This window comes from Oncorhynchus clarkii, chromosome 27 (assembly GCF_045791955.1).
Source record: "Oncorhynchus clarkii lewisi isolate Uvic-CL-2024 chromosome 27, UVic_Ocla_1.0, whole genome shotgun sequence".
Classification (NCBI taxonomy): Eukaryota; Metazoa; Chordata; class Actinopteri; order Salmoniformes; family Salmonidae; genus Oncorhynchus; species Oncorhynchus clarkii.
This window is the reverse complement of record NC_092173.1, coordinates 36,464,971-36,592,744: the sequence shown is the minus strand read 5'-3', so window position 1 is coordinate 36,592,744 and position 127,774 is coordinate 36,464,971. Positions and strand designations below refer to the sequence as shown.

General features: G+C 45.8%; 2 protein-coding genes across 2 annotated transcripts in view; both read left to right on the top strand.

The window, feature by feature from the left end:
• Window positions 1-6,516: 6,516 nt before the first annotated feature.
• LOC139385902 (rho guanine nucleotide exchange factor 17-like) lies at window positions 6,517-113,836 on the top strand. Its single transcript, XM_071131195.1, has 20 exons — window positions 6,517-11,814; window positions 81,804-81,881; window positions 87,649-87,831; window positions 92,893-93,009; window positions 99,815-99,907; window positions 101,070-101,255; window positions 101,366-101,416; window positions 101,827-101,936; window positions 102,787-102,872; window positions 103,487-103,605; window positions 104,176-104,383; window positions 104,499-104,572; window positions 104,726-104,913; window positions 106,121-106,362; window positions 106,453-106,720; window positions 108,189-108,275; window positions 108,388-108,604; window positions 109,456-109,630; window positions 110,190-110,465; window positions 110,572-113,836. Exons 1-20 carry the CDS (start codon window positions 6,994-6,996, stop codon window positions 110,775-110,777), a joined length of 7,785 nt encoding a protein of 2,594 aa, XP_070987296.1. The 5' UTR covers window positions 6,517-6,993; the 3' UTR covers window positions 110,778-113,836.
• A 4,973-nt stretch (window positions 113,837-118,809) lies between these two features.
• The window catches only part of LOC139386326 (tumor necrosis factor receptor superfamily member 19L-like), a 51,881-nt gene continuing 42,916 nt past the window's right edge, over window positions 118,810-127,774 (top strand). The window contains exon 1 of the mRNA XM_071131849.1: window positions 118,810-118,967. The gene's annotated coding sequence lies outside the window, so the exon portion shown is untranslated. The remainder of the gene's footprint in view (window positions 118,968-127,774) is intronic.

Below are 127,774 nucleotides of genomic sequence, written 5' to 3'. Positions count from 1 at the left end.
GAGGCCACAGAAGGAGGCATTGAAGCTCGTCTGGAGGGTTGTTAACACAGTGTCCAAAGAAGGGCCAGAAGTATACAGAATGGTGTCGTCTGCGTAGAAGGGGATCAGAGACTCACCAGCAGCAAGAGCAACATCATTGATGTATACAGAGAAGAGAGTCAGTCCAAGAATTGAACCCTGTGGCACCCCCATAGAGACTGCCAGGGGCCCGGACAACAGACCCTCCGATTTGACACACTGAACTCTATCAGAGAAGTAGTTGGTGAACCAGGCGAGGCAATCATTTGAGAAACCAAGGCTATCGAGTCTGCCGATGAGGATGTGGTGATTGACAGAGTCGAAAGCCTTGGCCAGGTCAATGAATACGGCTGCACAGTATTGTTTCTTATTGATGGCGGTTAAGATATCGTTTAGGACCTTGAGCATGGCTGAGGTGCACCCATGACCAGCTCTGAAACCAGATTGCATAGTGGAGAAGATATGGTGGGATTCGAAATGTTTGTTAATCTGTTTGTTGACTTGGCTTTCGAAGACCTTAGAAAGGCAGGGTAGGATAGATGTTTGTTAATCTGTAGCAGTTTGGGTCAAGAGAGTCCCCCCCCTTTAAAGAGGGGGATGACCGCAGCTGCTTTCCAATCTTTGGGAATCTCAGACGACACGAAAGAGAGGTTGAACAGGCTAGTAATAGGTGTTGCAACAATTTCGGCAGAAGAAGGAGAAATGGGGAAGGCTTGGGCAAGTTGCTGTGGGGGGTGCAGTGCTGTTGACCGGGGTAGGAGTAGCCAGGTGGAAAGCATGGCCAGCCGTAGAAAAATGCTTATTGAAATGTTCAATTCGATTTATCGGTGGTGACAGTGTTTCCTAGCCTCAGTGCAGTGGGCAGCTGGGAGGAGGTGTTCTTATTCTCCATGGACTTTACAGTGTCCCAGAACTTTTTTGAGTGTGTGTTGCAGGAAGCAAATTTCTGCTTGAAAAAGCCAGCCTTGGCTTTTCTAACTGCCTGTGTATATTGGTTTCTTGCTTCCCTGAACATCTGCATATCGCAGGGGGCTGTTCGATGCGAATGCAGAACGCCATAGGATGTTTTTGCGATGGTTAAGGGCAGTCAGGTCTGGGGAGAACCAAGGGCTATATCTGTTCCTGGTTCTACATTTCTTGAATGGGGCATGCTTATTTAATATGGTGAGGAAGGCGTTTAAAAAAAAAAAAAACCAGGCATCCTCTACTGACGGGATGAGATCAATATCCTTCCAGGATACCCGGGCCAGGTCGATTAGAAAGGCCTGCTCACTGAAATGTTTCAGGGAGCATTTGACAGTGATGAGTGGAGATCGTTTGACCGCTGACCCATTACGGATGCAGGCAATGAGGCGGTGACCGCTGAGATCTTGGTTGAAAACAGCAGAGGTGTATTTAAATAACACAAATATGTTAAAACAATATTTGTGAACACATTTCATTTTGTCATTATAACAAGGTTGGTAGCAACGTTTGAAAATCGTTGTGGAAATCTGTTGCAGATCAAGTCAACTTACGCTACAAAACCCACAATGCGATGCTCTCTTTCTGGGCTGGCTATCAGGAAAACATAACTACACACAATAGCCAAATCAATATCAGCATGCAAAATAGCTAGCTAGCTTTAAAAATCACCTAAACAAACTACATGATCAATTTAGGAGGCTCTCTCACCAAGCGAGAGCAGAGGACGATGCCTTTTTCCCACGTTTCCCACAGACACACATTGCATTATGGTACTTGAAGGAGAAAACACACTATATGCAGTGGTGAGAACCATGTAGCTATGACGCGTTCCTACATGATTTCCTGCTTTCGCAGACGCACCACTTAAAATTTAAATCATGAGGGAAACATTTTTTGATCCACTGATGGAACATAGGCTTTCACGAAATTGACCTGTTTCATTTCTCGGGTGGATTATACCTTTTACAGTTTCTCAATTGCTTAGACACAATTCCTGGAACAACTCACCATTTTCTCAAATCTTCATACACAATTGTAAAAACTCACACCCAACGGTACAAACATCTAACTTCTGGGTCCCAATTCAAACTTTGCCCTCAGACAACACACACAAACTGTCAAAAACAGACTACATGACGGTTTGTATTTAAAATACTGCTACCAAAATGTTTAGAATAGGTTTTCAGATCAATTATTTTGAACTTTGTAAAATCACAGCACTGACTATCCAGATAATCCTTTCAGGAACACCCTGGCGAGAGAACTTCAAAACACTACTGTAATAAATACCTCGTACATTAGTGGATAAGGGAATACTACTGTAATAAATACCTCGTACATTAGTGGATAAGGGAATACTACTGTAATAAATACCTCGTACATTAGTGGATAAGGGAATACTACTGTAATAAATACCCCGTACATTAGTGGATAAGGGAATACTACTGTAATAAATACCTCGTACATTAGTGGATAAGGGAATACTACTGTAATAAATACCTCGTACATTAGTGGATAAGGGAATACTACTGTAATAAATACCTCGTACATTAGTGGAGATTTGTATTACCTTTATTTAACTAGGCAACTAGTTAAGAACAAATTCTTATTTTCAATGACGGGTTAACTGCCTGTTCAGGGGCAGAACGAGGGTTTGAACTTGCAACCTTCCGGTTACTAGTCCAACGCTCTAACCACTAGGCTACCCTGCCGCCCCAAGGGAATACTACTGTAATAAAGTACTTGTAAGTACACAAGTCTCCAAGAGAATATCACAGGACTAGTTTCTCAAACCAAACCTATCGGCCTGGATTTACAGATCTGGTGCTCTCCCTTTGTGTATCAGCTGCAGACGATTGGATTGCTCAATAACACTGGCTTGTTTTGGTCAAATGTGTGTGACATCTGATGTTTTTGTTCCCAAATCTGCCGGGAATGTGGTGTGTGTGTGTGTGTGTGTGTGTGTGTGTGTGTGTGTGTGTGTGTGCCTGAGTGTGTATGCGTTTGTGTATGTTTAACCTCTGCCTTAGCTTAAGGTCCTTAATGAAGTGATACAATGAAGGTTAATATGTGTGCACATGTCTGATAGGAGCCAACATGCAGTGAGCTCCAGAAGTATTGGGACACTGGCAATGTTGCAGTTGTTGTATTGCTCTGTTCTCCAGCACTTTGAATTTTAAATGATACAATGACTGGGAGTGAAGACTGACAGCTTTTAATTTGAGGTTATTTTAATCCATGTCAGGGAGAACCGTTTAGACACTACAGCACTTTTTGTACATAGTCCCCCATTTTAGAGAACCCAAATTATTGGGACAAATTCACTTAAATGTGTATTAAATTAGTCCTAACGTTTAGTATTTGGTCCCATATACCTAGTACGTAATGATTACATCACGCTTGTGACTCTACAAACTTGTTGGATGCATTTTCTGTTTGTTTTTGTTGTGTTTCAGATCATTTTGTGCCCAATATGAATTAATGGTAAATAATGTATTCGTTTAGAACCAAAAAAAGTGATTAGAAAGATATTATATTCTTATTTACAATAAAAGTGACTCTAAAATGACACTACATTATTTACCATTCATTTCTAAATGCTCCAATGTCCCAATAATTATGGAGGGCACTGTAGACACAGGCCGCTCTTGTTGCAACGGATACATTTCTGTGTCACTATATCATTTTTTACAGTTAAACTTATTTTTATAACATGGAGAGAACTTCATTATATTTTGGTTATAAATTCGTTTTAATTCATTACTTGTGTATAAATGCATTTATTATTTGTACTGTTTTATACATACACGTGCTTGTCCATAGTTACCTCTGCCTACCTTCTCTCCAATTAAGGAGCCTGTTGACACTGTAATAAACTTGCTATTCAAATCAAATGTTATTAGTCACATGCGCCGAATACAACAGGTACCTGTAGACCTTACAGTGAAATGCTTACTTACGAGTCCTTAACCAACAATGCAGTTAAAAAATATATAAGAATAAGAAATAAAAGTAACAAGTAATTAAAGAGCTGCAGTAAAATAACAATAGCAAGACTATGCAGGGGATACCGGTACAGAGTCAATGTATGGGGGCACCGTTTAGTCGAGGCAATTGAGGTGATATGTACATGTAGGTAGAGTTATTAAAGTGGCTATGCATAGATGATAACAACAGAGAGTGAGGTAATTGAGGTGATATGTACATGTAGGTAGAGTTATTAAAGTGGCTATGCATAGATGATAACAACAGAGAGTGAGGTAATTGAGGTGATATGTACATGTAGGTAGAGTTATTAAAGTGGCTATGCATAGATGATAACAACAGAGAGTGAGGTAATTGAGGTAATATGTACATGTAGGTAGAGTTATTAAAGTGGCTATGCATAGATGATAACAACAGAGAGTGAGGTAATTGAGGTAATATGTACATGTAGGTAGAGTTATTAAAGTGGCTATGCATAGATGATAACAACAGAGAGTGAGGTAATTGAGGTGATATGTACATGTAGGTAGAGTTATTAAAGTGGCTATGCATAGATGATAACAACAGAGAGTGAGGTAATTGAGGTGATATGTACATGTAGGTAGAGTTATTAAAGTGGCTATGCATAGATGATAACAACAGAGAGTAGCAGCGGAGTATAAGAGGGGGCAATGTAAATAGTCTGGGTAGCTAGATGTATGGGACTATAGCATGTATATATGTATATGTATAGCACAACCCTCTGTAGTGCCTTGCGGTCGGTCGGTGGCCGAGCAGTTGACATCCTTTCTCCTCACCACCTCCTCAAAACCCATTGGATGAGAAGGGCAGAGGTCCTTCCCCTCTGAACTTGCCGGCCCGACTAGAACAGTCCCAGTAAGCAAAGTTACTTTGGAAAAAATATGTATTTCCCACACGTTGAAGTTAGGCTCAATTTAGGTTCTGAATGAAAGTTGAATATACATATTTTTCTGACGTTGAAATCAGGTACATTTTGGGGTTCTGAAAGAAAGTTGAAAAGACATCATTTATAGATGTCTATGTTTGGGACAAATCAAGGCCGGTCCAGACTGGACAACATCTGAACCATGCATAGACGTCTATGACTGGTTCAGATTTGGTCTTTACCGGACCAAAAATCAACGTCAGTGGACGTGGAAATCAAAGCAGGCATGCACCAAGAAAAGACATCCAGTCCAGCCAAGGCCAAAAAAAAGACATCAGCGTCAGTCTGTGCATATTGAGGTAGTGTTTCCTGAAATTGAATTTTATGAATGCCCATTAATTTTTTAGGCCCGCCGTTTGTAAAACAGGCCGTTGCGTTGGCTATATTAGTCATGATTCCTCGGACTAATCAATTGTTGCTATTTCAGCTCTGAATATCAGCCACCCAACTTCATCAGGAGGAGTTATCCTGAGCCTATTTGCAATGTGTTTACACAGTGGGAAATGCAGAAGTATTTTATTTCCGCATTTTAACTGGTGAAGTCAGTTAAGAACAAATTCTTATTTACAATGACAGCTTACCCCGGCCAAACCCTAACAATGGGCCAATTGTGCGCCAATCACAGCTGGTTGTGATACAGCAGGGAATCGAACAAGGGTCTGTAGTGGCGACTCTAGCACTGAGGTGCAGTGCCTTAGACCGCTGCGCCACTCGGGAGCCACGATTTATGTTAGATCATTTTTTTTGATGGAATGTTGAAGAGCGCCGCAGCGATGCGTATCTCCAACAGCACCCTGGAGAGGCGCACTCGGAATGGAAAATATCAATATTTTGTGTCCCTGCCTTAAACAAAGTGGGCACTGCTTATCACAGGGCGGCATCGGGGCTCACCTAAAAAGCCCATATCCCACCGGTTGAGAGAAAGTGTCATTGTTTTTTAGCAGAATTATGTTAGGTTTCATGTGTTGTTGGAGGTGCGTCTTAGTCAGTTTACCTCAGAAAATGCCGCCCTCGTCAATCTGCCACCATATGCGGCTGCCTAATCCTGCCTAATGAGCGGGCCCTGACAAGGAGTACGCAATTGAGATTCTCCAATAGCCTCGACCCTTTGAGCAAAAATAATAAAGCCCTTATATTTATTGCCCGTAAGATGGCGCTGCCGTCAGCATTCCACCGCCCAGAAGTCAGTGTAATAATATACGTGCTTGAACAAAGAGCTACATAACCAGACAGTCATGGGAAAAACCACAAGAGTCATTTTGCATGAGAGAAAATGCTTTAATTAACGTTGACACATAATTCACAAACCCGTGTGAGACAGCATTATTAGTAGCTTCATTAATACAGTGTTACATGTTCTTGTTTAACTTTGTGAAAAGTAACGTTAACATTTCTCAGCGTGCCAACGGTTTACACGGCCCTGAGCTATAATGATATATTTCTGTCCTCGATATCTGTGTTCTCCCATCGAAAAGGAAATGCGTTTTATGCCCATTCCCGAGGGGCTATGACAGCCCTTATACCCCGATTAGTCCCGCCCACGCCTGGTCTATCTCGTTCTCAGGCATTTGCATGTAAAAACATAAATCACAGAAAACTACATTCTGTCAAAATAAGGAATACAGCAACGGTTCGGGATTATAGTGAATTAGAAGTGTAGGGCAAACCGCGTGAATAAAACGATGGGAAAGAGTCTGGAATATGGGGGAATCTATGGAAAAGCTGCAGAGTTGACCAAGTTGAAGGAGAAAAGTTTGGGGAAACTTTAGCACTTCTTCGTGCATGGATGCGATTCGAGAAGACATGTAAGGTCAGCATGCAGGAGAGTTCTCTCTCACGTTGTTTAATTCACTGTCGTTGTAGTGTAATTCATTGTCGTTTTAGTGTAAACGCTGGTTTCTTGTTTTGAGACTCTTAATTAGAGTAGAGTAGAGAGAAAAAGACTGCAGCAGATTGTGGTTAAAAGTGTAGCCTATTGTACTAGCTCAATTGAAAAGGGGTGAAAGCCTAGCCACTGTGGAAGAAAAAGTGCTTTACCACAATGAATTAACAGAAGGAGAGAACATAACAAAAATACAATGGCAGAAACGGAGACAGAGAAGGTGTATAGCAGGGTCTCTTTCAAAAAGTTTGAAAGTTGGAGCTCAAACAAAAGTCGCTGTGAAAATCAACTAAACAAATCAAAGGATTTGGAGAGCAGTAGCAGCGCCCTTCCCCCTCCATCTACGGCTGCGGCAGAGAAAGCGCAGCCCTCGGCTATGCGTAATGTTAGTGTGTCAAGGAAAGTTTCCAAAATCTCCGCTGCCAGCCTCGACACCGCAGAGCTAAAGAAAGCCTCTTCCACTCCGCTCTCCTCCATTTCTCCCTCTATTCGCCAACTCACTGAAAAGTTCAGTAGCACTAATTCGTCTCGGAATCACGGAGCCCTGAGCCCTGGCAGTAACGTGGCCGGGAAGAGCACAACTTTACCCCGATTTAAAAGCAGAAGGGGAGAGAGATCCCCGTCTCTGAATTTATTCCACGAGGACAGTGGATATTTACAAGTTACTGACACGGTGTTAACAGAGTCTCCGACTGACACTAAAGTTCAGCAACAAACGTTTTATTCAGGCACAGACTCTGTCTCTGGGTCGGATTCGGATAGAAATCAACAATTGATTTATACTTGCAAATCTGCTCAAGGCAGCAGCGTTGGGACTGGTAAAAGAGAGTATTCCCAAATTGATCCGTCTATCTCTGATAACAATAACTGCAGTGAAACGTTGAACGCTGAGGATTATGTTTTTGTCAGTGGGGCGCCTGCCTGCAAGTCACACAGGAGCTATTTCCCAAGTCACCATGGAGATCCTCCTGTTCACATTGATTTAACCAACTGGCCCAGTGTCACCAAGATCCGAGAGCTTTTTGGGGACAGGCACAGAAAGAAGCACCGGTCCACCTCTGATGCAGAGGATTTAAAGTCTGCTGACCACCTCGAGCTCTTCACCATCTCCAAAGAGAACTCTGTATCAGACAGAAGCGACAGGCAGTCTCCCAACAGCCCAACCCCTGAAGCCACTAGCCTCTCACTGTCAGACAGACACCGCAGCAGGGCTGCCTCCCTGGGCAGAGAGAGGAGACACCAGGGCATGGACTCAGCCTTTCACCCTGACCAGCACTACTCAGACAAGGCAGAGATTGAGCCAGCCAGCGCTAGTATTAGTAGAAGTGGTATGTTTCTTAGGGTGGCGCAGCCATCAAACACGCACAGACCCCACAGCCCCAGCAGTGGAGGAGAGGGGCCTGAGACCCGTCCATCTAGTCTGAACTCTGACCCTCCACCCTCTGTCCTAGCCGCTGGCCCCACCTCCCCACCTCGGAGCAGCTCCAGGGGCCTCTCCTCATCCTGTGTCTGCCCCTCTGTAGAGCAGCAGCAGAGCCAGGGGGCCGGGCAGCCCAGGGATAGTTTACATTCCTCACATAGCTTCTCCAGACCGGTGGCCCCCTCCTCTGATAGAGCCTCAGCCAGGGCAGCCATCACAGCCCACTGGAGGTTCAGCTCAGGAGACGAAGAAGAGGAGTACCATCGAGCAGGAGGAAGGAGCGCTCCCTCGTTAGGTGTCAGTGGAAGTTCCCTCTCCCGCGGTAAGAATGGTTGGTGGGGTGGAAAGGTCCCCGGAAGGTCTTCAGGCAGTGAAGAGGACAGCCCTGCGTCACTAGGACCTAGCCGAGACACCATGCGACGCCGTTCACTGAGGAAGAAGAAGAAGAACAGCGAAGTTGCCATAGCAACGGGGCGAGACAATGGTGAATCGGACGACAGCGACGACGAGCAGACAGGTATGATGGAACACCTGGAGAGACACCAACAGAACACCGCCGCCACTACAGAACAGGCTGGTAGTTCTCGGAACCGGCTCAGAGAACCCGAAGGCTCTAGAAACAATGCAGCGCAGAGGGGACGCAATTACACTCCTAACCAGGTGGTGGCGCAGGAGAGCTACAGACGCCAATACACCTCAGGTGGGCCGGGGACATCATCTCCCTTGACCACGCCCCTCACAGGGGTATCACGGGTGTCAAAGGTCAACATCTCATCGTTTATTTCGAGTCCCGGCGGATCGCAGACCAGCAGTAGATACTGTAGCACAGAGACACTGAAAGAAGACCAAGCTAGCTATGCTAATAGAATGGCTAACACTACTACTACCACCACCCCAGGCAGTGTGGTCGGTGCATCCTCCTCCATGCTCAGTAAGACCTATCACGGTAACTTCACCATGTACCGCTCCCCCAGCTTCGGACATGGGGATAACTTATCCCGCGCCCCTGTTAGAGTCTGCCCCCACCTTCTTCCCCCTGTCAATCCACCATCTCCAGCCACAGGGGACACTCGAGGGGTTACTAGGGAGGAGACTACAGTGTTCCAGCGGTTGATAAGTGGTGGTGTAGTCGGGGATAAGGACAGGAACAGGATGTCAATGTCAAACCCGGATATTGCTTCGGAAACAATGTCCCTCCTCAGCTTCCTGAAAAGTGACCTATCAGAGCTCAGAGTTCGGAAGACGGACAGGTCAGGAGTTACTGAGGGGTCATCTGCGGTGTACAGGATGGGGTCAAGAGGTCTCCACCCAGGACTCCGCCCTTCATTAAAGGACCTCACTGCAACTCTTCGACGCGCCAAATCCTTCACTTACTCTGATAAACCAGAAGGGAGGCAACATTCAGATGGGTCCTCGGCCAAAAGAAGCTCTTCTGAGCAACGTCTGGATTTAGACGGAGAGCGTGATGGAGGGAGGAGGGTGGTGCCTGCCAGAGAGGTGGAGAGTGACAGAGGGGACTGCAGAGCAGGGGGTTATGGGGATGAGGAAGTGATGCCTACTCCGCTGCACGACAGGTATGTACAGGAGGCCAGACAGGTGATCAGAGATATCTGCCAGATGAGCGCTCGCAAGGATGATGATAACGAGGATGATATGCTAGCTACAGATTCCACTGAGGATGAGGGTTTCAAAAGGAAACAAGTGGAGGAGCAGGAGACAAAAGAGAGGGAGGGGAGAGCTAGGGAGGCTGAGGTTGACATTGGGGCAGCCTCCATTTCAGGGGAACAAGAGAAGAGGGAGGGGGAATGTGAAAACAGAGAACGAGAGAAGTGCCTACAGAAGGGAGATTCTGAGGAGAACGTGTTTTATGACCGATTTGTTGATGAGCTATCGGGTCACGAGTCAAGCCTCACAGATGAGGGCATAGTCACAGAACCAGAGACTGGACCTGGTGACCCTGAGAGGTTATTTGTGGGGTCAAGTTTAGGATCATCTTTGGCCAGAGATGTGCTAGGTCAACCCCTGACTGTCTGGAAGCAGTCTGCTCTGCATGAGGAGAAATGGCCAGAGTTAAACGAGGGAATGCGAGAGGGATCGGGGTTATCCGCAGGAGCGAGAGAGAAACGAGAGAACCTGGTCTCTGTTCCTGCTCTTGGGACTGAGACTGAGAGCATTGATGTAGTAACAGAGATGAGTAGCGTCAACAACAGCAGTACTAGTGGGAGGACTAATGTATCCCAGAGTGCCTCAGCCCCAGAACTTGAGGCTCCTCCCACTCCGAGTGCTATCCGCCGCCGCCGTAAGTTCTCCTCAGCAGGGAACACAGGCTCTGACTCCAGCAACGGCAGCAACGGGGAGTCCAACGGGGATCCTACTGTTTACCGTTCGCTAAGCGACCCCATGCCTCACCGGCGCCACTCTGTGTCAGAAGAAGGGAATAACAGTTTCTCTGTGGATAGTAACCTGCTGGGGTCGCTCTCTCTCTCCTCCAAGGGGGCGGGAGGAGTCGGAGGAGGAAGTGTCCCAGAGTCGTCCTCTGCAGCTGATCTATCAGAGTGCACGGGCAGCGTGACCAGCGAGCTATCGGTGTGCAGTGACGGTGGTCTCCGTGACGATAGTCTCCGTGACGACTACAGCAATGTGATCCGGAGCATTGTTGCAGAGCCAGGAGCAATGGACAGATTGATGACAGATGACAAAAACAACGGGAAAGCCACGAAGAAGAAGTCCTTCTCGGACCCCAGTCGCCGTGGTGATGGCCACCTGCTTGACGAATCAGGGTTCAAAAGTCACCATCACCCCAACGAACCAATCAGTGAGCTGGATCAGCTTGGTCAAATCCCACCCTCCAGCAGTGAGCCAATCCTGAGTGAGCAGAGAGACGAGCTGTGGGAGCTCGGAGACGAACGTGGACGTCCATTACGTAGTCGCCTTGTCAACAATGAAGGTGGCAAACTCCGCTCCCAATCAGAACGGGAGCTGCACTCCTGTCTCTATGGTGATGACACAGATGGAGGGGGAGGGGGGCAGATATTGAACTTTGACCCCGAACTTGCGGAGGTTCTATCTCCCAAAATGGGCCGGCGGGCCTCCAGAAAACGCCCCAACCGAGTCGCACAAACAGCATCGGAGGAGCTGGACCACTCGGAACCAGGTCCAGAAGACCACGGGCCAGAGGAGAGCCAGGATCAAGACCAGACTGAGCTCAACCCCCCACTGCCCCCGCCCCCCCCCAAATCCAAAGCCAGGTCCAAGCACGTCCGCCACGCCAGCGAACCTGCCACCTTCGTCCCTATCTCCCCACCTCCACAGCCCCCGCCTGCCTTGCTACCCGCCTCTGAACCCTCCATCCTGGGTCAGCCCACTGGTGTGGAGGCCCCCTCCCTGGAGGATGTGACCAAGCGGTATATTCTGGCTCTGAATGCTCCTGGGTGCGAGGGGGAGCCGTCTGGGCCTGGGTCTGGAGGAACGGTGCCTGTACCAGACGGGTCCAACTCCAGCCCTGCTACTCCCACTGGTGCCAGAGAACCCAGACTGCAGAGGAAGAGCAGTGAGGAGCTGACCACACCAGCCCCACAGAGAGCCAAACCCAGAGTGGTGAGTAACATTGCCAACGTGTGTGTGTCTAAGTGGTCAAAAGTTGTGTTTTCATGTTGCAGGAGAGGAGGCTAAATGTTTGCTGTTGTCATGGATAAAATCCTCTGGGAAATCAACACAGCTAGATGGAGTTATGCATTCTGACGTGTATTTAGTATTCATACGCGGCTGCTAATGATGTGTTGAAGGAGAATCACCTTACAAAGCATGAATCACCTTACAAAGCATGATTCTGTTGAGTGTTTGTGTGTGCGCGAGTGTGTGTGTGTGTGTGTACTCAGTAGAATGTTATAGCGATGGAGTTTTTGGAGCAAATATGGCGCTCCATATCATTCTTTATAGCTCTTGGGGAGAGAAACTGCCCGGAATATGGCTCTGGGATAAAGATTCTAGCTGCGTCTTGATTCACTGCGTCTTGAGTGCTATTACACACACACACACACACACACACACACACAAAACAAGCCTCTAATGCCATAACCATACTCTCTGATGGTTATTTTTAGATTGTATTTGTTAGCAGGAGCATCAAACCAACTTACACAAACATTGTTAGGACAGTTGTTAAACAAGCATTGGACTGGGCACATTAGCTTCTGGACTAGTGCCTGCTGCTAATAGGACTGGGCACATTAGCTTCTGGACTAGTGCCTGCTGCTAATAGGACTGGGCACATTAGCTTCTGGACTAGTGCCTGCTGCTAATAGGACTGGGCACATTAGCTTCTGGACTAGTGCCTGCTGCTAATAGGACTGGGCACATTAGCTTCTGGACTAGTGCCTGCTGCTAATAGGACTGGGCACATTAGCTTCTGGACTAGTGCCTGCTGCTAATAGGACTGGGCACATTAGCTTCTGGACTAGTGCCTGCTGCTAATAGGACTGGGCACATTAGCTTCTGGACTAGCGCCTGCTGCTAATAGAACTGGGCACATTAGCTTCTGGACTAGCGCCTGCTGCTAATATTCTTGGCACATTAGCTTCTGGACTAGTGCCTGCTGCTAATAGGACTGGGCACATTAGCTTCTGGACTAGTGCCTGCTGCTAATAGGACTGGGCACATTAGCTTCAGGACTAGCGCCTGCTGCTAATAGGACTGGGCACATTAGCTTCTGGACTAGCGCCTGCTGCTAATATTCTTGGCACGATAGCTTCTGGACTAGTGCCTGCTGCTAATACTCTGGGCATATTAGCTTCAGGACTAGCGCCTGCTGCTAATATTCTGGGCAATGCTCTGCTGTGCTTCAATTACCTTTTGCTTATGATTGTATGTGACTGTGGGCACTGATAACCTAATGCCTGTAGTACAGTCATACAGTCAACCCCTGCTGCCTTTAGTTAGTCCTTATCCCCTGCTGCCTTTAGTTAGTCCTTAACCCCCGCTGCCTTTAGTTAGTCCTTATCCCCTGCTGCCTTTAGTTAGTCCTTAACCCCTGCTGCCTTTAGTTAGTCCTTAACCCCTGCTGCCTTTAGTTAGTCCTTAACCCCTGCTGTCTTTAGTTAGTCCTTATCCCATGCTGCCTTTAGTTAGTCCTTAACCCCTGCTGCCTTTAGTTAGTCCTTAACCCCTGCTGCCTTTAGTTAGTCCTTAACCCCTGCTGCCTTTAGTTAGTCCTTATCCCCTGCTGCCTTTAGTTAGTCCTTAACCCCTGCTGCCTTTAGTTAGTCCTTAACCCCTGCTGTCTTTAGTTAGTCCTTAACCCCTGCTGTCTTTAGTTAGTCCTTATCCCATGCTGCCTTTAGTTAGTCCTTATCCCCTGCTGCCTTTAGTTAGTCCTTAACCCCTGCTGCCTTTAGTTAGTCCTTAACCCCTGCTGCCTTTAGTTAGTCCTTTTCCCCTGCTGCCTTTAGTTAGTCCTTAACCCCTGCTGCCTTTAGTTAGTCCTTAACCCCTGCTGCCTTTAGTTAGTCCTTAACCCCTGCTGCCTTTAGTTAGTCCTTTTCCCCTGCTGCCTTTAGTTAGTCCTTAACCCCTGCTGCCTTTAGTTAGTCCTTATCCCCCGCTGCCTTTAGTTAGTCCTTAACCCCTGCTGCCTTTAGTTAGTCCTTAACCCCTGCTGCCTTTAGTTAGTCCTTAACCCCTGCTGCCTTTAGTTAGTCCTTAACCCCTGCTGCCTTTAGTTAGTCCTTAACCCCTGCTGCCTTTAGTTAGTCCTTAACCCCTGCTGCCTTTAGTTAGTCCTTATCCCCTGCTGCCTTTAGTTAGTCCCTATCCCCTGCTGCCTTTAGTTGGTCCTTATCCCCTGGTGCCTTTAGTTGGTCCTTAACCCCGGCTGCCTCAAGTGTGTGTGTGTGTGTTATTGTCGTTCGGTATCACTCAAGGAAAGATTGTTTTCTCTACAGGCACACACATTGTGGTTTAGATCTTCTCTGGAACGTCTCTCACGCACACACTTTTCCGGTGACTATAAAAACTGTTTTATCTATCTTACATAACTCTGTTATATTACATTACTTTTTGTTACAAGCACCGTTGGCTTGTCTTTAAGAAGTTTTGAGGGGGATGTTGTCCGTCAACCCACCCCCTCCTCCCTTTTGGAGAAACGTTACTGATGTGTTTGATAATAGCCAGGGCCACCGGCCGGTGTGTTGGCCTGGGAGATGTCTGAGCAGTGTCTCTGTCTGTTACTTCCATGTAAGCTCATGCTCTGATTTAGTAGGAGAGGAGAGACATAAAGAGGATTGAAGCTTTCAATTGATCCCAAATTGAAATGGGCTGTAGACAAGTGTAGTCCTATGCAAGGAGATGTGTGTGTCTAAGAGCAAGGGAGCCTTTTTCCTTTTCTGGAAACTGAAGAACAACTCCCTGCCCTATAGTGCACGAGTGCTGGGAATTGCCAAGGACCTCACAAAACGATATTATCAACATACTTAGGTGCTGATAGGATGTGTATTGTGATTCTCACGATTCTATATGTATTGCAATACTTTGATATTTTTTTAGTTTATTTTTGGGGGATTTGATGTTCCAAACATGCTCATATACACATAATATTGTGATATGTAACCGTAGTGATCCCCCCCCCATCACTAGCAGTCGGCACTACACCTGCCCCCCTCTCTTTCCCCTCCTTCTCGACTCTTTCTCCCCTGCCCCTCCCTTCTCTCTCTTTCTCCCTTCTTTCTCCCGTGCCCCTCTCTCTCTCTCGCTCTTTCTCCCCTTCCCTTCTCTGACTGCCTCCTCATAGCTATAGACCCCTCATAGCTATAGACCCCTCATAGCTATAGACCCCTCATAGCTATAGACCCCTCATAGCTATAGACCCCTCATAGCTATAGACCCCTCATAGCTATAGACTTGTCAGAGCCACTCTGCTTTCTGTGCCTCTTTTTTCTCCTTTCTTCCCCCTCTCTTCTATCGTCTCTCTCTCGCCCTCTCGCTCTCTTTCTCTCTGAGCATTGCTGTGAAATGAGGTCATCTCCTTCAGGCTTCATGAGACGAGATTTAGCCAGATATCAGGTACAGGAACACAGAAAACGAGGGAGAGGAGGTCGGGAGATGGGGAGACAGGTGAAAGGATTTGGGGAGGGGGAGGCAAAGCGAGAGAGGGAACCATTTAAGAACAAACACCATTGTAAATACAACCCATATTAGTTTATTTTCCCTTTTGTACCTTAACTATTTGCACATCGTTACAACACTGTATATAGACATTATGACATTTAAAACGTATTTTATTCTTTTGAAACTTCTGTGAGTGTAATGTTTACTGTTAATTTGTATTGTTTATTTCACTTTAATTTCATTATCTACTTCACTTCCTGTGGCAATGTTAACATATCTTTCCCATGCCAATAAAGCCCTTGAATTGAATTGAGAGCGCAGGTGACAGCATTCCCTCCCCCATATGCCCCCTTAGACACAGTTACGACAACAAAAACGGGTCACAACTCCTGCAGCTCTGTCGCTGGGTATGTACATAGTCAATGGTAGGCTTGGAGGGGACTCCTTTGGTAGGTATACCAATACGTCATCTCTTGGCAATAGTTCTGTAGACTACTTTATCACTGACATCAACCCAGTGTCTCCTACAGCGTTCAGTCAGTCCACTGACACCGCTATCAGATCTCATCAAAACCACACTCTATTTGAACAGAGCAATACTCAGTCATGAGGCATCAAAGCCAAGGGAGCTGAATAATATTAAGAAATGCTATAGATGGAAGGAAAATAGTGTGGAAATCTACCAAAAAACTATTAAGCAACAACAAATTAAATCCTTCTGGACAATTTCCTGGACAAAATGTTCCACTGTAATAGTGAAGGTGTAAACTTGGCAGTAGAAAACCTGAACAGTGTATTTGACCTCTCAGCTTCACTATCAAATTTGAAAAAATTCAAGCAGATGACCTAAGAAAATGAACAGCATTGACAAATGGTTTGATGAAGAATGCAAAAACCAAAGAAATAAATCAAGAAACCTAATCAACCAAAAGCATAGAGACCCAGAAAACCTGAGTCTACGCCTTTACTGTGGTGAATCACTAAAACAATACAGAAATACACTACGTATAAAGATGGAACAACAGCACGTCAGAAATCAGCTCAATGTAATTGAAGAATCCATAGACTCTAACCACTTCTGGGAAAATTGGAAAATTCTTTGTTTTGTTGTTTGTTTAGTGTTATCTATCCAAAATGGCGACGTATGGATAAACCCCTTCAATCTTTTTGACCCTATAACAAAGAACAAATAGCAAAAAAATATTAATGATCAAATACAAATCTTAGAATCAACTATTAAAGACTACCAGAACCTACTGGATTCTCCAATTACATTGAATGAACTACAGGACAAAATACAAATCCTCCAACCCAAAAAGGCCTGTGGTGTTGATGGTATCCTACATGAAATGATAAAATATACAGACCACAAATTACAAATGGCTATACTTTAACTTTTTAACATCATCCTCAGCTCTGGCATCTTCCCCAGTATTTGGAACCAAGGCCTGATCACCTCAATCCACAAAAAGTGGAGACAAATTTGACCCCAATAACTACCGGGGGATATGCGTCAACAGCAACCTTGGGGAAATCCTCTGCATTAACAGCAGACTCATACATTTCCCCAGTGAAAACAATGTACTGCGCAAATGTCAAATGGGCTTTTTACCAAATTACCGTACGACAGACCACGTATTCACCCTGCATACCCTAATTGACAAACAAACAAACCAAAACAAAGGCAAAGTCTTGTTATGCTTAAGTTGATTTCAAAAAAGCTTTCGACTCAATTTGGCCTGAGGGTCTGCTATACAATTAGATGGAAAGTGGTGTTGGGGGAAAAACATACGACATTATGATATTCATGTAAACAAACAAGTGTGCAGATAGAATTGTCAAAAAACACACATTTTTTCCCACAGGGTCGTGGGGTGAGACAGGGATGCAGCTTAAGCCCCACCCCCATCATATATATCAACAAATTGGCGAGGGCACTAGAACAGTCTGCAGCACCCGACCTTTCTCTACTAGAATCTGAAGTCAAATGTCTGTTTGCTGCTGATCTGGTGCTTCTGTCACCAACCAAGGAGGACCTACAGCAGCACCTAGATATTCTGCAAAGATTCTGTCAGACCTGGGCCCTGACAGTAAATCTCAGTAAGACCAAAATAATGGTGTTCCAAAAAGGTCCAGTTGCCAGTACCACAAATACAAATTCCATCTAGACATTGTTAGAGCACACAAACTATACATACCTCGGCCTAAACATCGGCGCCACAGCTAACTTCCACAAAGCTGTGAACGATCTGAGAGACAAGGCAAAAGGAACATAAAATTCAACATACCAATTAGGATCTAGCTAAAAATACTTGAATCAGTTATAGAACCCATTGCCATTTATGGTTGTGATGTCTGGGGTCCGCTCACCAACCAAGAATTCACAAAATGGGACAAACACCAAATTGAAACTGCATGCAGAATTCTGCAAAAACATCCTTCATGTACAACATAAAACACCAAATAATGCATGCAGAGTGGTGAGGCAGGTAGCCTAGTGGTTAGAGCGTTGGGCCAGTAACCCAAAGGTTGCTAGATCGAATCCCCGAGCTGACAAGGTAAAAATCTGTTGTTCTGCCCCTGAACAAGGTAGTTAACCCACTGTTCCCAGGCTGTCATTGTAAATAAGAATTTGTTCTTAACTGATTTTCCTATTTTAATAAAACATTTAAAAAATCTGAATTAGGCCGATACCTGCTAATTATCAAAAACCAGAAAAGAGTTGTTAAATTCTACAACCACCTAAAAGGAAGTGATTCCAAAACCTTCCATAACAAAGCCATTACCTACAGAGACATGAACCTGGAGAAGAGTCCCCTAAGCAAGCTGGTCCTGGGGCTCTGTTCACAAACACAAACACACCCTACAGAACCCCAGGACAGCAACACAATTAGACCCAATCAAATCAAGAGAAAACAAAAAGGTAATTCCTTGACACTTTGGAAAGAATTTACAAAAACAGAGAGCAAACTAAAATTATATTTGGCCCTTAACAGAGACTGACCCAAACTTAAGGAAAGCTTTGACTATGTACAGACTTAGTGAGCATAGCCTTGCTATTGAGAAAGGCCGCCGTAGGCAGACCTGGCTCTCAAGAGAAGACAGGCTATGGTGCTCACTGCCCACAAAATGAGATGGAATCTGAGCTGCACTTCCTAACCTCCTGCCCAATGTATGACCATATTAGAGACACATATTTTCCTCAGATTACACAGATCCACAATGAATTTGAAAACCAATCCAATATTGCTAAACTCCCATATCTACTGGGGGAAATAGCACAGTGTGCCATCACAGCAGCATCATTTGTGACCTGTTGTTGCCACAAGAAAAGGGCAACCAGTGAAGAACATTCACCATTGTAAATACAACCTATGTTTATTTATGTACTTTAACTACTTGCACATAATTCCAACACTGTATATAGACATAATATGACATTTGAAATGTATTTTATTCTTTTGGAACTTTTGTGAGTAATGTTTACGGTTCATTTTTGTTTATTTCACGTTTGTTTATGTTTTTCCACTTGCTTTGGCAATGTAAACATGTTTCCCATGTTTTTCACTTAGACCTCATTCCTGCTGCCCGTCTCTCTATCTGCCCTGAGCCTTACAGGAGTAAATGCAGGTGTAAGTCGATGTCAGTGCAGTGTGTGTGTGTGTGACTTCCTCTCGTAGTGTACTTTAGACGAGGGTCATATTTACACAGGCGGGCGTGGGAGTGATCACTCATGTTCTTTTTCAGAAAGACCTGTTACTAACAAAAGATGTGAAGTCTTCTGGTCAATGTCAAACCCGCTCTCCTTCCTCCCCTCTCTCTCTCTCCCTCCATCTATCTCTCGCTCCTAACTTCTTTAGGCTTTCACTGCAGCTGATGCTTATTTTCAGAAGTACACAGTGCACACTGGAGATGTTTCAGGAAGAGCATTACAACGCACACACTAGATTGATGGGCCAGCCTGCCAGCCCCTCCTTTAGGAAGAGAGGAGCGCTGAGACTGTTAGAGGGACAGAAAGATGAGGATGGCTTTTTACACAGGGAAAGGGGTGATGTGAAGGAGATGGAGAGAGAGAAACCCAGATAGAGAGAGAGAAAGCTTGATCTAGAGGAAGCAGGTAGTCAGAGGGGGATAAAGTGAGAGAGAGGGATTGTTGTTTTGGGACAGATGGAGAGAGGGAGTCATTGTGGATTAAAGCTAAGGGAACATCAGATTTATTACTTATGTTATCAGACCACCCACCTAGAATCAAACACTGCCCTCTCTCCGTGTCCCTCCTCTCTCCTTCTCTCTCCCCTCTTCTCTCTCTCTCTCTCTCTCTCTCTCTCTACCCTCCTCTCTCCTCCCCTCCTTCTCTCTCTCCTCTCTCCTTCTCTCTCTCTCTCTCTCTCCTCTCTCTCCCCTCCTCTCTCTCTCTCTACCCTCCTCTCTCCTCTCCTCCTCTCTCCTCCTCTCTCCTTCTCTATCTCTCTCTCTCCTTCTCTCTCCTTCTCTCTCCTTCTCTCTCCTTCTCTCTCACCTCTCTCTCCCCTCCTCTCTCTCTCCCCTCCTCTCTCTCTCTCCCCTCCTCTCTCTCTCTCCCCTCCTCTCTCTCTCTCCCCTCTTCTCTCTCTCTCTCTCTCTCTCTGTCTGTGTCTATCTCTGTGTCTCTGTCTGCCTCTCTCTGCGTCTCTGCCTGTATCTGGGTCTCTCCTTTTCTCTCCACCTCTCTCTCTTTCTGTTTCTTTCTGTCTCTCTCTCTCTCGTAGAACCCCCTGTGTAGTCCCCTTCTGAGAACCCCCAGGCCTTGACTCACACACTCAGAAGGAGAGGAGATGCTCTGGTGGGGACCTTTAGTGTGGAGGGACACACGCACACTTCCTCTGTTCTGTCCAGCAGGGAGGGGGAGAGAGGGGGATGAGGAGAGAAGGCACTAGACGGATGAGGAAAAGGGGTGAGACAGAAAGGAAAGGAAAGGAAGGGGATAGAGAGATGGTTTAACAGATGAGTGCAACCACCCAGTTCACCATTTCCCGTCATGCCCTTGACCAGAGGGGATGTTGGGTAAAAGTTTTTTTCTATTTTTTATACCCGCCATTTTACATAACAGTAAGACTGCGCATGAGAAAGCTATTGTCATGGAAACTTTGGTACCAAAGTATTTGTTTGTTTACTGTGAATTGCTGGGTCTAAAGGTTTGGGAAAGCTGACCCCCCCCCCACTTCCACCCTTCTGTAATGTTACCATGGTCTACGCCGGGCCTCAGTAGTGCAGTTCTCAGGAGACTAGAGCATATGGGTCCAGAACATCCTCTGTGTCTGTGCTTCCTGTCCTCTGGAAACACACACAAATACACTCCTCTTTCCAAGTCACCCTCTAATAAACAGACAGGCTGGCAAAAAAATGTGGGGACAAGGGCAACATAAATGTTTTCTGTTCCGCTATAAGAGTGGGGCTGGGGGCCTATTTTAAGGACGCACTCATGGGGTGAGAGGGCCTATTTTAAGGACGGACTCATGGAGTGAGAGGGGGGCTATTTTAAGGTGAGACTGGATCTGGTATAGGGAACCTTACATAGAGGATAGAACTGTCCAATGACAACAAAGCAGAGAGGGAGAGAGTGAGATCAGAACATATAGTGGATCTCTCTCATTATGTAGGATGCACCCTGGGTAATTACGGAGCACTTTTTTCTTGTGTAATGAAAGTATCTCTCTCTGAAACATCACTTTCTAGCAGAGCTGCCGTCTCACTTTCTAGCAGAGCTGCCGTCTCACTTTCTAGCAGAGCTGCCGTCTCACTTTCTAGCAGAGCTGCCGTCTCACTTTCTAGCAGAGCTGCCGTCTCACTTTCTAGCAGAGCTGCCGTCTCACCTTCTAGCAGAGCTGCCGTCTCACCTTCTAGCAGAGCTGCCGTCTCACTTTCTAGCAGAGCTGCCGTCTCAGCCTTCTAGCAGAGCTGCCGTCTCACTTTCTAGCAGAGCTGCCGTCTCACTTTCTAGCAGAGCTGCCGTCTCACTTTCTAGCAGAGCTGCCGTCTCAGCTGAGTGTGTGTGTGTGTAAGAAGGGTTTATGAAGGTGTGTTTTATTCATGACTAAGAAACACCCCTCTTCCCGTGTGTGTGTGCGCGTGCGTGGTTGTCTTTGTCATGGTAAAGTGTCAAGCTTTAGTTCAGCTGTGGCTCAGTGTCTTAACAAAGCTCAGACTCAGAGGAGTGTCTGGAGCCTAAAAACAGTTGTCTAACAAACACAGGACCAACCACAAGTCTGTAAAGCTCTGTGACAGCAGGTGGAATATACCTGTGTTTAGTAACTAACACACAGTCTCCAGACAGTCTCCAGTCCTCTCCTCATACACAGTGAATAGACAGTCTCCAGTCCTCTCCTCATACACAGTGAATAGACAGTCTCCAGACCTCTCCTCACACACAGTCTCCAGACAGTCTCCAGTCCTCTCCTCATACACAGTGAATAGACAGTCTCCAGACCTCTCCTCACACACAGTCTCCTGTCCTCTCCTCATACACAGTGAATAGACAGTCTCCAGTCCTCTCCTCATACACAGTGAATAGACAGTCTCCTGTCCTCTCCTAACACACAGTGAATAGACAGTCTCCAGACCTCTCCTCACACACAGTCTCCAGACAGTCTCCAGTCCTCTCCTCATACACAGTGAATAGACAGTCTCCAGACCTCTCCTCACACACAGTCTCCAGTCCTCTCCTCATACACAGTGAATAGACAGTCTCCAGTCCTCTCCTCATACACAGTGAATAGACAGTCTCCAGACCTCTCCTCACACACAGTCTCCAGACAGTCTCCAGTCCTCTCCTCATACACAGTGAATAGACAGTCTCCAGACCTCTCCTCACACACAGTCTCCAGTCCTCTCCTCATACACAGTGAATAGACAGTCTCCAGTCCTCTCCTCATACACAGTGAATAGACAGTCTCCTGTCCTCTCCTCACACACAGTGAATAGACATCTCCAGACCTCTCCTCACACACAGTGAATAGACATCTCCAGACCTCTCCTCATACACAGTGAATAGACAGTCTCCTGTCCTCTCCTCACACACAGTGAATAGACAGTCTCCTGTCCTCTCCTCACACACAGTGAATAGACAGTCTTCTGTCCTCTCCTCACACACAGTGAATAGACAGTCTCCAGTCCTCTCCTCACACACAGTGAATAGACAGTCTCCAGTCCTCTCCTCACACACAGTGAATAGACAGTCTCCAGACAGTCTCCTGTCCTCTCCTCACACACAGTGAATAGACAGTCTCCAGTCCTCTCCTCACACACAGTGAATAGACAGTCTCCAGTCCTCTCCCCACACACAGTGAATAGACAGTCTCCTGTCCTATCCTCACACAGAGTGAATAGACAGTCTCCAGACAGTCTCCAGTCCTCTCCTCACACACAGTGAATAGACATCTCCAGACCTCTCCTCACACACAGTGAATAGACATCTCCAGACCTCTCCTCACACACAGTGAATAGACAGTCTCCTGTCCTCTCCTCATACACAGTGAATAGACAGTCTCCTGTCCTCTCCTCATACACAGTAAATAGACAGTCTCCTGTCCTCTCCTCACACACAGTGAATAGACAGTCTCCTGTCCTCTCCTCACACACAGTGAATAGACAGTCTCCTGTCCTCTTCTCACACACAAAGACATGAGTGTGTGTCCCACCACTACACAGAGCATAGCACAGAGCATGCTCACATTGACAGACACACACAGACACACACACAGATACACACATGCACAAACAAGTTCTGGGCTCAACTGGTTCTGTGGGTGGACTTGAGCAGCTCTGCCCCATTCTCTACCTCCCCTCTCCACCTCCCCTCTCCCATCTCGCCTTCCCTCCATTGGCTTCTGTCCCGCGGTTAGCTTCTTTCGGCTCTTGTTCCCGCTATGATTCCTGTGTCCAGGAGAAAAGCAGGAAGACCATGTCAGAATGGCTGCTGGGCTCTAGGAGCAGGATTTAGGGTGAGGAGGAGAGGAGACTGGAGGAAGTGCCTCGGCCCAGAGCAATTGTTCAGGTTTTATACGTGTGGGGGGGGGGGGGGGGGGGGGGTGTTTTTCTCTCACACCCTCTCAACCTGCCATTACATAACTCACAACATGTGGATTACATCATCTGAAAGCGCTTTGCCTGTTTTGGTGCCATGTAGTGTTTTTGTGATTGGGGGTCAGGGTGTGTGATTGGGGGTCAGGGTGTGTGATTGGGGGTCAGGGTGTGTGATTGGGGGTCACGGTGTGTGATTGGGGGTCAGGGTGTGTGATTGGGGGTCAGGGTGTGTGATTGGGGGTCACGGTGTGTGATTGAGGGTCACGGTGTGTGATTGGGGGTCACGGTGTGTGATTGGGGGTCACGGTGTGTGATTGGGGGTCAGGGTGTGTGATTGGTGGTCAGGGTGTGTGATTGGTGGTCAGGGTGTGTGTCTGGCTGTGTAGCAGACTGATTATGTAGCCTGTGTTAGTCAGTGTGTTTGTCAGATGCCAACCTCAGTGTTTGGATTAAAAAGGAAAGCAGGACATTCTTGTCAAGCTATGATAGTCCTGGAATAGACTGACCTAACTAACCTCAACACCCTGTGTGTGTGTGTGTGTGTGTGTGTTTCAGCCTGTGTGTGTGTGTGTTTCAGCCTGTGTGTGTGTGTTTCAGCCTGTGTGTGTGTGTTTCAGCCTCTGTGTGTGTGAGTGTGTGTTTCAGCCTCTGTGTGTGTGTGTGTGTTTCAGCCTCTGTGTGTGTGTGTGTGTGTGTGTTTCAGCGTGTGTGTGTGTGTGTGTGTGTGTGTGTGTGTGTTTCAGCCTGTGTGTGTGTGTTTAGGCCAGAAACACTGGGGGTGCTGAAGTAAATCATGTTTGGAAACAGAGGGGGCACCCTCGTACAACCCCTCCGCCTCTATCCTTAGAGGGGTACACACACACACACACAGAGAGAGAGAGACCCATCCCTAGTCAGACTAGCTGTCTTTGGGTGAGACTAAGTTCAGTGTATCAGATGAGGTCTGGAGAATGATCATAATGATGTGTTTTCTCTCTGCTGTCCCAGACCTTTCACACTTTCTCTCTAGGCTCTCTTCTCCCTCCTCCACTTTCTCTCTAGGCTCTCTTCTCCCTCCTCCACTTTCTCTCTAGGCTCTCTTCTCCCTCCTCCACTTTCTCTCTAGGCTCTCTTCTCCCTCCTCCACTTTCTCTCTAGGCTCTCTTCTCCCTCCTCCACTTTCTCTCTAGGCTCTCTTCTCCCTCCTCCACTTTCTCTCTAGGCTCTCTTCTCCCTCCTCCACTTTCTCTCTAGGCTCTCTTCTCCCTCCTCCACTTTCTCTCTAGGCTCTCTTCTCCCTCCTCCACTTTCTCTCTAGGCTCTCTTCTCCTTCCTCCACTTTCTCTCTAGGCTCTCTTCTCCTTCTCCTCCGCTTTCTCTCTAGGCTCTCTTCTCCTTCTCCTCCGCTTTCTCTCTAGGCTCTCTTCTCCTTCTCCTCCGCTTTCTCTCTAGGCTCTCTTCTCCCTCTCCTCCGCTTTCTCTCTAGGCTCTCTTCTCCCTCTCCTCCGCTTTCTCTCTAGGCTCTCTTCTCCCTCTCCTCCGCTTTCTCTCTAGGCTCTCTTCTCCCTCTCCTCCGCTTTCTCTCTAGGCTCTCTTCTCCCTCTCCTCCGCTTTCTCTCTAGGCTCTCTTCTCCCTTCTCCTCCGCTTTCTCTCTAGGCTCTCTTCTCCCTTCTCCTCCGCTTTCTCTCTAGGCTCTCTTCTCCCTTCTCCTCCGCTTTCTCTCTAGGCTCTCTTCTCCTTCTCCTCCGCTTTCTCTCTAGGCTCTCTTCTCCCTTCTCCTCCGCTTTCTCTCTAGGCTCTCTTCTCCCTTCTCCTCCGCTTTCTCTCTAGGCTCTCTTCTCCCTTCTCCTCCGCTTTCTCTCTAGGCTCTCTTCTCCCTTCTCCTCCGCTTTCTCTCTAGGCTCTCTTCTCCCTTCTTCTCCGCTTTCTCCTTAGGCTCTCTTCTCCCTTCTCCTCCGCTTTCTCTCTAGGCTCTCTTCTCCCTTCTCCTCCGCTTTCTCTCTAGGCTCTCTTCTCCCTTCTCCTCCGCTTTCTCTCTAGGCTCTCTTCTCCCTTCTCCTCCGCTTTCTCTCTAGGCTCTCTTCTCCCTTCTCCTCCGCTTTCTCTCTAGGCTCTCTTCTCCCTTCTCCTCCGCTTTCTCTCTAGGCTCTCTTCTCCCTTCTCCTCCGCTTTCTCTCTAGGCTCTCTTCTCCCTTCTCCTCCGCTTTCTCTCTAGGCTCTCTTCTCCCTTCTCCTCCGCTTTCTCTCTAGGCTCTCTTCTCCCTTCTCCTCCGCTTTCTCTCTAGGCTCTCTTCTCCCTTCTCCTCCGCTTTCTCTCTAGGCTCTCTTCTCCCTTCTCCTCCGCTTTCTCTCTAGGCTCTCTTCTCCCTTCTCCTCCGCTTTCTCTCTAGGCTCTCTTCTCCCTTCTCCTCCGCTTTCTCTCTAGGCTCTCTTCTCCCTTCTCCTCCGCTTTCTCTCTAGGCTCTCTTCTCCCTTCTCCTCCGCTTTCTCCCTCTTCTTCATGTGTTTCTGGTTTTTCCGCTTTGGTTAATGACTTGGTCTTAATTCTCTGAACACACACACACACACACACACACACACACACACACACACAGGTTATTGACCTGTTATCTCCGATGTCTTTACCACCTCTTCTTCTTCTCCTTTTATTAGTCTGTCTTGTCAGGTTGGAATCAGTGATAAGAGGGAAGGGACCAGGTAACACTAACCTGAGGTCACCTGAGCTCTACACGTACTGAACACCAAGAGTTCCCTTTCCTCAAACCACACACACACACACACACACACACACACACACACACCCGGATGGTGCGTTGTTTCTCTGTCCTCTGGTTGTATGTTCAGCCATTCTTCCATCAGGCTCTGTGGAACACACCGGCCGATCATAATAGCCATAAGTATCGCCACGGTAATGATGGTGGTTGATGATTACTACTGTTTATGTGAGGATCTGAGGGCTGTCTGTCCTGCAGTGTGTGTGTGTGTGTGTTGGAAGAACCTCTGAATTCTTCAAGCCTATTACACAGCCCTCATCGTGCATTGACAGCTGGTGGATTGTGGGTTTGTGATGTTGAAATGGACTGGCATTACATTACATGAGGAGTCAAGAGTTTGTTGTAAGTGGAGCTTCTCTCCGGTTCAGATTATTGGGTTCATTCATGCACTGGTTTCTCCAAAGGTCACTTCTTGTACTCAGGACAAAAGTATGTGCTTTGTTCTTAGCTACGATTATGACTGCTATTTTCAACACGTGATAATTCAGCTATTAATATCCATCTACATCTGTGAGAGCCAATTTAGTCCAGTTGTGTTTCTCATAGAAAAGTGACCAATTCCTGAATGAGGCCTGAGTAGACAAAAACATTATGATAAATATATGTCAACCCCCCCCTAAAAATGGACTAAAATAGATTCATCTGTGTTCTTACCCATACAGTAACCTTGGAGGGAGAAACCATTTCTCCAGCTCTGGGGGAGGTTTGCTAGAATCAAGGCAGATATAATTTAGTTTTCTCTTGTTTCATTTTTTTATTTTTTTTAATCTACAGCTTCTCTCTCCATCTCTTTCTCTCAATCTTTGTCCCCCCATCCCTCCCTCCCTCCCTCCTCCCCACCATCCCTCCCTCCTCCCCACCATCCCTCCCTCCTCCCCACGATCCCTCACTCCTCCCCACCATCCCTCACTCCCTCCTCCCCACCATCCCATTGGTCTTTCCCCCCCCTGTTCCTTATCTTTAGCTTCCTGTCATCCCTAATAGCAGAGTGGTGTCAGCTGTAATAACACAACATGTAAACATTTTATTTTTGATTAGATATGTTTCTCTCCCACAGCTATATGTGTGTGATGTGTATTGCTGTTTAAAGGGTAGCTGTGTATCTGGTGTGGCGTAGGACGAAGTTGCCCAAGGACACTGATCTGAGGTCAGTTTTGACTTACCTCGCCTAGGTGTATATAGGATTTGGGAAGGGGAAGCTGATCTTAGATCTGTGTCTAATAGTAACTTCATCCGGCTCTGTCTGGTGTCCCTCCCCGATGCTTACAGTAGGAACCATAATTAGTTCTTCGAGTACACTAGTGAAAAGGTAGGGCAGGAAGTGGGTGGGAGGAATCATTAGACCGTCGCGCAGTACCTTTTTAAGTTCCTCTAATGTCCCGTCTCAGTTGTCGTTGGCGGGTAGTCAACCACCCGTGTGTGAGATGTCTTTTATAAATGGGAATCTTGCCGGTGCTCTCCGGTTGGAATGTGTTGACATCAGAGGAGGGAATGTAAGGCTTTGGAATATCAGGACAATTAAACAAAACCAGACACTTTTCTCCTCTCCTTTCTGTGTTGTTCTCTCCTTTTCTCCTCCTCTGCTTAGTGCTCTTTCATCATTCTAGTCTCTCCTCTTAACTCCACTTTCTACCTCATCCCTCTTTCTTCTCCTCACCCCTCCTTACCCGTTTTCCCTCCTGTTCTCTGTGTCTGTCTCTCTACCCCCTAACTATGTTCTCTCTCTACCTGTTCTCTCCTCCCGTTCTCCTCTCCTGTTCTCTGTGTCTGTCTCTCTACCCCCTAACTATGTTCTCTCTCTCCCTGTTCTCTCCTCCCTTTCTCCTCTCCTGTTCTCTGTCTGTCTCTCTACCCCCCCTAACTATGTTCTCTCTCTCCATGTTCTCTCCTCCCGTTTTCCCTCCTGTTCTCTGTGTCTCTCTCTACCCCCTAACTATGTTCTCTCTCTCCCTGTTCTCTCCTCCCTTTCTCCTCTCCTGTTCTTTGTCTGTCTCTCTACCCCCCCTAACTATGTTCTCTCTCTCCATGTTCTCTCCTCCCGTTCTCCTCTCCTGTTCTCTGTGTCTGTCTCTCTAACCCCCTAACTATGTTCTCTCTCTCCCTGTTCTCTCCTCCCTTTCTCCTCTCCTGTTCTTTGTCTGTCTCTCTACCCCCCCTAACTATGTTCTCTCTCTCCATGTTCTCTCCTCCCGTTCTCCTCTCCTGTTCTCTGTGTCTGTCTCTCTACCCCCCCTAACTATGTTCTCTCTCCCTGTTCTCTCCTCCCGTTCTCCTCTCCTGTTCTCTGTGTCTGTCTCTCTACCCCCCCTAACTATGTTCTCTCTCTCCCTGTTCTCTCCTCCCGTTCTCCTCTCCTGTTCTCTGTGTCTGTCTCTCTACCCCCCCCCCTAACTATGTTCTCTCTCTCCCTGTTCTCTCCTCCCTTTCTCCTCTCCAGTTCTTTGTCTGTCTCTCTACCCCCCCCTAACTATGTTCTCTCTCTCCCTGTTCTCTCCTCCCGTTCTCCTCTCCTGTTCTCTGTGTCTGTCTCTCTACCCCCCCCCTAACTATGTTCTCTCTCTCCCTGTTCTCTCCTCCCTTTCTCCTCTCCAGTTCTTTGTCTGTCTCTCTACCCCCTAACTATGTTCTCTCTCTCCCTGTTCTCTCCTCCCTTTCTCCTCTCCTGTTCTCTGTGTCTGTCTCACTACCCCCTAACTATGTTCTCTCTCTCCCTGTTCTCTCCTCCCTTTCTCCTCTCCTGTTCTCTGTGTCTGTCTCTCTACCCCCCCCTAACTATGTTCTCTCTCTCCATGTTCTCTCCTCCCGTTCTCCTCTCCTGTTCTCTGTGTCTGTCTCTCTACCCCCCCCCTAACTATGTTCTCTCTCTCCCTGTTCTCTCTCTCCCTGTTCTCTCCTCCCTTTCTCCTCTCCTGTTCTCTGTGTCTGTCTCACTACCCCCTAACTATGTTCTCTCTCTCCCTGTTCTCTCCTCCCTTTCTCCTCTCCTGTTCTCTGTGTCTGTCTCTCTACCCCCTAACTATGTTCTCTCTCTCCCTGTTCTCTCCTCCCTTTCTCCTCTCCTGTTCTCTGTGTCTGTCTCACTACCCCCCCCCCCTAACTATGTTCTCTCTCTCCCTGTTCTCTCTTCCCTTTCTCCCCTCCTGTTCTTTGTCTGTCTCTCTACCCCCCCCCCCTAACTATGTTCTCTCTCTCCCTGTTCTCTCCTCCCTTTCTCCTCTCCTGTTCTCTGTGTTTGTATCCTCTTTCCATTCCTCCCACTCAGCTCACATCTGGTCCTCATTGACAGACTGAGCAGCCTGCACCCATAACAGACTAGGAGACTGAGCCCTACACTACACTCTCTCTGTGTTTGTGTATAGAGGGTAGACCCAAATATCCTCTCCCCCCCCTCAGAGGAATAATAAGACTCACCTACCCTTCTTAAATCACACACTCAGTCACACACACAACCCCAGTCTAGAGCATGGTATAAATATAGCCAGCAGCTCTGACATTACTCAGAAAAAGAAGACAAGGAAAGTTATTGTGAACGTTGATAGGGGTGTGTGTTTGTGTGTGAGATGTATACATACACACATACATACATACATACATACATACATACATACATACATACACACATACAGAGATGTTGTAGGTATTATTTTTCCTGTCTTTGAAAGACCAAGGTAGAACAGTGTCTCTCTAGACAGAACAAGAACAGACTGATATGAGTGAAAAATAGACTGAGATGTCATGATGTTCCCTTGACTTCTCAGAAGTTATTGCTGAAACATGGTGTGAGGAGAGGGAGAACAGCTACAATGTATTGGTCTGGGATGGCTCTGCTCTAGTATGTATGCGCTGGAGGCACCTGATCAGTCTTATCTACACACACTCTCGGCTTCAATTTCACATGTCTGTATAAGAGAAACAGTCCATTGTTCATTAGGGCTGGGAATTACCAGGGACCTCATGATACCATATCAGCATGCTTAGGTGCCGATATGTATTGAATTACCAGGGACCTCATGATACCATATCAGCATACTTAGGTGCCGATATGTATTGAATTACCAGGGACCTCATGATACCATATCAGCATACTTAGGTGCCGATATGTATTGAATTACCAGGGACCTCATGATACCATATCAGCATACTTAGGTGCCGATATGTATTGAATTACCAGGGACCTCATGATACCATATCAGCATACTTAGGTGCCGATATGTATTGAATTACCATGGACCTCATGATACCATATCAGCATGCTTAGGTGCCGATATGTATTGAATTACCAGGGACCTCATGATACCATATCAGCATACTTAGGTGCCGATATGTATTGAATTACCAGGGACCTCATGATACCATATCAGCATGCTTAGGTGCCGATATGTATTGAATTACCAGGGACCTCATGATACCATATCAGCATACTTAGGTGCCGATATGTATTGAATTACCAGGGACCTCATGATACCATATCAGCATACTTAGGTGCCGATATGTATTGAATTACCAGGGACCTCATGATACCATATCAGCATACTTATACAGAATGTATTGAATTACCAGGGACCTCATGATACCATATCAGCATACTTAGGTGCCGATATGTATTGAATTACCAGGGACCTCATGATACCATATCAGCATGCTTAGGTGCCGATATGTATTGAATTACCAGGGACCTCATGATACCATATCAGCATACTTAGGTGCCGATATGTATTGAATTACCAGGGACCTCATGATACCATATCAGCATACTTATACAGAATGTATTGAATTACCAGGGACCTCATGATACCATATCAGCATACTTAGGTGCCGATATGTATTGAATTACCAGGGACCTCATGATACCATATCAGCATACTTAGGTGCCGATATGTATTGAATTACCAGGGACCTCATGATACCATATCAGCATACTTAGGTGCCGATATGTATTGAATTACCAGGGACCTCATGATACCATATCAGCATACTTATACAGAATGTATTGAATTACCAGGGACCTCATGATACCATATCAGCATACTTAGGTGCCGATATGTATTGAATTACCAGGGACCTCATGATACCATATCAGCATACTTAGGTGCCGATATGTATTGAATTACCAGGGACCTCATGATACCATATCAGCATGCTTAGGTGCCGATATGTATTGAATTACCAGGGACCTCATGATACCATATCAGCATACTTAGGTGCCGATATGTATTGAATTACCAGGGACCTCATGATACCATATCAGCATACTTAGGTGCCGATATGTATTGAATTACCAGGGACCTCATGATACCATATCAGCATACTTATACAGAATGTATTGAATTACCAGGGACCTCATGATACCATATCAGCATACTTAGGTGCCGATATGTATTGAATTACCAGGGACCTCATGATACCATATCAGCATACTTAGGTGCCGATATGTATTGAATTACCAGGGACCTCATGATACCATATCAGCATACTTAGGTGCCGATATGTATTGAATTACCAGGGACCTCATGATACCATATCAGCATACTTATACAGAATGTATTGAATTACCAGGGACCTCATGATACCATATCAGCATACTTAGGTGCCGATATGTATTGAATTACCAGGGACCTCATGATACCATATCAGCATACTTAGGTGCCGATATGTATTGAATTACCATGGACCTCATGATACCATATCAGCATACTTATACAGAATGTATTGAATTACCAGGGACCTCATGATACCATATCAGCATACTTAGGTGCCGATATGTATTGAATTACCAGGGACCTCATGATACCATATCAGCATACTTAGGTGCCGATATGTATTGAATTACCATGGACCTCATGATACCATATCAGCATACTTAGGTGCCGATATGTATTGAATTACCAGGGACCTCATGATACCATATCAGCATACTTAGGTGCCGATATGTATTGAATTACCAGGGACCTCATGATACCATATCAGCATACTTAGGTGCCGATATGTATTGAATTACCAGGGACCTCATGATACCATATCAGCATACTTAGGTGCCGATATGTATTGAATTACCATGGACCTCATGATACCATATCAGCATACTTAGGTGCCGATATGTATTGAATTACCAGGGACCTCATGATACCATATCAGCATACTTAGGTGCCGATATGTATTGAATTACCAGGGACCTCATGATACCATATCAGCATACTTAGGTGCCGATATGTATTGAATTACCAGGGACCTCATGATACCATATCAGCATACTTATACAGAATGTATTGCGATTCAATACTGTGTTTTTTTTTTGTTCCAAACATATTACTCATATTACTGCTGCAGAGCGATGAGAGAGCACGAGAAAGAGTTCTGATCAGTCATGGAAATAAGCTCTGAAAACATGTTGACTATCTAAAAAGAAGATTGAGAACAAGCTATAGGATGAAAAAGACTGCAGTTTTGGTGCAGGTACAGCCGACTAGCGCTAGCTAACACTACCTAGCAAAAACAATTACAAATATAGATTTTACAAAACAATATTTGGAGTCAAATTGTTCAAAATAATATTGCGGTATTCAACTATATAGATCCCCCCCCCCCCCCCCCCCCCTTACTATTGTTCATACCTTCTATGATCTGCTAATCCTGACGAATCACAGGTGAGTATTTTCCACCTACAGGTCAGGGCTCTGTCTCACCTTTTGACCTCTGTTTGACCTCAGCCATGGCCCTGTTGGAATACCATTGGTCCATCCTGACCTCTTCCCTCCTTTTCCTGTAGTAATCACTCATCTAACATGGAGGGATAGTAGGGTTTAGAAGAGTGCTGGACTGTGCTCTCCGGCCAGTTAAACAGTAAGCCATCATGGGGGGTGCGTGTGTGTTTTGCTTTTAAGCAGTTTTACATTTAGCAAACGCTCTGATCCAGAGTGACTTAGTTAGCTATCTTAAGATGAATGCACTAGTTGGGAAAACCACATCACAGGCATAGAAAGTATATTTTTCCTCTAAAGTAGCTATCAGAGTCAGAGCTGGGGGGGTTGAGGTTTTCAGAAAATGGTCAGGGACTCTGCTGTGCTAGCTTCAGGGGGAAGCTGGTTCCACCACTGGGGTGCCAGGACAGAGGAGGGTTTGGACTGGCCTGAGCGGGAGCCTGAGGTGGCAGAACGGAGTACTTGGGTTGGGGTGTAGGGTTTGAGCAGAGCCTGAAGGTAGTGAGGGGCAGTTCCTCTTGCTGTTCCGTAGGTAAGCATCATGGTCTTGTGGTGGAAGCCAGTGGAGTGTGGTGACATGAGAACATGGGAAGGTTGAAAACCAGGCGGGTTGTAACGTTCTGAATAAGTTACAGGGGTTTACTGGCACGTAGTCAAGACGGGAGAAGATAATTGCCTGGATTAGGACCTAGGTCAAGAAGATTGTTCTGAGAAAGATAACGAGAAAGTTTATCAGAGATCGCACGCTCAAGTGCAACTGAAGTCAGAGGGAACGCAGCCAGTGGCCAGGGATGAGTTGATGATGGAAGTGAGGAATGAAGGTCTCCAGAGGTGGTCTGGAGGAGGGGATGGAGTCAAGTGGGCAGGTTGTTGGGTGGCTTGACCTTACTAGTCGCAGGAGTTCATTTGGAGAGCGATGGGAGAAAGAGGTCAAGGTGTAGGATACGTTCTGTGTGAGTGAGACCATACTGTATGAGTGAGACCATGTGAGTGAGACCAGTGGACTCAATAGGCTGAGTGAATGAGTAGCGGATGTTGTCAGCGTTCTTTTCAAAGCAATTGACAAAGTTGTCCGCAGAGAAGGAGGAGGATTGAGATGGTTGAAAAGCGTTTCCTAGGGTTAGGGGCAGAAGCTTGAAATTTTGTGGGGGGCGGGGCAGTGTGAGTCATAGGATGCAGAAAGTGAGCAGTAGGATCGAAGAGGCAGAATCAGGAGACAGAAGGGAGAAGGAAGCGATGACAGGATAGAAGAGAGTCGTGGGAGAGAGAAAACAAAGATTATGACGGCGCATTACCATTTGGGTAGAGGCAGAGTGGTTAGGGCTGGAGAAAAGGGAGGCAGAAAAGGAAACAAAGTAGTGATCAGAGACCTTGAGGGGGTTTGCATTGAGACTAGTAGGAGAACAGAGACCTGGAGGGGGTTTGCATTGAGATTAGTAGGTGAGCAGCCTCTAGTAAAGATGAGGTCAAGCGTATTGCCTGCCTTGTGAGGTGGAGGGGATTGGGAAAGGGTGAGGTCAAGAGGAAAAAGGAGGGGAAGAAATGAATCAGGAGGTTGTAGTCGCCAAGTACGAAGAGCAGTGAGCCATAGTCAGGAAATGAGCTGATCAAGATGTCAAGTTCATTGGGGAACTCTTAGAGCACCTGGTGGGCGATAGATGACAACCACGTTAAGCTTGATTTGGACAAGTGACAGTGACAGAATTGAAATGATGAAATGGACATGGAGAGGGAGAAAAGAGAGAATCTCCACATAAGAGAAATGAGTAGCCAAGGGGTGGGGAGCATCTGTAAAGCCTACAGGGAGAGGTGCCAACAGGTATAGAAAACAGAGTTGCCAAAGCTATACAAAGAACAAAAATGAGATCTGAAAATAACTAGGGTAGATACTGTGAGAGAGTGGTATGAAGCCTTCCTCAAACAACTCGGCAGGACCGTTTTTGTTTAGGCAACCAGACCGCCGCTTACCGTTGCCGCTGCGAATCCAGGGGTGACATATTGCTAATTGCCTAGCAGAGGTGGAGAGAGCACCTCCCTGTACTAATTACAGCCACTGATTACCAAAACAAGCCACAAATTCCCCTGCCTCTTAATCCTGGTTGATGTGTCAACAACTATCTGCAAATGATGAGCAGTCAGCAGTTCACACACCAAGTAGGATTCTGGGAAGACAGGCAGCACTTACAGTAAATGGCCCTAGCTAGCAAAAATACAGTACTAAACCACAACAAACAAAGACAAAATATTATACTTGTCACAGGAGTCTTCTAGCCATAGAATGAAGCACACTGAGATGGAGCCTGAGAAGCTGGTTATAGACACTCCCCCTCCAATACAGCCACTGATTACCAAAACAAGTCACAAATTGCCCTGCCTCTTGACCCTGGTTGATGGGTCAACAACTATCTGAGAATCAGTGCTGTCTGTCAATTTATTATATATTTTTATAGTTATTTCAATCAAATGAAAACATACGTTAGTTTTATTAACAGGGAAAAATGAGTAGAAGGGTGAGGTCATGGGGTCAGTCTTAGCTCTAAGCTGCAGGCCAAATATCAATACTCTCTCCAAAGATGGTGGATATTTCAAGATGTCTCACTCAGGCCATGTACCATTGGAAAAGTTCATAGTTACTTTGTATTTATTTATTTAACATTTCATTAACTCAGTCTGGTTAAGGGGTGCTGCTAGTGCGTTAGCAGCTGGGTCTGGTCTGCTTAGGTCATTGACTGTGTGAACCAGATAAAATGAGTGAGTGTCTCTCTTCCATCTCTGCTTTCTCTCTCTCTATCTGATCTTTGCTCTCTTTTCCTCTCTCTCTCTTCTCCCATTCTTTCTCTCAGCTCTAACACGTATGGAAAAATCCAGCACACTGTTTCTCTTTCTACAGAGGTATTTTTCATTTCAGTTGACTTCTGGGGGCTTAAGGATATTGTGCCTCTGTCTGGATGGCTTTTTCATGGGGGTAGTTGTAGGGGCTGAGGGTATCGATGGGGGCAGATCTGGAGATATGGGTTTGGTCTTTCCCCCTCTTCATTCCCTTGTTACCATAGCTTCTGTGTGTGTGTGTGTGCTATAAATAGAGAGAGGAATGGTACAGGCCTGGGAATTCTGTCCTCTCTGGAAAAACAAACTACTCCCTATTCCCTCTCTTTTACCATCCCTGCAGAAGACTGAGAGAAGGATAGAGAGGGCAGGCAGGCAATCTCAGTAAGACAAAAATAATGGTGTTCCAAAAACAGTCCAGTTGCCAGGGAAACAAATTCTATCTAGACACAATTGCCCTAGAGCACACAAAGACCTGTACCTGACTCAGCCTAAACATCAACACCACAGGTAACTTACACAAGACTGTGAAGGATCTGAGAGACAAGAAGGGCCTTCTACGCCATCAAAAGGAACAAAACTCAACATCCCAATTAGGATCTGGCTAAAAATACTTAAATCAGTTATAGAACCCATTGGGGGTGGCAGGTAGCCTAGTGGTTCGAGCGTTGGGCCAGTAACGGAAAGGTTGCTAGATCAAATCCCCGAGCTGACAAGGTAAAAATCGTCGTTCCGCCCCTGAACAAGGCATTTAACCCACTGTTCCTAGGCTGTCATTTAAAATAAGAATTCGTTTTTAACTGACTTACCAAGTTAAATAAAGGTTAAATAAAATAAAAACTATGAGGTCTGGGGTTCCACTCACCAACCCAAAATTTACAAAATGGGACAAACAACCAATTGAGACTCAGAATTCTCCATAAATATACTTTGTGTACAATGCAAAACCCCAAACAATGCGGGCAGAGCAGAACAGCCCTCAGAACAGCCCCCCGCAGAACAGCCCCCCGCAGAACAGCCCCCCGCAGAACAGCTCCCAGAACAGCCCTCAGAACAGCCCTGTTGACTCTACAAGGTGTCTAACGCGTTCCACAGGGATGCTGGTCCATGTTGACTCTACAAGGTGTTGAAAGTGTTCCACAGGGATGCTGGTCCATGTTGACTCTACAAGGTGTTGAAAGTGTTCCACAGGGATGCTGGTCCATGTTGACTCTACAAGGTGTTGAAAGTGTTCCACAGGGATGCTGATCCATGTTGACTCTACAAGGTGTTGAAAGCATTCCACAGGGATGCTGGTCCATGTTGACTGCATTGCTTTCCACAGTCGTGTCAAGTTGGCTGGATGTCCTTTGGGTGGTGGACCCTTCTTGATACAGACAGGAAACTGTTGAGCGTGAAACTCAGCAGCGTTGCACACTCAAACCGGTGTGCCTGGCACCTACTACCATACCCCGTTCAAAGGCACTTAAACCCCTTTATCTAAACGGATTGAAGTGGATTTAACAAGTTACATCAATAAGGGATCATAGCTTTCACCTGGGTTCACCTGGTCAGTCTGTCATAGAAAGAGCAGGTGTTCTTAATGTTTTGAACAGTCAGTGTAGGTATAGCATATCACTCATACGCTACCAGGCCAGGGAACAAAAGTGGAGAGAGGAAAAGCCAGGCAATACCACACTCTTGCCTGCTGCAGGGATAATGATGTACCGTAAAACTTCAATTAAACACAGTTTCAAATAGCCACCGTTTCCATAACGACCCCTATTCATTGTGGCCTGAGGGGCATTCACCACCCTGGTCGCTGTCAATCACACACACACAGTGTGCACATAGCCTGTCTTCTCTTGAGAGCCAGGTCTGCCTATGGTGGCCTTTCTCAATAGCAAGGCTATGCTCACTGAGCCTGTACGTAGTCAAAGCATTCCTTTAGATTGGGTCAGTCACAGAGGTCAGGTATTCTGTCACTGTGTACTCTCTGTTTAGGGCCAAATAGCATTCTAGTTTGCTCTGTTTTTTTGTTAATTCTTTCCAATATGTCAAGCAATTATCTTTTTGTTTTCTCATGATTTGTTTGGGTCTGATTGTGTTGCTGTCTGGGCTCTGTGGGGTGTGTTTGTGAACAGAGCCTCAGGACCAGCTTGCTTAGGGGACTCTTCTCCAGGTTCATCTCTCTTAAGTGATGGCTTTGTTATGGAAGGTTTGGGAATCTCTTCCTTTTAGGTGGTTGTAGAATTTGTCTCTTTTCTGGATTTTGATAATTAGTGGGTATCGGCCTAATTCTGCTCTGCATGCATTATTTGATGTTTTACGTTGTACGCGGAGGATATTTTTGCAGAATTTTGCATGCAGTCTCAATTTGGTGTTAATTTAGTTAATTCCTGGCTGGTGAGCGGACCCCAGACCTCACAACCATAAAGGGCAATGGGTTCTATAACTGATTCAAGTATTTTTTGCCAGATCCTAATTGGTATGTTGAATGTTATGTTCCTTTTGATGGCATAGAAGGCCCTTCTTGCCTTGTCTCAGATCGTTCACAGCTCTCTCTCTCTGTTTCTCTGTCTCTCTCTCTCTCTCACACACACACACACACACACACACACACACACACACACACACACACACACAGTGAGAGTTGTAGGAAAAAAGTAATCAAACTTAAAGTCTGCATGTTATTTAATCTCTGGTCTCAACGTGGTCCAACCTTTCAGATGGTTGACAGTGTGTTTCTCTGGTCTCAACGTGGTCCAACCTTTCAGATGGTTGACAGTGTTTCTCTGGTCTCAACGTGGTCCCCCTTTCAGATGGTTGACAGTGTTTCTCTGGTCTCAACGTGGTCCAACCTTTCAGATGGTTGACAGTGTGTTTCTCTGGTCTCAACGTGGTCCAACCTTTCAGATGGTTGACAGTGTGTTTCTCTGGTCTCAACGTGGTCCAACCTTTCAGATGGTTGACAGTGTGTTTCTCTGGTCTCAACGTGGTCCCCCTTTCAGATGGTTGACAGTGTGTTTCTCTGGTCTCAACGTGGTCCAACCTTTCAGATGGTTGACAGTGTTTCTCTGGTCTCAATGTGTTCACCTTTCAGATGGTTGACAGTGTGTTTCTCTGGTCTCAATGTGTTCACCTTTCAGATGGTTGACAGTGTGTTTCTCTGGTCTCAACGTGGTCCAACCTTTCAGATGGTTGACAGTGTGTTTCTCTGGTCTCAACGTGGTCCAACCTTTCAGATGGTTGACAGTGTTTCTCTGGTCTCAACGTGGTCCAACCTTTCAGATGGTTGACAGTGTTTCTCTGGTCTCAACGTGGTCCAACCTTTCAGATGGTTGACAGTGTTTCTCTGGTCTCAACGTGGTCCCCCTTTCAGATGGTTGACAGTGTTTCTCTGGTCTCAACGTGGTCCAACCTTTCAGATGGTTGACAGTGTTTCTCTGGTCTCAACGTGGTCCCCCTTTCAGATGGTTGACAGTGTGTTTCTCTGGTCTCAACGTGGTCCAACCTTTCAGATGGTTGACAGTGTGTTTCTCTGGTCTCAACGTGGTCCCCCTTTCAGATGGTTGACAGTGTGTTTCTCTGGTCTCAACGTGGTCCCCCTTTCAGATGGTTGACGGTGTTTCTCTGGTCTCAACGTGGTCCAACCTTTCAGATGGTTGACAGTGTGTTTCTCTGGTCTCAACGTGGTCCAACCTTTCAGATGGTTGACAGTGTTTCTCTGGTCTCAACGTGGTCCAACCTTTCAGATGGTTGACAGTGTGTTTCTCTGGTCTCAACGTGGTCCAACCTTTCAGATGGTTGACAGTGTTTCTCTGGTCTCAACGTGGTCCAACCTTTCAGATGGTTGACAGTGTTTCTCTGGTCTCAATGTGTTCACCTTTCAGATGGTTGACAGTGTGTTTCTCTGGTCTCAACGTGGTCCCCCTTTCAGATGGTTGACAGTGTGTTCCTCTGGTCTCAACGTGGTCCAACCTTTCAGATGGTTGACAGTGTTTCTCTGGTCTCAACGTGGTCCAACCTTTCAGATGGTTGACAGTGTTTCTCTGGTCTCAACGTGGTCCCCCTTTCAGATGGTTGACAGTGTTTCTCTGGTCTCAACGTGGTCCAACCTTTCAGATGGTTGACAGTGTTTCTCTGGTCTCAATGTGTTCACCTTTCAGATGGTTGACAGTGTTTCTCTGGTCTCAACGTGGTCCAACCTTTCAGATGGTTGACAGTGTGTTTCTCTGGTCTCAACGTGGTCCAACCTTTCAGATGGTTGACAGTGTGTTTCTCTGGTCTCAGCGTGGTCCAACCTTTCAGATGGTTGACAGTGTGTTTCTCTGGTCTCAACGTGGTCCAACCTTTCAGATGGTTGACAGTGTTTCTCTGGTCTCAATGTGTTCACCTTTCAGATGGTTGACGGTGTTTCTTAGTGGTATTGAAGACTAGGAATATAGACTGGTTGGTCCTTAGTGGTGATGTAGACCTGAGAGGTGGAGTGGTATACAGACTAAGCCTTAACCTTATGAATCACTCACTCAATGTGTGTGTGCCACAGTGCCTGTATGCACATTTCTTAATGTCATGCTAGCAGATACCCATAGACTTCCAGTCATTGTGCTAACGCTAGTTAGCATTGGCTCATGAAACTACCTCTAACTTCCTTCATACTGGACACAGACACAAACACAAATGATATCCATGAGTTTAAAAACTATATTTTAGATGTTCTTTTTTTAATACAGTCACGTTTTTAAGATGTCGGACTTTCAAGAAGCAAAGTGTCACTTGCCTCATCATGATGATTATGTAAAATGAGTGGCTTTTTCCTTTCGCCTTCAAACTTCAATTAAATGGGTCATTTTGACCCCAGAGGCACATTTTCTATCATAGCCCAAGGTGGTTTATTCAATACTATAAATAATTCTAATAACTTTGTCAATCAACTTGTTCTTGATAAATCTAAATGATTGTTTATAATAACAAGTTATCCATTCCATCTGAGGGTGGAGGGGGACCTGTATCAGTGATTTTTGACTATAGATATGTATAGTGTGTACTTGTACTTTTCTACACCACGTGTCGTATGCCTGTGTTCAGAATTACCTTCTTTTTGTGCATATTAATGAATGTACACAGTGTTGTATTGGGGAAAAGTCGTTATTCCACGGAAGATTTTGTATGAATACCAAAATTCCTATAATATCTAATGTTTTTTTTTAAAAACAATACAGAACATACACATACAAACGACAACATCACACCTGTCCAGACCAACATGCTCATACCCTCATCTCAAGATCCCGCTTCACTCTCTGCCACATGGCCTCAAACGCCGCCATTTTGTTTCTGCACCTATAATATCCTGTGCAACTTCTGGCATTTTGGTTGCTAGTACATTTGGTTTGAAGTGACAGGGTTGGGCATGCATTTTGAAGCATCCTGCCATTGGCCCTACCACTCCCATTCTGTCACTAGCAGCGGTGCTAATGGTGGCTGTGGGGTAAGTAGATAAAGAAAACGGAACTGTATTTTTGGTGATTGTTTCTCAGGATCGAGGGATGAATCCCTTTTTGCCAATAAACGTACGTATATTATACATTTTAGTGCACTGCCCCTTTAAATGGCAATCGTTTCCCCCCACGTAAATATGACAAAATCGGTATTTTCTTCAATATTCAAAAAACTAAATGATACTACAATCAAATTAATTTACATTTTTATTTTTATTTTACCTTTATTTAACTAGGCAAGTCAGTTAAGAACAAATTCTTATTTTCAATGACGGCCTGGGAACAGTGGGTTCAGGGGCAGAACGACAGATTTGTACCTTGTCAGCTAGGGGGTTTGAACTTGCAACCTTCCGGTTACTAGTCCAATGCTCTAACCACTAGGCAAGTCAGTGCCGCCCCAGACACACATTATTGAAAATGTACTCTGAGTGTACAAAATATTAAGAACACCTGCTCTTTCTATGACAGACTGACCAGGTGAACCCAGGTGAAAGATATGATCCCTTATTGATGTAACTTGTTAAATCCACTACAATCAGTGAAGATGAAGGGGAGGAGACAGGTTAAAGAAGGATTTTTAAGCCTTGAGACAATTGAGCCATGGATTGTGTGTGTGTACCATTCAGAGGGTGAATGGGCAAGACAGAATATTTAAGTGCCTTTTGAACGGGGTATGGTAGTAGGTGCCAGGCGCACCGGTTTGAGTGTGTCAAGAACTGCAACGCTGCTGGGTTTTTCACACTCAACAGTTTCCTGTATGTATCAAGAATGGTCCACCACCCAAAGGACCTCCAGCCAACTTGACACGACTGTGGGAAGCTTTGGAGTCATTAAGTTGATAATAGTTTCTTCTTGGGGTCAAAATTACCCCAGTTGGTAATCCATCTATGTAAAATATGTTGGTGGTATGAGGTATTAATCATTGTTGGTTAAATTGCATCTCTCTTCCTCTCTCTCTCTGTCTGTCACACACACAGTCTCTCTCTCACTGCAGTGACATTTTTGGCCCTGTTCAGTCATAGTTTGACTGAATTCCATTAAGTTGTTTCTGTGGCAACCGGTGTCACATAGCAACCGACTGCCCAATGACATGACTGTAACAAGTGGCTGTGGAATTCTGGGAGGAGTGAGAACTTTCTCTCGCTCTCTCTCTGTGGGTTTTTAATAACAGTGAACCAGTGGTTGTTTGGGAGGGAGCCGAACTAATACAGTAACTCCTCTGTTCTCCCTGTGTACCTCTATCCCTCTTTCCTCTTCTTGTGCTCTTTTTATATTTGCTCGACCACTCCTCCCCTCCCATCTATCACTCTCTCTTAGCTTCGACCACTCCTCCCCTCCCAGCTATCACTCTCTCTTAGCTTCGACCACTCCTCCCCTCCCAGCTATCACTCTCTCTTTGCTTCGACCACTCCTCCCCTCCCATCTATCACTCTCTCTTAGCTTCGACCACTCCTCCCCTCCCAGCTATCACTCTCTCTTTGCTTCGACCACTCTTCCCCTCCCATCTATCACTCTCTCTTAGCTTCGACCACTCCTCGTCTCCCATCTATCACTCTCTCTTAGCTTCGACCACTCCTCCCCTCCCAGCTATCACTCTCTCTTTGCTTCGACCACTCCTCCCCTCCCATCTATCACTCTCTCTTTGCTTCGACCACTCCTCCCCTCCCATCTATCACTTTCTCATCTGCTATTTTTCTCTCTCCCCATCTAAATCACTAAACATATTTTGTGTGTGGAGGGGAGGGGGGGGGGGGGGGCATTGTCTCACACTTATTGAATGCATGTTCACGTGAGTGCTGCAGACAGACAGTCCAGGTGTGTGTTTACTCATGGATGCTCTATGGACCAGAAAGATTTGAGGGAGATAATCCAGGTGTCTCCTCACCCCTGTGTTTTCTATTCCCCTCCCTGATTCTGTCTCCCCACATCACCTGGCGCCTCTCTTCAAAACCACTTTCATCCCTTCTTTCTTTTCTTTCCAGTTGATCTGGAATTCAGTCTTTATATGGTCTGCCTTTTGTTCTTTGGTACCGTTATGTCACTGCATGATTGTGGGTGGGGTGGGTGTGGTGGGGTGGGTGGGTGTGTGTGGAGTGGGTGGGTGTGTGTGGAGTTGGTGGGTGGGTGGGTGTATCACTGATGTTATTCTCTAACTCTGGTTATTCTCTGCTCAGCATTCTCTAAGTAAACTACAACCTTGAGATTCACTGGTGACTACCAGTTCCTGAAGTATTCTCACACCAGTACCACATCTCCCTCCCATGTATCCCAGTCATCATGGTGCTCCAGCCCCTGGGAATCATGGTGCTCCAGCCCCTGGGAATCATGGTGCTCCAGCCCCTGGGAATCATGGTGCTCCAGCCCCTGGGAATCATGGTGCTCCAGCCCCTGGGAATCATGGTGCTGCAGCCCCTGGGAATCATGGTGCTCCAGCCCCTGGGAATCATGGTGCTCCAGCCCCTGGGAATCATGGTGCTCCAGCCCCTGGGAATCATGGTGCTGCTCCAGCCCCTGGGAATCATGGTGCTGCTCCAGCCCCTGGGAATCATGGTGCTCCAGCCCCTGGGAATCATGGTGCTCCAGCCCCTGGGAATCATGGTGCTCCTCCAGCCCCTGGGAATCATGGTGCTCCTCCAGCCCCTGGGAATCATGGTGCTCCTCCAGCCCCTGGGAGTCATGGTGCTCCTCCAGCCCCTGGGAATCATGGTGCTCCTCCAGCCCCTGGGAATCATGGTGCTCCTCCAGCCCCTGGGAATCATGGTGCTCCTCCAGCCCCTGGGAATCATGGTGCTCCTCCAGCCCCTTGGAATCATGGTGCTGCTCCAGCCCCTGGGAATCATGGTGCTCCTCCAGCCCCTGGGAATCATGGTGCTCCTCCAGCCCCTGGGAGTCATGGTGCTCCTCCAGCCCCTGGGAGTCATGGTGCTCCTCCAGCCCCTGGGAATCATGGTGCTCCTCCAGCCCCTGGGAATCATGGTGCTCCTCCAGCCCCTGGGAATCATGGTGCTCCTCCAGCCCCTGGGAATCATGGTGCTCCTCCAGCCCCTGGGAATCATGGTGCTCCTCCAGCCCCTGGGAATCATGGTGCTCCTCCAGCCCCTGGGAATCATGGTGCTCCTCCAGCCCCTGGGAATCATGGTGCCCCTCCAGCCCCTGGGAATCATGGTGCTCCTCCAGCCCCTGGGAATCATGGTGCTCCTCTGGGAATCATGGTGCTCCTCCAGCCCCTGGGAATCATGGTGCTCCTCCAGCCCCTGGGAATCATGGTGCTCCTCCAGCCCCTGGGAATGTTGTCTCTTTGGTTCCTATTTATTTCCAAATCCCAGCTCTGAGGGAAATTACATTCCTTGGTGACATTCTATATGGAATTTGTGCTTTGTGTGTGTGTTGTGTTGTGGCATCACAAAGTGCCTTCAGTCGGTAATATGAATGAGCTAAGACCCTGGCTCAACTTCCTGTTAAAAGCTTTCCTCTTCCTCTATTTCTCCCCCCAGCACTCTCTCTCTTCTTAGTCAGTCCCTCTTGATCTCTTTTCTCGTTCTGTCTTTTTCTCTCTATCTCTCATATCCCTGTTTGATTTGGTAGGCTTTACAGTAGTCTCAAGTTGAGAAAGTTTGTTTTTAGTTTAATTTTCATTTATTCATTATATGGCCATTCCATCATAGGCAGCTGTCATACATGATCATATTAGCTGACAGATTCTGACCAAGCAAAACTGTGCAGAAGTTTCCTGGTTGTCATTGGAACAGAGCCCAGCAGGCGTTCTGGAATGTTGATTGGAATGTGGGCGTGTCCTCAGGACCCATAGCTGGCACACAGGAGCTGTCAATCACTCGCCACACTGGACAGATTTCTGGGCAGCACCTCAGTAGTCTACAGAGAAGCACTCCTCAGCATCACCAGCAGCATTAAACACGTATCTATCAGGGTTCTACTCAGATTTTAAGGTTCTACTGTTCTAGACATATATCTATCAGGGTTCTACTGTTCTAGACATAGATCTATCAGGGTTCTACTGTTCTAGACTCAGATCTGTTACAACTCTGGTCAGAGGGTTTAGGCATGGGGGATGAGGAATGCAGGGAGAGCAGGAGGAAGAAGCGAGGGAGAGAGAGCTGGAGAAAGGGTGGAATGCTACAGTAGGCTTTGTTGTGGCTTAAATAAAGCTGTGCAGTCAATGCAAGCAATTAGTCAGCCTTCCAGATTGGCATGCTTATAATACAGTAGCTAAGTTCTTTAACTCCCACTGCAGATCTAGTGGATAACAAAACATTAGGAACACCTTCCTTGTATTGAGTTGCACCCAGAACAGCCTCTATTTGTCGGACATGGACTCTACAAGGTGTTGAAAGCGTTCCACAGGGATGCTGGCCCATGTTGACTCTACAAGGTGTTGAAAGCGTTCCACAGGGATGCTGGCCCATGTTGACTCTACAAGGTGTTGAAAGCGTTCCACATGGATGCGGGTCCATGTTGACTCTACAAGGTGTTGAAAGCGTTCCACAGGGATGCTGGCCCATGTTGACTCTACAAGGTGTTGAAAGCGTTCCACATGGATGCTGGCCCATGTTGACTCTACAAGGTGTTGAAAGCATTCCACAGGGATGCTGGTCCATGTTGACTCCAATGATTCCCACAGTTGTGTCAAGTTGCCTTAACTTGACAGGAAACTGTTGAAAGTGGAAAAACCCAACAGCGTTGCAGTTCTTGACACACTCAAACCGGTGCGCCTGGCCCCTACTACCGTACCCCGTTCAAAGGCCCCTACTACCGTACCCTGTTCAAAGGCCCCTACTACCGTACCCCGTTCAAAGGCCCCTACTACCGTACCCCGTTCAAAGGCCCCTACTACCGTACCCCGTTCAAAGGCCCCTACTACCGTACCCCGTTCAAAGGCCCCTACTACCATACCCCGTTCAAAGGCCCCTACTACCGTACCCCGTTCAAAGGCCCCTACTACCGTACCCCGTTCAAAGGCCCCTACTACCGTACCCCGTTCAAAGGCCCCTACTACCGTACCCCGTTCAAAGGCCCCCACTACCATACCCCGTTCAAAGGCCCCTACTACCGTACCCCGTTCAAAGGAACTTAAATATTCTGTCTTTCCCATTCACCCTCTGAATGGTACAATCAATGTCTCAATTGTCTCAAAGCTTAACAATTACTCTTTAACAATGATTCTTTAACCTCCCTTTCATCTGCACTGATTTGAAGTGGATTTAACAAATGACATCAATAAGGGATCATATCTTTCACCTGGATTCACCTGGTCAGTCTGTCATAGAAAGAGCATTCAGTGTGTAAAGCATAGAAGGATGGATAGCAGGAAATAAAAGCTGTCATTTCTCTGACAGATTGGGACTGTCTTAGGCCTTCAGAGAGAGAAGGAGAAGATGGCGTCAGAGGAAGAGAAACACCCGCTTCATTCCCTCCAAATTGCCTGTTATTGGTACATTTCCTAAAACTAGGGAGGGAATAAGTCCAGAACTGTAGGAAAGAGGAGGAGGAGGGGGGAGGAGGAGGGGGGACCGGGAGAAGAGAGAAAGAGATGGGAGGAATTTCCTTAGTGGCGTAGGGGTTAAGTTAACAGAGAGATTGGGCTTTATAGCTGATGGGTATCTTTGCAGCCCACTGCACTGTGGGATAGGCCTCTGGGGGAGGGGAAGTTGCTCCTAGACACTGATATTGCGGCAGTGTTCCTGCTAATAGGTAGAGGTAGACTGGAGGGTAAACTGATCTTACATCTGCCTCAGGGTGACTTCTACCTGGGGAGGGTGTAATACAGTCTACAATCTGATCCATCTGTAGTAAGTACATCCTCATTGATTAGGCTGTTATCTTATCATTGTGTTCTGAAGTGATTGCATGTGTACAGGGTTCCCCTATGTTTAGACTAAGACTCAATTGTTGGTTTTTGTATCTCTGTTCTCAGAATAAGAACTAAATTAGATTGTGTAGCTTCTTCCCTCTCATATCACACCTCAAAGGTACTTCCCAACATATCATGTCTCCTGCCTAGGTTTCCTCCAGTGCTTCTGTCTCTTCCTCTTCATGCATGCTGGCGTGTGTCTGTGTGATGTCGTGTTCCTTGTCATTTATTCATATTTTTTAGGGTCTAGATCAGCTTTAATGTGGCAGATTGTAGTTTCCATCAATGTAATTATCTGCATCATTTCCAATCCCCCATATATATATATATATATATATATTGTGTTCCTAGCGAGGCCTCCTCCACACAGTCCTGCTCAAGCAGCACTTTTCTCCCACCCACCTCGCCTGTCAGCGACAAAGAGTCCTTTCACTGCAGTCTACAGGCACACACATGCACACGCACACGCACGCACACGCACACACCACACGCACACACGCACACACGCACACGCAGACACACCACACACACACACACACGCACACACACTGCACACACGCACACACACTACACACACTGCACACACACACACACACACACACACTACACGCACATACACGCACACACACACACACTACACACACACACAGACACACACAGACACACACACACACACATGCTTCCCCAGAAGGGTGTATCTAGAGAGTGGAGGGTTCTAGTTACCTGTTATTTCTACGTGAGCCCTTAAGAGCGCATTCTCCATAATCAGTGACTCGTTAAGAGTCTATCTTGTCATTTCAGACCCCTTCCAAATGTGAATGACTCCTTTCATGTGGTTTCAGACATCTCCTGATAGTGATGTCAGCCCTCCCCATTATGATCAGAGCCTCCTCCTTATAGTGATGTCAGCCCTCCCCAGTATGATCAGAGCCTCCTCCTTATAGTGATGTCAGCCCTCCCCATTATGATCAGAGCCTCCTCCTTATAGTGATGTCAGCCCTCCCCAGTATGATCAGAGCCTCCTCCTTATAGTGATGTCAGCCCTCCCCATTATGATCAGAGCCTCCTCCTTATAGTGATGTCAGTCCTCCCCATTATGATCAGAGCCTCCTCCTTATAGTGATGTCAGCCCTCCCCATTATGATCAGAGCCTCCTTATAGTGATGTCAGCCCTCCCCATTATGATCAGAGCCTCCTCCTTATAGTGATGTCAGCCCTCCCCATTATGATCAGAGCCTCCTCCTTATAGTGATGTCAGCCCTCCCCATTATGATCAGAGCCTCCTCCTTATAGTGATGTCAGCCCTCCCCATTATGATCAGAGCCTCCTCCTTATAGTGATGTCAGCCCTCCCCATTATGATCAGAGCCTCCTCCTTATAGTGATGTCAGCCCTCCCCATTATGATCAGAGCCTCCTCCTTATAGTGATGTCAGCCCTCCCCAGTATGATCAGAGCCTCCTCCTTATAGTGATGTCAGCCCTCCCCAGTATGATCAGAGCCTCCTCCTTATAGTGATGTCAGCCCTCCCCATTATGATCAGAGCCTCCTCCTTATAGTGATGTCAGCCCTCCCCATTATGATCAGAGCCTCCTCCTTATAGTGATGTCAGCCCTCCCCAGTATGATCAGAGCCTCCTCCTTATAGTGATGTCAGCCCTCCCCATTATGTTCAGAGCCTCCTCCTTATAGTGATGTCAGCCCTCCCCATTATGATCAGAGCCTCCTCCTTATAGTGATGTCAGCCCTCCCCATTATGATCAGAGCCTCCTCCTTATAGTGATGTCAGCCCTCCCCATTATGATCAGAGCCTCCTCCTTATAGTGATGTCAGCCCTCCCCATTATGATCAGAGCCTCCTCCTTATAGTGATGTCAGCCCTCCCCATTATGATCAGAGCCTCCTCCTTATAGTGATGTCAGCCCTCCCCAGTATGATCAGAGCCTCCTCCTTATAGTGATGTCAGCCCTCCCCATTATGACCAGAGCCTCCTCCTTATAGTGATGTCATCCCTCCCCAGTATGATCAGAGCCTCCTCCTTATAGTGATGTCAGCCCTCCCCATTATGATCAGAGCCTCCTCCTTATAGTGATGTCAGCCCTCCCCATTATGATCAGAGCCTCCTCCTTATAGTGATGTCAGACCAAATGGCATTGTCATGTCAGACATTATGTCATTGGAATGATCAGATCTTCCATTGTGATGTCACACTTACCATACAGAGGGCAGCGCACAATTGGCCCAGCGTGGTCCGAGTCTGGCCGGTGTAGGCCGTCATTTTAAATAAGAATTTGTTCTTACTGATTTTTGGAACCATGATAACCAGCATTTGCAGAAAATTTGTGGCAAGTCATTCTGGGACCATAACCACAGGAAGAGTGTAACGATTGTCTTCCTCTTCTGATGAGGAATAGGATGGATCGGACCAAAGTGCAGCGTGGTACGTATTCATAGTCATTTTAATAAAGATGAATACTGAACAACAAACCGACAAACAAACAAGTTCTGTAAGGTGCAACAAAAACACCAAACAGAAAATAACTACCCACAACCCATAGTGGGAAAACAGGCTGCCTAAGTATGGTTCTCAATCAGAGACAACGATCGACATCTGCCTCTGATTGGGAACCACACCAGGCCAAACACATAGAAATAGAAAACATAGAATGCCCACCCCAACTCACGCCCTGACCAAACTAAAATAGAGACATAAAGGTGAATAAGGTCAGGTTTTGGCCCGTAGGAACCCTACTCCCGTTGGGATAAGCTGGTAGCATAGCTAGCCGTATACAGTGCCTTCGGAAAGTATTCAGACTTTTTGACATTCTAAAAATGATTAAATCATTTATTTTCAACCTACACACTAACTTATAATGACAAAATAAAAACAGGTTTTTAGACACATTTGCTAATTTATTTAAAAAAAATAACAATAAAAAAAATGAATTCACATTTAAAAACCTGTTTTCGCTGAGTCATTATGGGGTATTGTGTGTAGATGGCTGAGGATTTTTTATTGAATCAACTTTAGAATAAGAATGTAACCTAACAAAATGTGGGAAAAAGTCAAGGGGTCTGAATACTTTCCGAAGGTACTGTAGAAGTCGTTTTTAAGTGTAATGCAGTTGATTGGTGACGATGACATGAACATGTGTTGACATTAGCATCTGAACATAGTGTGAAATACACATAGATACAATAGCTTAAATGTAGACTTATAATAATGGGCGGAAATGAGGAGTCTCTGGATCCACCCCCCACGGGGGGACGTGGGAGTGGCTTTTCCATTGTTTTGGTCAAACTCTTACCTGGGCTATTGTGATGAAACTGATTGTGAAGTCAGACCCCTAGCCAGGGAGCTGGGTCTGGGTTCCAGTCTCTCTCACTCTAACATATGTTAACGTTGCCAAAGCAAGTGAACTAGATGATTAACAAAAGTGAAATAAACAATAAAAATGTACAGTAAACATTACTCACCAAAGTTACTCTCTCTCTGTCTCTCTCTCGCCCCCTGGTGTGGAGTCTGTGTTCTGCATGTAGAGTATTATTTGTTTCTGTCTGAGGTTGGAAACCATCAGTCTTATCGTTAGCGAGCCCACTAGACCACCTCTCATCCATGGTGTGTCTCTGTGTGTCTGACTCACCCTTGTGGGACCATTTGTCCAGGCCATAAAAACACCAACCCTTCCCCTCAATTCACATAACTGCTGTGTCATTTGGGATATCTCTCTTTCTCTCTCTCTCTGCCTCTCTCTCTCTCTCTCCTTCATAGGCTAACCTGGCTTGCCTGTCTTGTCCTTTTACAACTATAAAAATGTCTGATGTTATTGTGTGGTGTGAGACCAGGACGGAAATACTTCTGCAAAGCCAGAAGTATTGCTTGAGAGAACATTTCTGTCAGAGAGAGAACGAGAGAGCGAGACAGAGCGCGAAACAAAGAAAGTAAGAGAGAGACAGGGAGAGAATGAGTGAATAAGCAGTAGTGACTGTGTAGTAGAGATTGTTACTGATTTATAAGTGTTTTATAATGAGTTAATGAGTATGAATGGCATATGCCGCCCCTTCTTGAACTGTGTGTGTGTGCGGTCTCCCTCTCTCTTGTTTGCCTCATTGCGACCCCCCACGGTGCTTTACAGCTGGGAACCTTCTTTTTCCCACAACATCTCTCATGAGCCTGTCAGTTATTATCGACATGGGGAAGATATTGAGCGTGGCACCATAGCACTCCCATTCCCACACACACCTCTCACATATGCCCACACCTGGCACACACACACACATGCCCACACACACAAACCCACACGCCCACACCTGGCACACACGCCCACACGAACCCACACACACGCCCACACACAAACCCACACACACAAACCCACACGCCCACTCCTGGCACACACGAACCCGCACACACACACACACGCCCACACACCTGGCACGAACACACACACACCTGGCACACATGAACACACACGCACACACCTGGCACCAGCTGACAATTTGCTCTCTCTGTCATCGTGCTGTCTCTGTCCTCGTGCTGTCTCTGTCCCCATCTCTCTGTTATCGTGCTGTCTCTGTCCCCATCTCTCTGTCATCGTGCTGTCTCTGTCCCCATCTCTCTGTCATCGTGCTGTCTCTGTCCCCATCTCTCTGTCATCGTGCTGTCTCTGTCCCCATCTCTCTGTCATCGTGCTGTCTCTGTCCCCATCGCTCTGTTATCGTGCTGTCTCTGTCCCCATCTCTCTGTCATCGTGCTGTCTCTGTCCCCATCTCTCTGTCATCGTGCTGTCTCTGTCCCCATCTCTCTGTTATCGTGCTGTCTCTGTCCCCATCTGTCTGTCATCGTGCTGTCTCTGTCCCCATCTCTCTGTCATCGTGCTGTCTCTGTCCCCATCTCTCTGTCATCGCGCTGTCTCTGTCCCCATCTCTCTGTCATCGCGCTGTCTCTGTCCCCATCTCTCTGTCATCGCGCTGTCTAGGTCCCCATCTCTCTGTCATCGCGCTGCCTCTGTCCCCATCTCTCTGTCATCGCGCTGCCTCTGTCCCCATCTCTCTGTCATCGCGCTGTCTCTGTCCCCATCTCTCTGTCATCGCGCTGTCTCTGAACTCGCCCCTCTTTGTGTGTATAGACCCTGACTACTGAGACCTAGCCTCAGAACAACAATTAAAGCTTTCAAAACACACACACGCATATGTTCATACGTGTTATACACACACCTGTAGATGTGTCTACCAGTCCTCCGCACGGATAGAATACGTTTCGGATGCAACAGTGTGAGATCACACACAGCAGCCACACGTGTTCAGGTGCTGCTAGGCAGATGTGTAACATGTAGCCTACATTCTAAAGGTTAGACTAGTTACAGCACCTTTAGGTTGGTCACCAAAATTCCCCACATGGGAACTAGACCCAATAGGAAGCAGTGGTCTGGCTCTAATCTCGGTTAACCCAGAAATATTTGGACCTAGTCTGTTTTATGACAGAAAAGTGATCCAATTCTTCTGTCTCTAACTACTAGCAGAGCGTAGGCAGAGTAAGAGGGAAGGCCTTCAACTAAGCATGAAACATCAGGCATATTTCAACGTGCGCACGCATACATGCATATCTTAACAGGGTGGGGACGAAACCCGAGGTCTGACCACTGCACACCAGTAACCACTTTAAGCCTTCTTATAATTTGCCCAGTTTGAGAGAGAGAGTGTGTGTGTGTTTAAATGTTTAAACCATTAGATCCCAAGGTGAGTTATTTCATTTGGTTGTATTAAGACCAACAGCTTTTGTGTGCTTGAAGGTTTATTGCCGTTTTACTGCTATGTTCTCTCAACCTCACGGGGATTTTTCATGGGCAATCTACAGGTGCTTCCAGTGGTTTCTGAGTTTAGGAATTAGCATCTCATCATGCTTAAAGTCATGTATTAGCCATTAACTAGGGGGTTTCAAAGGAGCATAAGGGGTTTAATGTGTGTGTGTGTGTGTGTGTCAGTCACCAGATCTCAACCCAATTGAACACTTATGGGAGATTCTACAGTACATTGGCGTCCGAGACAGTGTTTTCCACCACCATCAACACCAAATTATGGAATCTCTCGTGGAAGAATGGTGTCGAATCTCTCCAATAGACTTCCAGACACCTGTAGAATTTATAAGTTGAATTTGGACATTTCATCCGGACATGAAAATACTGCCCCCTGCCACCAAGAATTTCATCAATTATTTGGTGATGTGAATATATTTAATATTGTTTCACTTTTTAAACCCGACGAGATTCCAGACTTTTTTAATCTTTAAATCTTTATGAAATTCACTGAGGAGGATGGTCCTCCTCTTCCTCCCCTGAGGAGCCTCCACTGGTGTATGTGGAAGTCTAGAATCTGGGTCGGGTATTGTATGCAGGTAGCTCATTTCAGCCAGTTCGCATCTCTAAGTGTTTTACCCTCTCCCAGTGATATAGGCAGTGGTACACACACACACACACACACACACACCCTCACTGCCTGGCAACCATTCGGGGTCGCTACTGAGCTAGGTCGGTATATACAGGTTAAGACAACATTGTTGCATAGCTGGTCCCATTGCTGCAATGAGTTATGGGATTTTAGAATCCCGTTGAATCCCGTAGCTTCAAATTACACTTTTGCGTGCAGATGAAACATTATGGAGTTTTAAAGGAGGCCAAAATGTAAGACATATGCAAACTTCCATTAAATTATTTGTCAATTATGCTTTTAGATTCAAATATATGTCAACAATCCTTTCTCCCAAAGGACCCTTCTATGATTAAACTTCATCACACACCCCTCAATGCCTTGTTTGAGGGAGGAGAGCTTCGTCATGTGTGTGTTGCGTGCGTTCGTGTGTGTGTGTGTGTGTTGTGCGTGCGTTCGTGTGTGTGTGTTGTGTGTGTGTGTTGCGTGTGTTCGTGTGTGTGTTGCGTGCGTTCGTGTGTGTGTTGTGTGTGTGTTGCGTGTGTTCGTGTGTGTGTTGTGTGTGTTCGTGTGCACGTCCGTCCTTTTTCTGTCCAGCAGTAGTCACTTGTCTGGCTGTACCTCAGAACCTTCTAGAATTATGGCACCAGTGATGAAAGGTCCCCTATTTCCTGCCCCGAGTGAACTTTCACTAACCTTGACTGACCGTTCCTATTTGTCCCTCTGATCTCTCTCAATTCAAAGGATTTGTTAGCATGGGGGAACACATGTTTACATTGCCAGAGCAAGTGAAGTAGATATAAACAAAAGTGAAATAAACAATATAAATGAACAGTAAACATTACACTCATAGAAGTTCCAGAAGAATAAAGACATTTCACATGTCCTATTGTGTCTATATACAGTGTCGTAACGATGTGCAAATAGTTACAAAAGGGAAAATTAAATAAATATGGGTTGTATTTACAATGGTGTTTGTTCTTCACTGGTTGCCCTTTTCTTATGGCAACAGGTCACAAATATCGCTGCTATGATGGCACACTGTGGTATTTCCCCCAGTAGATATGGGAGTTTATCAAAATTGGGTTTGTTTTTTAAATTCGTTGTGGATCTGTGTAATCTGAGGGAAATATGTCTCTCTAATATGGTCATACATTTGGCAGGAGGTTAGGAAGTGCAGCTCAGTTTCCACCTCATTTTGTGGGCAGTGAGCACATAGGCAGACCTGGCTCTCAATAGAAGAGGCTATGGTGGCCTTTCTCAATAGCAAGGTTATGCTCACTGAGTCTGTACATAATCAAAGTTTACCTTAAGTTTGGGTCAGTCACAGTGGTCAGGTATTCTGTCACTGTGAACTCTCTGTTTTGCCAAGGCAGGATACTCTGAGCGCAGCCCAATCCAGAAATCTGGCAGTGGCTTCTGATTTTAAATTGGATTTTCACAGAACCGCTTGTTGCAATTTCAATGGGGCTCTCTTGTTCAGATATCAGTAAGTGGACTGGAGGCAGGGCATTAAAGGGATAACGAATCCAGTTGTTTGTGTCGTCCGTTTCGGGAAAGTACCTGCGAAATTGCGCACCAAAGTCACTTCGGTGCTTCGCTCAATCACATTTGACATTGTCCGTAAGCTTGAGTTCATTTGCACACAAACAATCATACAATGATGGAAAGACCTGTGTGTTGTCCTTGTTAATGCAGACAGAGAAGAGCTCCAACTTCTTAATCAGAGCCTCAGTTTTGTCCCACACATTGAATATAGTTGCGGAGAGTCCCTGTAATCCTAGATTCAGATCATTCAGAGGAGAAAAAACATCACCCAGATAGGCTAGTCGTGTGAGAAACTCATCATCATGCAAGAGGTCAGACAAGTGAAAATGATGATCAGTAAAGAGAACTTTAAACTCGTCTCTCAATTTAAAAACGTGTCAATACTTTGCCCCTTGATAACCAGCGCACTTCTGTATGTTGTAAAAGCGTTACATGGTCTCTGCTCATATCATTGCATAGTGCAGAAAATACACGAGAGTTCAGTAGCCTTGCTTTAACAAAGTTAACCATTTTCCCTGTAGTGTCCAAAACATCTTTCAAGCTGTCAGGCATTCCCTTGGCAGCAAGAGCCTCTCGGTGGATGCTGCAGTGGACCCAAGTGGTGTCGGGTGCAATTGCTTGCACGCGTGTTACCACTCCACTATGTCTCCCTGTTATGGATTTTGCACCATCAGTACAGATCCCAACATGAGCAGCAGCTACGTTTGGCTGCATACAGACTGTTAGTGGAATTCCCGTGAGAGAGTAACGGTCAATGTGATTGGATGTTAATTATTTGACTAGGTTACCTGTATTTGACATTGTGTTGTTATTTCGCTGAACACTTGATGGTTTAATTGTATTTTTGGCAGTGAAACGAGGCTACTCAGGCAAGGAAAAAAAAACTCTCACAAATGTATAGCCCGTTGGAAAATATAATTGGACTGTTTGAAAATGTGAAGAAAGAAATGTAATTTTTTATATATATATATATATATATATATATATATATATATATATATATATATATATATATATATATATATATATATATATATATATTATTTTTAAATGTGAATCACATTTTTATTTGGCCTACCCCCAACGGCATTGCACGTACCCCTGGGGCAACGCTGTCTAGATGGAATTTGAATTTGTGTTCCTGGCAACTGGACCTTTTTTTGGAACATAATTTTTGTCTTCCTGAGATTTACTGTCAGGGCCCAGGCCTGTTAGGGCCCAGGCCTGTTAGGGCCCAGGTCTGACAGAATCTGTGCCGAAGATCTAGGTGCTGCTGAAGGCCCTCCTTGGTTGGGGACAGAAGCACCAGATCATCAGCAAACGGTAGGATGAGGCCGGGTGCTGCGGACTGTTCTAGTGCCCTTGCCAATTAATTGATATATATGTTAGAGGGTGGGGCTTAAGCTACATCCCTGTCTCACCCCACGGCCCTGTGGAAAGAAATGTGTGTTTTTTGCCAATTTTATCCACACACTTGTTTGTTTGTTTTACATGGATTTTATAATGTTGTTTATTTTTCGCCCAACACCACTTTCAATCAATTTGTATAGCAGACCCTCAGGCCAAATTGAGTCAGGCTTTTTTTTTTCAACAAAGCATGAGAACTTAGCCAATTTTGGTTTATTTGTTTGTCAATTAGGGTATGCAGGGTGAATACGTGGTCTGTCGTACGGTAATTTGGTAAAAAGCCCATTTGACATTTGCGCAGTACATTGTTTTCACTGGGGAAATGTATGAGTCTGCTGTTAATGCAGAGGATTTCCCCAAGGTTGCTGTTGACGCATATCCCCCGGTAGTTATTGGGGTCAAATCTGTCTCCACTTTTTGTGGATTGAGGTGATCAGTCCTTGGTTCCAAATACTGGGGAAGATGCCAGAGCTGAGGATGATGTTAAAAAGTTAAAGTATAGCCAATTGGAATTTGTGGTCTGTATATTTTATCATTTCATGTAGGATACCATCAACCCCACAGGCCTTTTTGGGTTGGAGGGTTTGTATTTTGTCCTGTAGTTCATTCAATGTAATTGGAGAATCCAGTGGGTTCCGATAGTCTTTAATAGTTTATTCTAAGATGTGTATTTGATCATGTATATGTTTTTGGTGTTCTTTGTTATAGGGACAGAAAGATTGGGGAAGTGGTTTACCCATATTTCTAAATTTTTTGAAAAGATAACTCTTCGTGTTGTTTGTTTAGTGTTTTCCAATTTTCTATGGATTCTTCAATTACATTGTTGATTTCTGACGTGCTGTTCCTTCTTTTCTGTAGTGTATGTCTGTATTGTAATAGTGATTCACCATAGTGAAGGCGTAGATTCAGGTTTTCTCGGTCTATGTTCTATGTTTATGTGTGCACCCTTGGGCCTCAACACCACAGTGTGTGTAACTGTATATGAAGAGCGAGTGTGTGTCGTTCCTCGTAGCAGAGAACATGTAGATTTAGTGAATATGTAAAAGATGTCACAGTGTTCTAAATTTCAACTCTGCAAACTTCTTACTTGCAGATTATGTATTTCTCAGATGTACAACTTAGTGAAACACCCAGATACCCAGTCCTGAGAGAGAACCACCAACCCCCAGGCTAATCCTATTATGTGGCTCTTTGTGTGTGTGTGTGTGTGTGTGTGTGTGTGTGTGTGTGTGTGTGTGTTCACTGTGAATCGTTTAATTTCAACCTCCCTGTTGCCATGGTGACCTGTAAGCATTACCTAGAGTTTCTGTCCTCTGAGCTCAACTAATTCTGCCTGAGACTCAAGGGTGGATGGCTCTGTGATCATCTCTGAGTATGTCTGCTCTCCTCTCAGATCAATGACTCTGGGATGGAGTGGTTGAGTCTGCCTGCGCTGGGCTGAGCGGTGAGCGTCTGCCCTGCCTGCTGTCTCTCATTATATATACACACACACACTCTGGGAGGGCTGCATCACTCAAACACATTCACACAAACCTCACACACGAACCTCACACAGACACGCTCACACGGCCACGGAGAGAGTGCTCGACTTCACGCACACCTGCCTGGGCGGAGCTACAAGGAAAACGCACACAATCACAGAATATATCGGAGAACCAGGAATTTTGGAACGTGTGTGTAGATGGGGATCATTCCTAAATGACAGACTGACCACTGGATTTAAAGGATTTAAAGGATCGCTGATCTTTTGGAGTGGAGGGGGCACAACCCAGAGAGGGGGGTGTCCTTTTAGGATTTGAAACAGGGAGGAGGGGCTGCGATTTTCCCACTCTTCCGGAATGACCAGTGAGCATTTGGGCCAAGGGGAGGAAGAGGGAGGGGCAATTTTTGGGTGAGCTGTTGTTTTTGGGGAGTATTGTGGGTGTCTTTTGGGGTGTTTGTGTGTATAGACACGCCAGTCATTTTTTAGGGTTTGTGTGGGCGTGTGCGTAGACACACCATCCGTGTTTGTGTGAGAGTGTGTCGATACACACAGGCCATTCCGTATGCTGCAGATGGTTCGCACCCTCGCCCAGTTCTCTATCGCTCTGGAGGAGATGCAAGAGAATGGAGAGAGCGCCAGCGACGAAGGAAGACAAGAACAAGAAGGAGGAGAGGAACTGATGGACAGGGATGAAGCTGAACGTGTTGGGAACCCTAATGGGAATGGGCTTGGAGCTGTGAGTCCTCAGCATCACGGCGAGGTAGATCAGTGTGTGTGTGTGTGTCTGTCTGTGGTTGAAGGATATTCCCTTTAAACGCTCATCCCTGTTCCATCCCTCTCTCTCCGCCAACATGCATATTCTCTCACAGCGTCAGACTCAGCCATTGGCAGAGACTAGAATAGCAACATACCTGCAAAACAAGCTGCTCCCAGCCCTTCCTCTCTCCCTCTCTTTATCCCCCCTCCTTTTCTCTAACCCTCCTCTCTTTATTTTATTTATCTCCCTCCCTCTCTTTCTCTCTCCTCTCTTTCTCTCCCTCTTCTCCCTTTCTCTCTCTGCCCATTCTCTCCCTCTTCTCCCTTTCTCTCTCTGCGTAGATGTGAACTTCTAGATGTGATGAATAAATAAAGTGAGGGTTGAGGAGGAGCGGGAAAACGAGTGCAGGGATGAAGAGAGACTGAGAAGAGAGTTCTGCTGGTTGTGACGCACCTTTTGAAAGCTTCTATCAAATTCTTGTTGGGTTTTGGAAATGATGCTGCTTTCTCCTCTTGTTTTATCTCTCTTCCCCCCTTTATCTCATTCTCTTCCCTTTCTATTGCTTCTCTCTCCCCACATTCCCTTCTATAATTTGTCTCGCTCGCGCTCTGTCGCTCTCTCCCGCTCTTCCTCTCTCTCTCTCTCTTCCTCTCTCTCTCTCTTCCTCTCTCTCTCTCTTCCTCTCTCTCTTCCTCTCTCTCTCTCCTTCTCTCCCACTCTCTCTCTCTTCCACTCCCTCTCTCTTCCACTCCCTCTCTCTTCCACTCCCTCTCTCTCTCTTCCTCTCTCTCTCTTCCTCTCTCTCTCTTCCTCTCTCTCTCTCTTCCACTCTCTCTCCTTCTCTCCCACTCTCTCTCTCTTCCACTCCCTCTCTCCCTCTCTCTCTCTTCCACTCTCTCTCCTTCTCTCCCACTCTCTCTCTCTTCCACTCCCTCTCTCCCTCTCTCTCTCTCTTTCTCTCTTTCTCTCTCTCTCTTCCTCTTTCTGCAGGGTCATATCTCTGTAATAGAATTAGAGCAGGGTGAATCATACGATTAGTCCCATCACCTACCTCCTTTCTCCCACACCCAGTAACCCTCCCCTGCCTGCTTGACTGCCTGCCTGCCTGGCTGGCTGTGTGTCTATCTCTGAATAGTTGTATCACCAAATGTAACGTATCTCTCATTCCCCCATTTAACCAAGCAACCTGTGTCTCTTTTCTTCCATAGAACATGTGAAGTAAATGTATCTGTAGTTGTTGTAACCCGTTAGTTATTCCTTGTTGTCATTCCCCCCCCCAGACTGTTAATCCACACAGAGAAGATTTACCTGCCTGGAAAAGCCAGGGAGAGGAAAGAGAGAAACCAAAAGGAGAAGGAGGAGGACGTGAAGCAGGAGGATAGGTTCATTGAGGATACAGAGGAAGGGAAGGGAATGGAAAGGAAATAGCTCATCATAATTAGTCTAACCTAGCTAGCTATATATTATGGCTTTGTTTCATATCATATCCAACCTAGCTAGCTATAGATATGATGGTTTGGTTTCATTTCATATGTAACCTAGCTAGCTATATATATATGATGGTTTGGTTTCATATCATATGTAACCTAGCTAGCTATATATATATATGATGGTTCGGTTTCAAATCATATGTAACCTAGCTAGCTATATATATATGATGGTTTGGTTTCATTTCATATGTAACCTAGCTAGCTATATATATATGATGGTTCGGTTTCATTTCATATGTAACCAACCTAGCAAAGTATGGTTTGGTTTCATATCATATCTAACCTAGCTAGCTATATACAGTGGGGCAAAAAAAGTATTTATTCAGCCACCAATTGTGCAAGTTCTCCCACTTAAAAAGATGAGAGGACTGTAATTTTCATCATAGGTACACCAACTATGACAGACAAAATGAGAAGAAAAAAATCCAGAAAATCACATTGTAGGATTTTTAATTTATTTATTTTCAAATTATGGTGGAAAATAAGTATTTGGTCACCTACAAACAAGCAAGATTTCTGGCTCTCACAGACCTGTAACTTCTTCTTTAAGAGGCTCCTCTGTCCTCCACTCGTTACCTGTATTAATGGCACCTGTTTGAACTTGTTATCAGTATAAAAGACACCTGTCCACAACCTCAAACAGTCACACTCCAAACTCCACTATGGCCAAGACCAAAGAGCTGTCAAAGGACACCAGAAACAAAATTGTAGACCTGCACCAGGCTGGGAAGACTGAATCTGCAATAGGTAAGCAGCTTGGTTTGAAGAAATCAACTGTGGGAGCTATTATTAGGAAATGGAAGACATACAAGACCACTGATGATCTCCCTCGATCTGAGGCTCCAGGCAAGATCTCACACCGTGGGGTCAAAATGATCACAAGAACGGTGAGCAAAAATCCCAGACCCACACGGGGGGACCTAGTGAATGACCTGCAGAGAGCCGGGACCAAAGTAACAAAGCCTACCATCAGTAACACACTACGCCGCCAGGGACTCAAATCCTGCAGTGCCAGACATGTCCCCCTGCTTAAGCCAGTACATGTCCAGGCCCGTCTGAAGTTTGCTAGAGAGCATTTGGATGATCCAGAAGAAGATTGGGAGAATGTCATATGGTCAGATGAAACCAAAATATAACTTTTTGGTAAAAACTCAACTCGTCGTGTTTGGAGGACAAAGAATGCTGAGTTGCATCCAAAGAACACCATACCTACTGTGAAGCATGGGGGTGGAAACATCATGCTTTGGGGCTGTTTTTCTGCAAAGGGACCAGGACGACTGATCCGTGGAAAGGAAAGAATGAATGGGGCCATGTATTGTGAGATTTTGAGTGAAAACCTCCCATCAGCAAGGGCATTGAAGATGAAACGTCTTTCAGCATGACAATGATCCCAAACACACGTATTGAGAAACTTTTGTTATTGACCAAATACTTATTTTCCACCATAATTTGCAAATAAATTCATTAAAAATCCTACAATGTGATTTTCCAGATGTTCTTTCTCAGTTTGTCAGTCATAGTTGAAGTGTACCTATGATGAAAATTACAGGCCTCTCGCATCTTTTGAAGTTAGAGAACTAAAGGTATTTAATAAGTATATTTCATTCATTCAGATCTAGGATGTCTTTACATAGTTGAATGTGCTGACAACAAAATCACACAAATTATCAATGGAAATCAAATGTATCAACCCATGGAGGTATGGATTTGGAGTGACTCTCAAAATTATAGTGGAAAACCACACTACAGGCTGATCCAACTTTGATGTAATCAAAATGAGGCTCAGTAGTGTGTGTGGCCTCCACGTGGCTGTATGACCTCCCTACAACGCCTGGGCATGCTCCTGATGAGGTGGCGGATGGTCTCCTGAGGGATCTCCTCCCAAACCTGGACTAAAGCATCCGAGACATGATGTCCCAGATGTGCTCAATTGGATTCAGGTCTGGGGAACGGGCGGGCCAGTCCATAGCATCAATGCCTTCCTCTTGCAGGAACTGCTGACACACTCCAGCCACATGAGGTCTAGCATTGTCTTGCATTAGGAGGAACCCAGGGCCAACCGCACCAGCATATGGTCTCACATGGTGTCTCAGGATCTCATCTCGGTACCTAATGGCAGTCAGGCTACCTCTGGTGAGCACATGGAGGGCTATGCGGCCCCCCAAAGAAATGCCACCCCACACCATGACTGACCCACCGCCAAACCGGTCATGCTGGAGGATGTTGCAGGCAGCAGAACGTTCTCCACGGCGTCTCCAGACTCTGTCACGTCTGTCACGTGCTCAGTGTGAACCTGCTTTCATCTGTGAAGAGCACAGGGCGCCAGTGGTGAATTTGCCAATCTTGGTGTTCTCTGGCAAATGCCAAACGTCCTGCACGGTGTTGGGCTGTAAGCACAACCCCCACCTGTGGACGTCGGGCCCTCATACCACCCTCATGGAGTCTGTTTCTGACCGTTTGATCAGACACATGCACATTTGTGGCCTGCTGGAGGTCATTTTGCAGGGCTCTGGCAGTGCTCCTCCTTGCACAAAGGCGGAGGTAGCGGTCCTGCTGCTGGGTTGTTGCCCTCCTACGGCCTCCTCCACGTCTCCTGATGTACTGGCCTGTCTCCTGGTAGCACCTCCATGCTCTGGACACTACGCTGACAGACACAGCAAACCTTCTTGCCACAGCTCGCATTGATGTTCCATCCTTGATGAGCTGCACTACCTGAGCCCCTTGTGTGGGTTGTAGACTCCGTCTCATGCTACCACTAGAGTGAAAGCACCGCCAGCATTCAAAAGTGACCAAAACATCAGCCAGGAAGCATAGGAACTGAGAAGTGATCTGTGGTTACCACTTGCAGAACCACTCCTTTATTGGGGTGTCTTGCTAATTGCCTATAATTTCCACCTAATTTCCATTTGCACAACAGCATGTGACATTTTTTGTCAATCAGTGTTGCTTCCTAAGTGGACTGTTTGATTTCACAGAAGTGTGATTGACTTGGAGTTACATTGTGTTGTTTAAGTGTTCCCTTTATTTTTTTTGATGGTTTCATATCTAACCTAGCTAGCTATATATATGATGGTTTGGTTTCATATCTAACCTAGCTAGCTATACATATGATGGTTTCATATCTAACCTAGCTAGCTATATATATGATGGTTTCATATCTAACCTAGCTATATATATGATGGTTTGGTTTCATATCTAACCTAGCTAGCTATATATATATGATGGTTTGGTTTCATATCTAACCTAGCTAGCTATACATATGATGGTTTCATATCTAACCTAGCTAGCTATATATATGATGGTTTCATATCTAACCTAGCTAGCTATATATATGATGGTTTGGTTTCATATCTAACCTAGCTAGCTATATATATGATGGTTTGGTTTCATATATAACCTAGCTAGCTATATATATGATGGTTTCATATCTAACCTAGCTAGCTATATATATGATGGTTTGGTTTCATATCTAACCTAGCTAGCTATACATATGATGGTTTCATATATAACCTAGCTAGCTATATATATGATGGTTTCATATCTAACCTAGCTAGCTATATATATGATGGTTTCATATCTAACCTAGCTAGCTATACATATGATGGTTTCATATATAACCTAGCTAGCTATATATATATGATGGTTTCATATCTAACCTAGCTAGCTATACATATGATGGTTTCATATTTAACCTAGCTAGCTATATATATGATGGTTTCATATCTAACCTAGCTAGCTATATATATGATGGTTTCATATCTAACCTAGCTAGCTATATATATGATGGTTTGGTTTCATATCTAACCTAGCTAGCTATACATATGATGGTTTCATATATAACCTAGCTAGCTATACATATGATGGTTTCATATATAACCTAGCTAGCTATATATATGATGGTTTCATATCTAACCTAGCTAGCTATATATATGATGGTTTCATATATAACCTAGCTAGCTATACATATGATGGTTTCATATATAACCTAGCTAGCTATATATATGATGGTTTCATATCTAACCTAGCTAGCTATACATATGATGGTTTCATATTTAACCTAGCTAGCTATATATATGATGGTTTCATATCTAACCTAGCTAGCTATATATATGATGGTTTCATATCTAACCTAGCTAGCTATATACAGTGCCTTGCGAAAGTATTCGACCCCCTTGAACTTTGCGACCTTTTGCCACATTTCAGGCTTCAAACATAAAGATATAAAACTGTATTTTTTTGTGAAGAATCAACAACAAGTGGGACACAATCATGAAGTGGAACGACATTTATTGGATATTTCAAACTTTTTTAACAAATCAAAAACTGAAAAATTGGGCGTGCAAAATTATTCAGCCCCCTTAAGTTAATACTTTGTAGCGCCACCTTTTGCTGCGATTACAGCTGTAAGTCGCTTGGGGTATGTCTCTATCAGTTTTGCACATCGAGAGACTGAAATTTTTTCCCATTCCTCCTTGCAAAACAGCTCGAGCTCAGTGAGGTTGGATGGAGAGCATTTGTGAACAGCAGTTTTCAGTTCTTTCCACAGATTCTCGATTGGATTCAGGTCTGGACTTTGACTTGGCCATTCTAACACCTGGATATGTTTATTTTTGAACCATTCCATTGTAGATTTTGCTTTATGTTTTGGATCATTGTCTTGTTGGAAGACAAATCTCCGTCCCAGTCTCAGGTCTTTTGCAGACTCCATCAGGTTTTCTTCCAGAATGGTCCTGTATTTGGCTCCATCCATCTTCCCATCAATTTTAACCATCTTCCCTGTCCCTGCTGAAGAAAAGCAGGCCCAAACCATGATGCTGCCACCACCATGTTTGACAGTGGGGATGGTGTGTTCAGCTGTGTTGCTTTTACGCCAAACATAACGTTTTGCATTGTTGCCAAAAAGTTCAATTTTGGTTTCAACTGACCAGAGCACCTTCTTCCACATGTTTGGTGTGTCTCCCAGCTGGCTTGTGGCAAACTTTAAACGACACTTTTTATGGATATCTTTAAGAAATGGCTTTCTTCTTGCCACTCTTCCATAAAGGCCAGATTTGTGCAATATACGACTGATTGTTGTCCTATGGACAGAGTCTCCCACCTCAGCTGTAGATCTCTGCAGTTCATCCAGAGTGATCATGGGCCTCTTGGCTGCATCTCTGATCAGTCTTTTCCTTGTATGAGCTGAAAGTTTAGAGGGACGGCCAGGTCTTGGTAGATTTGCAGTGGTCTGATACTCCTTCCATTTCAATATTATCGCTTGCACAGTGCTCCTTGGGATGTTTAAAGCTTGGGAAATCTTTTTGTATCCAAATCCGGCTTTAAACTTCTTCACAACAGTATGTCAGACCTGCCTGGTGTGTTCCTTGTTCTTCATGATGCTCTCTGCGATTTTAACGGACCTCTGAGACTATCACAGTGCAGGTGCATTTATACGGAGACTTGATTACACACAGGTGGATTGTATTTATCATCATTAGTCATTTAGGTCAAAATTGGATCATTCAGAGATCCTCACTGAACTTCTGGAGAGAGTTTGCTGCACTGAAAGTAAAGGGGCTGAATAATTTTGCACGCCCAATTTTTCAGTTTTTGATTTGTTAAAAAAGTTTGAAATATCCAATAAATGTCGTTCCACTTCATGATTGTGTCCCACTTGTTGTTGATTCTTCACAAAAAAATACAGTTTTATATCTTTATGTTTGAAGCCTGAAATGTGGCAAAAGGTCGCAAAGTTCAAGGGGGCCAAATACTTTCGCAAGGCACTGTATATGATGGTTTGGTTTCATATCTAACCTAGCTAGCTATACATATGATGGTTTCATATATAACCTAGCTAGCTATACATATGATGGTTTCATATATAACCTAGCTAGCTATACATATGATGGTTTCATATCTAACCTAGCTAGCTATACATATGATGGTTTCATATCTAACCTAGCTGGCTATACAGCATTCAGAAAGTATGGTTATGTTACAGCCTCGTACTGAAATTGATTAAATAGTTTTTCCACCCTAATTAATCTCCACACAATACCCCCATAATGACAAAGAAAAAACAGGTTTCAGAACTTTTTTTCACATTTACATAAGTTTTTCACACACTTTACTCAGTACTTTGTTGAAGCACCTTTGGCAACGATTACAGCCTTGTCTTCTCAGGTATGAAGCTACAAGCTTGGCACACCTATATTTAGGGAGTTTCTCCAATTATTCTGTGCAGATCCTCTCAAGCTCTGTCAGGTTGGGTGAGGAGTGTCGCTGCACAGCTATTTTCAGGTCTCTTCAGAGATTGGGTTCAAGTCCAGGGTCTGGCTGTGCTTCTCAAGGACATTCAGAGCCCTGTACCGATGCCACTCCTGCGTTATCTTGGCTGTGGCATAGGGTCGTTGTCCTGCTAGAATATGAACCTTCACCCCTAACCTGCTCTGAGGCAGGTTTTCGTCAAGGATCTCTGTACTTTGCTCCGTACATCTTTTCCTCGATCCTGACTAGTCTCCCAGTCCCTGCTGCTGAATAACATCTCCACAGCATGATGCTGCCACCACCATGCTTCACCGTAGGGATGGTGCCAGGTTTCCTCCAGACGCGACGCTTGGCATTCAGGCCAAATGGTTCAATCTTGGTTTTATCATGACACAAGGTGAGACCCAGATGCAGACACAGGAGGCAAATGGTTGGAGTCTTACACTGTTTAATAATCCAGAAGGAGTAGGCAAGAGAACAGTCGTGGACTGGCAACCGGTCAAAACCAGATCAGAGTCCAGGTGGTACAGAGTAGCAGAAATGCTCGTAGTCAAGGCAGGCAGAATGGTCAGGCAGGCGGGTCAGTCACCTCCCTGACCATGGCTATTCTCCTCCGATTGCTCCGTTTGGCCGGGTGGCCAGCTCTAGGACGAGTTTTGGTGGTTCCAAACTTCTTCTATTTAAGAATGATGGAGGCCACTGTGCTCTTGGGGACCTTCAATGCTGCAGAATTGTCCTTGTTTTTTTCTCTGAGATGCACAGTCAACTGTGGGACCTTATATAGACAGATGTGTGCCTTTTCTAATCATGTCCAATCAATTGAATTTACCACAGGAGGACTTCAATGAAGTTGTAGAAATGGAAACAGGATGCACCTGAGTTCTATTTTGAGTCTCATAGCAAAGGGTCTGAATACTTATGCAAATAAGGTATTTCTGTTTATTTTTAATACATATGCAAAAATGTCTAAATACCTGTTTTTGCTTTTGTCGCTTTGGGACTATTGTGTGTAGTTTGATGAAAATGTTTTATTTAATCAGTTTTAGAATAAAGCAGTTACGTAACAAAATGTGGAAAAAGTCAAGGGGTCTGAATACTTTACAAAATGTGCTATATATATGATGGTTTGGTTTCATATCTAACCTAGCTAGCTATATATGATGGTTTGGTTTCATATCACACCTAGCTAGCTATATATGATGGTTTGGTTTCATATCACACCTAGCTAGCTATATATGATGGTTTGGTTTCATATCACACCTAGCTAGCTATATATGATGGTTTGGTTTCATATCACACCTAGCTAGCTATATATGATGGTTTGGTTTCATATCACACCTAGCTAGCTATATATGATGGTTTGGTTTCATATCACACCTAGCTAGCTATATATGATGGTTTGGTTTCATATCACACCTAGCTAGCTATATATGATGGTTTGGTTTCATATCACACCTAGCTAGCTATATATGATGGTTTGGTTTCATATCACACCTAGCTAGCTATATATGATGGTTTGGTTTCATATCACACCTAGCTAGCTATATATGATGGTTGGATTTCCGGTTGAAACCTCCCCTGCTCCATAGCAACAGGCATACAGCTAGACTTCTGCTCCTTAGCAACAGGCATACAGCTGGACTTTCCCTGCTCCTTAGCAACAGGCATACAGCTGGACACCCCCTGCTCCTTAGCAACAGGCATACAGCTGGACTTCCCCTGCTCCTTAGCAACAGGCACACAACTAGATTTTCCACCCTTGCTCCTTAGCAACAGGCACACAGCTAGACTTTCCCCCCTGCTCCTTAGCAACAGGCACACAGCTAGACTTCCCCTGCTCCTTAGCAACAGGCACACAGCTAGACTACCCCTGCTCCTTAGCAACAGGAACACGGCTAGACTTCCCCTGCTCCTTAGCAACAGGCACACAGCTAGACTACCCCTGCTCCTTAGAAACAGGAACACAGCTAGACTTCCCCTGCTCCTTAGCAACAGGCACACAGCTAGACTACCCCTGCTCCTTAGCAACAGGCACACAGCTAGACTTCCCCTGCTCCTTAGCAACAGGAACACAGCTAGACTACCCCTGCTCCTTAGCAACAGGCACACAGCTAGACTTCCCCTGCTCCTTAGCAACAGGAACACAGCTAGACTTCCCCTGCTCCTTAGCAACAGGCACACAGCTAGACCCCCCCTGCTCCTTAGCAACAGGAACACAGCTAGACTACCCCTGCTCCTTAGCAACAGGCACACAGCTGGACTTTCCCCCCTGTTCCTTAGCATCTCTTTCCTCAGATGGGTTTTTAGTCCTCTCTCTCTCTCAGTAACCCTCCTCCTCTGCCTAGTGGCCCTGTGCTTTTTTCTTTCTTTGTTCCTCTCTTGTCTTTTCAATGTCCTGTAACTGCACTTTGAAGGTGACATAAAATAGATGTTCCTCCATGTGTTTTTTTGGTGGCTGAAATACAGCAACATTGGTGCTGTTTGACATCCAATTGAAACGTGTGAGACCTGTGTAGCTACACGTGTACAGTTGATGATCTGTAACGACTGACTGTTCTCTGTCAAGTATTGATCCCTTACTGGTTGCGTCACAGTTACATAACCCTGTTGAGAGGCTGAAGCTCCAGAGGCCTGTATGTGAAGCAGGGGACCACGGTGGAGGCCTAGCCCCACTCTCAGGGCCCTGTCTCTGGGCATTGACAGGAGGGCAGAGGGCAAGCCCTGGCGGTCCCCCAACACTGAGGTGAAGAGGGTTGGAGATGGATGGAGAGGGAAAGATTGATCAATGGAGAGAGAGAGATGAATGAATTGAGAGGGAGAGATTTATGGATGAGTGGATGGAAAGCGAGTGGGATGGAGAAAGAGATTGGATGGATGAGAGCGAGAGGGATGGATGGAGATTGGATAGGAGATGGATGAAGAGAGAGGGGATGGTGGGAGAGCAGGAAAGATGGATGGGGAGAGATGGATAGATGGAGCAAAATATGGATGGAGACTGGATAGGGGATTGATGGAGACCTGCAGAGGGGATTGATGAGAGAGAGATGGATGAATGGAGACTAAAGAGGGGATGGATGGAGAGAGAGAGATGGAGGGTGGGGGGATGGATGGAGACTGGAGAGGGGATGGATCTGGTATCACTTGGTGTGGGAAGTATAAGGGGGGTTGGGTAATGCTGCTGTTACTAGAGAGAGTGGTTGTTATGGACTACTGTCGCCAGGGAGAGGGGTGATGACGACAGAGGATTTCTCTCTTTCTGTCATTTTTTCTGTCAACTTTTTTGTTTGTTTTACTCTCTGTTCTCTTTTCTGCCTTGGCATCCTTCCTCTCTTGCTGCTCCACTCTCTTTCTCATCTCTCTGCTCCTCTCTCTTTCTCATCTCTCTGCTCCTCTCTCTGTTCCTCTCTTTCTCATCTCTCTGCTCCTCTCTCTGTTCCTCTCTTTCTCATCTCTCTGCTCCTCTCTCTTTCTCATCTCTCTGCTCATCTCTCTTTGCTCCTCTCTCTGCTCATCTCTCTGCTCCTCTCTCTGCTCCTCTCTTTCTCATCTCTCTGCTCCTCTCTCTGCTCCTCTCTCTGCTCCTCTCTCTGCTCATCTCTCTTTGCTCCTCTCTCTCCTCCTCTCTCTGCTCCTCTCTCTTTCTCATCTCTCTGCTCCTCTCTCTTTCTCATCTTTCTGCTCCTCTCTCTTTCTCATATCTCTGCTCCTCTCTCTTTCTCATCTCTCTGCTCCTCTCTCTTTCTCATCTCTCTGCTCCTCTCTCTGCTCCTCTCTCTGCTCCTCTCTCTGCTCCTCTCTATGCTCCTCTCTATGCTCCTCTCTATGCTCCTCTCTCTTTCTCATCTCTCTGCTCCTCTGTCTGCTCATCTCTCTTTCTCCTCTCTCTTTCTCATGTCGCTGCTCCTCTCTCTCTCAAGTGCTAGGCAACCAGCCTGGAACATTCCAGATGAGACGCCTGTTCTCTTGTTTGTGAAGTATTATGAGAGTAGATCTGATTGGTTAACACTGAGATGGGAGGTGGCTCAGATTGATTGAACGGTGTGGGCTACTGTAGGACAGATGTTCTGTCGTGGCTGGACTTAGTTTAGGGTTGTGTGTGTGAATGTGTGTGTGTGAGTAATGGTAATATTTGGTAAACGTTCTGAGCAGTGAGTTGAGCGACCAAGGTTCAGTAGAGGCCCCCTGCGGGCTGCTCTGACATGGGAGACACACACACACACACACACACACACACACACACACACACACACACACACACACACACAGAATCCCCTTTCCCCTCTAAGACTCATAATAACAGACAGACTAAAGCTTCTGAGCCAATCAAAGCCATCAGAGGGAGCATGGCTTAGGCTTCTCAGCCAATCAAAACCATCCTAGTCCCACAGGCTAAAACCTTGCCTTTGAACTGAAGGCCAGCAGCCATATTGGGTTGTTAGTGTGTTTGTATACGCGTGCAGATGTTTTTTTATCCAATCTATGTCACCAGGTAACAGGGAGAGGTTAATGAATAATGATCACATCCACCTTCTGCTCTCCATCTTGCATTTATCTGTTGTGGCTTTTTAAAGTCCTTCATTGAAGCAATAGCAAAACGCCTGACCATCCATGATATCAACATTACAGTTGTAACCGTGTTATGAGGCTATACAGTGTTTGTTTACATTTGCATTGTTTACAAACGTTGGAGAAAAACAAGTTTCTATTTTGGGTTCTGATGGGGTACGACAGTTAAAATAAGCTCATGGGGCATTTCTAAGTTATTTGCTTCATATATGCTTATATGTTAAGTCAATGGGTATAATTAGTCCAGAAATGGATGTAGCAACTAATGTTTCTAGCTTTAAACTCAGTTACCATGGCAATCCTGTGACCAAAATGAAAACGACATTCTGGCCATCATTCCCCCACGTGCCGCTGTGGTCGTCTGTGTGTGTGGTATCCAATTAAGGCAGCTGGAACCTAAAAGAGCAAAGTTCATTGTTTCAGGAAGATCCCTCTTGTTTTACCACACACACACACACACACACACACACACACACACACACACAGACACACAAATAATCACACTAAGCTTTAGACTTACCCTCCTGTAATGTTCCTTATCTCTTTGCCATACTGGAAGAAACGAGGTCAAAGGTGACTGTCCGTGGTAGACCTTTCACAAACCCACAATGTATCTCACTGTTCTCAATACCAGAAACGTTTCGGTGTGTCATTCTACGTGCATCAGCCAGTGTGTTTGTGCGTGTGTGTGTGTGTGCACACTTTAAAGCGCTTGTGTTTGTGTGTGACACAGCCTTCAGCTGTGCTTCCATTTTCTGTTGATAGCTCTGCAACGGCTATCAACAGCTGAGTTCAGCTGGACCTGCGCAAGAAAAGGAAGGTTGCTCAACAACAATGACAAAAATCACCAGAACGGCTTACCAAGAAACACTTCCAAAAGGACTAATTCAAGGTACAAAGGAGTTGGAGAACTCAACAATAAAGGCAGAGATTGATTTCTTATTGCTCACTTTAATCCATTGTACAGGATGTGGACAGGTGACGGACGTTTTTCCGTCAAGCTGACGTCTTCCTCAGAGTGACCTGACCATTGCACATAGTTCCTATTTATAGGCTAGTGGCTCATTGAGACACAACAGTGTATCAACATCATAATATGTTTCAAGGTCAATGATAAATTATAGCACCAAATAATGAGAGAAAGAGTGTGTCTCATTAATCAGTAGGATATGTCAATATATATAGGTTATATTTGGATTTCTGTGAATCTGGAGATACAGAGACCCAAAAAATCAAGGCAACAACATTATAGAAACGAGGACAGTGAAATACCATCTTTGGATCCACAGTGTCTAAGGATTACTGTCAGAATGCCCCTCTTTGTTTTAGTCTACGTACGATGTCACTTCCTCTTGGTGAAATTTGAACGTGTTCTATACCTACAAAGAGCAGGGAGGAAGGTGAGCCATGGTTGGCTCGTTTCGTTTGACCAACAGATGCAGTAGGCGTGTATAGTAAATAAACTCAGCGAATACATAAACGTCCTCTCACTGTCAACTGCATTTCTTTTCAGCTAACTTAACATGTGTAAATATTTGTATGAACATAAGATTCAACAACTGAGACATAAACTGAACAAGTTCCACAGACATGTGACTAATGTAATAATGTGTCCCTGAACAAAGGGAGGTCAAAATCAAAAGTAACAGTCAGTATCTGGTGTGGCCACCAGCTGCATTAAGAACTGCAGTGCATCTCCTCCTCATGGACTGCAACAGATTTGCCAGTTCTTGCTGTGAGATGTTACCCCACTCTTCCACCAAGGCACCTGCAAGTTCCCAGACATTTCTGGGGGGAATGGCCCTAGCCCTCACCCTCCGATCCAACAGGTCCCAGATGTGCTCAATGGGATTGAGATCCGGGCTCTTTGCTGGCCATGGCAGAACACTGACATTCCTGTCTTGCAGGAAATCACACACAGAACGAGCAGTATGGCTGGTGGCATTGTCATGCTGGAGGGTCATGTCAGGATGAGCCTGCAGGAAGGGTACCACATGATTGATGAGGACGTCTTCCCTGTAACACACAAAGTTGAGATTGCATGCAACAACAAGCTCAGTCTGATGATGCTGTGACACACCGACTAAGACCATGACTGACCCTCCACCTCCAAATCGATCCCGACTCGTCAGTGAAGAGCACATTTTGCCAGTCCTGTCTGGTCCAGCGACGGTGGGTTTGTGCCCATAGGCGACGTTGTTTCTGGTGCGAATCTGCCTTACAACAGGCCTACAAGCCCTCAGTCCAGCCTCTCTCAGCCTTTTGCGGACAGTCTGAGCACTGATGGAGGGATTGTGCGTTCCTGGTGTAACTCAGGCAGTTGTTGTTGCCATCCTGTACCTGTCCCGCAGGTGTGATGTTCGGATGTACCAATCCTGTGCAGGTGTTACACGTGGTCTGCCACTGCGAGGACGATCAGCTGTCCGTCCTGTCTCCCTGTAGCGCTGTCTTAGGCGTCTCACAGTACAGACATTGCAATTTATTGCCCTGGCTACATCTGCAGTCCTCATGCCTCCTTGCAGCATGCCTAAGGCATGTTCCCGCAGATGAGCAAGGACCCTGGGCATCTTTCTTTTGCCGTTTTTCAGAGTCAGTAGAAAGGCCTCTTTAGTGTCCTAAGTTTCATAACTGTAACCTTAATTGCCTACCGTCTGTAAGCTGTTAGTGTTTTCACGACCGTTCCACAGGTGCATGTTCATTAATTGTTTTTGCACAGGAAAAAGTATTTAAACCCTTTACAATGAAGATCTGTGAAGTTATTTGTATTTTTACGAATTATCTTTGAAAGACAGGGTCCTGAAAAGGGGACGTTTCTTTTTTTGCTGAGTTTAGTATATGACATTTGTGGTGCTACAATTAACGAAGCTTTGGCTTTTGTATTCTTGACCTGTTCTCGGGTGATAAAGAACTTTAGTTTTGGTCGTATTGTCACATTCTACACGATGTTATATCTGGATCACTAATGAGGATGTTATATCTGGATCACTAATGAGGATGTTATATCTGGATCACTTATGAGGATGTTATATCTGGATCACTAATGAGGATGTTATCTGGATCACTAATGAGGATGTTATCTGGATCACTTATGAGGATGTTATATCTGGATCACTTATGAGGATGTTATATCTGGATCACTTATGAGGATGTTATATCTGGATCACTTATGAGGATGTTATATCTGGATCACTTATGAGGATGTTATATCTGGATCACTAATGAGGATGTTATATCTGGATCACTAATGAGGATGTTATATCTGGTATATCTGGATCACTTATGAGGATGTTATACAGTGCCTTGCGAAAGTATTCGGCCCCCTTGAACTTTGCGACCTTTTGCCACATTTCAGGCTTCAAACATAAAGATATAAAACTGTATTTTTTTGCGAAGAATCAACAACAAGTGGGACACAATCATGAAGTGGAACGACATTTATTGGATATTTCAAACTTTTTTAACAAATCAAAAACTGAAAAATTGGGCGTGCAAAATTATTCAGCCCCCTTAAGTTAATACTTTGTAGCGCCACCTTTTGCTGCGATTACAGCTGTAAGTCGCTTGGGGTATGTCTCTATCAGTTTTGCACATCGAGAGACTGACATTTTTTCCCATTCCTCCTTGCAAAACAGCTCGAGCTCAGTGAGGTTGGATGGAGAGCATTTGTGAACAGCAGTTTTCAGTTCTTTCCACAGATTCTCGATTGGATTCAGGTCTGGACTTTGACTTGGCCATTCTAACACCTGGATATGTTTATTTTTTAACCATTCCATTGTAGATTTTGCTTTATGTTTTGGATCATTGTCTTGTTGGAAGACAAATCTCCGTCCCAGTCTCAGGTCTTTTGCAGACTCCATCAGGTTTTCTTCCAGAATGGTCCTGTATTTGGCTCCATCCATCTTCCCATCAATTTTAACCATCTTCCCTGTCCCTGCTGAAGAAAAGCAGGCCCAAACCATGATGCTGCCACCACCATGTTTGACAATGGGGATGGTGTGTTCAGTGTGATGAGCTGTGTTGCTTTTACGCCAAACATAACGTTTTGCATTGTTGCCAAAAAGTTCAATTTTGGTTTCATCTGACCAGAGCACCTTCTTCCACATGTTTGGTGTGTCTCCCAGGTGGCTTGTGGCAAACTTTAAACAACACTTTTTATGGATATCTTTAAGAAATGGCTTTCTTCTTGCCACTCTTCCATAAAGGCCAGATTTGTGCAATATACGACTGATTGTTGTCCTATGGACAGAGTCTCCCACCTCAGCTGTAGATCTCTGCAGTTCATCCAGAGTGATCATGGGCCTCTTGGCTGCATCTCTGATCAGTCTTCTCCTTGTATGAGCTGAAAGTTTAGAGGGACGGCCAGGTCTTGGTAGATTTGCAGTGGTCTGATACGCCTTCCATTTCAATATTATCGCTTGCACAGTGCTCCTTGGGATGTTTAAAGCTTGGGAAATCTTTTTGTATCCAAATCCGGCTTTAAACTTCTTCACAACAGTATCTCGGACCTGCCTGGTGTGTTCCTTGTTCTTCATGATGCTCTCTGCGCTTTTAACGGACCTCTGAGACTATCACAGTGCAGGTGCATTTATACGGAGACTTGATTACACACAGGTGGATTGTATTTATCATCTTTAGTCATTTAGGTCAACATTGGATCATTCAGAGATCCTCACTGAACTTCTGGAGAGAGTTTGCTGCACTGAAAGTAAAGGGGCTGAATCATTTTGCACGCCCAATTTTTCAGTTTTTGATTTGTTAAAAAAGTTTGAAATATCCAATAAATGTCGTTCCACTTCATGATTGTGTCCCACTTGTTGTTGATTCTTCACAAAAAAATACAGTTTTATATCTTTATGTTTGAAGCCTGAAATGTGGCAAAAGGTCGCAAAGTTCAAGGGGGCCGAATACTTTCGCAAGGCACTGTATCTGGATCACTAATGAGGATGTTATATCTGGTATATCTGGATCACTTATGAGGATGTTATATCTGGATCACGTATGAGGATGTTATATCTGGATCACTAATGAGGATGTTATATCTGGATCACTAATGAGGATGTTATATCTGGTATATCTGGATCACTTATGAGGATGTTATATCTGGATCACTAATGAGGATGTTATATCTGGATCACTAATGAGGATGTTATATCTGGATCACTAATGAGGATGTTATATCTGGATCCCTAATGAGGATGTTATATCTGGATCACTAATGAGGATGTTATATCTGGATCACTTATGAGGATGTTATATCTGGATCACTAATGAGGATGTTATATCTGGATCACTTATGAGGATGTTATATCTGGATCACTTATGAGGATGTTATATCTGGATCACTTATGAGGATGTTATATCTTGATCACTTATGAGGATGTTATATCTGGATCCCTAATGAGGATGTTATATCTGGATCCCTAATGAGGATGTTATATCTTGATCACTTATGAGGATGTTATATCTTGATCACTTATGAGGATGTTATATCTGGATCACTAATGCGGATGTTATATCTGGATCACTAATGAGGATGTTATATCTGGATCACTAATGAGGATGTTCCAGTGTTTCAGTACAATGGATTTGATGTGACCGGCACATGGTGCCGTACTCCGTGGAAAAACACAAACGTGGGGGCGTTTTGTCCTGGTTTGTATTAGTGCCCGTGGGTAGGCGTTGACGTTCAGTCTCTCTAGCACGGGTATAGGCCTGTTCAATGACACTCTTATCCACGTGGCAGGAACCTGGTGCGCATATCATTAGCTTTGCACTCGAAATCTATGTCTGTACTACAGTTAGGTCAGTCTTAGGAACTGACCCACCAGTATGTCCTGCTTTAAAATTCCTACTCTGTGGATTGCGGGAGATGGTAGACACCAACTTGTTTATTTTATTTTTGTGGATTGTAAGATCCAATAAGTCTATTTTCTCCTGACTGCTGTGAATTTGAGATGGGGGTAAGAGAAGTTAATATATGAAATGAACTCGGGGAGGAGAGCGTCAGTAACGTTCCAGGATGTCATCAAAGTATCTTTTCTTGAAATAGGTTTTTTTCTTGACGTCATAAATGAAGGTCTCCTCCCATTATCCCATCAATACATTTGTGTAACGGATGTGAAACGGCTAGCTTAGTTAGCGGTGTTTGCGCTAAATAGTGTTTCAATCGGTGACGTCACTCACTCTGAGACCTTGAAGTAGTAGTTCCCCTTGCTCTGCAAGGGCAGCGGCTTTTGTGGAGCGATGGGTAACGATGCTTCGTGGGTGACTGTTGTTTATGTGTGCACAGGGTCCCTGGTTCGCGCCCGGGTATGGGCGAGGGGACGGTCTAAAGTTATACTGTTACATTTGCATAGTTAGGAGCGAATGCAGCTCCCATCGCTGTACACCGAATCTGTTTGTAGAAACTGCCCGCATATGGGAAGTAATTTGATGAGGGCTTTTTCAGTGAGAGACAGAATAAATTGAGGCCTGTGTCATGCGGGATATTAGTGTAGAGAGACTGAACGTCAAGTGTAACCGAGATGCTTTCAGTGTTGCATCTATAGTACTTTATTGTCTTCAGCCCTGGTGTCTCCTGAAAAAGGCTGACAAGGCTAGCACGCATTTAGAGGTGGAGAAATCAACACACTGAGAAAGGGGTTCAATAGGGCTACTGTTAACTGACACTATGGGATCTAAAGGAGGTTTATCCATACTTTGGTATATTTTGGGTTAGTCTTAATAAACAGGCTGGGTGTGACATAATCTTTGTTTCCGGCATCCAATCCTCTGAAAGAACGTTATCAATGAAGCTAGCTATATCATGTTTTTGTCTGTCTGTGGGGTTGGAAGGGAGAGGGACCAAGAACTAAGCATCTGAGTTGAGCATAGACCTCACAATAATTTTTCCCTGCTTAATACCATAATAAACCCTCCCTTATCAGCATTTATCACAATATCAAATCAAACTTTGTCACATGTGCCGAATACAACAAGTGTAGACCTTACCGTGAAATGATTACGTACAGTTGAAGTCGGAAGTTTACAAACACCTTTGCCAAATACATTTAATCTCTGTTTTTCACAATTCCTGACATTTAATTATAGTAAAAATTCCCTGGCTTAGGTCAGTTAGGATCACCACTTTATTTTAAGAATGTGAAATGATTTATTTCAGCTTTTATTTATTTCATCACATTCCCAGTGGGCCAGAAGTTTACATACACTCAATTAGTATTTGGTAGCATTGCCTTTAAATTGTTTAATTTGGGTCAAACGTTTCGGGTAGCCCTCCACAAGCTTCCCACAATAAGTTGGGTGAATTTTGGCCCATTTCCTTCTGACAGAGCTGGTGTAGCTGAGTCAGGTTTGTGGGCCTCCTTGCTCGCAAACGCTTTCTCAGTTCTGCCGACACATTTTCTATAGGATTGAGGTCAGGGCTTTATGATGCCCACTCTGATACCTTGACTTTGTTGTCCTTAAGCCATGTTGCCACAACTATGGAAGTATGCTTGGGGTCATTGTCCATTTGGAACACCCATTTGCGACCAAGCTTTAACTTCCTGATGTCTTGAGATGTTGCTTCAATTTATCCACATAATTTTCCTACCTCATGATGCCATCTATTTTGTGAAGTGCACCAGTCCCTCCTGCAGCAAAGCACCCCCACAACATGATGCTGCCACCCCTGTGCTTCACAGTTAAGATGGTGTTCTTCGGCTTGCAAGCATCCCACTTTTTCCTCTAAACATAACGATGGTCATTATGGCCAAACAGTTCTATTTTTGTTTCATCAGACTAGAGGACATTTCTCCAAAAAGTACGCATGTACAGTTGCAAACCGTAGTCTGGCTTTTTTATGGTGGTTTTGGAGCAGTGGCTTCTTCCTTGCTGAGCAGCCTTACAGGTTATGTCGATATAGGACTCGTTTTACTGTGGATGTAGATACTTTTGTACCTGTTTCTTCCAGCATCTTCACAAGGTCCTTTGCTGTTGTTCTGGGATTGATTTTCACTTTTTGCACCAAAATACGTTCATCTCTAGGAGACAGAACGCGTCTCCTTCCTGAGCGGTATGACGGCTGCGTGGTCCCATGGTGTTTATACTTGCATATTATTGTTTGTACAGATGAATGTGGTAGCTTCAGGCATTTGGAAATTGTTTTGTTTTTGTTTGTTAACAAAACTATAGTTTGTTATCAAGAAATTTGTGGAGTGGTTGAAAAACGAGTTTAAATAACTCAAACCTAATTGTATGTAAACGTCCGACTTCAACTGTTCAAGACCTGAACCAACAGTGCAGTTCAAGAAGATATACAATATCCGGATTGTCTTTCAATTCCTTCAACGCGTTTTGTTCATCGTTATTGAGATGATCTGCTTGTTAGGGGTATTTCTGGCTAATTTAGCAAAATCCTGTTCTATCAGCCTTCTGTAGGTGAGAACAGAGGGACTCGCATTAACGTAAGGCACTCGACTTCTCTTTGAATGTCATTTTAGTTCTCTCACATTCCCGATGCATTATAGTTTCTAAAAAAAAATTGCATTGCCATTACACGAGGGTTGCCTAGTGTCACAGAATCAATTATTTAAATGCAATTAACAAAACAAATTGGAATGTGTCAACTTTAAATGCAAAAGGGTCCATCCTATTGGAAGGAGAGAAGGGAGAGTGCTTCACCCAGGACTGACACTTGGACCTCAGTGAAAGGCCCTGGAGAAGTGTTGATTACCCAAAGATCTTTTATCCAGGACTGACACTTGGGCCTCAGTGAAAGGCCCTGGAGAAGTGTTGATTACCCAGAGATCTTGTTGCAGTTTCAACTGGACCTCCTCAGGTGGGCTGGAGGTTGACTTCCTGTTCAAACTGTCAGTTTGACATGATGAAACTGGTTTCATTTTAGACTATATCAAGATGACATGAAAGCGTGTGTATCCCACGTTAATGGACTTGACAGTCACCAGATGTCCACTCTCTCTTTCTCACTCTCTCTCTCCCCCTCTCAAATCAAATCTATTTATTTGGTCTGCATAAACAGTTTTACAGATGTTATCGCAGGTGCAGCGAAATGCTTATGTTTCTAGCTCCCAACAACGCAGTAATATCTAGCAAAGCCATCTCCCGCTCTCTCTGTGTCTCTCTCTGTCATTCTTTCTTTCTCTCTCTCTCTCTCTCTCTCTCTCTTTCCTTCTCTATCTTTCTCTCTCTCTGTCTCTCTCTCTTTCCTTCTCTGTCTCTCTCTCTTTTCTTTTCTCTGTCTTCTCTCTATGACTTGATGCTATGCAGTGACGGCACTGTCACCTTCCTCAGGCTAGGGACACATGAATGCTCCCCTGCTGAGTCTTGTGGGAGATCCAGATGTAAATGTGGAATTGTGGGATGTTATTTTTGTAATGTTATTATTAGGACACGGAGCAGGAAAACATGAGCCTCCAGCTGTCTGCTATTTAGGGTAATGTTTACTAGTGTTGATGGAGTCTGGGTTGTCTGTTGCACTGGTTAACAATTGATTCATATTAGCCATTAGCCAACGCCAATGGCGACAGCTAGTCTTCCTGGGGCCGACAAGTATTAACACAACCTGGACCTGAACCCATAAAGAGAAAGCAGATGTGACATTGGCCAGTCGGCCAGGAATAACTCCCTATGGAAAGGACCCTTGAGAGGAACCAGGCTGGGTGGAGATTAGAACGCATAGTTAAGTCATGTCTGTTCTAGTGTGTTCTGGAATAAATGACTTGGTCATGTTTTGTTCTGAGGAAGTATATAATGTGTTATTCTCATATCATGTGAAGAATCAGTGGAGGCCGTCTGAAGACCTATGGCTTTGATCCTGTGTTTTAGTGAACCCTGTGACAGAGCAGTGGTCTGTGGGTCAGACAGTTCTCCCCTGTGGGTTTAAGGGGCAGAGATGTTCCCTGACTGCCTAAGAGGAAGCTTCAGTGATTAGCGACTAACGTTATCGCCAGAATGGAACACTGAAGAACTCTAGAGAGCCAGCAGAAAACCTGGTAACTGTTGCTGCGGGGGGCGGGGCTAAGATGGAGGATGCTGCTGGTTGGCGTGGCAACAATGAATAGAGGACGTGTGTGTGTGTGTGTATGTGTGTGTGTGTGTGTGAGTGTGAGAGAGGCAGAGTTAGTCTCGTTAGCCACCTGGGGCAGACTGGGTTGGCCTGACTCATCCGGTCTTGCTCTTCTCTCTCTCCCTCTCGTTCTCGTTCGCTCTCCCTCTATCTCTCTCTCTCTCTCTCCTCACTCTCTCTTCTCTCTCTTTTCTCTCTCTCCTCACTCTCTCTTCTCTCTCCTTTCTCTCTCTCCTCCTCTCTCTCTCCTCCTCTCTGTGTTTGTCGACTAGAGTTAATGTATTTCATTCAGTGATTTAATTCATTGATAGACTAACTTCTCTGAAGCAGATTTCCACTGTCTCTGTTAGTCTTGTTGCATCAGGGCCAGCTGCGTTGCTTCACAATCTAGAGGTACACAGAGAAAGAGAGAGAAAATAGACAGAGGTTTTGAGGAAAGGAAGATGGAGAGAACAGATCGTTAGGAATCTGAGCCTAATATTCCCTGGGGGTGTGTGTGTGACGTCCCAGTGTGTAGGATGTGTAGAGCGTGACTGCTGGTAGTTTGCTGTGTTAGTCGTGATAAGGCACGAGTCTCTTCTCTTCATCTATTAGCCTTTGAGCCATAAGCCTTTGACAAGATTGTATCTTCTCTGTAGGGGACACACACACACACACACACACACACACACACACTGGTGTTTTTCCCAGTGTACAGATTCCAACCTAACCATGTAAACAGGAAACCCTTATTTCGATGACAGTCGAGCCAAATTGTGTGTGTGTGTGTGTGTTTGTTATGCCATAGCACTCAGTGTTGTCTCCCCCTGCAGGATATGAGAAGACATGTTGTGATGACCCTCCTGGACACTGAGCAGTCTTATGTGGAGTCGCTCCGGACACTCATACAGGTAATACTATATACACATACACACACACACACACACACACACACACACACACACACACACACACACACACACACACACACACACAGGAACCACCAGTGCTAACAGATGTTGAAGTTACAATGTCTTAATGTTAAATGACTCCTGCTAAAGCCCCTCTCCTCACCCCTCAGCCACATATCTCACCGCCTCATTCAGACAGGCAGTCTCCCCACCCAAACCCTCTCCCCACCCAAACCCTCTCCCCACCCAAACCCTCTCCCCACCCAGACCCAAACCCTCTCCCCACCCAGACCCAAACCCTCTCCCCACCCAGACCCAAACCCTTTCCCCACCCAGACCCAAACCCTTTCCCCACCCAGACCCAAACCCTTTCCCCACCCAGACCCAAACCCTTTCCCCACCCAGACCCAAACCCTCTCCCCACCCAGACCCAAACCCTCTCCCCACCCAGACCCAAACCCTCTCCCCACCCAGACCCAAACCCTCTCCCCACCCAGACCCAAACCTTCTCCCCACCCAGACCCAAACCTTCTCCCCACCCAGACCCAAACCTTCTCCCCACCCAGACCCAGACCCAAACCCTCTCCCCACCCAGACCCAAACCCTCTCCCCACCCAGACCCAAACCTCTCCCCACCCAGACCCAAACCCTCTCCCCACCCAGACCCTCTCCCCACCCAGACCCTCTCCCCACCCAGACCCTCTCCCCACCCAGACCCAGACCCTCTCCCCACCCAGACCCAAACCCTCTCCCCACCCTCTCCCCACCCAGACCCAAACCCTCTCCCCACCCCTTGTCTATCGGATAGATCAGAGAGGGGAAAGAGAGGCTTGAGAAAGAGGGGAAAGAGAGGCTTGAGAAAGAGGGGAAAGAGAGGCTTGAGAAAGAGGGGAAAGAGAGGCTTGAGAGAGAGGGGAAAGAGAGGCTTGAGAAAGAGGGGAGAGAGGCTTGAGAAAGAGGGGAGAGAGGCTTGAGAAAGAGAGGCTTGAGAGAGAGGGGAAAGAGGCTTGAGAGAGAGGGAAAAGAGAGGCTTGAGAGAGAGGGGAAAGAGGCTTGAGAGAGAGGGGAAAGAGGCTTGAGAGAGGGGGGAAAGAGGCTTGAGAGAGAGGGGGAAAGAGGCGCTTGAGAGAGAGGGGGAAAGAGGCGCGTGAGAGAGAGGGGGAAAGAGGCGCTTGAGAGAGAGGGGGAAAGAGGCGCTTGTGAGTGAGGGGGAAAGAGGCGCTTGAGAGAGAGGGGGAAAGAGGCGCTTGAGAGAGAGGGGGAAAGAGGCGCTTGAGAGAGAGGGGGAAAGAGGCGCTTGAGAGAGAGAGGGGGAAAGAGGCGCTTGAGAGAGAGAGGGGGAAAGAGGCGCTTGAGAGAGAGGGGGAAAGAGGCGCTTGAGAGAGAGGGGGAAAGAGGCGCTTGAGAGAGAGGGGGAAAGAGGCGCTTGAGAGAGAGGGGGAAAGAGGCGCTTGAGAGAGAGGGGGAAAGAGGCGCTTGAGAGAGAGGGGGAAAGAGGCGCTTGAGAGAGAGGGGGAAAGAGGCGCTTGAGAGAGAGGGGGAAAGAGGCGCTTGAGAGAGAGGGGGAAAGAGGCGCTTGAGAGAGAGGGGGAAAGAGGCGCTTGAGAGAGAGGGGGAAAGAGGCGCTTGAGAGAGAGGGGGAAAGAGGCGCTTGAGAGAGAGGGGGAAAGAGGCGCTTGAGAGAGAGGGGGAAAGAGGCGCTTGAGAGAGAGGGGGAAAGAGGCGCTTGAGAGAGAGGGGGAAAGAGGCGCTTGAGAGAGAGGGGGAAAGAGGCGCTTGAGAGAGAGGGGGGGAAAGAGGCGCTTGAGAGAGAGGGGGGGAAAGAGGCGCTTGAGAGAGAGGGGGAAAGAGGCGCTTGAGAGAGAGGGGGAAAGAGGCGCTTGAGAGAGAGAGTGGGAAAGAGGCGCTTGAGAGAGAGGGGGAAAGAGGCGCTTGAGAGAGAGGGGGAAAGAGGCGCTTGAGAGAGAGGGGGAAAGAGGCGCTTGAGAGAGAGGGGGAAAGAGGCGCTTGAGAGAGAGGGGGAAAGAGGCGCTTGAGAGAGAGGGGGAAAGAGGCGCTTGAGAGAGAGGGGGAAAGAGGCGCTTGAGAGAGAGAGGGGGAAAGAGGCGCTTGAGAGAGAGAGGGGGAAAGAGGCGCTTGAGAGAGAGAGGGGGAAAGAGGCGCTTGAGAGAGAGAGGGGGAAAGAGGCGCTTGAGAGAGAGAGGGGGAAAGAGGCGCTTGAGAGAGAGAGGGGGAAAGAGGCGCTTGAGAGAGAGAGGGGGAAAGAGGCGCTTGAGAGAGAGAGGGGGAAAGAGGCGCTTGAGAGAGAGAGGGGGAAAGAGGCGCTTGAGAGAGAGAGGGGGAAAGAGGCGCTTGAGAGAGAGGGGGAAAGAGGCGCTTGAGAGAGAGGGGGAAAGAGGCGCTTGAGAGAGAGGGGGAAAGAGGCGCTTGAGAGAGAGGGGGAAAGAGAGGCTTGAGAGAGAGGGGAAAAGAGAGGCTTGAGAGAGAGGGGAAAGAGAGGCTTGAGAGAGAGGGGGAGAGGAGGGGGAAGAGAGGCTTGGGAGAGTTGAGAGAGGGGGAAGAGAGGCTTGAGAGAGAGGGGAAAAGAGAGGCTTGAGAGAGAGGGGGAAGAGAGGAGAGAGGGGGAGAGGAGGGGGAAGAGAGGCTTGGGAAAGTTGAGAGAGGGAGAAGAGGCTTGGGAGAGGAGAGAGAGGGAAAGAGGCTTGAGTGAGGAAAGAGAAGGGAAGGAGGGGTTTGAGAGAGGAGAGAATGAAAAGAGAGACTTGGGAGAGGAGAGGAGAGGGGGAAGAGAGACTTGGGAGAGAAGAGAGAGGGGAAGAGAGGCTTGAGAGAGAGGGGTAAAAAAAAGGCTTGGGAGAGTTGAGAGAGGGGGAAGAGAGGCTTGGGGGAGTTGAGAGAGGGGGAAGAGAGGCTAAGGAGGAAGAGAGGCTGAGGAGAGAGAGGGGGGAAGAGAGGCTTGGGAGAGTTGAGAGAGGGGAAGAGAGACTGAGGAGAGAGAGGGGGAAGAGAGGCTTGGGAGAGTTGAGAGAGGGGGAAGAGAAGCTGAGGAGAGAGAGGGGGAAGAAAGGCTGAGGAGAGAGAGGGGGAAGAGAGGCTGAGGAGAGAGAGGGGGAATAGAGGCTGAGGAGAGAGAGGGGGAAGAGAGGCTTGGGAGAGAGTGGGGGAAGAGAGTCTTGGGAGAGTTGAGAGATGGGGAAGAGAGGCTGAGGAGAGAGAGGGGGAAGAGAGGCTTGGGAGAGTTGAGAGAGGGGAAGAGAGACTGAGGAGAGAGAGGGGGAGGAGAGGCTTGGGAGAGGAGAGAGAGGGGGAAGAGAGGCTTGGGAGAGTTGAGAGAGGGGGAAGAGAAGCTGAGGAGAGAGAGGGGGAAGAAAGGCTGAGGAGAGAGAGGGGGAAGAGAGGCTGAGGAGAGAGAGGGGGAAGAGAGGCTGAGAGAGAGGGGGAAGAGAGGCTTGGGAGAGAGAGGGGGAAGAGAGGCTTGGGAGAGTTGAGAGAGGGGGAAGAGAGGCTGAGGAGAGAGAGGGGGAAGAGAGGCTTGGGAGAGTTGAGAGAGGGGAAGAGAGACTGAGGAGAGAGAGGGGGAAGAGAGGCTTGGGAGAGTTGAGAGAGGGGGAAGAGAAGCTGAGGAGAGAGAGGGGGAAGAAAGGCTGAGGAGAGAGAGGGGGAAGAGAGGCTTGGGAGAGTTGAGAGAGGGGGAAGAGAGGCTAAGGAGGAAGAGAGGCTTGAGAGAGGGAAGAGGGGCTTGGGAAAGGAGAGAGAGAGAGAGGGGGAAGAGAGGCTTGGGAGAGTTGAGAGAGGGGAAGAGAGGCTGAGGAGAGAGAGGGGGAAGAGAGGCTTGGGAGAGTTGAGAGAGGGGAAGAGAGGCTGAGGAGAGAGAGGGGGAAGAGAGGCTTGGGGGAGTTGAGAGCGGGGGAAGAGAGGCTAAGGAGGAAGAGAGGCTGAGGAGAGAGAGGGGGGAAGAGAGGCTTGGGAGAGTTGAGAGAGGGGAAGAGAGACTGAGGAGAGAGAGGGGGAAGAGAGGCTTGGGAGAGTTGAGAGAGGGGGAAGAGAAGCTGAGGAGAGAGGGGGGGAAGAAAGGCTGAGGAGAGAGAGGGGGAAGAGAGGCTGAGGAGAGAGAGGGGGAATAGAGGCTGAGGAGAGAGAGGGGGAAGAGAGGCTTGGGAGAGAGAGGGGGAAGAGAGGCTTGGGAGAGTTGAGAGATGGGGAAGAGAGGCTGAGGAGAGAGAGGGGGAAGAGAGGCTTGGGAGAGTTGAGAGAGGGGACGAGAGGCTGAGGAGAGAGAGGGGGAAGAGAGGCTTGGGAGAGGAGAGAGAGGGGGAAGAGAGGCTTGGGAGAGTTGAGAGAGGGGGAAGAGAAGCTGAGGAGAGAGAGGGGGAAGAAAGGCTGAGGAGAGAGAGGGGGAAGAGAGGCTGAGGAGAGAGAGGGGGAAGAGAGGCTGAGGAGAGAGAGGGGGAAGAGAGGCTTGGGAGAGAGAGGGGGAAGAGAGGCTTGGGAGAGTTGAGAGAGGGGGAAGAGAGGCTGAGGAGAGAGAGGGGGAAGAGAGGCTTGGGAGAGTTGAGAGAGGGGAAGAGAGACTGAGGAGAGAGAGGGGGAAGAGAGGCTTGGGAGAGTTGAGAGAGGGGGAAGAGAAGCTGAGGAGAGAGAGGGGGAAGAAAGGCTGAGGAGAGAGAGGGGGAAGAGAGGCTGAGGAGAGAGAGGGGGAAGAGAGGCTGAGGAGAGAGAGGGGGAAGAGAGGCTTGGGAGAGAGAGGGGGAAGAGAGGCTTGGGAGAGTTGAGAGAGGGGAAGAGAGACTGAGGAGAGAGAGGGGGAAGAGAGGCTTGGGAGAGTTGAGAGAGGGGGAAGAGAAGCTGAGGAGAGAGAGGGGGAAGAAAGGCTGAGGAGAGAGAGGGGGAAGAGAGGCTTGGGAGAGTTGAGAGAGGGGGAAGAGAGGCTAAGGAGGAAGAGAGGCTTGAGAGAGGGAAGAGGGGCTTGGGAAAGGAGAGAGAGAGAGAGGGGGGAAAGAGGCTTGTCAGAGGGCGAAAGAGGGGATATGTTAAACTGCAGCCATAGTAAGCCCAGGTGCCATGTAGTCAAAACAGAATGAGAAGCGTGTGTGAGACGCCATCGATTAGGCACCCTCTGAACAGACCCCAAACACACACTCACACTATATTAATAAACAATGCATCTCGCACACACACACACACACACACACATAATACCAACACAGGCTGTATACGCAGATCACACACATACACCATTCCAACTCATGTTCTACACACGCGACAGCACTGCAGTGTGTGTGCTTGTTTCAAATGGTCTGTGGCTTGCCTGGGTGAGTTCACATTTCACCAGGCTGGTTTCAGGAAAATAAGGTTTAATTCTCCCAAAATAGAAGCATATTGTCTTTCTCCCTTTCTCTACCTCCCTCCCTCTCTATCTCTCCCCCTCTACCTCCCTCTCTCTCTCCCCCCCTCTCCCCGCCTCTACTTCTCTCTCTCTCTCTCTCTCTCTCTCTCTATCTCTCCCCCTCTACCTCCCTCTCTCTCTCCCCCCTCTACTTCTCTCTCTCCCCCCCCCCTCTCTCTCTCTCTCTCTCTCTCTCTCTCTACTTCTCTCTCTACCTCCCTCCCTCTCTATCTCTCCCCCTCTCCCTCCCTCTCTCTCTCCCCCCCTCTCCCCCCCTCTACCTCTCTCTCTCTCTCTCTCTCTCTCTCTCTCTCTCTCTCTCTCTCTCTCTCTCTCTCTCTCTCTCTCTCTCTCTCTCTCTCTCTCTCTCTCGATGTGTAGGGCTATATGCGGCCTCTGAAGCAGCCAGACAGTGGATCACTAGTTGATCCCTCATTGGTGGATGAGATGTTCTATCAGATCCCAGAGATCCTGGAGCACCATGAGCACTTCCTAGAACAGGTCACCGGCTGCATCAGCCAATGGCACGACAAACAGACCGTGGGTCAGCTGCTTATCCAATCAGTAAGTACCTCACTCCATCCAATCACTGTAAATCATAGACAATGGAAAAACCACGGGTAAGTTGATGTGGTATAATAATTAAAACAAAATGTCAAGAAAACTACAATACACCATAATTTACCATGACTGTATGTCAGCCACATCAAAAATCAATTGTTGTGGAACCGTGTGGTATACGCTCCATATTGATGTGGAACCGTGTGGTATACGCTACATATTGATGTGGAACCGTGTGGTATACGCTCCATATTGATGTGGAACCGTGTAGTAAACACGGTCCATGTCTCCTCTCCTGGTCCGTGTTAACCCCCCGTCTCCTCTCCTGGTCCGTGTTAACCCCCCGTCTCCTCTCCTGGTCCATGTTAACCCCCCGTCTCCTCTCCTGGTCCATGTAAACCCCCCGTCTTCTCTCCTGGTCCATGTTAACCCCCCATCTCCTCTCCTGGTCCATGTTAACCCCCCGTCTTCTCTCCTGGTCCGTGTTAACCCCCCGTCTCCTCTCCTGGTCCGTGTTAACCCCCCATCTCCTCTCCTGGTCCGTGTTAACCCCCCCGTCTCCTCTCCTGGTCTGTGTTAACCCCCGTCTCCTCTCCTGGTCCATGTTAACCCCCCGTCTTCTCTCCTGGTCCATGTTACCCCTCTGCTGGTAGCCCTCTGGTTCACCACAACACACACATCTCCCAGGCTAAACACACACACACCTTCACAGCCAAAAAACATAGGCCTCAGTCGTTCCCTCTGGGGGCAGAGAGACTTATCCTAACCGGTGTAGCATCGCTAGCCTATGCTAGTGGAATGCAGTTTGAATTTGTAGCATTGTTAGCCTATGCTAGTGGAATGTAGTTAGAATATGTGGCAGTGTTAGCCCATTCTAGTGGAATGCAGTTAGAATATGTGGCAGTGTTAGCCCATGCTAGTGGAATGCAGTTAGAATATGTGGCAGTGTTAGCCCATGCTAGTGGAATGCAGTTAGAATATGTGGCAGTGTTAGCCCATTCTAGTGGAATGTAGTTAGAATATGTGGCAGTGTTAGCCCATTCTAGTGGAATGTAGTTAGAATATGTGGCAGTGTTAGCCCATTCTAGTGGAATGTAGTTAGAATATGTAGCAGTGTTAGCCCATGCTAGTGGAATGTAGTTAGAATATGTAGCATTGTTAGCCCATGCTAGTGGAATGCAGTTAGAATATGTAGCAGTGTTAGCCCATGCTAGTGGAATGTAGTTAGAATATGTAGCATTGTTAGCCCATGCTAGTGGAATGCAGTTAGAATATGTAGCAGTGTTAGCCCATTCTAGTGGAATGTAGTTAGAATATGTGGCAGTGTTAGCCCATTCTAGTGGAATGTAGTTAGAATATGTGGCAGTGTTAGCCCATTCTAGTGGAATGTAGTTAGAATATGTAGCAGTGTTAGCCCATGCTAGTGGAATGTAGTTAGAATATGTAGCATTGTTAGCCCATGCTAGTGGAATGCAGTTAGAATATGTAGCAGTGTTAGCCCATGCTAGGGGAATGTAGTTAGAATTTGTAGCATTGTTAGCCCATTCTAGTGGAATGTAGTTAGAATATGTAGCATTGTTAGCCCATTCTAGTGGAATGTAGTTAGAATATGTGGCAGTGTTAGCCCATGCTAGTGGAATGCAGTTAGAATATGTGGCAGTGTTAGCCCATGCTAGTGGAATGCAGTTAGAATATGTGGCAGTGTTAGCCCATGCTAGTGGAATGCAGTTAGAATATGTGGCAGTGTTAGCCCATGCTAGTGAAATGCAGTTAGAATATGTGGCAGTGTTAGCCCATGCTAGTGGAATGCAGTGAGTACTAATCCCTTGACCTGTCTGAACTTCCTTTGAGCTAGACATTTCTTCTACAGCGAGGTCAACTCTCGGTGTGTGTGTGTGTGTGTGTGTGTGTCTGACATGTCAGTTTACACACAGATGTCATGTCCCTCAACCTCCACTCACCGCTTTCCCCTCACCCCTCTCTCTCACCCCCTAACTCCTCTCTCTTACCCCCTCACCCTTCTCTCTCACCCCCTAACTCCTATCTCTTACCCCCTTACCCTTCTCTCTCACCCTCTAACTCCTCTCTCTTACCCCCTCACCCTTCTCTCTCACCCCCTAACTCCTCTCTCTTACCCCCTCACCCTTCTCTCTCACCCTCTAACTCCTCTCTCTTACCCCCTCACCCTTCTCTCTCACCCCCTAACTCCTTTCTCTTACTCCCTCACCCTTCTCTCTCACCCCCTTCACCCCGCTCTCTCTTACCCCTGTCACCCCTCAGCCCTTCTCCCCCTCTACAGTTCAGCCCCTTGTAATGATAACCTGTAAACACACATCTGTCTCAATAGCCCTGAACTGGCCTGACACCGTGCACTAACACATGCAGAACCTCTGTGCCGTCTATGCAGTCCAGCTCCCTCCTTTGACAGACAGCCGACAGTAACATGTATAGTTGGTAGAGCGTGGAGCTTGTAACCCCAGGATAGTGGGTTGGATTCATGGGACCACCCATACGTATAAAGTATGCACGCGTGACTAAGTAGATTAGGATAAAAGCATGTGCTAAACGGCATATATTATTACTATATATTAGACTAGAGTGAGGATAAAAGAGGGATATACTGTAAATACTCGATACTATGGAGCCAGGGAGGTTGTGCAAAAGAGTTGGCCTGCCAGTTGGGGTAACCTTGTGTTTCTAGACCGCCATCTTATTTACTTCCTGTCCAGACTCCAGAGTGTGTTTATTTACTTCCTGTCCAGAGTGTGTTTATTTACTTCCTGTCCAGACTCCAGAGTGTTTTTATTTACTTCCTGTCCAGACTCCAGAGTGTGTTTATTTACTTCCTGTCCAGTGTGTGTTTATTTACTTCCTGTCCAGACTCTAGAGTGTTTTTATTTACTTCCTGTCCAGACTCCAGAGTGTGTTTATTTGCTTCCTGTCCAGACTCCAGAATGTGTTTATTTACTTCCTGTCCAGAGTGTGTTTATTTACTTCCTGTCCAGACTCCAGAGTGTGTTTATTTGCTTCCTGTCCAGACTCCAGAATGTGTTTGTTTACTTCCTGTCCAGAGTGTGTTTATTTACTTCCTGTCCAGAGTATGTTTATTTACTTCCTGTCCAGAGTGTGGTTATTTACTTCCTGTCCAGACTCCAGAGTTTGTTTATTTGGGTTATGAATATAGTGGGTGTATTGGGAGCTGTGGATGTAATGTCTGAATGTCAGAGCAGTTCATTCCAGATTGATGAAGGGGAGAGAGACTCATGCTCTTTGAGACTTCCCCACTTAAAGGTGCAATGCAGCTGTTTTTATCTCAATATCAAATCATTGCTGGGTAACAATTAAGTACCTTACTGTGATTGTTTTAGATTAGAATGGCAAAAACTAAGAAAATAAATGCTTCTTACCAATAATTGTTGGTGTGAGTTGGAGGGGGAAACTGAAAACTAGCTATCTTTCTTATTGGTCTATTAACTAATTTAACACCTGGGGATGTCACCAGGCAGACCAAAACTCCATCCCTCCAAAACAGGCTGACATTTCAGACTGCCTTTTACAACAGCTTTTACACTAAAAGTTCATTGTCAGAATTTCACAGTATTATTCCAACCTCATAGTGTGGAAATGTAAATAAAACACAGCAAAACCACATTTTTGACTGCACTGCACCTTTAAAAGGATGAAAAAGAATGACTTCCACATTAGAAGGGAAAGAGTGACAAGAGGATGGGGAGAGTGGCTGCTTGTGCAACTGGAGGGATGGGGAGAGTGGCTGCTTGTGTAACTGGAGGGATGGGGAGAGTGGCTGCTTGTGTAACTGGAGGGATGGGGAGAGTGGCTGCTTGTGTAACTGGAAGGTGGAAGGATGGGGAGAGGCATTACAGGTGACAGCTTAGGTGTAGACCACAGGAGGCTGCTGAGGGGAGGACATCTCATAATAATGTCTGGAATGGATTGATATCAAACACATGGAAACCATATGATTGATGTGTTCAATACCATTCCATTTATTCCGTTCCAGACATTATTATGAGCCCTTCCTCCTCAAATAATAAGGTGCCACTGGCTGTGGTGTAAGGCACCTGATTTATCCATCCTGATATCACTCCTTACAGATGGAGGAGAGAGGGATGGAGGAGAGAGGGCAGCTCTTTTCATGAGGGGTTGAAATGCCTATTCCTGTGTTACTGTTAAACCATGCCCCTTATCTGTCTCTCTGTCTCTGTCTCTCTCTCTCTCTCTCTCTCTCTCTCTATTTCCATTTCCTCTCCCCTCTAATTTCTTTCTCTCCTCCTCACTCATCTCTATTGTGTAGAGAAAAGGCCGGTCAGAGGGAGTCAGTGTGTGTGGAGCATGCGTGTTATGCTCACTTCCTGTGTGTTTGTGCTCTCCATCATCTCTCCCCACGGAGGCTCCCCTTTTCCCCACTAAGTATCCCCTGTTTTTAAGCCTGAAGGGAGGCTTGCTATGTATCATCATATTGACCAATCCCAGCCAGAGCCAGGCTCACCAAACACTTGTTGCCGGGCAGGATTCACCCTCCTTTAGAGTCAGCTTAAAGCCTGTCACATTTTTCCCAGTCAACAGTTTGTGAATATATTATAACCTTTTGTTCGATTTAGGGTTTGGACGGGGTTTTCTACGCCCCTTCGTTGGTGATTGGTCAACAGTACTACTGCTAGTAGGAGTAGGAACTATGGACAGGATTCTTCAATGAAATGTTTGTTGTCTTTCAACAAGAGACAACTAGTTTTCTTGCACATTTTTCACTTGAGAAATACTGCACCAATCATCTTAATTAGATTTAAAATGATGGATTTCATGATTTTATCTTACATACATTCAGACTATTTTGTCTATGTTGTTGCTACGGTGTCTCTAAAGGGACAAAGGGTAATATTGCCACTTTTTTTTTTTTTTCAAGCTAAAATATGCGAGGCACAGATGTTCACTTTACCTAGCCGAGTTCTGCTAGGAGCAAACCCAACCTAGTTCTTTACAGTATATTTTGCCTGTTAATATTCTCTCTCCTCTCCCCTCTCGGTCTTTCTCTCTTCTACACAGTTCTCCAAAGAGATTCTTGCTAATATTTATTCAGCATACATCGAAAACTTTCTGAACGCCAAAGACGCAGTGAGGATCGCAAAGGAGGCCAAGCCGGCATTCCTCAAGTTCCTGGAGGTGAGTGTGTGTGTCTACTGTCTATATGAGTGTGTGTGTCTACTGTCTATATGAGTGTGTGTGTCTACTGTCTATATGAGTGTGTGTGTCCACTGTCTATATGACACTTGTAGGTGAGTGTGATGCACAGACTTGTCTTTAGCTACTGTGTGTGTGTCTCTGTGTGTGTTTGTGTCTCTGTGTGTGTTTGTGTCTCTGTGTGTGTGTGTGTGTCTCTGTGTGTGTGTCTCTGTGTGTGTGTGTGTGTGTGTGTGTGTGTGTGTGTGTGTGTGTGTGTGTGTGTGTCTGTGTGTGTGTGTTTATGTCTCTGTGTGTGTGTGTGTGTGTGTTTGTGTCTCTGTGAGTTTGTTTTTCACTTTGTGAGTTTGTGTGTGTGTGTGTGTGTGTGTGTGTTTGTGTCTCTGTGTGTGTGTTTGTGTCTCTGTGAGTTTGTTTTTCACTTTGTGAGTTTGTGTGTGTGTGTGTGTGTGTGTGTGTGTGTGCGCGCACATCCTGTCCCTCCTGCTCGTCCAATATCAGTTTTCTCAGGAGGTTTTCTTGAGAAAGAGTTGCTCGATTGCTGATTCTCTGATGCTGGGGGAACACTACAGGACTTTAAATTACCCCAACAACGCTGAGCCTGTCATATTAAACAAACACCTTTCCTGTAGATTTGTTGTCTTGCCAACGTAGTGGTGCAGATGGTAGGTCACACACTAGAACAATCTTCACTTGGTCATAAGGATTCTCCATGCCACCACGCTGTCTCTTTAAAACCACGTATGTGATTATATTGTGAACGTAGCTACAATGAGCTGTGGCTCAAAGCAGCCTCATCAACATTTTCAGGCAGACGTTCACGCTTGCCATACAAAGTTGAAATATCTAGCCAACATTTTGAATTGAATAACATTTCTTGTGAACTTCAGAGCTGTAAAGATTTGACACTTTTAAAGGCAAGTACAAACACATACTAGTAGTAGTCATTAGTCCTGTTCTAGTCTATATATTCATACTAGTAGTAGTCATTAGTCCTGTTCTAGTCTATATATTCACACTAGTAGTAGTCATTAGTCTGTTCTAGTCTATATATTCATACTAGTAGTAGTCATTAGTCCTGCTCTAGTCTATATATTCATACTAGTAGTAGTCATTAGTCCTGTTCTAGTCTATATATTCATACTAGTAATACTAGTAGTAGTCATTAGTCCTGTTCTAGTCTATATATTCATACTAGTAGTAGTCATTAGTCTGTTCTAGTCTATATATTATACTAGTAGAAGTTATTAGTCCTGCTCTAGTCTAAATATTCATACTAGTAATACTAGTAGGAGTCATTAGTCCTGCTCTAGTCTATATATTCATACTATTAGTAGTCATTAGTCCTGTTCTACTCTATATATTCATACTAGTAGTAGTCATTAGTCTGTTCTAGTCTATATATTCATACTAGTAGTAGTCATTAGTCTGTTCTAGTCTATATATTCATACTAGTAGTAGTCATTAGTCCTGTTCTAGTCTATATATTCATACTAGTAGTAGTCATTAGTCCTGCTCTAGTCTATATATTCATACTATTAGTAGTCATTAGTCCTGTTCTAGTCTATATATTCACACTAGTAGTAGTCATTAGTCTGTTCTAGTCTATATATTCATACTAGTAGTAGTCATTAGTCCTGTTCTAGTCTATATATTCACACTAGTAGTAGTCATTAGTCTGTTCTAGTCTATATATTCATACTAGTAGTAGTCATTAGTCTGTTCTAGTCTATATATTCATACTAGTAGTAGTCATTAGTCCTGCTTTAGTCTATATATTCATACTAGTAGTAGTCATTAGTCCTGTTCTAGTCTATATATTCACACTAGTAGTAGTCATTAGTCCTGTTCTAGTCTATATATTCATACTAGTAATACTAGTAGTAGTCATTAGTCCTGTTCTAGTCTATATATTCATACTAGTAGTAGTCATTAGTCTGTTCTAGTCTATATATTATACTAGTAGAAGTTATTAGTCCTGCTCTAGTCTATATATTCATACTAGTAGTAGTCATTAGTCCTGCTCTAGTCTATATATTCATACTAGTAGTAGTCATTAGTCCTGTTCTAGTCTATATATTCATACTAGTAGTAGTCATTAGTCCTGTTCTAGTCTATATATTCATACTAGTAGTAGTCATTAGTCCTGTTCTAGTCTATATATTCATACTAGTAGTAGTCATTAGTCCTGCTCTAGTCTATATATTCATACTATTAGTAGTCATTAGTCCTGTTCTAGTCTATATATTCATACTAGTAGTAGTCAGTAGTCTGTTCTAGTCTATATATTCATACTAGTAGTAGTCATTAGTCCTGCTCTAGTCTATATATTCATACTAGTAGTAGTCATTAGTCCTGTTCTAGTCTATATATTCATACTAGTAGTAGTCATTAGTCCTGTTGTTCTAGTCTATATATTCATACTAGTAGTAGTCATTAGTCCTGCTCTAGTCTATATTCTGTGAAACAACGTCTTCATTTCACTGTCCTCTTCTCTGGCGAGCTCCAATTAGCTGTCGTTGATCACCGTACTCACTGTCCTCTTCTCTGGCGAGCTCCAATTGGCTGTCGTTGATCACCGTACTCAAAACTTGTCATTGTACGTTCACACTACAGGAGCATTACACATTTTGTGCCGATAAAATCAAACGCCCAAAGACCGGATCGGCCGCACACCCTCGAGTAGGCAATGACATCGGGATTTTGTCTGCGATCTCAAAAACTTATTTGAGGCAGCTTAATTGGGGCCAAATGGTATAGTGTACACTTGGCTTGAAGTAGAGCATTCCGACCCAGCTCTTTGTGTGACAGGCAGGTTCTACTGAAGTGAACCATTTACATTGGAGTCATTTAGCAGACGCTCTTATCCAGAGACACTTACAGTAGTGAGTCATTTAGCAGATGTTCTTATCCAGAGACACTTACAGTAGTGAGTCATTTAGCAGACGCTCTTATCCAGAGACACTTACAGTAGTGAGTCATTTAGCAGACTCTCTTATCCAGAGACACTTACAGTAGTGAGTCATTTAGCAGACTCTCTTATCCAGAGAAACTTACAGTAGTGAGTCATTTAGCAGACGCTCTTATCCAGAGACACTTACAGTAGTGAGTCATTTAGCAGACTCTCTTATCCAGAGAAACTTACAGTAGTGAGTCATTTAGCAGATGTTCTTATCCAGAGAGACTTACAGTAGTGAGTCATTTAGCAGACTATCTTATCCAGAGACACTTACAGTAGTGAGTCATTTAGCAGATGTTCTTATCCAGAGAGACTTACAGTAGTGAGTCATTTAGCAGACTCTCTTATCCAGAGACACTTACAGTAAGTAGTGAGTCATTTAGCAGATGTTCTTATCCAGAGAGACTTACAGTAGTGAGTCATTTAGCAGACTCTCTTATCCAGAGACACTTACAGTAGTGAGTCATTTAGCAGACTCTTATCCGGAGACACTTACAGTAGTGAGTCATTTAGCAGATGTTCTTATCCAGAGAGACTTACAGTAGTGAGTCATTTAGCAGACTCTCTTATCCAGAGAGACTTACAGTAGTGAGTCATTTAGCAGATGTTCTTATCCAGAGAGACTTACAGTAGTGAGTCATTTAGCAGACTATCTTATCCAGAGACACTTACAGTAGTGAGTCATTTAGCAGATGTTCTTATCCAGAGAGACTTACAGTAGTGAGTCATTTAGCAGACTCTCTTATCCAGAGACACTTACAGTAGTGAGTCATTTAGCAGACTCTCTTATCCAGAGACACTTACAGTAGTGAGTCATTTAGCAGATGTTCTTATCCAGAGAGACTTACAGTAGTGAGTCATTTAGCAGACTCTCTTATCCAGAGACACTTACAGTAGTGAGTCATTTAGCAAATGTTCTTATCCAGAGAGACTTACAGTAGTGAGTCATTTAGCAGACTCTCTTATCCAGAGACACTTACAGTAGTGAGTCATTTAGCAGATGTTCTTATCCAGAGAGACTTACAGTAGTGAGTCATTTAGCAGACTCTCTTATCCAGAGAGACTTACAGTAGTGAGTCATTTAGCAGACACTCTTATCCAGAGAGACTTACAGTAGTGAATTTATCTAAAGATAGCTAGGTGAGACAACCATATGTCACAGTCATAGTAAGTAAATGTTTCCTCTATAGTAAGTAGCGATCAGCAAAGTCAGAGCTAGAAGAAGAAGAGGGGGGGCAATTGCTGGTTCAGGTGTATTTGTATTAATACATTTTTTCAGAGGGGTGAAGAGGATTATTTAAGATACTGTTTTAAGAGATGGGGTTTGATGTTTTCGGACGATGGACAGGGACTCTGCTGTCCTAGTTTCAGGGGGAAGCTGGTTCCACCATTGGGATGCCAGGACAGAGAAGAGCTTGGACTGGGCTGAGCGGGAGCTGCCCTCCCGTAGGGGTGGGAGGGCCAAGACACCAGAGCTGCCAGAACAAAGTACTCTGGTTGGGATGTCTGGTTGTGAGCATAGCCTGAAGTTAGGGAGGGGCAGTTCCTCACTAGTCATCACAGATGACTCGTTACAGACAGAGCGGAGGCATGGAGCGCAAAACATGTGGATATCTAGGTGTCTAGTTCAGTGTGTGTGTGTATAATTTGTCTGTGTGCGTGTGTATAATTTGTATGTGTGTGTGTGTAGTTTGTATGTGTGTGTGTGTGTATAATTTGTATGTGTGTGTGTAGTTTGTGTATAGTGTGCATATTTTTTTAATTCGTTATTTAACTAGGCAAGTCAGTTAAGAACAAATTCTTATTTACAATAATGGCCTACCCCGGCCAAACCCGGACAGCGCTGGGCCAATTGTACCCTATGGGACTCCCAATCACGGCCGGTTGTGATACAGCCTGGAATCAAACCAGGGTCTTTAGGGACGCCTCTAGCACTGAGATGCTGTGCCTTAGACCACTGCTTTGTGTGTCTGTGTGTGTGTATAGTTTGCGAATGTATTGTGTGTGTGTGTGTGTGTGTGTGTGTGTGTGTGTGTGTGTGTGTGTGTGTGTGTGTGTGTGTATAGTTTGCGAATGTATAGTGTGTGTGTAGTTTGTGTGTAGGGTTAGGGTTAACCCTAACCCTATCAGCTGTTGTTTTTCTCCCCTCTATAGTTGACCTTTGACCAGACTAGATGATGACTGTTAAAAGTCACAGGTCTTCTTCAGTGACTCGGTCAAAATCAAATTTATTTATATAGCCCCTCGTACATCAGCTGATATCTCAAAGTGCTGTACAGAAACCCAGCCTAAAACCCCAAACAGCAAGCAATGCAGGTGTAGAAGCACGGTGGCTAGGGAAAAACTCCCTAGAAAGGCCAAAACCTAGGAAGAAACCTAGAGAGGAACCAGGCTATGAGGGGTGGCCAGTCCTCTTCTAGCTGTGCCGGGTGGAGATTATAACAGAACATGGCCAAGATGTTCAAATTTTCTTAAATGACCAGCAGGGTCAAATAATAATAATCACAGTGGTTGTAGAGGGTGCAACAGGTCAGCACCTCAGGAGTAAATGTCAGTTGGCTTTTCATAGCCGATCATTAAGACTATCTCTACCGCTCCTGCTGTCTCTAGAGAGTTGAAAACAGCAGGTCTGGGACAGGTAGCACGTCCAGTGAACAGGTCAGGGTTCCATAGCAGCAGGCAGAACAGTTGAAACTGGAGCAGCAGCACGGCCAGGTGAACTGGGGACAACCAGGAGTCATCAGGACATGTAGTCCTGAGGCATGGTCCTAGGGCTCAGGTCCTCCGAGAGAGAGAGAGAAAGAGAGAATTAGAGAGAGCGTACTTAAATTCACACAGGACACCGGATAAGACAGGAGAAGTACTCCAGATGTAACAGGAGGGTGAGTGATCAGAATGTGTAACCATACCGCCATCTAGTGTCTGTGGAGAAACCAGACAGATTATTCACACTGTATATGTCGGTCTGACTAGAACTGCCCCGTTCTCCCTTTCTCTCTCCCTTTCTCTCTCCCTTTCTCTCCCTTTCTCTCTCCCTTCTCTCCCTTTCTCTCTCTCTTCTCTCTCCCTTTCTCTCTCTTCTCTCTCCCTTTCTCTCCCTTTCTCTCCCTTTCTCTCCCTTCTCTCTCCCTTTCTCTCTCTTCTCTCTCCCTTTCTCTCTCCCTTTCTCTCTCTCTTCTCTCTCCCTTTCTCTCTCTTCTCTCTCCCTTTCTCTCCCTTTCTCTCCCTTTCTCTCTCTTCTCTCTCCCTTTCTCTCTCTTCTCTCTCCCTTTCTCTCTCCCTTTCTCTCTCTCTTCTCTCTCCCTTTCTCTCTCTTCTCTCTCCCTTTCTCTCCCTTTCTCTCCCTTTCTCTCTCTTCTCTCTCCCTTTCTCTCTCTTCTCTCTCCCTTTCTCTCTCTTCTCTCTCCCTTTCTCTCTCTTCTCTCTCCCTTTCTCTATCTTCTCTCTCCCTTTCTCTCTCCCTTTCTCTCTCCCTTTTTCTCCCATTCTCTCTCTGCTCTCTCCCTTTCTCTCTCCCTTTCTCTCTTATCTCTCCCTTTCTCTATCTTCTCTCTCCCTTTCTCCATCCCTTTCTCTCTCCCTTTCTCTCTCCCTTTCTCGCTCTTCTCTCTCCCTTTCTCGCTCTTCTCTCTCCCTTTATCGCTCTTCTCTTCTCTCGCTCTTCTCTCTCCCTTTCTCTCTCTTCTCTCTCCCTTTCTCTCTCTTCTCTCTCTTCTCTCTCTCTCTTCTCTCTCCCTTTCTCTCCTCTCTTTCTCTTCTGTCTCTCTTCTCTCTTCCCTACTGCCGCTCCTTCTATCTCCCACCTTCCTCTCTATCTCCCCCCCACAGACCAGTATGCGTGAGAACAAGGAGAAGCAGGCCCTGGGTGATCTGATGATCAAGCCTGTCCAGAGGATCCCCCGTTATGAGCTGTTGGTCAAGGTGAGTCTCCTCCCCTCTGCCTAATTGGTCAAGGTGAGTCTCCTCCCCTCTGCCTAATTGGTCAAGGTGAGTCTCCTCCCCTCTGCCTAATTGGTCAAGGTGAGTCTCCTCCCCTCTGCCTAACTGGTCAAGGTGAGTCTCCTCCCCTCTGCCTAGCTGGGTTAAAGTCTGAGATGCGAACCAGGCTTCTCCTGACCTAGCTGTTTCCTCAATGTCAACCAGTTTAGTGTTTAAGGCCTGCGTATGAAAGATGAAGGTGTTAAGATGAAGATGAAGGTGTAAAGATGAAGGTGTGAAGATGAAGGTGTGAAGATGAAGGTGTACAGATGAAGGTGTACAGATGAAGGTGTACAGATGAAGGTGTACAGATGAAGGTGTAAAGATGAAGGTGTACAGATGAAGGTGTAAAGATGAAGGTGTACAGATGAAGGTGTAAAGATGAAGATGAAGGTGTACAGATGAAGGTGTACAGATGAAGGTGTACAGATGAAGGTGTACAGATGAAGGTGTACAGATGAAGGTGTAAAGATGAAGGTGTAAAGATGAAGGTGTACAGATGAGGGTGTACAGATGAAGGTGGAAAGACGAAGGTGGAAAGACGAAGGTGTACAGATGAAGGTGTACAGATGAGGGTGTAAAGATGAAGGTGTACAGATGAGGGTGTAAAGACGAAGGTGTAAAGATTAAGGTGTACAGATGAAGGTGTAAAGATGAAGATGAAGGTGTAAAGATGAAGGTGTAAAGATTAAGGTGTACAGATGAAGGTGTAAAGATGAAGGTGTAAAGATGAAGGTGTAAAGATGAAGATGAAGGTGTACAGATGAAGGTGTACAGATGAAGGTGTACAGATGAAGGTGTACAGATGAAGGTGTACAGATGAAGGTGAAGGTGTACAGATGAAGGTGTTCAGATGAAGGTGTAAAGATGAAGGTGTACAGATGAAGGTGTACAGATGAAGGTGTACAGATGAAGGTGTAAAGATGAAGGTGTAAAGATGAAGATGAAGGTGTGAAGATGAAGGTGTGAAGATGAAGGTGTAAAGATGAAGATGAAGGTGTAAAGATGAAGGTGTAAAGATGAAGATGTAAACGTGTATTTGGATTCATATTCTCCTGCAGATGAAGCTCCTTGGTAGTCAAATGTGTGTGTCCCTGTTCTCTAGGATCTGTTGAAGCACACTCCTGAGGAACATCCAGACCACCCATTGCTATTGGACGCCCAGAGAGACATCAAGCGATTGGCTGAGAAGATCAATAAGGGGCGTCGCTCTGCGGAGGAGGTGGAGAAAGAGACACGCGTCATGCAGGAGATAGAAGCCCACATCGAGGGAGTAGAACACGTCAGAGATGTAGGACACTTACATATAATATATATATATATACTCACACTGCTTTCTTTCACTATCTCAAAGTTGATAGTACTGTAATAATGATTGTAATCTCTCTCTCTCTCGGTCAGATCCTTAACCCAATGAGGAAGTTCCTGAGACAGGAGATGGTGATGGAGGCGGTGAGACTGAGACACTCAGACTGATTGATTGACAGTGTGACATTATGACGGTCTTCCAGACTGACAGCAGAGACCATAGATACTCTACTGAGTGACATCCCTCTGATACTGCCCTCTGTCAGATATCAATCTAGATAACAGATAAGAAGGATTGGATGTCTCTCTCCCTCTCATTCTTTCACGCTTTCTCTCACTATTTTTCTCTCTCTCTCTCCTCTGTCTCTCTCCTCGCTCCTCTCTCTCTCCACTCACCTCTCTCTGTCTTTCTCCTCTCTCTCTCTGCCTCTCTCCTCTCTCTTCTTTGTCTCTCTCCTCTGTCTCTCTCTCCTCTTTCCCTCTCTCCTCTCTCTCTCCTCTCTCTCTCTCTCCTCACTCAACTATCTCTTCTCTCTCTCTTTCTCACTCTGCAGAAGACCGTGGGGGGTAAGAAGGACCGTTCTCTCTTCCTCTTCAGTGATCTGCTCATCTGCACCACCCTAAAGAGGAAGTCTGGATCCCTGAGACGCAGCTCCATGAGCCTGTGAGCCTCACACACACTCACACACACACACACACACAAACCTGCAATGTAGCTGCTTGAGCTTCTGAGTCACAATATAGAATGACAACAGACAGATCAGTCCATCTTGTATTTTTCCATTCCACTCATTCCTCCTGGGAATCCCTATTTGATGAGTGGAGACTGTATGGGTTAATGTTAGGTCCCTAACCTAAACCCTACGTTTCCCACATTGAGGTATAAAAGAACTAGAGCCCTTTTGTTTTCAACGTAATCTACTCACATTCGTATACGCCGATATGTGGAGCGTCTATATCCGGGTAACATTCTGTTTCCACAGCCCAACTTCACATGCGTACTAGACTGAATGTGCACAGGAGCAGCTCATCACGTCAACCAGAAACATGACAGACATTGGATGAATATAAAGTGTTAATATCTTTGTGATTTAAAAAAAATCTGCCTCAGCATCAGTTATTTGAATAATTGAATGGATGTTTTGTGCACAAAAATGATGACTAAAGGAATTTTCAAATCGGGACTTCTCTATGGGGCTGTCTATGGAAACTGACTTCCTGGGCCGGACTTCAGTTAAACTGCAGTACTGAAGCAAGACTGTAGTAGACAAAACCGGAACCCTGGCCCCTTGGTTCACCCATAGTAATACTGCCCATACTAATACGTCTTTTTGGCTACTAGAGGCCTCTATCCTTCTCTATGGGTTCACCCCATACTTTTGCTGTGTTAAATAAAAGGAGACTGTCTTGCTGCCCCCTGGTGTTGCCTGAAACACATTACGCTTTCTGCATCGTACACAGAAATAACTGTTTTTCTCTCTGTCCTCACGTCTTTCCATCTCCCCCTCTTCCAGGTACTCTGCTGCCAGTGTGATCGACACTTCCAGTAAATATAAGTTCCTGTGGAAACTTCCCCTAGAGGATGTGGAGATTGTGAAAAGTAAGTCTCCTGAGGGTCATGGGATGTGTAGTTTATATGTATCTGAAATTATACTGGAGTTCTTCCTGTATTCCAGTGTTCATGGGATGTGTAGTTTATAGTCTGAAATTACCTTCATGTATTTACATTTTTTAGTTTATTTTGTAAATATTTTCCTAACTGCATTGTTGGTTAAAGGCTTGTAAGTAAGCATGTCACAGTAAGGTGTATTTGGCGCATGTGACAGATACAATTACATTTTTATTTTGATATGTATCTGAGATTATACTGTAGTTCTTCCTGCATCCCAGTGCTCATGGGATGTGTAGTTTATATGTGTCTGAGATTATACTGTAGTTCTTCCTGCATCCCAGTGCTCATGGGATGTGTAGTTTTATATGTATCTGAGATTATACTGTAGTTCTTCCTGTGTCACAGTGCTCATGGGATGTGTAGTTTATATGTGTCTGAGATTATACTGTAGTTCTTCCTGCATCCCAGTGCTCATGGGATGTGTAGTTTATATGTGTCTGAGATTATACTGTAGTTCTTCCTGCATCACAGTGCTCATGGGATCTGTAGTTTCCTGTGAGTATCAGAGGTCAGATGTCATCATCTGTTTTCCTGTATGTAAGGTCCCTCCCAGGCAACCAACAAAGAGACCATCCAGAAGATGATTGGTCGACTGGACGAGGACCTGAGTACACTGGGACACATCAGCAAACTATCAGAGACTCTCAGCTTCCCTCACCAGGTAACACACACACCTCACATCTAGCAAATCTCATACACATTTACATTTAGTTCCTCTCTCTCTCTATCTCTCTCTCTCTCTCTCTCTCTCTCTCTCTCTCTCTCTCTCTCTCTCTCTCTCTCTCTCTCTCTCTCTCTCTCTCTCTCTCTCTCTCTCTCTCTCTCTCTCTTTCTCTCTTTCTCTCTTTCTCTCTTTCTCTCTTTCTCTCTTTCTCTCTCTCTCTCTCTCTCTCTCTCTCTCTCTCTCTCTCTCTCTCTCTCTGAGAAGTCTACTTTAACAAACCTAATTTCTCTCCCTACTCCTCCCTGCCCTCTCCCCCTTCCCTCCCCTCCCTCCCCCCTCTCTCTCTCCCCCCCCCCCTCTCTCTCTCCCCCTCTCTCCCTCCCTCCCCTCCCTCCTGCCCTCCCCTCCATCCCCTCTCTCCATCCCTCCCTCCCTCCCCTCTCCCCCCTCCCTCCCCTCCCTCCCCTCTCCCCCCCCCCCCCTCCCTCCTCCCTCCCTCCCTCCCTCCCTCCCCCTCCCTCCCTCCCTCCCTCCCCTCTCCCCCCTCCCTCCCCTCTCTCTCCTCAGTCTCTGGATGATGTGATAAAGGACCTGATGACGTCGGTCCACAGGGAGCTTGCAGAGAAACAGTCTCTAGCCTTCAGTATGAGCTTCCTGCCCACCAAGCTGGAGCTGACCACCGCCTCGGCAGAAACCAGCTTCGTCTTCGAGTTCAGCTCCCCAGACACACGCAGTAACTTCCAACAGGCCTTCGAAGATGCCAAGAAGCAACTGGGTACGAGGAAACACGTTTGTTATTTAACATTGTATAATTCACTTGTCTTTCTCTTGAGATCAAACTCTTAAGTTAATAACCTCCATTTCGCACTTCCTTTGTCCTGTGTGTGTAGCAATGAATAAGGACCAGTGGGACCCAGAGTTCCTGAAGGCTATCCCCATTATGAAGACTCGTAGTGGGATGCAGGTGAGAGGGACCAGCCTGCCCTGGTGATGTGACATGGTTACCTGGCCATTCTGCCTGTCTACGGTAAAGCTGAGGGTTTTGTGATGGAGAACACGCCTACTTAAGTATTCATAGTCCTTTCCCTTCCACCCTGCCCTGTGCCTCCCTCTCCAGTTCTCCTGTGCCTCCCCCAGCCACAGTTGTCCAGAGAGCAGCAGTGAGGTGTGGGTGTGTAACAGTGATGGTTACGTGGGCCAGGTGTGTCTGCTCAACATCAGAGACCAGCCTACTGTAGAGGCCTGTATAGCTGTCTGCTCTGCTAGGATCATCTGCATCGCCGCGGTCCCTGGACTCAAGGGGAGGTTGGTACACAGAGCATAGTGTACAAACACACACGTATCAGTCCCTGGACTCAAGGGGAGGTTGGTACACAGAGCATATTGTACAAACACACATGTATCAGTCCCTGGACTCAAGGGGAGGTTGGTACACAGAGCATAGTGTACAAACACACACGTATCAGTCCCTGGACTCAAGGGGAGGTTGGTACACAGAGCATATTGTACAAACACACATGTATCAGTCCCTGGACTCAAGGGGAGGTTGGTACACAGAGCATATTGTACAAACACACATGTATCAGTCCCTGGACTCAAGGGGAGGTTGGTACACAGAGCATATTGTACAAACACACATGTATCAGTCCCTGGACTCAAGGGGAGGTTGGTACACAGAGCATAGTGCACAAACACACATGTATCAGTCCCTGGACTCAAGGGGAGGTTGGTACACAGAGCATATTGTACAAACACACATGTATCAGTCCCTGGACTCAAGGGGAGGTTGGTACACAGAGCATAGTGCACAAACACACACGTATCAGTCCCTGGACTCAAGGGGAGGTTGGTACACAGAGCATATTGTACAAACACACATGTATCAGTCCCTGGACTCAAGGGGAGGTTGGTACACAGAGCATATTGTACAAACACACACGTATCAGTCCCTGGACTCAAGGGGAGGTTGGTACACAGAGCATATTGTACAAACACACATGTATCAGTCCCTGGACTCAAGGGGAGGTTGGTACACAGAGCATATTGTACAAACACACATGTATCAGTCCCTGGACTCAAGGGGAGGTTGGTACACAGAGCATAGTGCACAAACACACATGTATCAGTCCCTGGACTCAAGGGGAGGTTGGTACACAGAGCATATTGTACAAACACACATGTATCAGTCCCTGGACTCAAGGGGAGGTTGGTACACAGAGCATAGTGCACAAACACACACGTATCAGTCCCTGGACTCAAGGGGAGGTTGGTACACAGAGCATATTGTACAAACACACATGTATCAGTCCCTGGACTCAAGGGGAGGTTGGTACACAGAGCACATTGTACAAACACACACGTATCAGTCCCTGGACTCAAGGGGAGGTTGGTACACAGAGCATATTGTACAAACACACATGTATCAGTCTTTACTGTTGATGTCCTGCAATGCTTGTAATGCTAACGTTACTGACTTCTAACCAATCAGCATCCTGCAACCTGTGTCTCCTAGGGAACGTGGAGTGGACCCCTTCCCTGCCCCTCCCCGTGTAGCTGTCGACTCCACCCCATCCCAGCAGCAGCTACACATCTCTATTTCTCATTCGTCGCTGCAGCTGACCGAGCCCCCTTCAGGGGCGGGTCCAGAGTTAGTTCCGTTTGACAGTGATGACACGGACGATGAAGATTCTCCTAGCCCCTCCTCCACTCTGCAGAGCCAAGCCAGTCACTCTACTGTGTCATCCAGCTATGGCAGTGAGTACAGACACACACACACACACACACACCCAAGCCATCCATTCATCCAGCCCTGGTAACGACTATGCCTTTGTCCCTCTGTCCTAGATGAGGAGGGGTCTGGTTCTAAGGACATGGCTACAGAGACCACCAGTAGTGAGGAGGAGCAGGACTACCCAGAGGCCAGTCCTTATGGAGCTCCAGGCAGGCCAGGGGTGGGTGGAAGAGGTCGACCCCACAGCGAGAGCCCCATGGACGGGAGAGCGATGCGCCGCTCCTCCCGGGGATCCTTCACTAGAGCCAGTCTGGAGGATCTGCTCAGCATTGACCCGGAGGCTTACCAGAGCTCTGTGTGGCTGGGCACAGAGGACGGATGGTAAACGCACAACACAGACTAGAGGTTGACCGATTGTGATTTTTCAATACCGATACCGATCATTGGAGGACCAAAAAAGCCGATACCGATCATTGGAGGACCAAAAACGCCGATACCGATTAATCGGCCGATTTTTAAATGTTTTTGTTGTAATAATGACAATTACAACAATGCTGAATTAAAACTGATTTTAACTTAATATAATACATCAATAAAATCTATTTAGCCTCAAGTAAATAATGAAACATGTTCAATTTGGTTTAAATAATGCAAAAACAAAGTGTTGGAGAAGAAAGTAAAAGTGCAATATGTGCCATGTAAGAAAGCTAACGTTTCAGTTCCTTGCTCAGAACATGAGAACATATGAAAGCTGGTGGTTCCTTTTAACATGAGTCTTCAATATTCCCAGGTAAGAAGTTTTAGGTTGTAGTTATTATAGGAATTATAGGACTATTTCCCTCTATACCATTTGTATTTCATTAACCTTTGACTATTAGATGCTCTTATAGGCACTTTAGTATTGCCAGTGTAACAGTATAGCTTCCGTCCCTCTCCTCGCTCCTCTGTGGGCTCGAACCAGCAACACAACGACAACAGCCACCATCGAAGCAGAGTTACCCATGCAGAGCAAGGGGAACAACTACTAGAAGGCTCAGAGCGAATGATGTTTGAAACGCTATTAGCGCGCGCTAACTAGCTAGCCATTTCACTTCGGTTACACCAGCCTCATCTCAGGAGTTGATAGGTTTGAAGTCATAAACCGCGCAATGCTTGACGCACAACGAAGAGCTGCTGACAAAACGCACGAAAGTGCTGTTTGAATTAATGTTTACGCGCCTGCTTCTGCCTACCACCTCTCAGTCAGATACTTAGATACTTGTATGCTTGTATGCTCAGTCAGATTATATGCAACGCAGGACACGCTAGATAATATCTAGAAATATCATCAACCATGTGTAGTTAACTAGTGATTATGATTGATTGATTGTTTTTTATAAGATAAGTTTAATGCTAGCTAGCAACTTACTTTGGCTTACTTCATTCGCGTAACAGGCAGTCTCCTTGTGGAGTGCAACGAGAGAGAGGCAGGTCGTTATTGCGTTGGACTAGTTAACTGTAAGGTTGCAAGATCGAATCCCTGAGCTGACAAGGTGAAAATCTGTCGTTCTGCCCCTGAACGAGGCAGTTAACCCACCGTTTCTAGGCCGTCATTGTAAATAAGAATGTGTTCTAGTTAAATAAAGATTAAATAAAGGTGTTTAAATTTTTTTTTAAAACGGCAAAATCGGTGTCCAAAAATACCGAAAACTTGAAATCGGCCCTAATTAATTGGCCATTCCGATTAATCGGTCGACCTCTAACACACACACACACACACACACACACACACACACACACACACACACACACACACACACACAGACACACGTTGAAATCCTAACTCCGTGATTTGAACTCCCTCTGTCAGTATCCATGTGTACCAGTCATCAGACAACATCCGGAACCGTAAGAACAGCATGAAGATGCAGCATTCTGCCCCCATCCTGTGTATTCTGTGAGTCTGGCTGCTTTCATGTTAGCCCACATCAGAGAAGTCTTCCTCTTTATCGTGACTTCATTTGGTGATTTACTACTTCAGTGTCTGACTCCTCCCTCTCTTCTCTCAGCTACCTGGACAACAAGGTGTTTGTGTCCCTGGCCAACGGAGAAGTGATCGTCTACCAGAGGGAGGCGGGGAGTTTCTGGGACGCCCAGTCATCTCAGACGTTGAGTCTGGGCACGCCCAGTAGTCCTGTCACTAAGATGGTCCCGGTCGGTGGGAAGCTGTGGTGTGGTTCACAGAACCGCGTTCTCATCATCAACACAACCACACTGGTGCAAGAGGTATGATCACAGTCCAGTCACAAGATGGATGGAACGATGGGTGAATTAACTGATTTAAAAATATATATTTTACCTTTATTTAACTAGGCAAGTAAGTTAAAAACAAATTCTAATTTTCAGTGACGGCCTACCGGGGAACAGTGGGTTAACTGCCTTGTTCAGGGGCAGAATGACAGATTTTTACCTCGTCGGCTCGGGGATTTGATCTCGCAACCTTTCGGTTACTAGTCCAACGCTCTAACCACTAGGCTACCTGCTGGTTACTAGTCCAAATCTCTAACCACTAGGCTATCTGCTGGTTACTAGTCCAAATCTCTAACCACTAGGCTACCTGCTGGTTACTAGTCCAAATCTCTAACCACTAGGCTACCTGCTGGTTACTAGTCCAACGCTCTAACCACTAGACTACCTGCTGGTTACTAGTCCAACTCTCTAACCACTAGACTACCTGCTGGTTACTAGTCCAACGCTCTAACCACTAGGCTACCTGCTGGTTACTAGTCCAACGCTATAACCACTAGGCTACCTGCTGGTTACTAGTCCAACACTCTAACCACTAGGCTACCTGCTGGTTACTAGTCCAAATCTTTAACCACTAGGCTATCTGCTGGTTACTAGTCCAAATCCCTAACCACTAGGCTACCTGCTGGTTACTAGTCCAAATCTCTAACCACTAGGCTACCTGCTGGTTACTAGTCCAACACTCTAACCACTAAGCTATCTGCTGGTTACTAGTCCAACGCTCTAACCACTAGGCTACCTGCTGGTTACTAGTCCAACGCTCTAACCACTAGACTACCTGCTGCCCCTGATGGGTGGTTGTAACCTCTCTCTCTCTCTCTCCCCTGCAGCACTGGTTCCAGGTGGGCACAGACAGCAGTAGGTGTGTTACCTGCATGGTGAGCTACGGCCAGGGGGTGTGGCTGGCGCTCCAGGGAAGTGCCCAGATCAGACTTTACCACGCCCAGACCTGGGAAAGTCTGACCGAGGTGGACGTGGCTCCCGCCGTGCACAAGATGCTTGCAGGTAACACAGAGCACACACCATAAGTGTCCTAAACATCGTAGACCTTTACTGCCTTAACGACGGCAGTTAACACACACACACACACACAAATTAATTCAGCACATTACATTACACATAACACATTACTCTTAACCAGTAGATGGCAGCACCAGAAAGCACTCTCTCTCTCGCCTTCCTCTCCCTCTCTCTCTCTCTCGCTTTCCTCTCTCTCTCTCTCGCCTTCCTCTCTCTCTCTCTCGCCTTCCTCTCTCTCTCTCTCGCCTTCCTCTCTCTCTCTCTCTCTCGCCTTCCTCTCTCTCTCTCTCGCCTTCCTCTCTCTCTCTCTCTCTCGCCTTCCTCTCTCTCTCTCTCTCTCTCTCGCCTTCCTCTCTCTCTCTCTCTCTCTCGCCTTCCTCTCTCTCTCTCTCTCTCGCCTTCCTCTCTCTCTCTCTCGCCTTCCGCTCTCTCTCTCTCGCTTTCCTCTCTCTCTCTCTCTCTCTCTCTCTCTCTCTCTCTCTCTCTCTCTCTCGCATTCCTCTCTCTCTCACCTTACCCTCCACCATTCTCATCCCCTCTCCAGGTTCAGATGCGATCATCCGGCAACACAAGGCAGCGTGTCTGAGGATCACAGCTCTCCTGGGCTGTAAGGACCTGCTGTGGATCGGGACCAGCGCAGGGGTGGTCCTGACCCTGTCTATCCCAGCCGTCAGCTCTGGGACTGTGTCAGGGACGCTGCGGTCACCTCTGACCCCCATGGGCTCCGCTCACGGACACACTGGCCATGTGAGGTTCCTCACCTCCATAGAACTACCTGAAGGATTCGATGTCAACTTCCCCCTGCCCGCCGATACCACAGGTAACCACGTCACTTCACGCACCATTATTTCTTACAAACACATTTGTCATTCAATGTTTAAATGGATACTTCCATGTTTATGACCTTTGAACTCCTCTGTCTCCAGCCCAGAGTGGTGTTGACGGGGGTAATGGGGGTCTGCAGAGGCGGGACTCCTCTCACCGACGAGCCTCCGCCCTCCTTCCCGTCAAAACCAATCAGCTGGTGATCTCAGGTGGCGACGGCTACGAGGACTTCCGGCTGACCAATAGCAGCAGTGAGACAGTGGGGCGGGACGACAGCACCAACCACTTACTGCTGTGGAGGGTCTGAGCCAATCAGCCAGCCCCATTTATTAAAGCCCACCCCCTAAGCACCAGCAACATACAGTACTGCCTTGGAGAGTTCTCTGACCCCTTTAAACCCCACCCTCAGCTGAAACCGCACACAAACCCCGCCCTCCTCTTTAAACCCCTCCCCCTTTTTATTAGGTCCAGTTCTTTTGTCCTTTGCTCAATCTTCTGATCTCTCTGTGCATGGGTGTTGTTAGCCCAGACTGAAAAACTACAGGCTCACTTTAAACCAGGTTTCTGTTGTTTTAGTTTATTTCGATGCAACTGTGTGTGTTGTTAATCGCTGAGTGGTGTGTGCTTGGTGTTTCGGCGTAAATCACCCTTCACTTGTATTGCTCAGTCTGTGGACTCCGTGTCATAATGAAACTCTACAGACTTTACTTGGAGAGGGAACAAGAGAGAGAGGGAACAAGAGAGAGAGGGAACAAGAGAGAGAGGGAACAAGAGAGAGAGACAGAGATTGGGAAAGGGAGAGTGACTGGAGAAAAGAGATTAGATGAAGGATATGGAGGGAAAGCAAGAAAGAAAGAGAGAAGGAAATAGAGAGTGTGGATGAGGACAGACCGATCAGGTGAAGGAGAAGAAGGGAGAGAGAGGCGAGTGGCGGGAAGAGGGAAGATGGGAAGAGATGATGGGAAGAGGATTGTGAACTCTGCAACAAGCCAAATGATGGACTAATGGAAGTAACAATGGAACAAGGAGTTTGAAGAAGGGCCTGAGGAGTGGGGTCAAACATCTATCTTTGGATTCCTCTTTTTGGCCCACACCATGTGAACACTCCATCCTAGGGAGGAGAGGAGAAAGGGATGGAAAAGGGAGTGAAGGAGACTAAAGAGTAACATTATAAAAGTAACCAATGTGCAATATATGGCAAGGGTACCTACTAAAACTATACACACACACACACTTTCTTCACTCGTTTGACAAAACACAGCTCGTCTCTCCGCAGCCTATGACTCACTCATACATACACCTCTTTCTCACCCTCAATCACTTTCGTGTTTGTTTTTTATTGTTTTAAAGGTTTGTTCTATTTGAAAAGAACTGAAACAGCATCGCACCACTACAGTGAAGTGTGTTTTAAAACATTTATTTTAGAGGTCGTAGTAGAGATGTGTTTGTACAGTATTTATGTTTTTGATTTTAGCTTTGTATTTTTTTACAGCTTAATTTATAGATGTCTTTTTCTCTCTCTCTTTGCCTCTAAGAGATTGTGATTTACAAGAGCTCTGACACACACACACACACACACAAACCAGTGTCCTCAAGTTCAGGCTCAAGTGGTGATAGTGTTTAATGTCTCCAAGCCATGAGAACTACCCTGCAAACTATCTGGGTCACCTTCAACCACTCCAACCGAATGCATTAGCATTAGGCTAATTCCCCCACTGTGAGCCAATGAAGAGGCTAACCGATTATCAGACGCGACAGGTAGCCTAGCAGTTAAGAGCCTTGGGCGAGTAACCGAAAGGTTGCTGGTTCGAATCCCCGTGGCGACTAGGTGACAAAAAATCTGACAATGTGCCCTTGAGCAAGGCACAACTCTTAATTGCTCCTGTAAGTCGCTCTGGATAAGAGCGTCTGCTAAATTACTAAAAATGTAAATATAATCGGATGGTCCTTGGATATTCAACTGCTGCTAGCTGTGTCTCTGTGTAGAGGTATGTTAGTGGAGCAGCCTGTCTCTGTGTAGAGGTATGTTAGTGGAGCAGCCTGTCTCTGTGTAGAGGTATGTTAGTGGAGCAGCCTGTCTCTGTGTAGAGGTATGTTAGTGGAGCAGCCTGTCTCTGTGTAGAGGTATGTTAGTGGAGCAGCCTGTCTCTGTGTAGAGGTATGTTAGTGGAGCAGCCTGTCTCTGTGTAGAGGTATGTTAGTGGAGCAGCCTGTCTCTGTGTAGAGGTATGTTAGTGGAGCAGCCTGTCTCTGTGTAGAGGTATGTTAGTGGAGCAGCCTGTCTCTGTGTAGAGGTACGTTAGTGGAGCAGCCTGTCTCTGTGTAGAGGTACGTTAGTGGAGCAGCCTGTCTCTGTGTAGAGGTATGTTAGTGGAGCAGCCTGTCTCTGTGTAGAGGTATGTTAGTGGAGCAGCCTGTCTCTGTGTAGAGGTATGTTAGTGGAGCAGCATGTCTCTGTGTAGAGGTATGTTAGTGGAGCAGCATGTCTCTGTGTAGAGGTATGTTAGTGGAGTAGCCTGTCTCTGTGTAGAGGTATGTTAGTGGAGCAGCCTGTCTCTGTGTAGAGGTATGTTAGTGGAGCAGCCTGTCTCTGTGTAGAGGTACGTTAGTGGAGCAGCCTGTCTCTGTGTAGAGGTATGTTAGTGGAGCAGCCTGTCTCTGTGTAGAGGTATGTTAGTGGAGCAGCCTGTCTCTGTGTAGAGGTATGTTAGTGGAACAGCCTGTCTCTGTGTAGAGGTATGTTAGTGGAGCAGCCTGTCTCTGTGTAGAGGTATGTTAGTGGAGCAGCCTGTCTCTGTGTAGAGGTATGTTAGTGGAGCAGCCTGTCTCTGTGTACTTGCTAAGTGTTCTGTACTTTAGCCAAGTGTGGAATAATTGTTGTTTATTCTGTCCATGTTGTTGTGTTGTCACATTGGGTAGACGGTGTGTCACATTATATTTCCATGGTCCCCTCCACCCACCTCTGTTTTCACAGTAACTGCGTACTACATTTATAGACACTACATTGTAGAATATGAAGCATGCTAGCGTTCATGTTAATCAAGTAACAGAATTGAGTAGGATATCACTGTGGCAAAGACATTCAGAATTTACCATTCACACTACTTCTACCCATCATAATAAGTTTATGCTGCCATCCTAGTAAATTTCAGTAGCCTTTCTGCCAGTGTGTGAAAGGAGTGTGTAATGTAAATATTGGTATATATTGCCGTTTTTTCTGTAAATAGTGCACCCACTGTCCTCAATTGTTGATATGAATCTAATGGCATATTTTTATATACTTGTGTGTGTTTTTTCTCCTCTGGCATGCGCTGTCAATCACGTTTAAATTATAACTGCCACAAAATTACAACAAGAGAAAGAAAACAGCGTCTATGGTTATACTTCAGTTGTCATGGTTACTTCACCGTTTTCTTCCTGTAGCTGTTTCTGTTTCGTCACTTCGGGTTCTTCTTTGGAATTAAATCATGTCACTGGTGCCAGACTACCAGGTGTCTGTAGCAGTTCTTACCGTTGCTGGGAGTTGGGATGTGTCTGTCTGTCGTTTTCCAGAGCCAGGAGTGAAGAATACTTATTCATTGACTTGGCCAGGACCAATCAGGACCCAATCTATGGGATCTAACTTCTAACTCAAGATCTCAAGCAAGAAGACTCCAGTACAGCAGTTATTGTAGGAGAGGTGAGGACTTGCACTCTCATAATGAGGTAGCCCTGCCTGCGGCCTAAAACTCTGTGTCACCCTCTGACCCTCTGAGGGAATTCCCGAAGGTTCAGATCCCACCCGTGACCCTAACACCACCACAGTGACTGTAAGTTCTCTGTACCAACACAATGTATAGTACTGGAAGATCGCTGGATGAACCATTATCACACACACACACACACACACACACACACACACACAGCAAAGTGAAATGCTCTGATAAATGACCTGCATGTGTGTGTTAGTAGGAGGGGGCTGGGAATGAATGTCTACGCTCACACACTCTCAATGAATGAAGACACACAACCGATTGAGACGCGTTGCACAATAGACCTCCTGTCTGCCAGAAGAATGAGATGTTGATAGTGTGTCAGAGTCACACAGTCAGTCAGACAGACAGACCAGTGGAACAGTTCAGACAGACAGACCAGTGGAACAGTTCAGGCAGACAGACAGACCAGTGGAACAGTTCAGGCAGACAGACAGACCAGTGGAACAGTTCAGGCAGACAGACAGACCAGTGGAACAGTTCAGGCAGACAGACAGACCAGTGGAACAGTTCAGACAGACAGACCAGTGGAACAGTTCAGGCAGACAGACAGACCAGTGGAACAGTTCAGGCAGACAGACAGACCAGTGGAACAGTTCAGACAGACAGACCAGTGGAACAGTTCAGGCAGACAGACAGACCAGTGGAACAGTTCAGGCAGACAGACAGACCAGTGGAACAGTTCAGGCAGACAGACAGACCAGTGGAACAGTTCAGGCAGACAGACAGACCAGTGGAACAGTTCAGGCAGACAGACAGACCAGTGGAACAGTTCAGACAGACAGACCAGTGGAACAGTTCAGGCAGACAGACAGACCAGTGGAACAGTTCAGGCAGACAGACCAGTGGAACAGTTCAGACAGACAGACAGACTAGTGGAACAGTTCAGACAGACAGACCAGTGGAACAGTTCAGACAGACCAATGGAACAGTTCAGACAGACAGACAGGCCAGTGGAACAGTTCAGACAGACAGACAGACCAGTGGAACAGTTCAGATAGACCAGTGGAACAGTTCAGACAGACAGACAGACAGACAGACAGAGCAGTGGAACAGTTCAGACAGAGCAGTGGAACAGTTCAGACAGACAGACAGACCAGTGGAACAGTTCAGACAGACCAGTGGAACAGGTCAGGCAGACAGACAGACCAGTGGAACAGTTCAGACAGACAGACAGACCAGTGGAACAGTTCAGGCAGACAGACCAGTGGAACAGTTCAGGCAGACAGACCAGTGGAACAGTTCAGGCAGACAGACCAGTGGAACAGTTCAGGCAGACAGACCAGTGGAACAGTTCAGGCAGACAGACCAGTGGAACAGTTCAGACAGACAGACCAGTGGAACAGTTCAGACAGACAGACAGACCAGTGGAACAGTTCAGACAGACCAGTGGAACAGTTCAGGCAGACAGACCAGTGGAACAGTTCAGACAGACAGACCAGTGGAACAGTTCAGACAGACAGACCAGTGGAACAGTTCAGACAGACCAGTGGAACAGTTCAGGCAGACAGACCAGTGGAACAGTTCAGACAGACAGACAGACCAGTGGAACAGTTCAGACAGACAGACAGACCAGTGGAACAGTTCAGACAGACAGACAGACCAGTGGAACAGTTCAGACAGACAGACAGACCAGTGGAACAGTTCAGACAGACAGACAGACCAGTGGAACAGTTCAGGCAGACAGACAGACCAGTGGAACAGTTCAGGCAGACACAGACCAGTGGAACAGTTCAGGCAGACAGACAGACCAGTGGAACAGTTCAGGCAGACAGACAGACCAGTGGAACACTTCAGGCAGACAGACAGACCAGTGGAACACTTCAGGCAGACAGACAGACCAGTGGAACAGTTCAGGCAGACAGACAGACCAGTGGAACAGTTCAGACAGACAGACACACTAGTGGAACAGTTCAGACAGACAGACAGACCAGTGGAACAGTTCAGACAGACAGACAGACCAGTGGAACAGTTCAGACAGACAGACAGACCAGTGGAACAGTTCAGACAGACAGACAGACCAGTGGAACAGTTCAGACAGACATACAGACCAGTGGAACAGTTCAGGCAGACAGACAGACCAGTGGAACAGTTCAGGCAGACAGACAGACCAGTGGAACAGTTCAGACAGACAGACAGACCAGTGGAACAGTTCAGACGGACAGACCGACCAGTGGAACAGTTCAGACAGACCAGTGGAACAGTTCAGACAGACAGACCAGTGGAAAAGTTCAGACAGACAGACAGACCAGTGGAACAGTTCAGACAGACCAGTGGAACAGTTCAGACAGACAGACAGACCAGTGGAACAGTTCAGGCAGACAGACAGACCAGTGGAACAGTTCAGGCAGACAGACAGACCAGTGGAACAGTTCAGGCAGACAGACAGACCAGTGGAACACTTCAGGCAGACAGACAGACCAGTGGAACAGTTCAGGCAGACAGACAGACCAGTGGAACACTTCAGGCAGACAGACAGACCAGTGGAACAGTTCAGACAGACAGACAGACCAGTGGAACAGTTCAGACAGACAGACAGACCAGTGGAACAGTTCAGACAGACAGACAGACCAGTGGAACAGTTCAGACAGACCAGTGGAACAGTTCAGACAGACAGACCAGTGGAAAAGTTCAGACAGACAGACAGACCAGTGGAACAGTTCAGACAGACCAGTGGAACAGTTCAGGCAGACAGACAGACCAGTGGAACAGTTCAGGCAGACAGACAGACCAGTGGAACAGTTCAGGCAGACAGACAGACCAGTGGAACAGTTCAGACAGACAGACAGACCAGTGGAACAGTTCAGACAGACAGACCAGTGGAACAGTTCAGACAGACCAGTGGAACAGTTCAGGCAGACAGACAGACCAGTGGAACAGTTCAGACAGACAGACCAGTGGAACAGTTCAGACAGACAGACAGACCAGTGGAACAGTTCAGACAGACAGACCGACCAGTGGAACAGTTCAGACAGACCAGTGGAACAGTTCAGACAGACAGACCAGTGGAAAAGTTCAGACAGACAGACAGACCAGTGGAACAGTTCAGACAGACCAGTGGAACAGTTCAGACAGACAGACAGACCAGTGGAACAGTTCAGGCAGACAGACAGACCAGTGGAACAGTTCAGGCAGACAGACAGACCAGTGGAACACTTCAGGCAGACAGACAGACCAGTGGAACAGTTCAGACAGACAGACCAGTGGAACAGTTCAGGCAGACAGACCAGTGGAACAGTTCAGGCAGACAGACAGACCAGTGGAACAGTTCAGGCAGACAGACAGACCAGTGGAACAGTTCAGGCAGACAGACAGACCAGTGGAACACTTCAGGCAGACAGACAGACCAGTGGAACAGTTCAGACAGACAGACCAGTGGAACAGTTCAGGCAGACAGATCAGTGGAACACTTCAGGCAGACAGACAGACCAGTGGAACAGTTCAGGCAGACAGACAGACCAGTGGAACAGTTCAGACAGACAGACCAGTGGAACACTTCAGGCAGACAGACAGACCAGTGGAACAGTTCAGGCAGACAGACAGACCAGTGGAACAGTTCAGGCAGACAGACAGACCAGTGGAACAGTTCAGGCAGACAGACAGACCAGTGGAACAGTTCAGACAGACAGACAGACCAGTGGAACAGTTCAGGCAGACAGACAGACCAGTGGAACAGTTCAGACAGACAGACCAGTGGAACACTTCAGGCAGACAGACAGACCAGTGGAACAGTTCAGGCAGACAGACAGACCAGTGGAACAGTTCAGACAGACAGACCAGTGGAACAGTTCAGACAGACAGACCAGTGGAACAGTTCAGACAGACAGACCAGTGGAACAGTTCAGGCAGACAGACAGACCAGTGGAACACTTCAGGCAGACAGACAGCTATTTCTCTAAATGCTGCATCTGCAGGTTGAGGGAGTGAATTGAATCTCAATCATGGAGGGAAAGAGAATGAGGACAGTGAATTTGTATTCCATCCTTTTAAGGAACCATTATCTAAACCCTCTACTTTGATGATGATGTCATTACAGGCTCTTTGATTTATATAAGACCCAGCGTCATGTACAGCATTATTTTTGCATAGGCTACCCCTTTAAAATACATGCAGTCTTGATTCTGTCATACATTTTCAACTTTGATGTGTTGATTTTGCATAAGTCATGGCAAAGACATTCTTTATCTTTTATCGAGTCATTTAGTAGTCTAGTACAAGCAGCCTATAGGCCAAGCCAGTGAGGTTAGTAAAGTTAGGTGGTCAGGTGTGTATAAACTATGTATGCCTGCCTCGGTCATCATAGCAAAGCTTTTGACGGCCTGATGATGCACGAGCAGGCTCCTAAGAGGCGAGGCGGATGAATCCCGACAGATGGCTCCCGGTCCCGTTAACTCATCGCCGTTGCCGTCCCGGTGCGCGTGGATTCCCCGCATTGACTCGTGATGAGTTCAGCAGCAGAGGAGGCGCGCGGAGAGAAAAGAGGGGGGAAATAAGGGGGCCCGCGCGCGCCACACGGGTTTCAGCCGGTGACGTAGCTGCCTGTTAACTCACCAAGCGACATTACCGTATTTACATTTCTGTATCAGAGAACTCGCGAGGTGTAGGCCTACTTCCTACCGGCATTTTATCTGTATGTTTCTAAAATATCCCTTATATACAGCGTATATAGATATATACAGCGTACGCGAATATCTGATAATGATCGTCCCACACCACTGATTTCACCCTATTTAACCACCAATCTGGTAAGTGTATAAACTTTTAGTTTATGATTTTGCTTGTTTCATGTTAAAGCCTCGTTTTGTCTTGTCTCATCTGCTATTGGTTTGATAGCTTTTTGAGCGTTTTATAAGGTTCTATAAGGTATAGCTAGATTTGTACTTTAGAGCTGGTTCTTACAATGAAGATGTTTCACTTCCGATTAAATTGAATCGGAGTTGTGGTGTTTTAATATCTTGCTATAGCATGCAACCCCATTTTGTTAATAGCCTCTACTTTTGGAGATCTATAAGGATGGGAAGTATATGTCCCACTTTGTTTGGTTATATTCACTGAAACGATGTCACCACGAGTTAATGCTTGTGTTCAAGTTTATCCTAATGTCATACTTTTGTTGTGAAGTCCATGTTTAGGATAGGCTATTGTAACATATTTTGGTGGTGTATGTGTATTGTGTTGCTCTGTCTGAGTCTGTGGGATAGTAAAATGAAAGTAATTGGCGAATTTAGAGAGATGCATCTCCCTAGCCACAGAAGGCAATGCTGTTCCCTCGTCAGCAATGCTACAATGTCTCATGGCGAGTGGAAATATGGACAGCGCATGATGCCATGTCTTTATGACTCATGTGTCGCATATAGCCTAGATGAACTCGAGCAGTAGCCAATGCTGGACTATATCCATAATACATCATGTAAATGGTATAAACTGTTATTAGGACACAATAAACATAGACGTTCATTGTTAAAAAGTTGTCAAAACTTAAGAGGTTCTTCTGTCAAATTTTTTCAACTCGCTTCTAAAGTATCCGGATAGTCTGTGAGGGAAACGTTTTACGTGAGATGTGATCCGTTACATTGTAACTAAGTGTGCGTGATGACTTCACTGTAGCTAATTAATCATGGAACCTTCAGGGGTTCCGCTAATGACAACTGCCACTCGGTCATAATTGACTATATCGTAAATATTTTGATTTGGTTTAAGGTCAGGGTTAGGCATAAAGTTAGCAGTGTGGTTAAGGTTAGGTTTAAAATGAAATTTTAAGAAGAGAAATTATAGAAATAGGCGGGGTTTATTACTTTGTGGCTGTGGTAACTAGTGATGACCACAGTGGATAGACTTTGATTCTTCAAAGTAGCCACCCTTTGCCTTGATGACAGCTTTGCACACTCTTGGCGTTCTCTCAACTAGCTTCACGAGGTAGTCACCTGGAATGCATTTAAATTAACAGGTGTGCCTTTATTTCCTTCTTAATGCGTTTGAGCCAATCAGTTGTGTTGTGACAATGTAGGGGGGTATACAGAAGATAGCCCTGTTTGGTCAAAGACCAAGTCCATATTATGGCAAGAACAGCTCAAATAAGCAAAGAGAAACGACAGTCCATCATTACTTTAATACATGAAGGTCAGTCAATACGGAACATTTCAGGACTTTGAAAGTTTCTTTAAGTGAAGTCGCGAAAACCATCCAGCTCTATGATGAAACTGGCTCTCATGAGGACCGCCACGGGAAAGGAAGTCCCAGAGTTCTCTGCTGCAGAGGATAAGTTCATTAGCGTTAACTGCACCTTAGATTGCAGCCCAAATAAATGCTTCACAAAGATTAACAGACACATCTCAACATCAACTGTTCAGAGGAGACTGCATGAATCAGGCCTTTATGGTCAAATTGCTGCAAAGAAACCACTACTAAAGGACATCAATAATAAGAGACTTGCTTTTGCCAAGAAACACAAGCAATGGACATTAGACAGGTGGAAATCTGTCCTTTGGTCTGATGAGTGCAAATGTGCGATTTTTGGTTACAACCGCCATGTCTTTGTGTGGTTCCCACCGTGATGCATGGAGGAGGAAGTGTAATGGTATGGGGGTGCTTTGCTGGTGACACTATCAGTGATTTATTTAGAATTCAAGGCACACTTTACCAACATGGCTTCCACAGCATTTTGCAGCGATACTCCATCCCATCTGGTTTACGCTTAGTGGGACTATCATTTGTTTTTCAACAGGACAATGACCAAAAACACACCTCCAGGCTGTGTAAGAGCTATTTGACCAAGAAGGAGAGTGATGGAGTGCTGCATCAGATGACCTGGCCTCCACAATCACCCAACCTCAACCCAATTGAGATGGTTTGGAATGAGTTGGACCGCAAAGTGAAGGAAAAGCAGCCAACAAGTGCTCAGCATATGTGGGAACTCCTTCAAGTCTGTTGGAAAAGCATTCCTCATGAAGCTGGTTGAGAGAATGCCAAGAGTGCAAAGCTGTCATCAAGGCAAAGGGTGTCTACTTTGAAGAATCTCAAATATATTTTGATTTGTTTAATACTTGTTTGGTTACTACATGATTCCATATGTGTTATTTCATAGTTTTAATGTCTTCACTACTATTCTACAATGTAGAAAATAGTAAAAATAAAGAAAAACCCAGCAATGAGTAGGTGTGTCCAAACTTTTAACTGGTTGTGTGTGTGTGTGTGTGTGTGTGTGTGTGTGTGTGTGTGTGTGTGTGTGTGTGTGTGTGTGTGTGTGTGTGTGTGTGTGTGTGTGTGTGTGTGTGTGTGTGTGTGTGTGTGTGTGTGTGTGTGTGTGTGTGTGTGTGTCAAGTTTTGGTTTCATGAGCTGAAATAAAAGATCCCAGAAATGTTCCACACCCACAAAAAGCTTATTTCTCTCAAATTCTGTGCAGGAATTTGTTTACATCCCAGTTAGTCAGCATTGCTCTTTTGCCAAGATAATCCATCCACTTGACAGGTGTGGCATATCAAGAAACTGATTAAACAGCATGACCATTACACAGGTGCACCTTGTGCTGGGGACAATGAAAGTCCACTCTAAAATGTGCAGTTTTGTCTCACAACATAAAGCCACAGTTGTCTCAAGTTTTGAGGTAGCGTGCAATTGGCATTCTGACTGCAGGAATGTCCACCAGAGCTGTTGCCAGAGAATTTATGTTCCCGTGGTGGTGGGGTTATGGTATATACAGGCATAACCTACAGACAACAAACACAATTGCATTTTATCGATGGTACAGAGACACCGTGATGAGATCCTGAGGCCTATTGTCGTGCCATTCATCCACCACCATCACCTCATGTTTCAGCATGATAATGCACGGCCCCATGTCGCAAGGATCTGTACACAATTCCTGGAAGCTTAAAATGTCCCAGTTCTTCCATGGCCTGCATACTCTTCAGCCATGTCACCCATTGTGTCTGTTTGGGATGCTCTGGATCTACGTGTACGACAGCGTGTTCCAGTTCCCGCCGATATCCAGCAACTTCGCACAGCCGTCGTAACAGGAGGAGTGGGACAACATTCCACAGGCCACAATCAACAGCCTGATCAACTCTATGCGAAGAAGATGTTGCACTGCATGAGGCAAATAGTGGTCACACCAGATACTGACTGGTTTTCGGATCCACATCCCTACCTTTTATTTTTAAGATATCTGTGACCAACAGATGCAAATCTGTGTCCCCAGTCATGTGAAATCTATAGATTCCGGCCAAATGAATTCATTTCAATTGACTGATTTCCTTATATGAACTGTAACTTAGGAAAAATCTTTGAAATTGTTGCATGTTGCGTTTCTATTTTTGTTCAGTGTATATCTATCATTGATAGGTTTAGGTTAGACTGAACTTGAATGACATGCCTGTGACTCCAACATATTTAAATGGAGTCTACTGTGGTACTACTATAGCCATCTGACATAACTTTGATACCGTAGATGTCTATAGAGCCACACTATCGTCTTCACTTAACTTCTTATGGCTGGGGGCAGTATTGAGTAGCTTGGATGAATAAGGTGCCCAGAGTAAACTGCATGCTACTCATTCTCAGAAGCTAAGATATGCATAGCATTATTATATTTGGATGGAAAACACTCTGAAGTTTCAAAAACTGTTTGAAGGATGTCTGTGAGTATAACAGAACTCCTATGGCAGGCAAAAACCTGAGAAAAAAGTGTGAAATCTGAGGTTTGATATGTTTCTACGGACTGTAACGGAACCTTTTGACTTTTCGTCTGCTCGTGCGTCATGAATTTGGATTACTGGGCTGAACGCGCTAGCAACAAGGAGGTATTTGGACATAAAGATGAACTTTATTGAACAAATCAAACATTTATTGTGGAACTTGGATTCCTGGGAGTGCATTCTGATGAAGATCATCAAAGGTAAGTGAATATTTATAATGCTATTTCTTACTTCTGTTGACGACACAACATGGCGGATACCTGTTTGAGTTGTTTTGGTCTCTGAGCGCCGTACTCAGATTATTGCGTGGTTTGCTTTTTCCGAAACGTTTAAAAAAAAATCTGACACAGCGGTTGCATTAACTTCTTGACGCTACCCATGTCGCAGGATCATTTTAGTCAGCAACCGCTGAATAGCATAGCGCAACAGTCAAATAATATTACCAAAAAAATATTCATATTCATGAAATCACAAGTGCAATATTGCAAAACACAGTTTAGCCTTTTGTTAATCCACCTGTCGTCTCAGATTTTGAAATTATGCTTTACAGCGAAAGCAATCCAAGCGTTTGTGTAAGTTTATCGATAACCTAGCATAGCATAAATCTCACTCTGAGAGCCCCCACCTATCCACTTACGCAATGTGATCTTTCAAGCTCATTTAAAAAAAAATAAAAGCCTGAAACTATGTCTAAAGACTGTTGACACCTTAGGGAAGCCTGAGAAAAAGGAATCTGGTTGATATCCATTTAAATGGAGGATAGGCATGCATAGGAACAGAGAGGTTTCAAAATAAGAGGCACTTCCTGATTGGATTTTCCTCAGAGTTTCACCTGCAATATCAGTTCTGTTATACTCACAGACAATATTTTGACAGTTCTGGAAACTTTAGAGTTTTCTTTCCTAATCTGTCAATTATATGCATATTTTAGCATCTGGTCCTCAGAAATAGGCCGTTTACTTTGGGAATGTTATTTTTCCAAACATAAAAATAGTGCCCCCTAGCTTCAAGAGGTTAAGGAGAAGTATATATAAAGTTCCATGTATAACACTTGTATTTTCATCAGCATTTATGATGAGTATTTCTGTAAATTGATGTGGCTTCTGCAAAATCTCCAGATGTTTTTGGAACTACTGAACATAACGCACCAATGTATACTGAGATGTTTTTATATAAATATTAACTTTATCGAACAAAACATACATGTATTGTGTAACATGAAGCCCTATGAGTGTCATCTGATGAAGATCATTGAAGGTTAGGGATTAATTCTATCTCTATTTCTGATTTTTGTGACTCCTCTCTTTGGCTGGAAAAATGGTTGTGTTTTTCTGTGGCTTGGTGGTGACCTAACATAATCGTTTGTGGTGCTTTCGCCGTAAAGCCTATTTGAAATCAGACACTGTGGTGGGATTAACAAGAAGTGTATCTTTAAAATGGTGTGAAATGTTTGAGGAATTTTAATTATGAGATTTCTGTTGTTTGAATTTGGCGCCCTGCACTTTCACTGGCTGTTGTCATATCAATCCCGTCACCCCAAAGAGTTTTTTAAGTGGAATTTGGTACAAGGCACTATCTGGACCAGTGACACCAGCCCAAAGCAGTTGCAGAGAGAACAATTCAATGTTGTATCAACAATAAATTGCTTTCGTTGATTTCGTTTTTGATGCGCTGTTATTGTCAGCAGTGTTTCCCAGCAGTGAATAAACATCCTGTGGCGGACTGCACTAGCATCGAATAGTCCCCGCGATATGCAACTTTTCAGAGAAGTCAGAACCAATACACACAGTCAGTTAGGAGACACACACAGTCAGCTTACCGATCGCTGCAGCTGTACATAGCCCATCTGTAAATAGCCCATCCAACTACCTACCTCATCCCCATATTGTTTTTATATACTTTTTTGCTCTTTTGCACACCAGTATTTCTACTTGCACATCATCATCTGCACATCTATCACTCCGGTGTTAATTTGCTATATTGTAAATACTTCACTACTATGGCCTATTAATTGCCTTACCTCCTTACGCAATTTGCACACACTGTATGTAGACATTTTGTTTGTTTATTCCATGTGTCACTCTGTGTTGTTGTTTGTGTCACACTGCTTTGCTTTATCTTGGCCAGGTCGCAGTAGTAAATGAGAACTTGCTCTCAACTGGCCTACCTGGTTAAATAAAGGTGGAATGAACTGACGGTTGGTCTCTGACACTATCCACAGGTGTGACCTACTAATTATGACATAATTGTTCCATCATTGGAATGCCTTGCCTACTGGGTGTGTCAGGTCTATCTGTACTATCTACTGTATTTGTCTGTGTGTGTTTTGGCAAACCATGGATTGCCCCTGTGTAGAACTGTGAATCCATTTTATGGATGTCATTTAACTGGCCACAGACTGTAGCCAGCCAGTAATTTAGACATGCATTTCATTTCTCTTAAAACTATCTTCTGTCATTGCCCACAAAAGGAAAACGGCCCAGCAGTGATTAAAGTGTTTGTGATGTCCCCGGAGGAGGACATACTGTATCAGCGTTAACCCTGCTGACACACACCTCTGACACACAGACACGTGTACTATGGACAAACACACACACGCATGTACTATGGACACACACACGTGTACTATGGACACACACACGTACTATGGACACAGACACTGATGCTCCTGAAGCTTTCTCCAAGAGGAGGAGAGTCATGTTATCATGCAGGCCAAATTCTTGGCAGAAAGTTCCATTGTGAAGGGCCAAATTCTTGCTCGGTTAAATAAATAGGCGCCATCCCACTGTAGCTGAGGAGAGGAGAGGGTCTTTCATAACTCACTCCTCTCTGTCCTTCCTTCCTTCCATCCGTCCTTCCTTCCTTCCTTCCTTCCTTCCTTCCTTCCTTCCTTCCTAGTGGCCTGGTTATGTAATGTGTAGGGCTTTGTGACCTGACCAGGGAAAACTCTGGGTTCTAAATGAGAGGGGTTCACCCCAATACCTTCTGGTAGAGATGGGGTGAACCAAGCACGGCCTGGATATAGACGAGGGTGTGTCTATGTGGGAGTGTATCCCCTTATTGGTTTGTAATTTCTTTGAGTGAATGTCTTGTCTCAAGGAGGAGGGAAAGAAGTGGAGTGGATAAGGAGAGAAAGGAAGAGGTTGAGAACAGTGGATAAGGAGTGAAAGGAAGAGGATAAGAACAGTGGATAAGGAGAGAAAGGAAGAGGATAAGAACAGTGGATAAGGAGAGAAAGGAAGAGGTTAAGAACAGTGGATAAGGAGAGAAAGGGAGAGGTTAAGAACAGTGGATAAGGAGAGAAAGGACGATGTTAAGAACAGTGGATAAGGAGAGAAAGGAGGAGGGAAAGAACAGTGGATAAGGAGTGAAAGGAAGAGGTTAAGAACAGTGGATAAGGAGAGGATAAGAACAGTGGATAAGGAGTGAAAGGACGAGGTTAAGAACAGTGGATAAGGAGTGAAAGGAAGAGGTTAAGAACAGTGGATAAGGAGAGAAAGGACGAGGTTAAGAACAGTGGATAAGGAGAGAAAGGAAGAGGTTAAGAACAGTGGATAAGGAGAGAAAGGACGAGGTTAAGAACAGTGGATAAGGAGAGAAAGGTGGAGGGAAAGAACAGTGGATAAGGAGTGAAAGGGAGAGGTTAAGAACAGTGGATAAGGAGAGAAAGGAAGAGGTTAAGAACAGTGGATAAGGAGTGAAAGGGATAGGTTAAGAACAGTGGATAAGGAGTGAAAGGGAGAGGTTAAGAACAGCGGATAAGGAGTGAAAGGAAGAGGATAAGAACAGTGGATAAGGAGTGAAAGGGAGAGGTTAAGAACAGTGGATAAGGAGTGAAAGGGAGAGGTTAAGAACAGTGGATAAGGAGAGAAAGGAAGAGGATAAGAACAGTGGATAAGGAGGAGGAGAAGGAGTGAAAGGAATGTCAGCCAGCATGCCTCAACAGACAGACAGACAGACAAACAGGCAGACCTACAGGCAGACAGACAGAAAAGAGGAGACACCACAATCAAGCTCTTAAATGTCCCAGCTGATAGTGACTGTAACTGTGGTTACTCCAACAGCAACAGGAAGCTTACTGCAGCCTCTCACCTCTGAGTATTTGGGACAAGAGGAGGAAACCAACCTAAACTACACACATTACACTGTATTCACTGGGAACACACACACACACACTGTACAAAGTCATACATGATCTATGGTAATAGTTAACGGGTCAGGTATATTCTTTGTAAGTTGTGGATCTTACTTTGACTCTCCTACACACCTTGGAAACGTTTAATGCCCCGACTTAAAAACATTTTGGCCTGTGTGTGTGTGTAGGATACAGCGGTGTGGCTGGGCTGTTATGAAGCCGTCCGTCTGTCCTGCCGTACATACAGGAAATGGAGCAGTTGGGAACACATCCAGGCGGCCCGTGCCACTGCGGTCCCCATCCCAATGTCAGCCAAGAATATCCCTGCCAAGGAAATTCCCACTTCAATCCCAAATCTGAATTCGACCTGGGCCCAGTTCTCTGGACGCAGGGCTCAGGAACATTGTAATTGAAGGAGAGACTGCAACACGAGCTAGAGGGGGAACTATTTCAGACCTGGAACGCTATATCCTAGTCCTAGTGATCAGAGGGGGAACTATTCCAGAGACACGAGCCAGAGGGGGAACTATTCCTGAGACTCGAGCCAGAGGGGGAACTATTCCTGAGACACGAGCCAGAAGGGGAACTATTCCTGAGACACAAACCATATGGGGAACTATTCCTGAGACACGAACCATATGGGGAACTATTTCTGAGACACGAGCCAGAGGGGGAACTAATCCTGAGACACGAACCAGATGGGGAACTATTCCAGAGACACGA

What these genes read in the sequence shown, in the direction of transcription:
- LOC139385902 (XM_071131195.1), top strand. Translation starts at nt 6,994, where the DNA reads ATGGCAGAAACGGAGACAGAGAAGGTGTATAGCAGGGTCTCTTTCAAA. An exon ending in CTGGGCACAGAGGACGGATG is followed by an intron (nt 106,721 to 108,188) that starts GTAAACGCACAA and finishes TCCCTCTGTCAG; the next exon opens with TATCCATGTGTACCAGTCAT. An exon ending in CAACCACACTGGTGCAAGAG is followed by an intron (nt 108,605 to 109,455) that starts GTATGATCACAG and finishes TCTCCCCTGCAG; the next exon opens with CACTGGTTCCAGGTGGGCAC.